This window comes from Vidua chalybeata (assembly GCF_026979565.1).
Source record: "Vidua chalybeata isolate OUT-0048 chromosome W unlocalized genomic scaffold, bVidCha1 merged haplotype SUPER_W_unloc_2, whole genome shotgun sequence".
NCBI classification, from domain to species: domain Eukaryota; kingdom Metazoa; phylum Chordata; class Aves; order Passeriformes; family Viduidae; genus Vidua; species Vidua chalybeata.
In genome coordinates, this window is record NW_026530331.1 from 1,781,058 (window position 1) to 1,925,236 (window position 144,179).

General features: G+C 43.7%; 1 protein-coding gene across 4 annotated transcripts; it reads left to right on the forward strand.

The window, feature by feature from the left end:
* The first annotated feature begins 8,781 nt into the window (after positions 1-8,781).
* Positions 8,782-68,716, forward strand: LOC128782883 (AN1-type zinc finger protein 5-like). Of its 4 annotated transcripts, none has more exons than XM_053933387.1 (8): positions 8,782-8,987; positions 30,998-31,187; positions 40,285-40,389; positions 40,477-40,640; positions 41,021-41,132; positions 41,915-42,012; positions 65,967-66,092; positions 67,079-68,716. In XM_053933387.1, exons 4-8 carry the CDS (start codon positions 40,484-40,486, stop codon positions 67,225-67,227), a joined length of 642 nt encoding a protein of 213 aa, XP_053789362.1. In that variant the 5' UTR covers positions 8,782-8,987; positions 30,998-31,187; positions 40,285-40,389; positions 40,477-40,483; the 3' UTR covers positions 67,228-68,716. The 4 variants fall into 4 exon arrangements, with proteins under 4 accessions (XP_053789362.1, XP_053789365.1, XP_053789363.1 ...); XM_053933390.1 differs by having other exon boundaries at positions 40,477-40,634; XM_053933388.1 differs by lacking the exon at positions 30,998-31,187.
* The last annotated feature ends 75,463 nt before the right edge of the window (positions 68,717-144,179 follow it).

Here is a 144,179-nt window from a genome sequence, read left to right on the forward strand (position 1 = left end):
CCTTTTCGTACTTGTTTAATTGGAGTTCCACTGGGTTCCATGGCAGAGTTCAAAGCTTGGACTCAGGCCAAAATAAATCCAAAAAATGTTCTGGGAGTGCAAGCTGTTGCAGTTGTGCAAAATCTTAAAGTTGTTAATGTCCAACCTCAAGAATTCGATCTTTTGGGTTCTGTCCCAGGAAATTACTGTTTGATATTTGGACCTCATGCTACAAAACCAACACAAAAAGAAAGACAGCCAACAGATGACAACACTTGGTTGTCTCCCAGATCTCCATTGTATTATAACTACTCAGAATATTGTAACAATTGGACACAATCCGTGATACCATCAAAAAGTGCTGCAAGAAAACTGCCGCCAGGAATTTTCCTCATTTGTGGGGATCGAGCCTGGTCTGCAGTGCCTCAAAAAGCTATGGGAGGCCCATGTTACGTTGGTAAATTAACACTGTTTGCCCCCACCATTCATCAAGTTCTAGGATTGCCTCAGAAGCCTCAACAAGCCAAACGGAGTGCTCTCCAACTAGACCCCAATTGTAAAGACCAAGTATCATTATGGGGGCGCACATCTGTAATACTAGCCTCAATTTTCTCCCCAGGAGTTGCTTCAGCGCAAGCCCTCACACAATTGAAAACCCTGGCCTGCTGAACAGGAAAGCAAATTAATATTACATCTAAAATGTTAAGTGAGCTTGCCACAGATGTAGATAGCATTCGTCATGCGGTTCTGCAAAACAGAGGCGCCGTTGACTTCTTTCTTTTAGCACAAGGACATGGGTGTGAAGAATTTGAAGGCATGTGTTGCATGAATTTATCAGACCACTCTCAATCAATTTACAAACAGTTAACGCAACTGAAGAACAACATGAAGAAACCTGTCGTTGTGGACTCTCTGTTTGTTAACTGGCTCAATTCTTTAGGTTTTGCTGGTTGGGTCAAAGATTTAGTTTATTTTAGTATTGCACTTTTTCTTATTATTATAATTATTCTAGTTTTTATACCTTGTTTACTACAGTGCATGCAGAACATGTCTAACTGCGCCTTTAAGTCAATCTGTGTAGCTCAAAAAGAAAAAGGGGGAATTGTAGCAGAATTTCTGAGAGAGAGAGGACACGATTTGTATGTTTAGAGTGAAGGTTGAGCTACCCCAGCCTAGGCCTCAGATATGGGCCTCGGTGAGGCCTTGAAGCCTATGACACAGTTAGAATTAGTCTGTGGCGCAGTTAGAAATTGTGTTAAGGTGTAACCACAGTGTAATGAGCGTTCTGGGTGTGAAGTAGTATAGGTCTGCAGTGTGAAACTTTAACTACCTTAAGACAAAGACAAACAATGTTTGCTTGCCAATGAGAGTGTGCTCACAATTGTGAACTATATTGAAGTGTATATAAACTGCCATCTTATAAACAATAAAGGGAGAACGTATGATTAGCCACATCGGTTTGGATCTGTGTTTGTCCTGTCTAGCCTTCCCGATTTTATAGAGTCCCTGATTCAGACAACAGAGGCAGGAGAGCAGAAAAGTAAATCAACAGTTACCCCACTCACTCAGGCTGCAACTAAACCAGACAGCGAACCTAAACCAGCAACTAAACCAGACAGTGAACCTTAACCAGTAGCTGTTGCTCCTACCATGGCAGGCGGAAAACACACATTTAAGACTGATCAACTAGTGGATGATGATGATCCAGGGGAAGGACCCTCAAAACCAAGAACAAAATCAGAGATCACTCTTGAGTCCTTTTCCCTGAAAGACCTTTGTGGTCTAAGAAAAGATTACACTCGACGACCTGATAAATCTATAGTTAGTTGGTTAGTCTGTCTTTAGAATACTGCAGGAGAGACGACAATTCTGGACAATACTGAAGCGAGGCCTTTGGGATCTCTGTCACATGATCCAGTTATCAACCAAGGAATGATGAGAGGGGCTAACCCTCACAATCTCTGGGCATGGGTCCTGGAAAGTGTATCACAAAAATATCTGTGTGCAGATGATCTCCATATACAGCAAACCCAATGGAAGACCATAGAACAAGGGATTCAATGTTTACGAGAAATAACAGTAACAGAAATTGTCTTCTCAGATAACCTAAACACTGTAAATCCAGACTTAGTACCATGTACACTGGTGATGTAACAAAAATTTGTATGACCTGAGCCACAAAAATACACTTCTGCTTTAGCAATAATGAAGCGGGATAGCAGCAAGGAGACCGTACTTAATATAACAAAGGAGCTCCGAGCATATACAGATGCTGTGCATGGCCCAACACATACAAAAATCACAACTATAAAAACATGTCTACAGAAATTAGAAGATAAAACAAAAGAGAATCACAAGAAACTCAGGGAGGAGATGAAAGAATTCTTTCTCCAAATCTCAGCAATACAGATCAGAAGTTCTGGTACCAAACGTAAACATCCCCCAAACGGAGAGAAAAGACACACCCCACAATCTAAGCTGTAGTTCTTCCTGCGTGATTGTAGAAAAAACATGAAGAAATTAAGATGGAAAATCTACTGCTACTCTGGCACAACAGGTACTTGAATTGGAAGACAGCAAGATTCAGAGAGGAAATTCCACCAAAAAGGAAGCAACTCCAGTGGCCCGTAACCGTACCATGTATGATAATAATAACAACATATCCAATCCCCTTGAAAGAACCTCCCAGACATATGCTCAGGGAAAAAAAGATAACCAGGCTTAGAGAAACCCTGCTCCTAAAGGCTAGGGAAAATTGTGGTTTTTGGACTGTGTCAATTTGTTGGCCTGGCCCATCAAAACCACAAAAATATAAGACCTTAGTTAACACTGGCACGCAGTACACATTAATCTCATCAAAACATGTAGGGGCAGAATCTGTTTCTATTATCAGCGTAACAGGGGAATCAAAGGATTTGACTTTAGTAAAAACTAAAGTTAGCCTGACTAGAAATAAGTAAAAAAAACACCCTATTGTAACTGGCCCAGAGGCCCCATGCGTTTTGGGCATAAACTTGCTCCAAAGCAGATATTTCAAAAACCCAAAAAAACTCAGGTGGGAGTTTAGGATAACAGCTGTAGAGACAGAGAACATAAAACAATTAAACACCTTACCTAGACTATCAAAAAACCTATCTACAGTAAGACTCCTGAGGGTGGAAAAACAAGTACCCATTACCATCTCAACAGTACACCACCAACAGTACAAAATAACTTGAGATACTGTAATCCCCATCCACAAAATAATTCATGAACTGAAAAACCAAAGGGTAGTCAACAAAACCCACGCACCCTTTAACAGCCTCATTTAGCCTGTGCACAAATATGAAGGAGAATAGAAATTGACTATAGACTATCATGCCTTAAATGAAGTAACTTCACCATTAAACACTACTATACCAAATATGTTAGAGCTCCAATACAAGCTGGAGTCCAAAACAGTGAAGTGGTTTACCACTATTAACATTACTAACACGTGTTTCTCCATTCCGCTAACAACAGAATACAAGCCTCAGTTTACCTTCACCTGGAGGGGCGTGCAGTACACCTACAACCAACTACCCCAGGGGTAAAAACACAAACCCACCATCTACCATGAACTAATCCAGGCTACACTAGAAAAGGGTGAGGCTCCAGAACATCTACAGTACATTGATAACATCATTGTGTGGGGAAAACAACAGCAGAAATATTTGAGAAAGGAAAGAAAATCTTCCAGATTCTCCTGAAAACCGGTTTCACCATCAAGAAAAACAAAGTTGAGACCTACTCAAAAAATCCAGTTCCTGTAAGTGAAGTAACAAAATAAACAGTGTCACATTCCCACCAATGTCATCAACAAGATCACAACAATATCTCCACCAACCAACAAAAAAACCCCACAAGCTTTCCTAGGCACCATAGGCTTTTAAAGAATACACATTCCCAAGTACAACCAGATTGTGAACCCTCTCTACCTGACCACCCACAAAAAAACCACTTTCCAGTGGGGCCCTAAACAACAACAAACCTTTACCCAGATTAAACAGGAAATCACTCATGCAGTAACCCTTGACCCAATCAGGACAGGACCAGATGTGAAGAATATACTCTACAGCCGGGAGCCATGGTCTGTCCTAGAACATTTGGCAGAAAGTGCCTAGTAAAACTCAAGACTGACCACTAAGATTTTGAAGTCAAAACTACAGGTCTAAAACTAACTACACTCCAACAACAAAGAGAAATTTTAGCAGCCTATAAAGGAGTCCAAGCTACCTCAGAGGTAATCAGCACTGAAACACAACTCCTCCTGGCACCCTGACTACCAGTGCTGGGGTAGATGTTCAAAACAAAGAGTCCCTCTATCCACCATACCACCAGTACCACATAGAACAAATAGATTACCCTCATCACACAGCATGCCCATATTAGAAAACTGAATCACCCTAAGACTTTAAAAATAATTACAAACTGACAAGAAAATAAAAACTTTAGTCTCACTAACAAAGAACAAAAACAAGTAACACATACTGAAAAAACTCCACCATATAACCAACTACCAGCAGAAGAAACACACTACATTTTTTTACTAATAATTCTTACCACATTGTAAAGATAAACCAGAAGTAGAAAACAACCATATGAAACCCCACACAAGTTACACAAACTACTGAAGGAAAAGGTAGATCAAGTCAACTTACTAAACTCAAAACCATTCAATTAACTCTAAACATTACTGAAAGAGAGAAGTGGCCAAAACTCTACACTGATTCATAGATAATAACCAATACTCTGTAAAGTTAAATAAAAAAATTAAAAAATACTAATTAACAGCGTAAAAGAAAACCAATTTAAGCTGCTGATGAGTGAAAAAACATCACTACCAGGATAGAGAAACTACCTGCGAAAATTCACCATATAAATACCCATATCCCCAAGAATAGAACCAATAAGAAACATCAAAACAATCAGCAAGTAAATCAAGCTACAAAAATAAAAGTATCAAAAATAGACTTAGATTAACAACACAAAACCAAGTTGTTCCTAACTAGATAGACTCATGATGCCTCAAGTCATCAGGACAAAGATACCACCTATAAGTAGAGACGAAACCGAGGAGTAGATCTAATCATGAACAGTATTTCTCAAGTTATTCATGACTGTGAAACATGTACTATGATCAAACAAACCAAGTGGCTAAAACTCCTCCAATATGGTAGGCAGTAGTCCAAATATAAGTATAGAAAAACCTAACAGATTAATTACATCACACTACCCCAAACACACCAAAGTAAACACTATGTACTCACAATAATAAAGACCACCACTAGATAATTAGAAACCTACCCTATACCTCATACTACAACCCATAACACCATCCTAGGCCTTAAAAACAAACCCTTTGGAGGCATGATACACCTGAAAAAATTGAATCAAACAACGGAACTAATTTCAAAAACAACCTTATCAACACCTAGGCTAAAGAACATGGCATTGAGTGGGTGTACCACATCCCCTACCATACACCAGCTACAAACAAAGTAAAAAAAAAAATAGACTATTAAAAACCACCTTAAAAACATTGAATGAGAGACCTTTCAAAAATTAAGAGCAGCATCTAACAAAAAAACACCTAGTTAATTAACACCCAAAGTTCTACCAACCAAGTGAACCCTACCCAGTCTGAAACCCTGCATACAGTAAACAAAAACAAAATCCCAGTAGTACATATCAAAGGTTTATTAGAAAAAACAATTTAAATAAATTCTACCTCGAGTACAGACAAACCCATTCATAGAGTTGTCTTTACTCAAGGACCAGGTTATACATAGTAAATAATACAAGAAGATAAAACAACACAATGTGTACCTCAGGGAAATCTGATTATTAAGTGAAAACTATGTATAAATATCACTGTTTACTGAATATTACTACCATTATCTGTGTACAGCTGTATATTGTATGTATAATGTATGCATTTATAGAGTTAAAATATATATTAGTTTTAGTAGTAAACTAACAATATAAAGATAATAAGTAAAATATCCTGAGTTAACTATATTATGCTTGTATCCCAAATTGTCTATTCTGTTTATGCTGGATAATAAGTTTTACACCTTTAAAACTTATTCCAAAAACAAAGGGAAGAGAGAAGAAGCATGGAATTTGTTATCAGAAACTGCACTTTACTCCCACGCATCCTGCACCTAGACTGTGTTGTCTGCAAACAAACAGACAGCAGGACAGAACTCTCCTTTGCTTTTAGTTAGTTTTTAACTAGCTAAAGCAGAGAAGTTCCCTGGACTGTAATTTTTCTTTTTGTTTAAACCTATTTAAACCTACTCTAGACTAAACACCAAGAGCTCACATGTGTAGCCCACCGGGCCGGGCCTGGGCTGTGGCATTTCCAGCACCGAAGGAACTAATAAGATACTACGTAAACCGAGCTACAACCCATGAAGGAGACTTTTCTGAGTTTATCAACTCATTTGGAGCAGCAAGAAATTTTATTGTTTAATATTATTCTTTTTTTGTACTGGTGAATACTTTGCCTGTTAAATAAGCAGTTTTTTCCACTTTTCTAAAAAAAATCTTTTTGCCAAACCAGTTAAAGAAAAAAACACTTAAATTTATTTTTCTAAAAGAAATCCCTTTAAAAGTTTTTCTCCCAAAATTACCCTAAACCAGAACAACATGTAATTATGTAAGCATGGTATGTTTGTCTTCCATTTCCTAGAAATACTACCTTACAAATATTTTAATTACCTGTAATTTATTATGAGAAATTAATCACTTTCCTATACCTACTGACAATGGTTTGAAACTATAAGCTACCCTGTGCTCCTCCAACAGTGAGGAAGAAGTCTGAAATAACAAGCTTTACTCTTTCCTTTGATTTCTTTTTCCTCTTTCCATGCTCTCGAGGCTTGCAAACCCATCTAACTCCCTCTCTCCACAGTGATGTAAACTTTCTATCACTCTTACCTGCCTAGGTCAATGTTACATCCTCTGAACATGTAATTTTATCAACATCCAATAGACAGAAAGTCTGATCTAAAGTTTGGACATGCAAAAATATATAAATACTTAATTGTGAGGTTCAGTGACCCAAAAATTAGTAAATCTGAATGCAAGTCAAAGTTTGGATTTCAAGTTTACCTTATGTTTACAGGTGATCACAACCAATAAAATCTGTGAGAAAAACAACAAACCTTCAGGCAGACCACATAACAAAGAGATTTTATCCCATATACAACAAATCCCTTCCTGTCTCAATTGACTAGAAGATATGTTTTAATATTATATCTTTGTATACTATAGAGATTCCTTTACTTTCAGTAAATACTGTTTATAAACATTCAAAATTTTAGAATCTTAAATCAGTAAAACTCACAAGAAATAGAAATTCTTTATACTGTAATCTCACCCAAAAAATCCACCATCAAGCACAGAATTATTCCATTTCTTTTAAAACTGAGTTATCACGGCAGACAATTCATTATCAGATAACCTATTAAAAATAAAAGTAGCCAACTAGTGCCTAATAGTTGTTTAGGTAAAGAAGTATAGGTAGCCAATAGCCAATGAATCCAAAAGATAGATAAGACAGGAGTTCAAGATTAAAAAAACCCTAATGGCTGCTTGTGATGCCTACACCTGCTATGAGTGAGTGAACAGTTCTTTGGTTCAGGCATCATCAACAACTAGACCTGACTAAAATCATCCTTGATGTGTAGACCTTGAAAATTATGCTAGGCTATATCTTCTCAGGAACTAAGGAGTCTGCCAGGAGCTAACATCACTAGCCTGAGCTGGAACTAGACAGAACTAAAACTGCTACAACTGCACTCCTGCACATACACCAAAGGGGGGTTTGACTACAAGTCAATCACTTTATGTTATAAATATCTGTAGCCCCCTTAAATCCATTGAGCTCTCTTGTGTGGCAGCAGGCTACACAGCAGTGATCTCATTGAGCAGAGGGATGCTTCTTAAGATTATTCCTTGCAGGTGAGACCCCTTATCCAGCATCTGATATCTATAACGAGGTAAGCAATATTTCACATTAGGCCTAAAAGTATATTGTATGCTAGCAACATTTATATATCTAGCTAGAGCTTACTTATTGAAAGTGTAGTAAGCAGTGTTTGACTGCTATCAAAATCACTGTCTAAATTGTTAAATCATTTAAATATTTTTCAAATCACTCTCAAATTGCCATTCAATTATTGCTTAATCATCATTTGTCATTTACTTTTCATTCAGTCGTCAATAACTATAATTTAATCATCGTTTAATGATTAATAGAACCCCTTTAGTTAACCCCACAACGATGACTTCTTTTAATAATTCACTTGTGACACCACTGCACGTGCAAGTTTAAATGGAAATGTTAACTAGGAGCAGAGGCGTCCGTTATTAGGGCAAGTGGATGGGGAGAGGCTTTGTTTCCTCTTTGCGCGCAGCTCCATCCTCTTTCTGTGGACAGGGTGAGGCCGCGTGAGCCAGTTGTCACTGCTCTGGACACCGCTCTTTCCGTTTCCCCATTCCCCTGAAGAACAGACGACATTCTCTGATAACGCGCGGAGTCTCTGTCCATTCCTGTATAGTCCCTAGTCTCGGGGAGGGGGAGGTTGGTGACTCCGCAGGCAAAGGCGACGGTACTGTGAGCCGCCTCACGTGTGTTTCGTGCTCTTTTTCCCCTCGTGTAGGACCGCGCTGGCGTGTAGGCCTCAGCAACAGCCAGAAGGAGGCGGAGCTGACGCGAGCGGACCAGCTGGTTCAGATCCCTCCTTCATCCACCCTTCTTCCTCAATTCTTTCTCTTTTTTGCGTCTTCTTTTCGTCTTTCTCCTGTGCGCTGCGCGTCTCATTCCGTGCTGCTGCCGCAGAATGAAAGTGGTGGTGGCACCGCCAGCTTCGTGCCCCTACACCATCTTGCCCTTCGCTCTCCCAGAAACAGTCTGAAGCCATCTGCAGCACCTCCGACATCGGCTGTGGGGTTTCTCCTCCGCCCCCTTCCAGGAGCAGGTACGCGGGCGCTGAAGGGTGGCTGCGGGAGGATGCGGACTTGATTTCTGAGAGCTGTTAGCGCGGTGGCGTTGTGCGCAGAGGAGCGCCGTGGGGGGTGCTTGGGGCTCGCCGTGGGGGGTGCTTGGGCCTCCCTGTGGCGTTTTTGTTGCCTTCCGCGAGGCGAGGGCTGGCAGGGCGTCTATCGTTTTCCTAGGCGGACTCTTTCACTCTGATGCGGCGAGAGGTCGGGGGCTAGGATGGCACACACATTACTACTCCCTCCTTAGTTGGGGCAAACAGGGAGCGAGACAATGAGGCTTCCTCAGTCCTCGCTGGGAGAGGAGCTGGGTTTGTTTGGTTTTTCTCCTTAGACTGGTAACCTCCACGTCTTTTGTGTTTTGGTGTCGGGGAGGGGGTGGGGCGAGGCGGGTATGTGGAGGCGATGGCGACTAAAACATAGCATGCTTTGAGCACTTGGCGGTGCCGCCCTTTTTGTCTGGATTATCGAGCTGCGTTTAATTGTCATTGGGAAATGTCTGGGTTTGATTCGCGTTCTTCACATATACTTCGTCTTTTTGCTCCACCTAGATTACTGTTAGAGAGGTGTATACCTGAAATATCCTTGCTGGGGATTTTGTTTTGAGTTTGGTTTTTTTATGGTCCATTTTCTAGCTGAGGATATTCAGGTAAATAAGTATTTATTTAACCAGCTAGTTTAGGTTTTATTATTGATTTAACAGTAGTTAGTATTTATATTCTCTTTATTAAGTAATTAAGTTAATCTAGTACCTAAAGGGGGCCTACAATAAAGTAGGAGAGGGATTTTTTACAAGGGTGTGTAGTGATAAGAAAAGGGGGAATGGCTTTTAACTAAAAGAGGATAGGATTAGATATTAGGAAGAAATTCTTTGCTGTAAGGGTGGTGTGACACTGGAACAGGTTGCCTAGAGAAGTTGTGGATTCCCAGTCCCTGGAAGTGTTCAAGTCCAGGCTGGATGGGGCCCTGAGCAACCTGATCAAATGAAAGATTCCCTGCCTGCGGCAGGGGGTTGGAACTAGATGATTTTAAGGTCCTTTGCATCCCGAACCATTCTAGGAGTCTGTGAAGTATTAGGGTAACTTGAAATGCTTATATTATGTATTTCACATAGTTCATAAGTTGTAGTTTCTTGGAAGTGCACTTGGTGTGCACAAAAGCTTAATTATATTTGCAACTCAAATAATCTGAATATCTGCTGTTATTAGAGTTGACTTAGGCCTCAGTTTAGTTGTAATTTGGAATTAAAAGATGTCTTAGTTATGAGACTGTTAACTTTAATAATAACAAAGTATTTATGTTCCCCTTTTAGTTTGTCTGGGTAAACTGTGAAGGTCAGTGGTGTAAATTACTGTTTGAGTTAACACTGAATTAAAAAGCTCCTTTTTATTGGGAGGTCAGGATTAAACAGGGACATCTCTTAAGTGTTAAGATTCTTTTTGGAGGTAAGAGAGATCATTATATTTTTTGTAAAGGTTTGGTTGCAACCAGTCAACCAAAAGATTGGGGAATGTAAGGTCGTGAGAGTGTAATATGTTAGGTCTCTGATCATAGCCAGGTTTTTGTTCTTGCTGTGAAATAGAGATGAAAATGTCTGAGATGACAGCCTCATGATGCTGCATTTTCTTGATTGAAGTATCTGCACTCCCTTTTCCTCTAGAAAAGAAGCTGTAGTCGTGTTAATTGAATTTCATGTTTTCCTCTTATAGTGGGAGTATGCTTGGTTACTTCCGTTCTGTGGGGTTGTAGGAGTTGGCAGCTTTCAGAGATATAAACAGAAGCTGATTTCAGAGGCCCCTGTTGACAAGATTTTCTGTCTGGGCCTTTAGATTAGTCTGTCACACTACAGCCTTATGACAGGCAAAAGCTAATGTGCTCAACCATGTTGTTAAAAACGGGACCACACTCCCGGTACTAAAAAGTGATTTCAGCATTTATTATAATAAAAAGAAAGGCCTAAAGCAAGGGGGCTCGCAGCCCGAGCAGGAGGGTTCCCATCGAGGATGCTGCAGTGCCAGTGCTTGGTCTTCCTGAGCAGCGATGTCCCCGATGTTCCAGGTGGAGCGGCATGAATTCATTGGGTCAGATGCCACTTTTTTATCCTGTTTTTTGTCCCTTTGGATTGGTTTCTTTTTGCATCCTTCATTTGCATGAAGGTTTAAGGCACTTGTGAAACAGAGATTTTTAGAGTTAAATTAACAAAATGAATTAAATATTTATAATTTAGCTTGTAGAGGTATGTATTGAATTTTAACCTAAGAAACCTCTGCCTGGTACAAAGGGCATAAGAAAATGCAAATTTCTGAAGCTTCTTGCATAAAGAACAATACCAGAAGAGGCAAAGAACCCAGATAAAGAAGCTCCTCTGTCTCCAAGCCTATCAAGACTGACAGACATACTCAGATAAGCACCAAAGGACCGAAAGCGCACGCGCAGAGAAGAAAAGTTCAAAAGTTCAATCATGAGGAAGACCACAATCTTCAGCCTCAGGACCACCGAGAGACCCCCGTACGACCACCACAGCAAACCACACATGCCCAGAAGGGTGTGGACTTATTTAGCATGAGAGGCGAGGACAAGCGGGGCCAGGGGTTGAATATGCATGGAAAAGTTGTGCAATGTATTGCGTATGGAACGTCTTTGAGAATAAAAGTGTGGGTCAGACTGAGGCTCGGGGCACAAGTTTTGGAGAGCTATCTCACTTGTGCCGGGCGCTGACATACATACCCACTTCATAACTACCCCAAGTTATGGAGTCTATTTATTTATTCCACGTATCGCTTCACTTGATTGGCCCATTACAGTTCTGTCCAGGCTGGCTCGTTTCGCGGGGGTGGGGGTGGTGGTGGTGGTGCACTTTACTTAGGTGTATTATGGTACATAGAGTACCGTATTTCTTATAACTACCCTTTTAACCCCTTTTACCATAACCAAACTAACAGTACATGCTTAACAATTATCAACTATTTTACAACCATTTCTAACCTATTTTTAACAATTCCCCCCTCTAACTATTTGATCAGGCTTCTAGCCTGCATCAACCTTTTAAAGTTCAACTTCTACTTTTTTCAGTTTCTCATACTGTTCAAGCATATCTCTGGCATTCTGATCACTCTGTTCTTTTATTAACATTACTTTTTTACCATTTTTCCCTTCTACATTACCTTGCAGCATGATGCTGCTTTGGACAATGCTGGTTACTATCCGGACTAGGCATGGAATTGCACATGGTAGAAATATTACACTTGCTAGTGCACAGACTATAAAGAAGACCAATTTCTTCCACTATTTACCGTTCCAGGTGAACAAGTTGTCCCACCAATCAGATTCCCCAAACAAGGGCGTCCATTTTTGTGTTCCAACATAGGTTAGTTTTCTAATATTTTGAGTTATGTTTTTAATTACATGACTATGGTCATCAATCTCTAGGCAGCATTCTGAAGTATTAAATTTCCCGCAGATCCCTCCTTCCTCTGCGAGGAGGTAGTCCACTGCCAATCAAATTTGGTAAATTACTGATCATGTTTGCTGTTGCTGCTGGTTTAAGAGATCAATGGTCAGAGTTGTTTGACTGGACATTATTTCAAGTACTGCTTGTAAACGGATGAGTCGATTGAGCATGTATACTGGGGTTCTGTACCCCCAGGATCCATCTTGGGCCCAGGTAGCTGGCCCATAAGTATCGATAATCTTTTGTGGGGTCCAAATTTCATTGTTCCAATTTTGGGTTCTGCCAAATAAACTCCTTTTTTCTCTGGCCAGATCATCATATACTGGGACTCCCAAGTTTGATTTTGCATCCTTAGGCAGTAAGAAAAAGGATGGTTTTATAGCTCCAATTGTGCAACTCCCGGTCCTCCCTCCCAGTAATTTCACATATGCCATGTTACCACAGATCCAAAATAAATTTTTAGGTGTGTCCCAGAAATTAGAATCTTGATTCGTTATATGTTTCCAATATTTGTATAGGGTTTTATTGCCCAGAATGGGTTAATATAATCTCCTAAGCATTCAAACATTTTTTCTTTTTCACTGTATGCACATCTACTTTCAGTTTTTTCTATTGACCAATATGAATGGAGGGTTTCTGGGATCCACCTGGTGTGTGTGTCATTTGCTGCTAGATATCTTTTACACGGTGTTTCTCCTACTTCTATAGTAGACATTTTCCCTTTTCTTGATAAACACTCTTCTCCTATTTTTGTTGATTTTAGCTTCCACTCCCCTTCTTTTGGGTACTACCATGCTTTTTCTTGATGTAATCCATTTTAAAATGCCTAGGGGACCTAAACTGATAACGTCCCATGGCCAAATCTCACTTAAATGTGTCCCCCTGCACACCCAGCAATCAGTCAAATTAAATTCTTTTGTGATCTTTTCCACCATATCGGTAAAAAGATTCTTACCATATATTTGTCCCTCTCTATCCCTTTGTCTTTTCAATTGCACTTCTTTCTCTTTGAATGTATCCTCTAAGTTGGTTTCACTTTCTTGTTCAAAACATACCCATCTTTCTTTCATAGGGCACTCTCCTGACATCCTCTGGCTTGGGTTTGCAATATTTTTATCTAGCCAATATATTTTATTATCTTCTTTACAGGTTGTTAACTGGGAGTGATCAATACATTTGGGATTCATGTTTGTGTGTACTCTGATTAATACACTTACTGTATCTCCTCTATACAAGGGATAGTAACACTTCTCACAAGGGTTTCCTCCACTTCCTTCGAAGCAGATGAGTAGTAGCATTGCTACGAGTGGGAGTCTGGTACGGGCTGGCCTCCTCACCTCTCAAACCACAGGAGTTTTCTCAGTGCCCTGAGAGTATTTCCCAGAGGTAGTTCCCGATCCAGTCTTGCCTCCCACCTCTGGTTTTCCCTTCTTCTGGAGACATTCTGCCACTCCCTTCCCTCAATTTGGTCCCAATTAGGGTTGCAAGGAGAGTGCTCTATGGAACAGTACCAAAAACTGAGATGTTATTCTGATTGTCAAGACTTAGCTAAACAAAACTTATACTGTAACTATAACAAACATTAACAAACTTTAAGGGTATAAGAATAACAATGTAGAGGTTTCCTGTGGGGGGGTTGTGTTCAGGGTTGTGCTTCTTTCAGTGTTTTCCTCAGGACCAGTTTGAAGTCTTTATCGTCTCTGCTGTCTATAGTCCATTTGCTTGCCTCAGCTGGGGGTTGTACTGGACCCTTCACTTGACTTGCATGAGTCCAGCCCCGCTCCTTTGTTCCTACTACAGTGTTTGTTGTAAGCAGCACCTGGAAGGGGCCTTCAAAGCCTTCGTAATAGGGCTAGTGGTAAACATTTGACCCAATTCCATTGGGTTTCTAAGACCAATTTTGTTAAAATATTCTTTAAGGTTTGATTTACCCTCTTGACCCTCCCAGAACTCTGAGGGTGCCAAGGGATGTGTAACTCCCACTTTATTCCTAGGGCCCCGATGACTTGTTGCAGAACACTGGATGTAAAGTGGGGGGCCACGGTCCGAATCAATAATATTTACTAGCCCGTATCTCGGAATAATTTCTTCCAAGAGAACTTTTGTCACAGTTTGGGCTGTCTCCCTTCTCGTGGGGAATGCTTCAACCCAGTGGGTTAGATGGTCAACTATGACCAATAGGTGTTTATACCCTTGGGCTGGAGTTAATTCAGTAAAATCAACCTGAATACTCTGGAAAGGTCTTATGGCTAATTTCCTCCCTCCCAGAGTGGTTTTTCGCATCACCTTTTTGTTGACTTTTTGACAGGTTAACCATTCTCCTGTGATGGATCTGGCTATTTCATATATTCCCGTTCCCATGTAATATTTCAGGAAATTATCACATATTCCTTGTCTTCCCCAGTGAGTTAATCAGTGTATTTCTTCCATCACTTTTCTGGTTATTATTTGGTTGAATATTTGTCACCTGTCTGGGGTCCACCATTTTCCATCCTCTGTTTTTACCCCTCCCATTTTCTCTATTTCTTTTAGCTCTTTGTCACTGAAAATTGGTACCCCCTCTTCCCTTATTTTTTCCCTGGTCTTCTCTTACCCTTAGGACTGCGACTGGGTCCCCTATTTCTAAGGCTGCTTCTTTGGCTGCCAGGTCTGCTAATTTGTTTCCTTGGATTTCAGGGGTATCTCCTTTTTGGTGGCCTTTAATATGGACTATGGCAATTTCTTTGGGTCCTCTGAGGGATTTGAGTACTTCCCTGATCAGACTTTCATGTGCCAGATTTTTTTCTTTTGAGTTAAGGTATCCCCTCTCTTGCCTGATTTTTCCAAAGGTATGAGCTATCCCAAAGGTGTATCGAGAATCCGTGTAGATTGTCCCTATATCGTCTACTAATAAATCTAAACCTCTCTTTAGGGCATATATCTCGCAACTTTGTGCAGACCAATTCGAGGGTAATTTCCCTTTTTCTTTGATTTCCCCTGCTTCAATAATGGCATATCCTGATGCCCTTTTTTCCATTACAATTCGAGAGGATCCATCTATATACAGGACCCTTCCATATGGTAAAGGGTGGTCTTCTAGGTCTTCTCTTACTTTTGTTTGTATCTCAGTTAGCTCAATACAATTATGCTCTAAATTTTCCATTGGTTCCCCAGTTAAGAATTGAGCAGGATTTAAACATTTTGAGGTGGCAATCTCTCCTCCAGAGTCCAGGCTACAGGTTCTGTGCTTAATTATTTTTCATACAAAAATTTTACAGTTTGAGTATACTGATCAATCCATAATTTACAATAGCCCATTAGACCTAATAGCTTTCTTACATCTCTTTTAGTCTTGGGTGGTGGAATTGACAGGATCCCCACAACTCTTTCAGGACTGAGCTTTTTGTACCCTTTTCCAATTAGATGCCCCAGGTACTTTACCTCTTCTTCTGCAAATTGGAGTTTTTTCTTTGATACTTTTAATCCTTTTTCTCCCAGGAAATTTAGTAAGCTTATACTGGCCTGTTGGACTTGTTCTTGATCTTTGCCTGATATTAGTAGGTCATCTACATATTGTAGAATTTGTATTCCTTCCCCGGGTACAAAGGACTTTAAAAGATCCTCTAAGGCTTGTCCAAATAGGTTAGGGGACTCTGTGAATCCCTGTGGGAGGCGGGGCCACCTAATTTGTTGTTTATGTTTGCAGTCTGGGTCTTCCCATTCCAAGGCAAACCAATTCCTGCTCCCCACCTCTAACGGACAGGCCCAGAAAGCATCTTTCAAATCTGTTACTGAGAACCATGCATGCTCTCGTGGAATTTGACTGAGAAGAGTATATGGATTTGATACTATTGGATATCTGGAAATAGTTTGTTAATTTCCCTCAAATCTTGCACCAATCAATAGGTTCCATCAGCCTTTTTGACAGCTAGAATTGGTGTGTTATGTGGTGACATGCATGGTTCTAGAATGCCTTCTTCCACGAGTCCCTGTATCACATGTGTTAGTCCTCTCTGGCCCTTGGGGGAGATGGGATATTGTTTTACCTGAACAGGGGGAATTTCTGACTGCATTTCTATCTTAATTGGTGGGATATTTACAACCCTTGCCCTCCTCCTTCTGCCCAGACTATTGGGTTAATTTCTCCCATATTCCGTTCAGTTAATAACATTATTTGGGGTACCATCCTCCCCTCCTTTGGCACTACTCCACTTCCCATCTTTACTTGCAGGTCCCGCCCCAATAAGTTACAACCTAGTTTCGGGATATAAAGGAAATCAGCCCTGCAATCCTTTGAGTTGCCTTTTATAATTATGCTCTCTATAACCTGGGCTCCGAATGGTTCCCCTTTTGCTCCCTGCACTTGGCAGATCTTTTTGCTTAGCTGAGCCCCTCTGGGGAGCTTCATCATGCAGGAATGATAAGCACCTGTGTCCACTAAAAACTCATATTCTTCACTCTGGGGGCCAATTTCTGAGTTTACCAGGGGCTCTATCTGGTGTCCAATCTCATCCCCCAGAGTGTAGAGCCCCTGCCACCCCTAATCATTATTTCCTCTGAGAATCTCCTCCAGGGTGTCCTGTTCTTTCTCAATTGCCTCATCCATTTGTAATTTTTTACAGAACCGCTTAACGTGCCCTTTTCTGGTGCAGTAATAGCAATACACATCATCTGATGGTGGTTTTTTCCATTTACCTAGCTTCCCATTATTTTCTGCCCCCCCCTCTTGGCTCCCCTCTTCCCATTCCTACACTTTCTCTTGCTACTGCTACCATAATTTTTGCTTTGGTTCTGTTCTTCTCATCTCTCCTTAAATAAACTTTTAGAGCTTAACAGGTCGTTAATTCCCCTTTCTTGCCAGTCTTCTAAGTTTTCTAATTTCTGTCTAATGACAGGCCAAGCTTTGGTAACAAACTGTACTTTTAGTAATACTTGGCCCTCTGGTCCATCAGGATCAATGCTGGAATGTAACTGAAAATTTCGTTTTAATCAATTTAGCCATGCCCCCGGGGATTCATCCTTTTCCTGACTCCCATCAAATGCCAGTTTGCTATTGCTCCTTTTGGGTACAGATTATTTTATGCCTCTTATTATGGGCTACCCCGGACCAAGTCCCACAGGGTGACCCTCAGTTGGCTGGTCAACGGGTGCCTGGATAGTGTAATTAAAATGCCGACCAGGAAGACGGAAGGACTCTTGAGCTGCTGAAATCCAAGTGGGTTTATTGAGGATTGAGCGAAGGAGTAGGGAGGCAGAAATAGGAGCAGGGAGACAACCGCACTCAGGGAAAGCAGACTCCGAGAGCCCCGGGGAAGGAGGGGCCAGAGTATATAACTGGGGAGGGAAGGAGTAACTAAGGTACAAATGATCCAATGGGAAGAGGGTGTAAGGGAGGAACAGGGATGGGGTAACAAACTGGGCCACGGAGGGAAAAGGGAAGGAGTGGTTTACAGAGGGAACTATTAGAAACAACGAGAATGGGGAACTTTCCAGAACTTGGGGAGATGACAACCACAAACTGACAGGTGATGGGCATATGTTAATTTGCACTGGGGGGCAGAGGACTCTGGGGAAATGCCTTATGCTAAATGACTGTAGTTTCCCATAGCATTCCCACACTGTCCTCCCCATGGGCACATCCCACATCTCCCCCTTGTCTATTTATTAAATAAACATCCCCCTAGGTTTTCACAAGGGTCTTTTTGAAGAGAGTTAGAGCAACGGAAACAATAAAAATTATAAGTAGAATCCAGAGCAGTCCTCTTAGGATGGAGGCCACCCAGCTATGAACACCCCATTGTGTGAGTATCTTATTTATTGCATCCACAGCTTGGTTTTCAGTCTTAAGGTCTTGTATTTGTGGTTGGAGTCTCTTGATGTTGGCTTGTATTGAGGTGCTTCTCGAGGAATGGTTAAAACAACACAGTCCTTCAAAGTCTTCACAGCTATGGCCATGGGCGAGCAACAGGAACTTGATGGCTGCTCTATTTTGTAAGGTGGCATGTCTGGTGGTCTCTTCGTCTGCCAAAAGATCTGACAGTGTGGCGGACGTGGCGTTGGCCTGCTTACTAAGCCAGCACTCAAGGTGAGAAAGCTCACCGAGGGCCTTTGCTGCTGTGTACCATGGTAGGAAAATGGTCACAGCGACCCTCTTTGACTTACTCCAATCGTAAATTTGGGAATCACAATTTGGGTCAAATTGGGTATAGGATCTCTTTTTGCAGGTCAATTGTTTTTCCTTTTTCCAATCAAAAATTTGGGTTTTGTTGGGTGTCAGGGTAGTAAGCTGGCCAAGGCTACAGGGTCCCCCTTTAATCTTGGATGGGATCCCTGGCCACACTCTGTCACCACAGATAAGAAACACTCCCCTAGGGAGCACCTTGGGATATGGAGAGGACTCGGACCATGTTAGGCTGGTGTAATTGCACCAGTCGATCATGTATTTTTTGTCATTTGGTGACACATCTTTCCTGATTATCTCTTGAGGCTCTTATTTGATTGACCTTTAGAAAAATTGAACGCAGAAGGCAGCTTTTGTGGACCCCAGTAAGTCCAATTCCTGGGGTTCCTGTGGTGCATATGGGAGGGTCCTTGTCCACCAATCGCAAGAGTCCACCGGGTTAGGTTTCTTACCTGCATATGGGTAGTCTTTTTCTGACAGAGGGATTCCCATCAGGCATGTTGAGAGTGGGTCTCCCACCCTGCCCATGGCCATGCAAAAATTGTCTTGCTTGAGGGACTTTGCTAGTGTTATCCAAATGTTCTCCTTCGGCTGTGGGACAAGCCATGTGTCGGCTGCCTGGAGACACAGTAAAATGAAATGTGTGGTGGCAGCCATCTGGATGCTCTGGGGTGCCTTAAGTGTTATCTGGGTAAGTGTCAGCAGGGTGGCCATCACTGCTCTGGGTGTGTTCTAGTACGATAACAAAAGAAAGCATTTGTAAGTAAAATTCTATTTGGTTCCCTTCCTTCCTTTCTCCCCCTTTGTTAAACTTAATAGAATGAAATAAATAACAGGTAAGGTCGAGGGATAAGGGGTAGGGGGTCGAGGGAAAAGTTAAGAGGGGAAAGGGAATGGGACAACAGGAGAAGGTAAAACTGGGCTTGTCCCAGCTGGTAGCGGAAAGTGTCTTCTTGTGATGAGGGCGCAGGAGACGATATTTGGTGGAGTGGTGTCCTTCTTGCGTCATCTCCACGCAACTGCATTGTCCGGTTGGGCTGTTTGTGGTGCTCCAGGAGGGTGTTCTGCTGGGAGGTAATCTTGTGGCAGGGCGTCCAGGTATGGTTTTACATACTTCCCAGGAATCCACTTGGGGCCCTGCTCGGTGGAAACACAGCCGTATCCTCTCCCCCATGTTATGAGTGGGTACGGGCCCTTGATGATCTTAGATTCTGGGTACTTAATAAGGACCGGAGGCCTTTCCTTTAAAAGTGCTCTAGTGTTGTTATGAAGGTGCCACAGAATGGGGGGATTCAGTTCCCTGTCTGAGCAGTTCATGAAATTAAAAACATAAAGTGCCTTACACAGTCTTTCAACAGGAGTTATGGACAGGGCTGAATAATTTTGCTGTTCTAGCAATTTCTTGATCTCTTTATGTGTTCTTTCAACTACAGATTGCCCGGTGGGGTTATGTGGAATGCCGGTAGTGTGGGCAATCCCCCATTGCTGCACGAATTTCTGAAAGTGCGTCGATGTAAAGCCTGGGCCATTGTCAGTCTTAATGGATTTTGGAATGCCCAGGGTGGCAAATGCCATATAAAAAGGTTTGATGATATCTTTGTTTTTTTCTCCCGTGTGGAGGGAGGCAAACACTGCTCCTGAAAATGTGTCGATTGAGACATGTATATATTTTAATCGCCCGAAAGGGGCATAATGAGTGATGTCTGTTTGCCAGAGTTCCAAAGCCCCCAGTCCTCGGGGGTTGACCCCCGTCACCACAGAAGGAAGGGCATGGACTGATAGTTGTGGCAGGTGAAAAGAATGGCTCTGGCTTGTTCTTTGGATATTTTGAACTGTCTTGAAAGTGCAGGTGCGTTTTGGTGATAAAAAGCGTGGCTCAGCCGAGCCTGCTGAAAAATGTCAGGTAGGGTAGGTTTGTCAGAAATCTGTGCGGTCATTGCTAGCAGATCTGCTCTCCGGTTGCCCTCAGTGATGGCACCTGGCAGGTCATTGTGAGACCAGACGTGCAGAATATGATAGGGTTGCTCTCTGTGGGAAATGAGCCAAATTAATTCTGAGAGCAAGCCATGTCATTTTCTGTTTTGAATTTCTTTGAACAGGGCATGTTCTGCCCGCTCTGCTATCCCGGCAACATATGCTGAATCAGTAACTAGATTAAAAGGTTGTTGAAATTTTTTGAAGACTCTCACAACCGCAGCAGGTTCTGCGATCTGGGGGGAACCCTCAACCAGTTGGACATCAGACTCCCACTTCTGAGTGTCCAGGCCCTTCCAGGTGATCACTGACTTGTGGGACTTGCCTGACCCATCAGTGAACACTGTGAGAGTGTTTTTCAAAGGAGTTTTACTTTTAAATGTTTTTGGAGCCAAATACAGAGTGTCTTTGAACAATTTGTGTTTCGGATAATGAATTGATATCTGGCCAGGATAGCTGTCTAATGCAATTTGTAAATTTTCATTAGTTTGTAGTACTGAGTCCAATTGTTCCAAATTTAAAGGTAAATAAGTGCACGCCAGATCACACCCTGCGAGGGTCCGGAGGCGGTGGCAGGCTTTTATAACAAGTTTGGCTATTAATTCTTCTGGTGTTGTCACGGTTTTGTGTGGCTGGTGAGGTAGGAAAAGCCACTCGATGAGGAGTGGATCTTTGAGTGTACTATTCCATTGAAATAGAAGTCCATGAAAGTTTGGGCACTTACCCAGGACACAGAGGTTCAACGGGAGGGACCGGACCACACGGTGAGCCTGTCGGGACTTCAGGGCCTGTGCGACTCTCCAGGGCTCCACGGGCATCTGATGTTAGTTGACGTGGAGAAGCTAAGTCGTCACTTCCTCACAGGAGGTTGGAGAGGGGCGCTAGCTCTTCTGTGGTGAGCCCCAGGAGAGGTCGGATCCAGGTGATGGTGCCACAAATTTGCTGAACGTCCCGCAGCGTCCGTGGGTCTTCCTTGATGGTCAGTGTCTGCGGTGTGATGGTCCTCTCGGTGATGATGAAGCCCAAATACTTCCATGGTGCTGATAACTGAATCTTTTCCTGTGCCATCTGAAGTCCAGCCGCCTTGACGGCCTGCATAGTTTTCGAAAGTGCTGCATCTAGATAAGTTTTTGTGGCAGCACACACTAAAACATCATCCATGTAATGAAGTATTATTGCCTCAGGGAAGATTCTCCTAACAGGGGAAAGGACTTGTGCAACAAAAGTTTGACAGAGCACTGGAGAGCACTTCATTCCCTGGGGCAAAGTGGTCCACTGGTACCTTTTGTATGGTTCGCTCCTGTTGATTGATGGTACTGAGAAAGCAAACCTGGAAGCATCTCCAGGGTACAATGGGATGTTAAAAAAAGCAGTCTGATGTCTAACACTGTGAGCTGCCAATCCCGGGAAAGCATGGAGGGAGAGGGGAGGCCTGGCTGAAGGGGGCCCATGTCCTCAATGGCATCATTGACCCTATGTAGGTCTTAGAGCAGGCGCCACCTGTCCCTGCCAGGTTTTTTGATGACAAAGACAGGTGTGTTCCAGGGGCTGGTGGAAGGTGTTAAATGCCCCAGGTGCACCTGCTCCTCTACTAATTCATGGAGCGCCTCTAATTTCTCCACTGGAAGGGTCCACTGGTCCACCCATACTGGTGTGTCGGTCTTCCAATTGAGAGGTGGGGTGGTGCACTCTGCAGTGGCCCATACTAAAAATCCCACCTAGGGTCAGGCACGTCAAGTCAGGCTCCCCATTGGGACAAAACGTCCCTGCCAAGTAGCATGATATTTGAGGAAACCACGAAAGGCCTAATTGTTGCAATTTGTCCCTCTGGTCCCTCTACGCTTACCAAATATTTGCTTCTGAGGAAGTTGACAGCTCCCCCCACGCCGGAGATTGTGCCGCAAGGGGGCACCAACTCCCAGTCGCGCGGCCACTTTGCTCAAGGGAGGATGGTGACATCAGCTCCAGTGTCCGCCATTAAGTCCAATGTCACTGACTTCCCCTGAAAGTAAATGGTAGGTGTTATTAATGGTCTTTTCCTGCAGACATTTTGAGTAAAGAAAACATGCTTGTCCTTGTCCTCATTGTCAAAGTCTGCCCCTCCAGGATGTATAGTAAAGCAAATGGGGCCCATTTACAAAGAGTAAATGGGGGGTTGGTGCAAACTACTGATACCATGACTTCGTTGCCAGGATCCACACAAACCACCTCGGGGATGATGGTAAGTTCTTCTGGTGTGTTGTGGCTGTCCCCGAGGAGGAGGACGGTTGTGGGCCTGTCACTATAGGGTGAGTGTAGATATCCCGCAGGGACTCTCACAAGGTCCTCGTCTGGCAGCAAAAGATGGACAGCGCTGCAGAGGACCCGACAGTTATCCTGATTTAATTGGCTGGTTCTGCGGAAGAACCGCAGCCCATCCTCCTGGCTGTGGTCTGCAGAAATGTACCATCCAGGCAGTGGTTTTCCTGGATGGTAGGTAGGCTGGCAGGCAGGCTGGGGTGCTGCAGTTTGCCATTTGGTGTCATCACACGGCCCCGCATCGCGCTCCGCTGCCCGTTTCCCAGACGGTATTGCCGGTGCTGTTGAAAGCCCCTGAATGGAGGCCTCAGAGATTGTAACTGTGGTTGATAAAGAGGTTCAGGTGGCCAGTGGGGGCAGTTAGCTTGTATATGTCCTAGTTGGCCACAACCAAAACACCGAACATTACTTAAATTGAGCATGGCCTCCCCCACCCCTTTGCTCACAACTAAAGCCACGGTATATTCCATGGATGAAGCCTTCGAGCACGCCTCGACCATCTGTGAGATGGTAGGTTCTGGATCTTGAGGCAGTGCTCTCAGGACTTTCTTGGTCTCTGAATTTGCGTTCGTCATGGCCATCTTTCTGAGAAGCTCTTCTCGGGCTTCTACATTGTCTGTCTTTCAATGGCCTCTCGTAAACGATCCACAAATTTAATAAAAGTCTCTTCGGGGCCTTGTAAAATGGAGGAAAAGTTTTGGAGGGGGGTTGTTCCATCTGGAATTTTTAAAAGCGCGGCCTTGCCAGCATCTCTGATTTCATCTAATAGGTTATTTGGCAGTAGAATTTGATCTTCCGGCCGGCTAAATTCCCCCTCTCCAGCGAGAGCCTCAAGGCCTTCGCTGCCCTCTCCCAACACTCCATTGAGGTCATACTTTTTTAAGAGCAGTTTTAACAGTTTTTTCCAATGAATTTCCCATAGCAGTATTTCAGTTTGTGTAAACAATGCTTTGGCTATGTACCTCAAATCGTGTGGGACTAATGTATGCCCAGAGAAAGTCAAGTCCAAGACATTCTTAAAGAATGGTGAATTTCTGCCATAAGCTTTGGCTATTTTCCTTAACTCTTTGACTTCCACATAAGGTAGCTGCTCCCACCTCGGTTCCCTTCCTCTCTTGTGGATGACTGGTGCCACAAAGGATCCCAAGTCCCGTGCAAGGTCAAGGTCCCCGTCCTTGATCGCCTCCTCCCGGATCTGGACTCAGCCTCCCCCCGGCTTGATGGTAAAGTGGGGGCTGTCACTGTCCTCATCCTCATCAGAGGATGAGGCAGGACAGGCTAGGGCACGGAGCCTCTGCCTGACCAGTCGGTCTCGGTGTTGTGAGACCCGGCAGGCCAAGATGGCCTCCTTCCAGCCATGCCTACCTCTGGTTCTGGTGGCGTGGGAACCGAAAGCAGCAGGAGAGGGAGGGGTGTGGCCTGACCCACCCACCGAGGCATGGCCTTCCTGTGGGCCGGTCCCACCCACAGGGGGCGTACCCAGGGGTGTGGTCAGGGGGACGGGCAGGGCGGGTCCCGACAACGTAAAAATTGACGTGGTGGAGTGGGAGGGACCCGACGCGGGGGCGGCACCTGATGAAGGAGGGGGTGGCAAAGGAATGGCGGGAACCCGAGGGGGTGAAGAAGGAGGAGAAGAAGCACCATTTTGGGTTTTTCTAGAATGGTGGTGCTCGGCCATGTGGCCGGCGCCATTTTGTGTAACAGGACTATCATTACAATCAGGAATTAAACTGGGGTCTGGGGACATAGGAACGAGGGAATGGGTGAGGCTCGGGCTGGGGTGGCCAGTCCCAGCACGCGGAAGGGACAGAGTGGGACGGGGAAACAGCAGGGAGTCGGCAGCAGCCCTGTGCCTTTTGGCAGGGTCTGGGTCCCGACCCACCCTTAGGAGAAGTGGGATAAGGATTGGGGAGGGAGGAATGAGGGGTAGGATAACTGGGGACCGAACTCTCCCCCTGTTGTTTAAGTAACTTAAAAATAGAATCAAACACAGGATAAAAGTGCCCCACTTTAAAACTCCATGCAACCTGAATATCATATATACATTTCCCAACTTTCCCCAAAATAAAACAGAAGAGACATCTTCCCTGGTCGCAGTGGGAAAATGCTCAAAAATAAAATTAACAAAAGCTTTCAATTTTCCCTTTTCTTAAATGAAACATCCCCCAAAACAAGGGTTGCCTTAACTTGGATGTAGAACTCCCATCGGGCTGGAGAAAGGCGATTGCCCATTTTGCTCAACAGCCGAAAATTCCCCCCCACAAAGCAAAGGAGAAACAGAAAGAAAAGAGCCTGTGTGAGGCACTGAACAAAGCACCTGGCAGCCAAAGCTGGAGAGACTCACCCAGAAAGGACACAGGCGAAAAAAAAGAGCCTTGGGGGGGTGGTGGGGTCCTGCCGGTCCCGCAAAGTCCGAAAGCTTCCCCTGAAGCTGCAGTGATAGACGTTTGGAGGGTGTCAGCTGCGGCGGCTTCCTGCCATGACCTCAAGCAGTCGAGAAGCACCGGCTAGCACTGCCTGTGTAAGGCCGGGTGGCCGCCACGTGTGTGCGGGCACTCCAGGGTTATGGCGTCTGCCTCCCTGGTAATGCTGAGCGCTGCGGCGTAGGTAACGCAGCTTTGGCAGCTTCACATGCTGTGAGGAGACGAAGGGACGAGAGAAGGACACTTTGCTTGCGAGCCCTAAGAACTTTTATTCCCCCATGCATGGTCGGAACAAATTGCTCTCAGCGCAATGCAAAGCAAATGCTGGAGAACAAAGAACAGCAACAGATTAAGTAGGGGGTGAGTGGACCAGGGTGGAAACCTGGCTCGCCCAATGAGGACAAATGATAGAGGAGTGACATCAACTATAACAACCAATGGTAACATAACAGAGGTGGGTACAGCGTTCTGGGATGAATAGAAGGGCTAAGGTGGGGTGATTGATGCAGAACTTTCATGAAGAAGCAGGGAGTGGTTACAAGATTGACACCCCGACAAGGAGTGGCAACCCCTGACTGACAGAACCAAATAAGGAGAAAACTGGGAGAGGTGAGAAGATTGACAGGTCTGAGTGGCAGGAACTTTTCGGGTAAACAACTTGGAGCAAACCACTGTGAGGGAAAAATAAGAGAGTACAAGGATCAAACCTACCTAACATTAATAAAATCCATGACTAAATCAACCCGACCTACAACAGTCAGCAGATCCAGGAGAAGGGGTCTTCCTAGACGAAAGCGCAGCTCTTCCTGGGGCTGGCTCCGAACGATGCTTGAAATCCTTAGGAGTCTGGGTCACAGATCCAAAATCCTTTGGAGACGTTCTGGGCTGGACAGGCAGGTGTCCAGTCTCTTCGGGTGCCAGTTATGGGCTACCCCGGACCGAGTCCCACAGGGTGACCCTCAGTTGGCTGGTCAACGGGTGCCTGGATAGCATAATTAAAATGCCCACCAGGAAGACGGAAGAACTCTTGAGCTGCTGGAAACCAAGCGGGTTTATTGAGGATTGATCGAAGGAGTAGGGAGGCAGAAATAGGAGCAGGGAGACAACCGCACTCAGGGAAAGCAGACTCCGAGAGCTCCGGGGAAGGAGGGGCCAGAGTATATAACTGGGGAGGGAAGGAGTAACTAGGGTACAAATGACCCAATGGGAAGAGGGTATAAGGGATGGGGTAACATAAACTGGGCCAATGAGGGAAAAGGGAAGGAGTGGTTTACAGAGGGAACCATTAGAAACAACGAGAACGGGGAACTTTCCAGAACTTGGGGAGATGACAACCATAAACTGACAGGTGATGGGCATGTGCTCATTTGCACTGAGGGGCAGAGGACTCTGGGGTAATGCCTTATGCTAAATGAATGTAGTTTCCCATGGCATTCCCACACTGTCCTCCCCATGGGCACATCCCACATCTTATAATTAGGGTCCTGTAGTCTTGCATATTTCTCCGGCCTCTTCCTGGCTGGGATTCCAATTTGGGTCCACTACAGGGAGTTTTTGCTCACCTGGGGGTCCCGTACAATTTTCCTTTTCCCAGATCTTTATCCCTGCTGACCTTATGAGGCGTATCTCCTCTGGGGAGAAGAGGATGTTCATAATAGAATGCAGCTCCCCCCAGGTATATATATTGGGACCCAGGAACTGATCTATTTCCTGTGTGGTGCCAATTGGATCTTCTATTAAACCAACTATCTAACTAGCTCTTGCTTAAATATTCTTACTGAAGCGATACGCAGAATAAATAAATAGACTCCACAACTTGGGGTAGTTATGAAGTGGGTATGTATTGTCGGTGCCTGGCACAAGTGAGATATCTCTCCAAAAGCTTGTGCCCCGAGCCTCAGTCTGACCCACACCTTTATTCACAAAGGTGTTCCATATGCAATACATTACACAACTTTCCCATGCATATTCAACTCTTGGCCCCGCCTGTCCTCGCCTCTCATGCTAAATAGGTCCACGCCTTTCTAGGTATGCGTGGTTTGCCAATGTTAGCCACCACTATCTTTACATCATCTTGTTCTACTGTATTAGCTTGGTATCTCAGAAACCATTGTGGGGAAAGCTAATGCCCGCCTTTCACCTCTTGCACTGCAGACACTATGTGAGACACTAGCACAGTCATTTTCTGGCCCAGGGTAAATTTACGTGCCTTTTGGATGTTCAGTACGACTGCTGCAACAGCTCTGAGGCATCTAGGCCACCCTTTAGCTGCTGCATCTAATTGCTTAGAGAAGTAAGCAACTGCTCTCTGATACAGGCCGAGGTCCTGTGCTAATATTCTCAAGGAGATTCTTTGCTTCTCATGGGAGAACAAAAGGAAAGGCTTACTCACGTCTGGCAATCCTAGAGCTGGAGCTGACATGAGGGCTTTATTTCAGCTGGTTGAAAGCCTGCGTAGCTTCCTTTGTCCATTGGATGTCCCTGCTTTCAGTTGCAATCAGTTCATATAAGGGCTTAACAAACAGTCCTTAGTTATAGATCCATAACCTGCACCACCCTGTCATCCCCAGGAAAGTTTGTAGTTCTTTTACAGTCTGAGGTTTTGGGGTCTGGCATATTGCCTCCTTCTGGCTTTGGCCTAGGGTACGTCGTCCAGCACTGACTTCGTGACCCAGATCAATTCACTTATTACACTTTTAGGTGTTACTGGCCAGTCCCGGTGCTCTTGGATATCCCTCAATCCAGCTGTGTTGTCCAACTCTGGATGCTCTTGGGCGTATCCTCAATCCATCAGAATTTTGCTCAACCCTGGGATGCTCTTGGAATGTGAATACCTCAACCCAACAGGTTTGAATCCTGGATGCTCTCGGGCACTTTTATCCCTCAATCCAGCAGAATTTTTAGGGGCCCCTTCTTTGATACTTGGTACCCTTGGAGCCCCAGAAAGTTCAAGAGGCTTACCATCCAGTCCACGCATGCTTCCCTTGTCCGTGTGGCTATCAGGATGTCATCTACGTACTGTAGCAGCTTCCCTTCCTCTGGAGGGGCTTCCCAGGTCTCTAATTCCTTTGCAAGTTGTTTTCCAAACAAAGTGGGCGAGGTTTTTTTTTAAATCCTTGTCGAAATCTGGTCCATCTATGTTGAGTTCTTCACCCGCTTTTAGGACTTTCCCATTTAAATGCAAAATTTTCTGGCTGGCTTCATGGATAGGAAGGCAAAAGAAGGCGTCTTTTAAATCTAAAATGGTAAACTAGGTTAGTTCAGGTGTTAAGCAAATTAATAACGTGTAGGGATTGGCCACTACAGAATACAGATCCTCAGTTACCTTGTTCACAGCTCGCAGATCCTGTACTGACCAGTATGAGCCATCAGGTTTGTGAACTGGTAGGATAGGGGTATTAAAATCAGATTGACATTGTTTTAATAATCTTAGATGCAGCTAGTGGTTAATAACAAACTCAGTATTTTTACATACTTTTGACCATTTACCTCCAGAGTCATCTCCCTATTTTTAAATGTAATAGTTGCCTGTAATTGTCCCAGCAAATTTCTGCCCAAAAGTGGCTCAGGGGAACTGGGCATATATAGAAATTTGTGGATCCCCCACTGCTTTATTTTGGTGGCCTAAAGAAAAATGCCTTTTCAGTTTGGCTAGTCGCTCTTGTAACTATAGCATAATCATCTCCTATGGGCATCAAGGCTGTATTTAGAACTGAGTACATTGTCCTAGTATCAACTAGGAATTTTACTTCTTTCTTCATTTCTCCCAGCTTCAGAATTACAACTAGAAGGCCTGCTGGGGTAGTCTCTTCTGGTCTCACTTAAATAACATTTGTTGTAACAAGGTATTATATTCCAGTGTACCTGTAGGATGCTATCTTTCCTCCTCCTTTAGACAATATAATGGTCATCAATGGGAGCAATATTTGATTGAACCCTTTTTTTTAAGTTAAAAAAAAAAAAAATTCAAACATTTAAATTAAAATATTAATACAAATTTATAGTTATTCAAATAACCAAATTAAATATTAATAGCCAAATTAATAATCAATAATACTTCAATTAATTACCTTTAATATTAAAATGTTATTGTATTAATTAATTAACCATTAACTTTTATTAATTTGTTGTTTGCCCAGTCCCACACAAATTTACGAACTCTTAAGGGTCCAATCTAAACCACTGGGGAGGAAAGAAAAGAAAACAAATTTCTTTAGTTCTTCTTTTTAATCCTAAGGCTGTGCTACTCCTTTATTTTTTTCCCCAATCCTCTTCAAACACGTCCCAAGCTTCAGGGACGAGGTGGCTTTTCCCACCGATTAAATTCACTATTTCACACCTTGTTTGTTCAACCTTTGGGTTATAGTATCTCAGTAATTCAGGGGTACATGCACAACACATGGATCTCCGTCTATATGAAATACAATACCACCTCCTCTGACACTTCAAGCATCGGAGGAGAACCCAAGCTGTGTGCCAGTCTGGCTTCCAGCAAAAGGTTGTCAATCCGCACACGAAACAGGGAATTACCCCTTCTAGACCCCACCTCAAGGGATTTCTCAGTGCCCATTCAACTGGCGGTTGTTCCCAGTCAAAGGCTAGATAGCAAGTTGTAGAACTTTGGTTTATCCCTCCCAAGAACACTCTGTCCCTCCCTCTGTGCTCCCGTTCTATGACTACGCAGTCCCCTGATGGATGAAAAGACTGACTTGGTTCAAGCTGAAACCACCTGTGGAGAGCCTCTCTTGGAGGCTGGGCTCTCTCAGCCCGGGCTTGGAGTTCTGCAGCCACTGTGGGCAGATCGCCTCTCACTTGTAACAAGAACTAAACAGTAAACCCCGTAATGCAAAGGATCTCCCAGTGACAGCTTTTAACACTAAAGGGCAGTGTTATCGCACAACAAACACTTAACTCTTAGCCCAGCCGGGTTCGCTGGTTACTTTTGCAAGCCCCTTACCAACCAGCGATGCTTGTAAGTGGTGCTTGCAAGTCCCAACTTGTACCACGCTCCCACTAGCTGTGCTATCAGCTAGCGGCATTCAAAGCAACTCCACAAACCACGGCTTGTGCCTGCACGCCCACTGCACTATCAGCTAGGCTGCACCTAGAGCGCTTTTGCAAGCCTCGGCTTAAGCCCCGCGCCATGCTCCCCCCGCTCGCCAAAGACAGCCTGTGCCGCGCATGCGCATAGCCTGCCTCATCAGGCAAATGCGCCTGTCTGCTCTATCAGACAGTGCCGGCTGAGAGCTGCTCTACACCTGCTCTCTGCCCGCTCTATCAGGCAGTGTGGGCTGGTAGCTGCCCCGCGCCTGCGCTTTCCAGCACTGCAGCACCGCGTCTACATATCTTAGTAATGCCGTGCTGCGTTTGCGCTTCCCAGCAACACTGTGCTGTGCCTCACCGTTTCACTCACACATACACACACACGCACACAAGCACGCATGTCCGGACGTAACAGACACGCCACACTGAAATTGGGACACACCACACTGAAATCACGATTTCTCCGTCCCTGAGCTGTGCTATCAGCTGGGGGAGTTCTCCCGCCACTGGTCTCACCCCCAGTGGCGTTCTGCTTGCAAGCCCCTGGGCAAAACTGCACGCAAAAATGTCTTTTTGTGACTTATCAGTGCCAACCTTAAGAAAAGAAATTAATACATACCACTTCCGTCTGCTTGTCGACAGGCCGTGGTCTGCTCCCCGCAGTATACAGCCGAGGCACAGAGTCCCTCTGAGGAAGAGCCCCGCGGCGCCCAAGGGCATCTGCTCTCAACTGGACCCACGAGTGAGCAGAGTCGTCCCTTCATGGTTGCCAGCTGAAGCGATACGCGGAATAAATAAATTGACTCCACAACTTGGGGTAGTTATGAAGTAGGTATGTATTGTCAGCGCCCGGCACAAGTGAGATATCTCTCCAAAAGCTTGTGCCCAGAGCCTCAGTCTGACCCACACCTTTATTCACAAAGGTGTTCCATATGCAATACATTACACAACTTTCCCATGCATATTCAACTCTTGGCCCCGCCTGTCCTCGCCTCTCATGCTAAATAGGTCCATGCCTTTCTAGGCATGCGTGGTTTGCTGTGGTGGTCTTGCGGAGGTCTCTGGTGGTCTCTTGAGGCTGAAGATTGTGGTCTTCCTCATGACTGAACTTTTGAACTTTTCTCCTTTGCGTGTGCGCTTTTGGTCCTTTGGTGCTTATCTGAGTATATCTGTCAGTCTTGGTGGGCTTGGAGACAGAGGAGCCTCTTTATCTGGGTTCTCTGCATCTTTGGTCCTTTCTGGTATTGTTCGTTATGCGAGAAGCTTCAGAAATTTGCATTTTCTTATGCCCTTTGTACCATGGCAGAGGTTTCTTAAGTAAAAGGTTACAATTTAGCACATATCTCTACAAACTTGAATGTGAAAAACGCCAATCACTTGGTTTTTAAAATTTTAAAAGTTTAATAATAATAAAAAAATAGTTATAAAAACAGTAATACAATTAGAGTAATAAAAATTTAGAGTTAGGACAGTTACAAGACAATAAAAAGCAAAGAATTACAGACGTCCGGATGCTCTCGGGAACTTAAGCCCAATAAGCATGCCTTGTGAATAAAGGAATAACCTTAAAAGCAATAGCCTGTTGCATATTCATATATCTCATACATGATGCATAAATTCCTTGCAAAATAAGAGCTTTTCTGTTTTTTTGTCAACTTCTTCTCCTTAATCCTGGTGGTTCCATAAGACAGAGAGAAGGTGGAAGAATGTTTGTCTTTTCTGATAAGGAGGCCATAACTCTTTATGGGCCCTGTCACTGCCATCTCTGTGCAAAGAATTTCTTGATTATCTCATCTCTTTCTTAAGCTAGTTAAAAAGTATCTTACATAGTATAGTTTCTATTTTACCATCGTGTTATAACCTAAAAATACATTTAACACACTACTTAAGAGAATTATTACAGCATAACTTTCTAACGTTACACATATAATATTCATTGGAATACTTGCAAAAAGCCAATCATAAAATATGCATTTTTCACATAGAATATAAATGCTTAATTCATTTTATTAACTTAAGTGAACTCCAAAAATATCTGTTTCATTACTTCAGAAGCTGTTAGGGGTGCATTTACAAAACCTGTTCTTCCTACCCCCCCCTCCTAGTGGAACTCCCCTCAGGGGAAACAGACTGTCAGGATTTACCTCTGGCCTTACACCACTTTTTGATCTGGTATTACAGTAAAGCCCAGCATCTGAAGGGTCATTTGACTGGCTCACTAAATCATTGTTATGGTTTTGGGAGGGTTCAGTTGTTAGGTTGGAGGATATATCCAGAGGTTTTTTTCTCAGGGAAAGGTGTTTTATTCTGACTTACAGGTGGAGCATGCTGCAGGTTAGTGGGTGTAGGAGGTGGCAGGGGGGGAAAAAGCATCAAGGGGTGGATATATATGAGGGAGTGGGGTTGATGGAGGGGGGGAAAATGACATGGAGATTCCCTGAGGAGATAGAGGAGAGGCGGGGATCACTGGAGGAGATAAAGATAGGTTTTGAGAAGCAGGAGGCTGGATGTTAAGTGGAGGGATGGCTTGATAGTTTGGAGGAAGTGTTGGTGGGGTTTCATAGTCTAATGGATCCCACCTTTTTTGAATAACACCTTTGTTTTCTTTATCCTTTTCCTGATTTCTGTCCTTTATCTTTTTTTAGTTTGTATACCTTAGAATCTCCTTCTAAGAATTTGACCCAGCAAGTAACATACTTTACTTCTTCTGAATTAGGGTTCTCTTGGTTACACACTTGCTGATATAATAAATGACATAACCACTTATCTCTACTTCCATACCAGGGCTACTTTAAGGACTTCTGTTGTAATTTCCTCTTTGGCCAATATTCCACACAATAATAAACCATCCTCGCTTGATCTAACTTTTTAGTTGTTTCCCACTTATTCCAGTCATCCAGTATATCACCAAGGGGGCTTCCAGGAGGAATATTCTTATTCTTTTTCCTTGGTTGCCCTCCTCATCTACTGTGGATCTGACCCATAGTGACTTTTAGTTACTATAAGCTTTCGGGCTGGTAAAACCTGCTTACTGTTACCAGCCCCTTTGAAAAGTTCTGTTTCCCTCTTTTTTAACTTAAGAGAGAAAAGATCTCCTCCTAATCTCTTTCTGTTTATGCAGAAAGGTCTCCTTGCAACTTTGATGCCCCTTGTCACTCTTATCTGGTGTTCTTATCTAAGGAGCACTTAGTCTTTGTCATTCACACACACTCTGCAGGAGAGACACTTTTATCTCACATTCATACTCTGCTGAGCCGAGTTGGGTTTTTTGTTTGTTTGTTTTGTTTTTTTTTTTTTTTTTTTTTGTTCTTGTGCCTCGCCCACCCGGACGATGTAAGGATGTAAGGTACCTTGATACCGTTAAGTTTCCCCACTGACTTCGGTTCAGCACCCCGGAATTTCCCTTTTCTTTTATTGAACAGGGGAAGGAAACGTTAGCAAACCTCTTAGAGTTACACAAAGTGGATCTCTGTTGCTAGAAAATCACTGGTCCGTGTAGGCCATAACCCTGACCCCTTCTGCCTCTTTCTCGAGGTTTGGCTATCCCTCTTCCTTAGAGATAGAGTCAGAGGTTCGGACTGAAATGAACAGGGCTAATGCCTTTATTAATGTTCAGCTCTTTATTAAAAAGATCAGCTGGGCAGGGGGCTTGACGCAGAGCTCGCCCCGGTGGTCGCAGCTTTCCCAGGTGGCCGAAAGGAAGGAGGCGTGCAGAGTCTGTCACTGGAGTCCCGAGCAGCAGCTGTCCTTTCTCCTTTCTTTGTGGCACACCGGTGGCCCGAGGATGAGGAGGGGTGGCGTGCAGAGTCTGTTGCTGAAGTCCAGAACAACAGCTGTCCTCGCTCCTTCCGTGGTGGCAGCACCAGGGCTCTCTGTCTCTATCTCCCGGCTTCTCAGAGCCTAATATAGTCTGTTCTTTCTTAGGTGATGGTGACGGTTAAAAGCCAGTCAGGGGATGTGTTTCCCTCTTCCTCAGCTAGGGCATTTGTCTAGACTCCTCTATTGTGTTCAGTTTTTGATTTATATTAATTTTTATCTCCTAAAAATACTCCCATGATCCTAAGGGGTTTTTATTTGCATGTTAGTCCCAGAATGGCAGCGTGGCGGGGTGGGAGGCCAGGTAGTTTAGAGAAAACAAACAGAGCAATTAGCTAATTAGCATTTCAATATCGGTACTTGGCTAGAGTTAGTAGTTTTCTTTTAGTGTTGCCATGGGAACTAGGAAAGCCCTGCCCGCGTCTCTGGGGAACACCTGGAAACTGTTCATAACAAATCCCTCCTCTATTTCTTTGATCGGGCTTAAGCCCGCATCAACTTACAGTCCTTGGCTTTTGAGGGCTACCTTCTTTTTGGCATTTGTATGCTTTTACTCAGGCCTGAGGGTAATTCTAGTGTTCTTTAGAAACCAAGTTTTTTTTTGTTTTGTTTTGTTTTGTTTTTTTTTTTTTTTGTTTTTTTTTTTAGGTAACTCCTTTGGCTAAAGGACACTTAGTCTTATTAAACAATTACCAAGTACTTAAACCTTTTCTATGGTAATAGGAGGCCCTCATCACTTCAGGGCTCTGAGCCACTTGAGCTGCTGGTGCTAGCCCCATCTCACTGGCTCTGCTGTGCCTCACGTGTGCCTCAGGCCTTTTTCCCGGATACCAACACAGGTCCCTCCGTGGAGGACAGGCGGCTGTCCTGTCCTCTGGTCTCAAGTGTGGTAATATCCCGGTGAAGCCCCCAAGCTGTTAAAAACAGCACCACACTCCTGGTACTAAAAGTGATTTCAGCATTTGTTTTAATAAAAAGAAAGGCCTAAAGCAAGGGGGCTTGCAGCCCGAGCAGGAGGGTTCCTGTCGAGGATGCTGCAGTGCCAGTGCTTGGTCTTCCTGAGCAGCGACATCTCCAATGTTCCAGGTGGAGTGGCATTAATTCAGTGGGTCAGAAGCCCCCTTTTTATCCTGTTTTTTGTCCCTTTGGATTGGTTTCTTTTTGGATCCTTCATTTGCATGAAGGTTTAAGGCGCTTGATTGGCCCATTACAGTTCTGTCCAGGCTGGCTCATTTCGCGGGGGGGGGGTAGTGCGCTTTACTTAGGTGTATTATGGTACGTAGAGTACCGTATTTCTTATAACTACCCTTTTAACCCCTTTTACCATAACCAAACTAACAGTACATGCTTAACAATTATCAACTATTTTACAACCATCTCTAACCTATTTTTAACAACGTGATCCAAGTGTTATGATCCAATTATTAAGAATTTTTAGAGGTGTCTCTGCCCAAATTAAGGTGCAAACGAGAGCATAGGCTGAAGTCAATAATATGGATTTTATTTAATAGTAAATGTAAGAGAGAGAGATAGAAAGAAACATAAAAAGGTGAGGGGGGAGAGAGAGTGACAGATTAAGTAGAAAACTTCACTCTGGGTCCCGACAGTGTCCTGTTGATCCTCTTCTTGTCTTCTCAGTGGTGAGGGTCCAGCAAAACACAGAGTTCAATGGATTAATATACGTTTGGGCCAGGTGAGAATGCCTAGGTGCCTCCCCTGGGGAGGGCAAACTTGACACTGACTCTTGCAACAGACTCTGGATCTGTTGCATCACTTTGCATCAGGTGCAGTTGTCTGGTGTAAGGCCTCAGGAACCTGTCTAGGGGCCGCTTCAGGGGTCTTTGATGGTTTATGACACCTTCTCAGCTGCTTCTCACATGAATGTCCCGTGTGTATGTGTGTCGCCGTTGAGCAGGACGGGAACAGAAGAACTCCAAGTTAGAAGGCAAAGAGAATGAACTGATTTATTTCAAATGTACCGCTCTATATATAGAGAATATCGTGCGGACTGATTTCATTGGTCTTAGAGTAAAAACATCTCACACCATTGGTGTGCAGTGAATGATGCACGGTGGCAGAACATATCTATAAACAATGTGAACAACAAGATAGATTAGAGAATTATTTGCATTCTTTCACAACTGCTTCCCAGGCTCTCGCCTGGTTAGAAAAACCTTTCTCTTTCTCTCTGACTGAGCTGAGAATATCCACATATGTGGCCTTCCCAGGGTGGAAGGGGTTTACAACTGAGCCAGTTCATGTAAAAGAGGATGGATGTTCACTCCCTCTGGCCAGAGGTTATGCCACACACCCAAAAACACTCCTCCTTCCCCCTTGGTTGGGGGGATTGTGTGCAAACTTGACCTCAGTAGATGAGCCTGTGGGCTATGGCCTTCCTTCCCCCCAAACCCAGCCAGAGCTGATTTTCAGGACAGCTGTTGGTTTTGGCTTTCTTGTGGATACATTCTTCTCCCTCAGCCTTGTTTACTTCTCCCTAGACCTGAGATAATTGGACAGTATTGTCACCTTTATCTTATCTCAGGTTCCATTAGGCAGCTTAACTCACAGTCCAAGGTTCTAGTCAGGAGGCATATTCTGGGAGGGGTGGGCTTTGGTGGTCACAGCTTCTTTATACAGTTTTGCCATAATGGGCAAAAAGTCTTTCATAACAATGTTTAAGCTATTAACCATAACATTTCAGTCTCTCACACCAAGTTTCTGAGAAAAGTTCAGGAAAGCAGATACATAATGGTATTCGCTTGTTTTTCAGGGTAACAGAACTGCATTTGTAAGGCCTTAGGTACTTACCAATCTTATAAAAATTAGTAAGGAAGAATTGCAGAAGTCTGTAATCTGTCTTTTCAGAAAACTTTACTTTTGCTGTTGGTTCAAAATATTACATGGTATATTTTAGTGTTCTGATTATTAGATTAAACTCTGGAAAGTGTATTATAACCTAGTCAGGTGATATCTGGACCTTAAAGAGCGAAAAAGCAAAATTTCTTAAGCATTAGATAACAATTTGATCTTTTTTTTTTTTTAATGAGCAGCATGTATTTCAGGTAGTGAAGGACTGTGCTGAAAAAGAGCTATAAAGACTCATTTGTGGTATGTTAATATCATCATTAATACCTAAAGCTAAAATTAGTAAGTGCTGAAAGATTCTCATTTGAGAGTGGAGCAAGTCAAATGAGATTGATGATTATAGTGCATGTTAGCACTTTTGATAGTGCTTTGAGTGTACCTGCGTGTAATAAGGCCAGAAGTACAGTCTTTATTTGTGTTATAATAACAGAGCGACAATAAAGATGCAAATATTTTTTAAGGTCTTAGATTTTCTGTTGTGTCCACTGATTTGATGTATGGCTGTAAAACTGCAAATTCTTAAGTGGTATATCAGAATAAGTACAAGTTTGCTTTGTAGTACTGAAACAAAGGTATAAATTGTTGAAATCCTGTGACTACCAGCAGGCAAGCAGATTGATTTTACTCTTTTTTCCTGTTATTGAATTACTTTGATCCCAGAAGTTTAGATTAACTAGACAAATACTGCTGTCAATTGCAGTTGTCATACTGTTGAGATATATGGTTATAGCTTGTAGCATGGCTTTTTTAAGTTATGAAGAGTATTTATTTATACACTAGAGTTAATTAATGTTTGGTATTGTTATAAATGAATTAGTCAATTTAATAATTAAAGGAATTTATTAAATCAAATCAAAGTAAAATTGGAAAAGCCACAAGCAAATCAGCACCGAGCCAGGCGATCGGTGCTAGGTGAACTGGGTCTGGACTAATGCAGCACCGTACCCTGGCAGTTCACAGGGTATTGATTTTGCAGGGTCTTTTTTATACTGTTTCCAGACTTAGTGGGATTCTGGGGGGGTCTTCCTGTTTCCTTTTGTCCTTTTTCACATATTAATGCATGTTCTTTTTTTTGTGGTGCTTCTAAAAAGAGGTTTTCTGATTGCTGAAATGCTGTTAGACAGTAATCCCCTCGAATATCTTGTTCTGGTGACGAATATTTGTTATGTTCAAGGCATATCTTCTAGACAGAACAATCCTTCAGAATAACCATCTTTTAAGACAGGAATTCATCCTGTGTATATTGCTTTTTCCTGTCACTGTGTTCCATTTAAAAGGATACTGTATTTTTTAGTCTTGAGCAGGAATTTATTCTAAATCATATATTACAGTATGTTTGAGTTTTCATGAGCATCAGCAGACAAATATCCTGTTTTGTGGCTGCCCTTAAAGAGGAAGGCTGTAATCTGGAGTTTTCACTAAAATGTCTAAGTGCTATAGGCAGTATTTTCACTAAATCTAAATTTTTGGAGGACAAGTGTGTCCTCAATTTGTAGTAGATTACTTGATTATTATAGTCTTAGTTCCCAGTGGCAATAAAACTAGGATTTGGTTGCTATATCAGTTTTTCTACTAGCCTTGTTTTGCAGAGGTCAACTGCCAGTGAAGGTGAAGTATTTTTATTCCTAACTTTTGCAGTTGATGGCAGAGATGAGGGTTGGAATTATCTACTTTTGAAAGATGCAGAAGTCTGCCTATATTTTAAAGACAAAATATTTAACTGGCTCTTTGGAAATGTATATAGTGTGCAAATGAATGCATTCAACAGTCTAAAATAGTTTTATTTTTCTTGGAAGAGCAAAATTTGGTTTAAGCATATTTCAGTAACGCTTTTGGATCATCTGTTTTGAGGGCCTACTGTATGTATGCTGTTGCCAGTTAATATTCAGTATTGCGCTTTGTATGCAATTTAAGCAAAGGTAAAGGTCTTGTTATAGAAGCGTCTCCTAAAGATATAAAATACAGTTTTTAAATGACTGTTGCCCCTCCTTCAGTGATCTTTGTTCTGTTTAACAAATGTATTGTGAAAGTACAAACTGCTAACAATGTTATTAGCATCAGAATGATACAAGATCATCATTACTGAAAAAGTGGAGCAGTTTTTCTGAAGTCTGTAAAGATAAACTGTGCTAATTACCAAAACTATTTAGTAGACCCAAACTTGGTCTTGCTTGTTTTACTCATCTAGCTGTGGTTTGCTTGGGTTTTTTTCTACCCTGTAAGTGCTCAGAGGTTAATACATTTTTTGTTGGCCAATTAATTAAGTTTGGTTTCTGATAAGTATATTGCTTCTCAGTATTACTGTGTGTATTGGGTTTGTGTGGCAGGGTTTTGGTAGCGGGGGGCCATGGAGTGGCTTCTGTGAGAAGCTGCCAGAAGCTTCTGCTGTCAGATAGAGTCAATGCCAGCTGGCTTTAAGATGGACCTGCTGCTGGCCAATCAGCAATGGTAATAGCACCTCTGTGATAACATATTTAAGAATGGGGGAAAACTGCTGCACAACAGCAGCTGGAAGAGAGGGGTGAGAATGTGTGAGAGAAACAACTCTGCAGGCTCCAAGATCATTGGAGGAGGTGCTCCACATGATGGAGAGGGGGCTGTGACCCTGAGGGAAGCCCATGCTGGAGCAGGTTTGCTGGTAGGACATGTGACCCCATGAAGGACCCATGCTGGAACAGTCTGTTCCTGAAAGAATGCACCTCATGGAAAGAAAAAGTGGAAGGGACCCACACTGAAGCAGTTTGTGAAGAACTGCAGCATGTGGGAAAGACCCACATCAGAGACATTCATGGAAGACTGTTCCCTGTGGGAGGGACCCCACATTAGAGCAGGGGAAGAATGTGAGGAGGAAGGAACAGGAGAGACATGTAATGAACTGACTGCTACCCCCATTCCTTGTGATGCTGGGGAATGGAGGGGTGGGGGAATAGAAAAATTGTGAATAAAGTTTAGCCCAGGAAGAAGGGAGGGGTGGAGAGAAGGTGTTTTAAGATTTGATTTTGTTTTCTCATTATCCCACTCGGATTTAATTGGTAATAAATTAATTTTTCCCAAGTTTAATCTGTTTTGTTTGTGATGGCAATTAGTGAATTATCTCCCCTCTCCTTATATCAACTCATGAGCCTTTCATTGTCTTTTTCTTCACCTGTTCAGTCAAGGAGGGGGAGTGATAGGGCAGCTCTGTGCACACCTGAAATCCAGCCAAGGTCAACCCACTAAACTATGATAATGTTTTTTACCTCTCTTAGATGTTCCTGACAATGTTACTTATCAATACAATTGAAGTATTGAATTATATATTAACATCCATATAGCCATCTTTAAAAATGCTGATATCACTTTTTGTGGGCAAGGTAAGCAGACCTGCTTTAATTCTATAACCCTGTAATCGATTTTGGTGAAATGCCAGTTCTTAATGCAGTTCTTGGTTTTATTTACAGAATTGAAATGGCTCAGGAGACAAACCAGACCCCAGGGCCCATGCTGTGTAGTACAGGATGTGGATTTTATGGAAATCCTAGAACAAATGGCATGTGTTCTGTTTGCTACAAAGAACATCTTCAGCGACAGCAGAATAGTGGTAGAATCAGCCCAATGGGTAAAGGTTTGAGATGTGGTTTTTTTTGTGCATCTTGAAAGCATAATGTATAGGTGATGAGATGTATTCAGGGGATCTTCTGATAGCTGCATATTAAAACTATGAATATCAAAGGGGATAATACTTTAAATCACAATAAAAGTGCTTTTTTATGTAATGTATTCTGGCCCACTTGGTGTTGAACCCTAAGTTGGATTTTACTTACTCTCTGCTACAGTTGTGTTCTTATACAATTCTTGTGTTTTGGTCATTAACAATATAGTCTATATTAAGAAGATGCAGTAGAATAAGGATTTGAAATTGTTCATAACTGTATTAAAATCTGCTTGACTAACTTGTATTCTATGCTTTACTTATAATTAACTTCTCAAATTTCTGTTATATAGGGACAGCTAGTGGTTCAAACAGTCCTACCTCAGACTCTCCATCTGTAGAGAGAGCAGATGCTAGCTTAAGCAACTGTGAAGGTACTGCTAGTAGCACATCTGGAAAATCAAGGTAAGATTATAGAATCATTTAGGTTGGAAAAGACCCTTAAGATCATCAAGTCCAACCATTAACTGTCCACCACTAAACCATGTCCTTAAGTGCCACATCCACATGGCTTTTAAATACCTCCAGGGATGGGGACTCAACCACTTCCCTGGGCAGCCTCTTCCAATGCTCGACTACCCTTTCAGTGAAGAATTTTTTTATAATATCCAATCTAAACCTCCCCTGGCACAACTTGAGGCCATTTCTTCTTGTCCTATCCCTTGTTACTTGAGAGAAGAGATCAACTCCCACCTTGCTACAGCCTCCTTTCAGGTAGTTGTAGAGAGCAATAAGGTCTCCCCTGAGCCTCCTTTTCTCCAGGCCAAACACCCCCAGCCCCCTCAGCTGCTCCTCATAAAAGACTTGCTTTCTAGACCCTTTACCAGATGAAGGTATTATTTTGAGGTTTGAATGAGTATATAGCAAGTTAAAGTAACATTGCCCTATTACAAAGAGTTTCTGCAGAGGAAAAAGTGACAGTGCACTTTACAGTGCTTTATGAATCTTTATAAATTAGGACTAATTAGTGTTTGGTATTGGACTACTACATTTGCAAGGACATTTCTGGTTTATCTGGGGAAATATTTGCTACAGTTTGCCTAGTTTCTTCTAGGGAAAAGAGATAGAAGTACAGGTCAAGAATGTGTATCAATAATAACTGATCGGGTAGTCTGATGGATTTTGACAGTTTAAGCTCTTATGTACTCTAAACTAATGTAATCACCCATTTCACTGTATGTAAACAGAAATGTGTCTGTTGCCGCTTTGCCTGTAATGCAGCAAATGACAGAAATGAGCATTTCAAGAGAGGAGAAATTATCACCAAAAACAGACATCGAGCCAGGTATGTTTGCAGAGTAACACTGGATACAACTGGCTTAACAGAAGCTGACAATTTATTTACTTTCTCTTAAGTAGGAATCTCTGTGGTGATTGTCTTGAGGAACTGTTAATTATGAATGCTTCTTGAGTAGTAATACTCTCAGAATCAAGAAGACTTACTAGTGCCAGAACATAGTTTTCAGACGTGTTCAATTTTAGTACATAACTTTTGACACTTGAGGAGCATTTTGGCTATCAAACCTTCATTTTTAAAAATAAGACATTTAAATTGTATCTGGGTGCAAGATGTTCAATTTTGAAGTCAGTGTTGATTTCTTTATAAAGCCTAGCAGTACAATTTCTGCTGACTTGTGGCAATCAAAATGGTTTGTTGCATTTGAAAAACAGGGTTCTTAATTCTATTCTACAGAAGGATGAGAATGGAGCAGAAGGAAATACTTGATTTAAAATACTAACAAAGACTGCTAAAGGGTCTTGGACTAAGTGAGTAATCAGTAGATATAACTGAAATGCTGTTGTGTGGATATAGAGTACTTACAGCATTAATTGCTTAGTAAGAATGTTCAACTAAAAAAGCAAGCAAATTCATGTCTATTATATGGCAGTTTATTCAAATGGATATCTTAATGTACCTGTTTGATATCTATAGATATTGATACTTGTTAATTTTAATAGTTCTGAAAGTCTTAAAACATTGAAAGTGATTTATTAAAGAAATATGGATATTGATCTAGCACCAATATCCAACTATGATGGACAAAAACTCTCTAACAGTTTAAAGTTAGAAAGTGTATGTTTATTGCGACGCCAGGCAGCGTACGGGATAGCTCCCAAATACACACCGCACCTTTCAAATTATTACAGAGTCCTTTTATCCACACAAGTATTGAATACCCGAAAATACAAATACATATTCATAATTTTGGTACATCCCATTCCTCTCTTTGTATGCTAATAATTTCAAAAGCTATTAAGCATGCGTAGTTTGTTCCTTGAAATGGGTTGGTGGTCCCTTTCATGGGGAGGGGTCCCAAAATGAGGAAGTAAATGAAGTCTTCCTCATTCTGACCTTTCTACCTTTTCAATGCAAATATGACAAATGAACCTTGGTAGAACTCCCATTCCCTGTCTTCAATTGGTTTCAGAACAGAGGAGGCCCACAATTGTCTTATGTTCCTAAAAGCTATTTGTCAGTTTCTATATTCTTCATTATAAACCCAGCTAACTAAACATTGTGTTGACAAGCAATCAATTATTAGTTAACTACTAACTCTTAACTTCATCAAGGCCTACTCATTTATTTTAATTAACTCTAGTAAGGCTTATCTCTAACTAAAATCTTAGCTCCTATAAAATCTCTAAATCCCTTAAAGTTTATATTTCAAAAGCTGATTTTTAATAGGAAAATGTGTTTGCTACAATTGAAGATAAAATTACTCCTTTTGTGTTGAAAATTCCAGAATGTACCACTCAGCACTGTATACATGCATCTTTGTCTTTGTTTAGGACTGCTGTTACAGCTGCTAGTTAATTGCTCAGGTTTTGTACACATGTTTTTACTATTTTATTTGCCATGTTGAACTGCAGTGAAAAATCAAGACCCCACAATTCCAATAGAGATTTGTAGGGAACGGTATGTTTTTATTTACAGCGCTGGGCGCACGCAGGGATTTCCCTTCAAAGGGCATGCGCGCCCCTGAGAACTCCCGATCCTTTTTTATTACTCTTACGAATTTACATATTCATAGAATTTCGCAATAGGTTTATGTATATTCATTCTGCTGATTTCACGTTACACTTACAGCTAGTTAGACTTGTACTCAGTTTTTGTCAGAAAGTACAGAAAGAACTTCTGGGTCACTCTGCACTGTCGGTTTCAAGGTCTGAGGAGTCTTTCTTATCTCTTTAGCTTAGAAATTTGCATTCTTTCTCCTTAGTTGGGGCAGTTTTGCTAGTGCTGCAGTTACTAGACTAAACAGCATATTTTACTTATGTTAGCAAGCTCAAAGCGGCACATTTCACCTAAATCCAAGTGGATTTTCTACCCCGTTACATTTTTACTTTGTTTCATCCCCCCCTTTCCTACATATAAGTAAATTCTTCTAATTTATGCAAATCACTACAATAATAAGTGTCCCTTAATGCTTTACCATGTACATTTGATAAGGAGGTTAACACAGCTACTTGCTGTAGTATTCTCCAATTCCAAATTAACAATATGAAGGATAATCCTAAACTTCAATAACAAAATTGCAAATACAAAAATTAGAATGATTTCGAGTAGACAAAATAAAATCACTGTTATTGATTTTTTACAACATTACAAGCAGTTCTCAAGCATACACAACCTTTACTAGTATATACAAGCACAGTTTTCTGATCAGTGACTGGATGAATCTCAAAGTGGCAAATACTTTGTTCAGTGTCAAGACACACATCTTGAGTATTAATGCTATTGCCTTCACAAATGAATCCTAGTTGTTCTCCAGTAACACAAGATTCTAAGTTTACTGTTTGCCACTTTTCATTCACCTTTTGTGCCCACACCCTATGTTCTGAAGGGTAGAGCACTGTTTTTTATGATTTAATCCTAGTGCAATGATGGGGTGGATCACATGAACAGTGGCATTGCATATAGTAAGCACAAAGGCAGTGGCCACATTAGAAGCAGGATCATAGGTAAAATTTACCATAGTCCACCAGGATTGAAATTTCCTTTCAAAATCAATTGCATTATCCTAGACAGTCTTTTGAATTTCAGCTGGAAAATCACTTTCACTTCCTTCCCGTATGATCAGGGCTGCTGTTGCCTGCATCCATAACTGTGCTTGTATACAGCTGAAAGCTAAAGACACATTATCTTTAACTGTACAAAGCTCTTCTGCTGTTAACTCGTGGTCTTGGTCCCTGGCCTTTTCCCGCTTTGGCAGCACCTTTGAAATCTGCCACTGGCTGGTTCCTAATGCCAATAGAGATGACTGTCTCAATTTTGTTAAACTACTTCTTGCAGTGGCTAGCTTGTTCATCAGTATTTCTGAATCAATTCCATTTAAAACTCCTAATCCTGTCCCTAATATCCCAGTTAGATCCCTTTTTATTTTGCTCCTGAGGTGTATTTGTCTTTGTAACCACATTGTCCAGCCCTCAAAGGATGTTCTTAGGAAAGAGGAGCAGGCTGGCTGGATTTCTGAGATGTTAATTTGCATTAGCAATTCAACATGTTTGAGAGACCACTCTGGATTGAACAACAGTTGTTGTTGACCCATATTTTTCACTACGTATGGGCCTATTTCATATACCTTAGGTCCAAGTGTGGTTTGGATCTGAGCTGCTTGAGTAGTAGTGTGAGTTGTATGTGGTTTTGCCATTGTAACAGGTATAACATCTATTTTAAATTTAAATGAGAGTCCGACTTCATCACGAGCCCACAGACAAATCACTTCTACAGGCTGAATTAATGTGAAATTACACCAACAATCTAATTTACTTGGGCTATCACAAACCTCCCGGTGCCTGTATACAGGAGAGGCGGAGACACTAACTTCCACAATTCTTGTTACTCCTGCTTTTCATGTACCCAATTCCCATGGATTACTGCAGTAGATAGGTTTAAATCTTTTCTCTCAAAAGGTTCCCCCATGGATCCAGTATACTGCTTAAAAGCCTGGGACCAAGACCATTCAGCATCAGTTTGGATAGAGGTACTTTCTAATTCCGAGACTCCAATTATGATTATATACAAAACAATTCTGTAAATGAAATTACAAGCTACCCCTGGCCGCAATATACTCATTTTGCCCGAGTAAGTTTTAGTCTTAGTTCACTGTCTCTTGGTGTCAGTTTTCAAGGGGCTTCTGGGGCCTGTTTCATTGGAGCGTGGTGGATCCGGGTATTCTGCTTCTTAATCTTGATTGCGGTGAAGGTGGTGAGAAGCATCTGGAATGGTCCTTCCCACTGTGGTTCCAAAGTCTTTTCTGTAAGAGACTTAACATATACTTAATTCCCAGGCTGTATGTTATGTACTGGTTCACTTAGCTCCCTGCTCTGAGTTCCAGCCACGTCTTTTCATTTTCTTTGACCTGTCTACTTAAAGCCACCATATAGATCTCTTGCATTATTCTGGAAATAAAATGTGATCCTTTGTCTGGGAATATTGTGACTGGAACTCTGAAAGCAATATTATTTACTCTGGTCACCTTGACAGTTCTGGTGGGGAATGCTTCTGGTCACCCTGAAAATGTATTTGTAAATACTGATACCCCCCTTTCCATGGGGGTTTTGAAAAGCCAATTTACCACTGCTGTCCAGATCTATGGCCCCTCCCAATCTGACCCAGTTTTGTCTGGGAGTATTCTTGGGGTTAGTTTGGAGGCAAGGATCACACTGTCAGTTCACGTGAGTGATAGTGGCATATAAATTCCTGGCAATGATCCTTTCAATCAGATATGTGTTCTAAAAAGCCTGTGGAAGTTGCCACTTAAAAGTCAACACTTCATTTCGATGCACTCTGTAACACTGGCAGTCTTGGTCATTCTGGGAAAGGAGCCGCACTTTGTAAAAGCTTTTAAGTAGTTAGGCCCCAGTGTGTTTTCTGGTGCTCCTCCCTTACTAGTGACCACACGTATGGGAAGGGATTACCAGCTCCCTTTCAATGGGTGCCCATCCCTCTTGGTTATATGTCCCTTTTGATTAGTATTATTATATTTTGGCTTACCTTTAAGCAAAATCTGTCCATAATTACCTCACCTTTTTCTGCTTTCTTTGCCTTTCCATCCACCAGCTCATTTCTTTTCCCAATTTTGAGCTCACTCTCTGGTGTGCTTTAATATGCATACTTCCAGCATCTGGATTATCTCTTCAGCAATCCCCTCTCTCTGCAGATAGCTCCATGTGTGTGCACAGCTCCGAATGCATTTCCAAGGCACGGGTCAGTGTGATAATCTCGGCCTTCTGCACAGAGGTGCCTGTTGGTAAGGGTCCAGATTCTATTACTTCTCTGCAGGTAGTGACTGCATATCCAGCATGTCGCTTTCCACTGGCAACGTAGCTATTCCTGTCAGTGAACCAGATCTCTGCATCGTCCAAAGGAGTGTCCTTTAAGTCTGGGTGGCTGGAGTAAGTAGCTTCAGTAGTCTCTGGGCAATCGTAGCGTACTGCTTCTCCCTGATTTCCACTGAGAAAAGAAGCTGGGTTGACAATGTTAGTTACCACTCTCTCTATATCATCTTGTTTTACCATGATGGCCTGGTACTTCAGGAACCTCTGTGGTGAGAGCCAGTGGCTGCCCTTTACTTCCAGTACTGCAGACACTGTGTGGGACACTAGCACAGTCAATTTCTGTCCCAGGGTAAACTTGTGTGCTTATTGACTATTCAGCACGACTGCTGCTACAGCTCTGAGGCAACCTGGCCATCCTTTGGCATTGCATCTAGTTGCTTGGAAAAGTAAGCAACTGCCCTCTGGTATGAATTCAAGTCCTGAGCCACATGGGAGAATAGAAAGAATAGTTTACTTACATCTGGAAGTACTAAAGATGGAGCTGACTTGAGGGCACTCTTTAGCTGGTGAAAGGCCCATGTGACTTCTTTTGTCCACTGGAGATCTCTATCTGACAAACAGTCTGTAATTATAAACCCACAGCTGACACCACCCTGTCATGCCTGTGCCTTTTCTTTAATACTCTGTATCCTTGGAGTTCTAGGAAATTTGAAAGGCTTCTTCTTTCTTCCTGTGGAGTTTCCCAGGATTCTGGATCTTTGCAAGTTGTTCTCCAAACAGAGTGGGGAATTTTGAAGCCTTGAGGCACATGGACCTTGTGAGCTGGGTTTTGCACCCGCTTTTAGGGCTTTTCCATTCAAATGTAAAAATTTTCTGGCTGGCTTCGTGGATAGGGAGGCAAAAGAAAGCATCTTTCAGATCTAAAACAGTAAACCAGGTTAGTTCAGGTGTTAAACAAGTTAGTAAAGTATATGGATTTGCTACCACAGGATATAAATCCTTTGTTATCTTATTGACAGCCCGCAATCCTGTATTATCAATTATTGGGCTGATTTCTCCCCTGTCTTCTTTTTCAGGGGGCACTGCTTAATTCTCACTGGTTGTGTCCCTTCCTTAAGATTGATTAGTATGGGGGGCATTCTTCACCCTCCCTGGTACATCAGAGGCCCATACCCCTGAAAAATACTTGTCCTAATATCTCTTCACTAATTTTCTCCTTATTTTCAAAGGCTGTTAATGTTAAACTTAACACCTCTATGTACCTTTGATCATTTACCTCCAAAGTAACCTCCCCATTTTTGAATGTAATGGTTGCTTGTAACTGCTCCAACAAGTCTTTCCCTAAAAGTGCCTTTGGAGAATTGGGTATATACAAAAACTTGTGAATACCCCATTGTTTTCCCAATTTATACTTCAGAGGCTTGCAAAAATATGCCTTCTCAGATGGGCCAGTTGCTCCCCGCACCACAACATAATCATTTTCCACAGGTATTAATGCTTTATTTAAAAGTGAATATGTGGCCCCTGTATCCACTAAAAATTCCACCCTTTTCCTTTCTCCTGGTCCCACTGCCTCTCGCAGAGGGGTCTGTTACCTCCTCGTTCTGGGTGAGATTGGACTGCCAGGAGGGGGATGGGTTCAAGTGGGTATACTTTCAAAGCCTGAGTCCTCTTCCCTTTTGGGGAGGTCCTCTTCATCCTCCCTTACCTTAGGAGGAGCCGTTTACAAATCATGTATTTAATTTTTGTGTTTCGGCATGATAAACTTTGTCTGATTTCATACATTGCTGCCTTATACGGCATTCTGAACAACACATTTGATTTGCCTTCTCTTTGCTGTTTTCTTTTTCAAGAGCTAACACCAGTGGGTCAGAGGGAACTCTGAACCCACAGTTAGTTACTCTGCCATTCTGGGTGATTCTTTAAGGTGAAAAACATATCAGCATACAAGACCTCACCTTATTTGCTTTTGCTTTCCCATCTTAAAACAGCATTGATTGCAATAAGGTATTATAAATATTTTCATTTTCCGAGCTGCCCCTACTGGTGGCTTTCTCCCAGCGATCGCCCACCCCCCCACCCCCCCCCCACCCCCCCGCCAAAGCGGCTAGTTCGGGAACCTCTTTGCTCAGGTTAGTTCTCATTCCTTATACTATTTTGTTTCCACCCAAGCCTCACAGTCTTTTCTCAGTTTTTCTCACACACAGACCTCTGGGCGGCAGATATCAGATGCGATCCTCCACACATAAGCTTTAAGATCTCAGGTTCTGAATCGGCTTGATCAGGAACCTTCAATTTACACTTGGGGCATAGAACAGCAATACCAGCCCCTTTCACAAACTCTGCATTGCAATAGTACTCATGCAAGGTGCCAGCCTCTTAATACACCAAAAACTCCCGGGAATTGCCTGCAGGCTATTCCGTTTATCACTTCAGCGTTTATCACTTAACCTCTGTGGCGGGTTGTTTTCAGTCCAGACTTACTATATTACCAGCTGAAGTCCGATAAAGCCCCTTTATATAAACTCATTTGTCTCCTTTATTTAAACTCTCTTTTACAAAATCTCAGTCTTTTCTAGTTCTCTTCCCGCACAATCTAATTAAAGCATTGTTTTTACTGACACTTACTTTGCTGCCTTGCAAAAGGCTGTGCCTGTTACAGCAAAAACTCTGATATGCCCACAAACGCAGACCCCCCCCCTCCTTATCTCAAATTCATGAGAGTCAGGGCTTAAGTTGCTGTGGGAGAGGAATTCCTGGAATTCCTTTAATTTGCTTTACCACAGTTAAACATAAATCACCATACTGTCGCTTTTCTGCAGAAAATGCTACACTTGTTGCAAACAAAATCCTAAAATCTCCACAAACACAACCCTACAATCCCGAGAATCAAATTACCACAATACAGGGGAAGAACCACACAAACTCACTGGGAAAGGTGGTATCTCTTAAAGTGCCCACTTTTCTAAACACAACACAGCATACAACACTTTAGAGCCTATCCACATCAGCTTCCTCTGGTCCCCACACACTCTGGACACAATCAGAACAACAACACACAGTAAAATTCCAGGAATCAAGTCCGAACCACTGGGGCAGAGGAACCCCCTAAGTTCGTCTAGCTACGGTTAAAATGTGCACAGTCTACACAAATCTACACAAATCGCCACCTTTAAACACAGTAAACGTCCTCACCCACGTTTCTCCACTTGTTCCACTTCTCCGCGGGGCACTCCCTGCCTCCACAGCCTGCCCCAGCCGGCACCTCGGGCCTCACCCGGCCGCTTCAGACGCGAGTAGAACTTCCCCCCCGCGCCCCGGGTACATTCACTCCTTTGTTCGTTCACTCCCTTTATACACCATGCACTCACACGATTACAAACACATTAACCACACAATGTCCGGACACTACAAGCACACAAACTTCGTGTTCACTCGACTCACCACCAGAGCCGCTCGCGGTCGCTCTATCGAACAATGAACCCGTCTCCACTCCAGCCGCCCTATCGGCTGGACTGCCTGCAGGCACAGGAACGAGGCTGGGCACTCAGACGTCTCTGAGTGACTTATCAGCAGTCCTGTCTCTCTCTCCCCCCAGGGCCCTTTCTATACATACCGTTTATCCGCACACGAGCAGGTCGTTGTCTGTCTCTACAGGTGGCAAGCCGAGGCAGAGCGGAGCTCCCTCCAGGGAAATTCCCCGGGGCGCTCCAAGGAGGTCCGTTCTCCCCTCTGCCCCTGTGAGGACAGAAACCCTCCTGGCTGGCTCGCCAAAAGAATTGCGGTGAAAAATCAAGACCCCACAATTCCAATAGAGATTTGTAGGGAACGGTATGTTTTTTATTTACAGCTCTGGGCGCACACAGGGATTTCCCTTCAAAGGGCATGCGTGCCCCTGAGAACTCCCGATCCTTTTTTATTACTCTTACGAATTTACATAATCATAGAATTTCGCAATAGGTTTATGTATATTCATTCTGCTGATTTCACGTTACACTTACAGCTAGTTAGACTTGTACTCAGTTTTTGTCAGAAAGTACAGAAAGAACTTCTGAGTCACTCTGCGCTGTCGGTTTCAAGGTCTGAGGAGTCTTTCTTATCTCTTTAGCTTGGAAATTTGCATTCTTTCTCCTCAGTTGGGGCAGTTTTGCTAGTGCTGCAGTTACTAGACTAAACAGCATATTTTACTTATGTTAGCAAGCTCAAAGCGGCACATTTCACCCAAATCCAAATGGATTTTCTACCCCGTTACATTTTTACTCTGTTTCAATGTTAAGTTAAAATTGTGACTTGAAATAAATTGCAGTTGCTTTTACTATATTCTTTTTTTGGTTATGTACATACAGACTGAGAAGATTTTTACATGTTTCAGCTTCCTGTAACTTGTGTTATCTGAAGAGACTTATTGTATATAACTTAGAAATTTATACTTTGTTACAATATTTATAAACCCATATTGTCTTGTTATGTATTGGTACCTGAAAAAGTGATAGGCAGGAAAGAAAAACATGAATTGGTAGCAGTGGTCAAGTAATATCTGAATTTTTTCTTATTAAAACTACCAATAGGGATTTGTCATTTTGCTAATTATAAAGGCTAGTCTTCTATTTGTGTTGACTCAATATTCTTTTTTTTTTATAACAAGGCAACTAAATGGTAGTGTCACACACAGCACTCTATTGATTAGAATATGAGGAAGAAAAAAAAATCCCTAAAAGCAACTCAAGATATTAATCTTGCAGCTTGAAACTCGGAGTTGAAACCAGTCAAAGCTCTGTTAAAGCTTGCGTAGAGATAATTGGGAAAATTACTATGGAATTTAAAAGTTTGGAAAACAAACTTCTATAAAAAAGTACATATCCTTAAATTCTCGAAACAGTCTTCAGCTGATCTAAAAGTTAAGTTGGGAGCAGATTTTAGACAGCACAGAATAGTGCCCTTGTCTGCTGTTTTTAGATTACAAAGGGTTTATCAGACATTTAAGATACAGCAAGCGCTTGCTGTATTTACTAGTATATTGATCCTGTGACTAGTATATTGATCCTGTGTCTTGCAGTAAAAAAAAAGCTGGCCTCAACTTTTTATAAATCCCTATTGTGTTTGGGTTAGTTTATTTTTTTCCTTTCTCTTTTTCTGCAGCATCCAATATGTGTTGGTCTCTCTTGAGGAAGAGCTGAAACAATAGTAGATAATTAATGTCACCTTGTAAAACAAACCTAATACTTTCTATGAGATGTTATTCTCTAAGCTAATGCCTGTCATGATGTTGCTAATGAAAATACTTTAGTTTTATCTGTAGTCTCACCTTGGCAATTGAATTTCATAACTGTCTATTAGATGGTAGGTCTGGAACAAACAATGTAGCCTTCAAGCAAAGTAGGTTTGGGTTTTTCTTTTATAAAGTATTATGAAGACTTATTCTCCAAGTCAAAGTTCTAAATAGTTAGGTCTGCACAATTGTCTTTAAGTCTGTGAACTAAAAGAATACTCTCATGCTGTTTGGATTTGAAGCATCTGATTCCAGAGGGTTCTGAAGTTGAATAAAATGAATCTTAACAGGATTGTATTTTCTTTTGCATTGTTCTTTTCTCAGGTTGAGGTTGTAATCTGGATTCTCATTCAGAACAAATCAGGTCTGAAGGCAATGAATCATATCTTAGCATTTGAAGGAAGAAAAGCATAACAGATATAACTGGCCTAGCTGGTTATAATTTAAATGTCTAACATACTATATTTTAACTTGTAGTTTCTTAGTTCAACTTTGTTGCTTGTTCTAGTTTTGTAATTGAATTGTGGCCTGTGTTCAGTTGCTTATCTGATGAACTGTGTAGAAGTCAATGAAATATAAATACCTTTCTATCAAAACTCCATAATTGGGCATTAATTATATCATGCATTTTATAGGCTTTTGATCTGCTTCTGCACTTCTTAACTAAGGATTTAATTTTTGTTCAGTCTTGACCATAGTCAGAATATACCCAAAATATTTGTCCAAGACTGAGCACCAAGATGTTTCCTATTACCATCTGAGTAGCAGTTGCATCTGGACAGTTTTCCTTATCTCCTGTTAATGGGCCCATCAATGTCTTGCCACATGACTCAGAGATAACACTCTCCGGGAGCCAGTTCTGTTTAACAGGTGATTAAGAACACACCTTGTGACTCAAAATAACATCAGCCCATTGTGAGATGCTCTGCCCAGGGAGAGAAGCTAGGCATTCCCACCTGGATAAATCCAGGAATTTCTAAACAGAAAAGCAGCCTTTCCACAGGTTTCCGAGGAGACACAGCAACCACATCTGCCACTCCAAGAGGACTGCAGCCACTCCAATTTGGACTGCTACCAGCACACTGGCCAAAGCGGGTGTCAGGTTGTATTCTGACTTTGCCAGTGGTCTTCCTTTTGTATCATTGCGTGTATTTTTTGTCTTTTTTTTTTCCCTTTTCCCAATAAATTGTATTTCTGACTTGGAGTCTCTCACTGGTTTTGCTTTCAAACCAGAACAATATTCTAGAGATATTATTCATATTTGTGGGTTTTTTTCCCATGCTAACTTACAGGAATTAAATGCCAAAAACCCCTTATATAACTAATTTACTTTCCTTGTGCTGATTATTGCGTCAGAGCAATACTATTACTAAGTTGGTGAGGCATAGTAGAGGCCTCGAAGAAACCTGAAATGAACAGGGCTAATGCCTTTATTAATGTTCAGCTCTTTATTAAAAAGATCAGCTGGGCAGGGGGCTCGACGCAGAGCTCGCCCCCGCGGTTGTAGCTTTCCCAGGCAGCCGGAAGGAAGGAGGCGCGCAGAGCCGGTCACTGGAGTCCCGAGCAGCAGCTGTCCTTTCTCCTTCCTTGTGGCTCACCGGTGGCCCGAGGATGAGGAGGCGTGGCGTGCAGAGTCTGTTGCTGAAGTCCAGAACAACAGCTGTCCCCGCTCCTTCCGTGGTGGCAGCACCAGGGCTCTCTGTCTGTCTATCACCCTGCTTCTCAGAGCCTAATATAGTATGTTCCTTCTTAGGTGATGGCGACGGTTAAAAGCCAGTCAGGGGATGTGTTTCCCTCTTCCTCAGCTAGGGCATTTATCTAGACTCCTCTATTGTGTTCAGTTTTTGATTTATATTCATTTTTATCTCCTAAAAATACTCCCATGATCCTAAGGGGTTTTTATTTGCATGTTAGTCCCAGAATGGCAGCGTGGAGGGGTGGGAGGCCAGGTAGTTTAGAGAAAACAAACAGAGCAATTGGCTAATTAGCATTTCAATATCGGTACTTGGCTAGAGTTAGTAGTTTTCTTTTAGTGTTGCCATGGGAACTAGGAAAGCCCTGCCCGCGTCTCTGGGGAACACCTGGAAACTGTTCATAACAAACCTGTTTTGTTTAAGCAGATTTTTAAGTGGCAATAAAAGATTCATACAAGAGAGCTGACTTGCATATTGAGCACTAAAACTCAACTGTTGTGAAAACAAGTATGTTTAAATAATCATATTGTATCAAGTCATAGCATCTTTCTAGCATTTTTGTGGGTTACTACCTTTCTGAATAAATCTCTCAGGGCTGTTAGTGTTTCCAGACTTAATTAGTCTAGTGTGCATATCAAAAACCTTATTTTTCTGAACCCGGTAATAGCTTTGTTTTACAGAGCAGTGTGGTGAGTTATCACTGAAGCCATAGCTGTGCAATAGTGCTGCCTATGAAGAAGGTGAACTGGAACTTGAAATGTATATGGTCTTGTGTAAAATAAATGTTAAAATTCTTCCACAAACACTGTTAACTTACAGTCTTATTCCACCTATGTTGTAGGCTACTCTTCCCATTCTTGAATGTTGTCATATAATGAAATTAATGAGATGATGGTTAGCTCATTTTTCTTTTGGCTCCATACCAAGACAATATGATATGTTATTTTAATGTTATTTTAATGCAAGAGCCTGTTAAGGGATGCCCTCACTTATGTTACAGATAAAACCAGTAGCTATGAAATTTACAGTGTGTTACAGAGAATATTCTGAGTAATATGCTGAATATCTTATGAGCTATTGAATGTTCAAGATGATAGATTATATTGCTTGCTTCTTGTTTTAATATCTGATTCTGATTTGTTTTCAAACATGGCTATAGTATTTAAATGTGGGTGCTATCTGTAGACAGTTCCTTTGTGGCTGTCAATAAAATCATCAGATATATCAACTTTGTCTTGTGTTCAAAATTACCTTCCCATTTCCCATGTCTGCTGTAGCTCAAGTAGATGCCCTCAATTGAAACAATTCTGAAATGGAGCTAATAATCTCCTTGAAGTCTTGAAGTTGTCTATCTGGAAGAATAAGTCTGGAGACCAAATTGCTGGTCCTGTGCTTGTTGCGAATAACATGCTAGCGTATCTTTTTGAGAGATGTGCAAAAGGCATCAAGTCTTGATGGCAGCCAATCTAAACCATATTTTAGTGTGATACTTAACAAGGGTATCTGTTATATTGATGTAAGAGTAAAAATATTCAGTGTGCCTGTTGAGCATGTGAGAGATTAGTTTTATGCTGCAGAATAATTTTATCCCAGTTCTTTGGCACCAAATTGAATATACAGTTTATTCTTTAGCATTTTATCATGGACAGGTAGATCAGCATAGCAGTTGCAGTTTCTAAATAACAAAATATTTGTTCTCAAGCTTGATAAAGCATAATAAATACTGTCCATCTTATTGACTCAAACTTTATATACAAGTCAGTTGTGTTAATGTGCAGCACAAGAATTATGTAATTTTTAGTATAGTCTTCAGTTCTGGTGCTGTGGAAGTGCTGTATGTTTTTTCTGATGACTTTTGGGTGCTCTTTGTCTATTACCTTTATCCCTTCTGTTTTATTTTTTCCAGCCCTTCTGTGGTAGGAGTTGGGGTTTATCTTCATGTAAAAGTAGTTAGAACGCTTAAAGCTTTTTTGTTTTTAATGCTTTCAGGCATTTCACTCTTCACTGGCATGCTTACTGCTTCCTATTACTGTGGAAGTCAATGCATTTTTTTTAACTGATAAGGTACTATTTCAGCTAATTTGTTTGAGTATACAGGAAGCTTTTAAAACCTTGCTGTTACTTTAGTAGTCCTTTCTGGATTAATTTAATTTATTGCCAATTTAAAAAATAGACCATGATAGTAATAAACAAAGAAAACTAAAAATGCCTTCCCTTCACCCCTTTCTTCCTAGACTCATCTTTACTTCCAGACTTTTCTACCTCCTCTCCCTATATTCTGAGTAATGCAGGAGGAATTGGTTGCAGTCAGTTCATAACTGTTCTCTGCTGTTCCTTCCTTCTTGCACATTTTACCTGCTCCAGCATGGGTCCCTCACACAGGATACAGTCCTTTATGAACTGCTCCGGCTGTATTGGTTTGTGTAAGGAAAACCACTGTCAGTTCTGACAGTCTAGTTACAGAACCACAGAATGGGTCAGTTTGGAAGGGACCAGTGGGCCATCTGGTCTGACCTCTCTCTTCAAGCAGGGTCATCCTGGAGCACATGGTATAGGATTGTGTCCAGGCAGTTCCTGAATATCTCCAGTGAGGGAGACTCTACAACCTCTCTGGGCAAACTGTCCCTGTGCTCAGTCACCTGCACAGTAAAGAAGTTCTTCTTCATGTTCAGGTGGATCTTCCTGTGTTCCAGTTTCTGCCCCATGCCTCTTGTCCTATTGGTTGGCACCACCGAGAAGAGCCTGACTCCATCCTCTTGACACCCTCCCTTCAGATACTTATAGACATTGATGAGGTCCCCTCTCATCATTCCTTCTCGAGGCTGAACAGGCCCAGCTCCCTCAGCTTTTCCTCATAAGAGAGGAGCTCCATGTCTCTCTTGTACTGAGGAGCCCAGAATTAGACACTACTCCAGATGTGGCCTCACCAGGGCTGAGTAGAAGAGCAGGATCACCTCCCTCAACCTGCTGGCAATGTTCTTCCTAATGCATCCCAGGATTCTGTTGGCCTTCTTGGCCACAAGGGCACTACAGGCTCATGGACCCAGTCCTCCTTGACCAAGGGAAAGTCTTCCTTCTAACATAGCTTTACCTTGGTCTCCTAGGTCAGAGATCCCTGAGCGCTGATCTTGTCAGTGCAGACTGATGCAAAGAAGGCATTCAGTAACTCTGCCTTCTCTGAGTCCTCTATCACTGGGGTCTCCCCTCCATTTAGAAATAGTCCCACATTATCCTTAGTTTTCCTTTTATCACTGATGTATTTGAAGAAGTCCTTCTTGTTGTCCTTGACGTCCTTGGCCAGGTTTAATTCTTGATGGCTTGATGGGCCTTGGTCTTCCTTATCTCATTTCTACTTACTCTGACAACCTCTTTATATTAATTCCAAGTAGCCTGACCCTGCTTCCACCTCCTGTGTGTTTCCTGCTTGTGTTTGAGTAATTACAGGAGTTTTTTATTCATCCATGCAGGTTTCTTGTCTCCTTTGCCTGATTCCTTGCTCACTGGGATACATTGTTCTTGAGCCTGTTAGTACAGTGATTATTGCTTTTTCAGAAGTCTCAGAGTCACTGTGGGTTTAATCCTTTGGGGTCAGAGTAGCATTAGTCTTCCTATTTGCAGGACCTTTCTTTGTGTTGGTTGAACAGCTGTCATGCTGTGGCTTGTGGTTTACTTCTAATCATAAGTAACCTTGCTGTTCTCCCTCTGTCTGCTTTGAAGATGCATCTTACTTTCCGACTGAATGACGTAAATGTTCCCAAATATATAGTGTTACAGTTGTATTTGTGAGGATTTTGTTTGTCTTTTTATTTTTCAGGCACTTTTTGTACTAGAATTAGGTTGGTTCCTTATCCTAGCAGATTTATGATAATAAAATTGTAGAATTCTTTGGGTTGAAAGGGACCTTAAAGATTGTATAGTTCCAACCCCCCTGCCATGGGCAGGGAACCTTCCACTATCCCAGGTGGTTCAAAGCCCCATTCAGCTTTGCCTTGGACACTTCCAGGGATAGGGCAGCCACAGTTTCTCTGGGCACCCTGTGCCATGACCTCCCCAGCCTCACAGTAAAGAATTTCTTCTTAATATCTAATCTACACCTACCCTCTTTCAATTTAAAGACATACCCCCTTGTTTTATGACTACATGCCCTTGTAAAAAGTCCTGCTCCAGCCTACCTGTAGGCCCTCTAGGTACTGGAAAGCTGCTCTAAGGTCTTCCCTAAGCCTTCTCTTCTCCAAGCTAAACAGCTCCAACTCTTTCAGCCTGTCTTAATGGGAGAAGTGCTCCAGCCCTCCTTCCTGAAGCCTTTCAGTGGCCCTTCTCTGGACTTGTATGAACAGGTCCATGCCAGTGTGCACTGGTCTCCGCTTGGACATTGAGTTGTTGACCGCAACTCTTTGAGTGCAACCATCCAGCCAATTTCCTATCTACGAAGTGGTCCATCTGTCAACTCTGCATCTCTCCACTTTAGGGACAAGTATGTTGTGTGGGGCAATACCAAATACTTTAATGCTTTGCATGAGCCCAGGTAGATGATTTTTTTTTTTTTTTTTGTTACTCTTCCCATATTTGCCAATCCTGTAACCCTTTCATAAAGACCTCCATGATTTGCCCTTAGTGAAGCCATGTTGGTTGTCACCAGTCCCTTCCTGATTTCCTATATACCTTAGCATAGTCTCCAGGAGGACCTGCTCCATGATTTTGCCAGGCACTGAGGTGAGACAGACTGGCCTGTACTTTCCTGGGTCTTCCTTATTTCTGTTTATAAAAATGGAGGTTATGTTTCCCCTTTTCCAGTCAATGGGAACTTCACTGGACTGCCATGACTTCTCAATATGATGGATAGTGACTTAGATACTTCATCCGCTAGTTCTCTCAGGACCTGCAGATGTATCTCATCAGGTTCCATGGACTTGTGCACCTGCAGGTTCCTTAGATGCTTTCAAACCTGATTTTCTACAGTGAGTGTTTATTTGTTCTCCCAGTCCATGCCTTTGCCACCCAGGTCTTCATCCACCGGTACCCCTAAGTCCTCTTCTATAAGGATGATCACAATCCCTGGATCCCCCAGCCTGTATTGATACTGGGGGTTGTCCTGACCCAAATGCAGGACTTTGCACTTTGCCTTGTCAAACCTCAGGAGATTCACATGGGCCTACTTCTTGAGCTTGTCCTGGTCCCTCTGAATGGCATCCCCTGTGCCTGTTTTGTTGTTCCTGATGGCACTGCATTTTACACTGCCTGTGGTTAACTTATTGTTGTATTACTTAATAAAATATAAAAATTGTGTCCATTTCTAGAAACTTCTTTTTGCTCCCAAGTTCTTCAGCCTTGTAGCAGGAGATCTGGTCTCCTAAAATTGAAGTGAAACAAACGTCATCTGGTAATCTGAGCTGGTAGTTGGCAAGAGAAATAACCATGGTGGTGAAGAGAGCTACATGCCAACAGGACCTCTGTTAAGGCAATAAAACATGTTCTGGTGATAAAAGGTTTTGCTCCATATGAATAGGGTTATTGGTACTGAGGAGGCGGGTCTGCAGGTGACAGTTACAACCATTTTCCTACCATCGTTTCAGCTTTTGTCTAATTGATTTATTCCATGGCAGTCACTTTGAGTACTTTGCCTGATGATTAACACAGTATGATTTCTGGTGTAAAATTTGTTTAATGTATACTAGAGGGAGCTTTTTGTGACAAGCATTTGTCAGGATAGTATCTGATGAATGTGGGTACTAATGTCATGTCAGAAGAACTAAAACTTATATTTCATTTGAGGTACAGTTTGATGAAAAAATGGGGGGTTGTTTTTATGTGTGAGCTTTAGTTAAAGGGTGTTGTCCCTGTTCTAGCTGTTATGCAAAGCTACTTTGAGGACTTCATTATTAAAACCCATTATTAGATCTAACTCTGCTGGCATAAAAGTGGGCAGATGCCTACTTTTTGCAGGTGTTATCTGTGTCAAGTAATAAATTGAACAATTCTGATTTAGGGGAACCTGTGAAATCTTGTGTTGGGACCTTTTAGTTGCCCATTTCTGCATGTTACCTGCTTTTCATTTTTGGAAAATGTTTTAGTTGTGGAGGAAGGATCCTGTTTGGCACCTCTTTTCAGAAATGGGCCTTTGCACTTTTGATTATCATCATTGCTTCCTAGTTCCCAGGTTGCTGGTTGTAGCAGTGAACACCTGTCATTTTCACAGAGTTCACAGAATATTACGAGTTGGGAGGGACCCACAAGGATTTCAAGTCCAGCTTTTAGGTGAATGGCCCACAGAGGGATCAAACCTGTCACCTTGGTGTTACTAGCACCATGCTCTTACCAACTAAGCTAATCTCAGGGTCAGTATATTTATGTAGAGGAGGAAGTAAGTATATTTGTAGTAGTTGGTAACATTTTCCCTTAGATGGATTTGTTTTTAATCTTTGTATTGTGACACAAAATTATCTAATACACTATCTCTTTGTCTTGATGGATCAGTGAGCTCAAATCTGGTCACTGCTGCACTTGCACTGCTTCTTATGAGGTTTGTCCTCCATTGGTTCAGGTGGTTCCCGCTATAAGTACATCCTATAACATGTAACTCCAAACCCAGATTACAACAGTTTAAAGGCATATCCATTACAATCTCTACCCTTGATCCCTTTGTACCAGGCCATAGGATTTAACATTGCAACGAACTCTTCCCCTTGCCCCTGGTCTGACTTGAATTTATTCACAGACTGCAGTCCCTTAGGAGTGTGCCTGCTCCAAGTGGAGCTTTATCTACAAGCCACAGTCTCTTTAGGGTATACCTTCTGCTGCACGGACTTAACCATAGCCACAGTTGCTTTGAGGTGCACCTGTTCCAGCATGGCCTTTTTCATGGGCCACAATTCTTTCAGAGATGTACCTGCTCCAGTGTGGCTTTACCCACAGCAACAGTCCCATCAGGAGTGTACCTGCTGTGTTACAGACTTATCCACAGCCACAGATGCTTCAAGGTATTACCTTCTCCAGTGTGGACTTGAGCCACAATCCCTTTAGAGGTGTACCTGCTCTGGCACAGATGTAACCATGGCCACAGATGCTTCAGGGTGTCCTGTTCCCATGGGGACTCATCCACAGGTCACAGTCCCTTTGACTTGAGTTCACACAGAGTTCCAGCCTGTCCAGGACAGCAGCAATGCACTGGCCATTTGCCAGTCCATGTGCATGCATGGTCATTGCTGTTATCAAAATGTTCCCAGGCACAGCAGAGTAAGACGATAAGCAGTGAAAGCAAAAAGCAGCCACTAATGAGCACTAGAGTTTATTTTGCAGTCAGGCAAGCAAGCCAGGAGCCTGCTGATTACTAGTTAAACAGCACTAACAGCTACAAATTTGACCTAGCACATTCTAGTCAAGTCTGTTGTTATCTCAAACCCTTCAAGCCCTTTGTTGGGTGCCAAAATGGTCTGTTGTGGTTTAACCCTGGCAGGCAGCTAAGCACACACAGCTGCTCACTTGCTCACTCCACCAGAGAATTGGAAGGTTCCCTTTTTCCATCTGCCATAGCTTATAACAAGCATTTCATTTTAAACAGACTGGTAATACAAAAAATCAAAAAGGAGCTTGATCATCCTGCTTGATTTGGGAGATGTTTAATCAATTTCTTAATTCCTGTCAGCTAAGGTGTGTGGTATCCAACAGGTTTACACTGTGGTGTCAGTGTTTTTAACCTGAATTTTTTTGCTCATAGTCTTTCAACTAGAATATCTAATACTGAACACTACTTTCCTTGGGGTTTAAAGACAAGTTCAAAAGGTTATATCTGTTAATTTTGAAAATATTAATTGTCAAGACAAAGGAATTGCTTAACTTAAAAAAACAGCTGTTGAAATTACTCTGAAAAGTATTAATAACAGTTATGATTGTAGTGCCATACCTTTGCTTTTTATTAATAGCATGCTTAAGTATGGAAAAAACATTATATATCCAAGACTGGATAGTATTGTTGTCCTCAGAATTAGCAAAATAGTGTTGATGCTGAACTCTTCACACTTTCTAGAAGAATCTATAGAATATGCAAACATAAAATCAGTAAAGAGCTTGAGTTGTTCCCTAGGACTTACAGCTATAATATTGTATACGAAAATACTGATTTCCTGTATAAGACTTTCTGGGTATGAGCACTGAAAGTTCCTTGTTGCCTCTAAAAGTTTGTCACTACTGAATCTTGTTTACAATCTGAAATATGAACTGACTGGAGGTTCTCTTTGTTCACTTCTACAGTGAATTGTGAAATGGGGCTTGGATCTGTGAGGCTTTGTGTTAGTAGTAACAAGCATATGAACATAATACAAATAAAATCTTATAAGAGCAAGTATTATTAGTAAGGATAATAAAATGTTAACTATAAGGGGTTCATGATGTTGAAAAAAATCCACTTTCAGAATGCAATGCTTACTGATCTAAAAGGATCTCAACTAAGAGATCATATTTGTGGGTATAAAGTTGGTTACAAGTGAGTCCTTTAAACCTATATTCTCAATCATTAATTATGGAGTGTATTTTATAGTTTGCTCATTATTTTTTAAAACAATAGATGTAATCATACAATTGAGTGTTCAGGAAAACTGAACAAGGACAGACTCTCTGGGTTGTATGCATTAAAGTTTGTATACAAACACATCTCCCTTGTGTTTCCTCAGCACTAATTTGGGTATTTAAAGGATTTTTAAAACAACTGATAAAAAATTTAATTTTTCAAAGAAAACTAACAGAACCACAGAAGTTCACAGAAGGACCCATTTTTATCCTGCACAGAACTTGGATAAAAAGTGAGAAATGTAACCAAAACTGTTCATGACAAAGGCAATTGAAAAATAAACCATTTTGACTCAAACTTCTTGATCATTAAGGTTGAATATAGTACAAGGATACTGATATCCAATGTAAACGTACTTTTTTCTTTAAATTACTGAAGAAAAGTGTCTGAAATAAGGGCTTTTTTAAGCTGTGTGGTTTGTAGTAGTATACTTGGTGTATCACAAAATCAGTGGTTTGAAGCTCAAGAACGTTAGGTGGTGTACTGTTTGAGGTTTTAAATCATCTGACTTTGCAAGTATAATGGCAGAGTAACTTGGTACTATGACAAAAAAGCATTACTGTAAATGTCATTCCTTTCTAAAATATGGTCCTATTGACTATTTTCCACAAGTATCTGTGGAGCCTTCCCATTCTGAAGAGGCTGTAATCTGATTTTAAGACTCCTCCCATGGGACACCTGATAAAACACCACAGCCCTGGGTCTGCTCTCTTTGTTCTCTCTGCTCTGCTCTCAGCTCTGAGCTCTCTGGGCTTTGCTCAGGCTCCCGGGCCTCTGCCCCCCTTCCTCCCCCCGGTACGGTGGTGGTGGTGGGGGGGGGGGGGGAGAATAAAATGGACTCCCCTGCTAAACAACAGAGACTTGTCTCATCTGTTTTCCCTGCTGCTGGTAGTGGCCTCCATGGATCACGATCGTCACTGTAGCAACACGCTGCTACAAATGGTGGAGAATGCGGGCAGCCAGTGTGATAAGTTAGAAAAGACTCTTTGTTTATCAGGACAAAAAGGGGAAAGCCTTGTGTAAATAACAGGAAGCCAAAGGGGAAGCCTTGTGTAGGTAACAGGATTTGAGCCTAGACGCATATAACATATAACCTTATATGGAAAAGACCATTACAGGGTCGTGGACTTTCACCGAGAAAGAAGAGAGGAGCCTTCCTCAAACGACCACCAGAGAGTAAAAGAAGACCCCCTAGCAACAGAGGGCGCAAGCGCAGAGTACACCCAGGAATACAGCGGACACGGAAGAAAGAGAGTATAAAAAGACTGTGGGAAGGGGGAAACGGCGTGAGCCGTTTGCGGAGCGCTGACTCCCCGGCTGCACCCAGCGCTGTTTGCTTGCCATCGCTTGCTGTAACCAATAAATTTCTTATTGACTCTCGAAAGGCTGAACAAAGTAATCGCCTCAATTTATAACAGCCAGTGAGGACCTCGACCGGCACTCCTGAGTCACCGGCAGATTGATACGCTCTGCGGGACCCCCATCTTCCATGGAGGTAAAAAGCTTACGGGGAGGGGAATTCCCAGTAAGGACACCAGCATACTGGGACCGAGCGATGGGACTAACATCTACCATCACTCAGTGAGACGCTTGTGATCAGTTTTCTCATGGGAGGGACTTTTTAAGAGCTACAAGCGGCTAGTCTGCCTGCAAAAAGGACCATGCTCGAGATTCTTGTCAATTTTTCTGACACGTCTGCTGCAGCTTATGGACGGTAAAGCCCTGGAGGGTACTTATGAACTGTTATGGACGATTACATGCAGCGTGTCGATGCCCTAAATCTGTGGTCCTGTGAACCCCATGTTTTTCAGTTTCTGTGAAGCTGCCTGTACCATTCCTTACCCTTTGTTCCAAAGAGCACGGCAAAAAGTGAAAAGGCCAGAATGGCTCAGAGATGCTACTGTCTTCTCTGTCACTTTATGCCCCTCTGCCACCCCATCCCCCCTTTCCCTGAAGGAGGGCAAGGTCGGAAACCGTCCAGAGCTGACGCGGGAGTGCTACTGTCCTCTCGCCGCCCTGTGTCCTCTTTCACCCCCATATCCCCCGTTCCCTGCCTAGGAAGGCACTGGCCACGCTGTCCCGGGCGCTCCTTCTCAAAATGGCGTGACCACGCGGTTTTGAGCTCCCCTGTTTCCCGCTGAGTCCTTCTTTTCCGGTCCTGTGTCTGCCCTTTCCCCCCTCACCTACCTTCCCTCTTCCTGCTGTGCGGCTGCAGCCGGCTCCGCCCCCGGCCCGCGGGGCTGTGTGAGGTGAGGCGGGGCTGGTAAGCCCTGAGAGAGGGCCGGGCCCTGCTGTGCCTGCAGGAGACGCGAGGCAGAGGCGGCATAGGCAGCGTGGCGGAGCGGAGCAGCCTTGGAAAGGGCAGAGCCCTGCCATGTGCTGCAAGCTGTCCCACTGCTGCTTTCACCCTTCCTTGCTTCACAGTCATCATCATCATCAGAATCAAACAGAGAAACACCTACAACACCAGTACTAAAGCTGAGCTCAAACACTAAGGACTGTGCCCCTCGTGAAAGAGGAGACCAAGAACAGAACCCCTTCTGCTGAGAAGATCAAAAGACAAAGGAGAATGAACTATTAACCCACTAAGCAAAAATGTGTTCATTTAATTCAGTAACATCATTTCTGTTACATTATTCTCTGTAATTAAATCTCAAATGCTTTTCTGTTACTGTTAATTCAGCTTAATAATGTTCATTTTAGTTTTGTAAACCATTAAGTCATATTCCCAAGTATCCCCTTGTTTTAACCAATTTATAAATGTAGGAATTGTGGAGCCTTCCCATTCTGAAGAGGCTGTAATCTGATCTTAAGACTCCTCCCATGGGACACCTGATAAATTCCCACAGCCCTGGGTCTGCTCTCTCTGCTCTCTGCTCTGCTCTCAGCTCTGAGCTCTCTGGGCTTTGCTCAGGTTCCCGGGCCTCTGCCCCCCTTCCTCCCCCCGGCACAGGGGGTGTGGGTTGTGGGGGGGGGAATAAAATGGACTCCCCTGCTAAACAACAGAGACTTGTCTCATCTGTTTTCCCTGCTGCTGGTAGTGGCCTCCGTGGATCACGGTCGTCACTGTAGCCACACGCTGCTACAAGTATCCCCTCTGTTCAACAACTTTGACAGTGTTGTTATTGTTTTAGATTAATTTTAACTGGATCATATTACTTTTAATATCGTGTGCACAGGACCTTATGGGTGTATACAGGTGATAACACTAGGTATGCTGTATTTTCTAGATGATGGAACAGTGGGGAAAACTTGATAATTTTCTGTAGAGATAAAAGGGAAGTTAATAGAATACCTATTCAACTTACCACTTCAGACAATAAACTTCAGGGTCTTAGTAAAGGGGATTTTACTGTTACTAAATACAAACATGCTAGTGAAGTCAAGAAAAGGAAGAAAATAACCTTTAATTCTTTTGCTTGCTTTAACAGTTGTTACTCAACCAAGCCCATCAGTTTCTCAACCTAGTACTTCACAGATTGAAGAGAAAGCTTCTGAACTGCCTAAACCAAAGAAGAACAGATGTTTCACATGCAGAAAGAAGGTTGGCCTTACAGGTATGATAGTACTTTGTTAATATTTAATAGATTTATATTATTAGTTGCCTCTTACTAGATTGTCTTGGTTTGAAAAGACAGGTGTCTGCTAAGGAAGGCAGAAGCCTCCCCTGAAATGGAAAATGTAAACCCCCTCCCTCTGAATTATTATAATTTTGAAATTAAAAGTCTCTCAGGCAAAGATATGGGAATAGGAATAACAGTTCTTTACTAGGAAAATTAAAAATACAAATGTAATAGTACAAACAACAAAAAAAAAACCCTACTGACAGAGTCAGAATACAACCTGACACCCTGTGGGTCAGGGTGTTGGTAGCAGTCAGATTAAATGGTGGCTGCAGTCCTCCTGGAGTGACAGGTGTGGTTCTGTTGAAGCAGTGATCTTCTAGAAGGGTGTAGTTTTCCACTGAAGACGCAATAGTGGTGTAGATGGGCCTAGTCTTCCTCTGGGAATCCAGTGGAGATGACAGCTGCTCCTCTGGGAATCCAGTGGGAAAAGGCTGCTCTGGTATCCCAAAATCTCTGATTATATCCAGGAAGGAATGCTTGGCTCCTCCCCCTGGGCAGAGCATCTCACAATGGGATGATGTAATATTATCAGTCATGCAGTGAGACTCAATGGCCCCTTAACAGAAGATATTTCCCAGAGGGAGGATTGGTTTGTGGAAGAGATAAAGAAAACTGCCCAATTAACAGAAGAAACCTGCCCTACCTCTGACAGATGGCAAATAGAATACACACATTATCTTTCAATCCAGGACATAGATTAAATTTGTTGAAATCTGTAGGCATTAAACTTTTGCTTGCTGTTACAAAATCCATGTTAGATCCCTTAATAGAGTTGATATGTGAAAATATTCATTCCACTTAATCTGTTTGATAAAGAAGATGCACATACCCCCTTTGAACTGGCTAAGCCCTTTATTTATAGTTTTCTTAAGTCTGAAGCTTCCTAGTGATGTTGTTTTTTCCTCTTCTTTATACAGGGTTTGATTGCCGGTGTGGAAACTTATTTTGTGGACTTCACCGTTATTCTGACAAGCATAACTGTCCGTATGATTACAAAGCAGAAGCTGCAGCAAAAATCAGGAAAGAGAATCCAGTTGTGGTGGCTGAAAAAATCCAGAGAATATAAACTAGTCTATTTGTGGAAAGACTGATTTTGGTTTTATTTTAATATGCCCTATGAAAGCATTAAAGAGCAGATGCATGGCCATTTTCCTTTGTTCTCCAAAGTTTTCATTTTAGCCTTGTCTGTCTTAATGATTTTTTCACAATGTTTGGGTGTTTGTTACAGGCAGAATTGAATAGATACAGTCCTTGAAAATGTATATGCCCTCCTCAGAATATGATTGGATGGCTAGAACCTGCACAGGAATACACATGCACAGAAGACAGGCTCTAGTTCACATGTGCCAAACAGATGTTTACTTAATGTTTGCTGCAGATCTGTCTTTTGAGATGTTCAAGGTGTTTATGACTAGCCAAGGACTGTGCCTATTTGGGAGAAGGATATGTCAGAAAGGCTGATGGTCTACTTCTATCCATTTGAAATCTTATTTTATTTTTAGTTTCCACGCTCCATTGTATTCCAGCAGAATATAAGACATGTAGAGGGCTCTACCATCCAGTAAGATGAGTGTTGGTGCCATATTTAATAAAAAGTAATTTAGCAATTGCAATGAGAAAAACAGAAAGAAATCAGATATGTATGAGAAGAAAACTATTTTAGAACAGATAACAACTTTAGAATAATGAAAATTATAATAATTTCCCAAAGGAAATGTCCTGTTAGAAACTTAAGAACTGTCCTGCAACAGTTGTCTGCTTTTCCTTGCATAGCTAATTATGTTGTGTAGCACAATATTGTGCTAAGATTGACTTAGAAAACAAAAGCTATAGGTGGGATTTGTAGACATACCACAGCAACTCTATCAAGTGACACATGCATCTGTGTAAGTTGCAGAAGTATTTGAGCAGTTTATTATTCATGTGCTTCTTAAATTCAGCACATTCTGGGTTCAAAAACTATTAGGAGCTCTTTTCAGTTAAAAAAAAAAAAAAAGTTTTAAATGTAACAATTGTGTATGGGAATCATACCCAACATGACTCCTGTAGACTTAAGTGGGAGCTGGAACCACTCTTGGAAGGCTGCTTTATCATTTTTTATTGTATTTGGGTATAGGACTGCAGTGTTCTTGGGTGTATTGCATGGACTCCATTATCTACAGCTTTGTATAATAACTAGAAAGGACAGTATAGTTCACTGGTGCTTGTCTGGTAAAATCATTTCTGTGTTAGAATGGAAGGGGGTTTTGTGATGTATGAAACTTGTGGTTTTTTGTATGATCAAGTATAGTGTAGACTAGTGTTGTAATGCCTCTTCATATATATGTACACAAGATGCTACTTATGCTTTTTATTGCAGTGTTCAATCTTAGTTTTTTAGTTCACTATTAAAAAATCAAGCTTTTGCTTTAAATTTGTTCTTTCAATTTAGTTATCAGATATGCAAGCATGTACAGATAGTTCATACTTAGGTATTGCACATAATCACTCTATTCAGCATCTATGCTCTGCTGTATTATGTAAATAATAAAAATCATGTACAGAAGGAAATACTTTTTATGGTAGTTCATTGGTTTTAGTTATTGCTGTAACTTAAAAGTAGCCCTGTGGCAGTTGGGATACAAAACTAATACTATATTTTTTTTTTTTTCTTAAACCATTTTAACCTCCTTATTTCTTATTTTGACATACTGACTTCTTTAAGATTACTTGTTGAGGTCAGAAAAGCATGAACAGCTGGAATACAGGTAACTACTCGATGACCAGATAAAGATGTCAGCAAACAACATGCTTAAAAGGGAATGAAGGAAATATTACTAGTGAACTTTAAAAGTTTCTGTCCTGTTGTGGGTTTGGGGTTGTTTTTTTCTCCTTTTGGCTACAGAAGTTCTATCTGGTGGATCTGTTCTAATACAGCCAGTGTACTGACTGCATTGTTTTGTTAAAATCTTCATCAGAAGGCCTGGGCAGAGCTGTCAGGGTCTGTATCCAAATATGAATGTCATATATGCCATACATACCTTTCCCAAGGAAAAACAAAAGTACAGAGCATACGGCACATGTTGCCTTGAAAGAAGCTATCTTTGCTGGTGAATAATACATAATAACTACTGCTGCCACTATATATGCTTCTGATAAGGGAGCAAGGGCATGTTCTGGGCCTTCATGTGCTAGGATGATTTTTTTTTTTTTTAATTGTGGAGCTGTTTTAAATCATCAAAGTTATATTTTTTCTACCTTTTTGTATGAAAGTCAAATCAACTCAACTGCATCATAAAAAGCTTGTTCAGTTTGGGGATGGGTTTTTTTGTTTGCTTGTTTTGTGAATGCACCTTGGAACTGGATATTTGGGGAGAATGTATCCAGATTTGTGATATTGTCAGGGTGTGAGAGTATTTTAGGAAGGATAACCATACTGATACTAGTACTTCGTTATTCTGATGGTCCCTCTTGCATTCATTTGCTTTTTTAATCTGCACAAAGGCTTGTTTAATTTAACTCAGTAGATCTGAGGAGGAAGGTATGGAATGAGAAATCTCATTGTTCTATAAAATCATTAACTGTATCATGTGTAAATTGTTGACAAGTGGGATAGGAGCCTGTATTCAAAACTAAGCTTTATTCTGTTAATAATTCATATAGGGTCTATAATCATTCAGGAGCATTCATTCCATTGAGGCTTATTGAACTTTTAAAGAGGCGGAAGGCTGGTAAGTAAGAGTGGGTACAGAAAAGTCTGATAAATGGATCTTTAAATTTTAGTGCAAACAGTGTGGTACATATCCCTTGGCAAAAAGAATATGAATATAAGTGCAGAACACTTTGGATTTTAGTTATTTGGTCCTTAAATCTAAAGTGAGAAATGGTTATGACAAGATTATCCACCTAGTTGATCAAGGGAAGCCAGTTGATAAGAAAAATTATACATTACTACATCCTATGACAAAACAGCCTTGGAAAGTCCTGGGAAATGCAGACTGAGCTCTGGAGGCATAGATAAGATATAAGCAAACTTGCTAATTGCTAGAAACAAACTGCATGTTCAAAACCAGAGTTCAGCCAGAAGACACCACAATTTGGGGAACAGACCACCAGAGACCCCGAAAGAGACTCCCGAGGACCAAATAAGGACTTTTGATAAGGATGGGACCATGCAAAACAGGACAATTACTATATATCAAGCAAGTGAGGATACCTGAAAAATATGTAAACAATATATATAATAAAAAGCCTTACTTTGTCTCAGGTTACACGAGATTAGAGGAAAAATTCCTCACGTCCAGCATGCTGTAATAAAGAGTGCCTGCTTTCTAATACTCAAAACTGTGTTAGTTTCTATCTGGCCGATTTCAGTATCAGAATTGGCACCCCAGATGGGACAATCTGACTGATTTCCCCTGGATCCCAGGATCTCTGGATCTTCATGCTAGCACTGGGACTTTCCTCAAGGAGACCACAGATCCCCAGTCCAGCCTGGGACACAGGTAAGATCCCACCTGTTAATAAGGCATGAGATGTGCGGATTTTCCAGCACTGTGGGTGGGTTATTTGGTATTCCAGAATTTGGTATTTGATTTTGTTATTATTGATTGATAATTGTTTCATATTTGTGTAACTGTTTTGTGTTGTATTGTAACATTTTGGGGTCGGTCCCCTGTTCAGCGATGGTCAGAGGACAATCTAAAGGAGGCATTCTAAGAAGTCCCCACTTGGTTGTATTTTGAGACACTGGGAAAAAGAAAAAGGTGAGCCCCCTGGGAGAACAGCTACCAGGGAGAATTTGATGAAGTATTGTCATCAATAGTGGCCATTGTATAAACTAGATTCTGGAGAAAAATGGCTACACAATGGAACCTTAAAATAATGTTGTTTCTAAAATGAGAACAGAAATGGGCTGGAAATATCATGAAAGAAGCCCAAATGTTGAAATGCAGAAACCCCCTTAAAAAAAATAAAAAACAAAAAAACCCTAAAAAAACCCACAATCGCCACCCGAAAAATGTCCCTCCACAAATGGGTGAGAACTGTTAAACATAATCCATCCAAGAGAAATGGACTATGGAGAACTGCCTTGTCTTTGGGAATACAGAGAAATGTCTTGCAAGCAAAGTGGGGGGGGGGGGGGGGGGGGAAGTGGCAGATTTAAACTCAAAGCTTCTACAGAGAGGAAAAAAAACCCGCTTCCAATTCCTTTGTGTCATAGATAGGTAATATGATGATTGCCTCTCGCAATTAGGGGATGAATATTGTGTGTAAGTTAAAAGAAGTTTTATTAATGTATGGTTATGTTATTGTGGTTTGTTGTTTAGATGTCCTTTGTTCTCCCCATAGGCTCCTTTCTCCCCCCCTCTGTACTGTTGCCACCGGACAGCCTGGGTTGTCCGGGACATGTAGAAGGAAGGCATGTACATGTGTCACTTGCATGGGGCAGTTGAGAATGGGGAAAGCTTGTTACTAGGGGGACGCGGCATGACAACACCTGACCTCCAATCAAGTTGCAAGAAAGTAGTCTCCACCAATGGACGGCAAAGAACAGTTGACTGACAGACTTTGGGAGGGGCCAGGGTTGCCTGATGCAACCCCACAGGTATAAAAGGCAGAGCAGTCATTTTGTAGACGAGCTCATGGCAGCCAGTCACAGACTCCCAGTGTGCTGTCCTTTTTCCTTATTCATTTCATTGTTGTATTTGTTAAGGTTTAATAAACCTTTAAAATTTTAAAGTGAGTGGTTGTTTCTCACAAATGGGGACTTGATCCGAGATGAAAACCTCATCTCCATGGCCCTAGGAGATTTCGAACAGGAGGCATGCCCCACTGAATTCAGTGGCCTGATTGGCTTCTCCTGGGATCATTGATAATTTGCAGGTTGACACCCTGGGGACAACAAAGGACCAAATAATGAAAAAGAAGAGGGGGAAGAAAAAGTCCCCTGAAAAAAACCTGCAGCTGGAAAGATCTGGAGGATTGTGAGTATTGTGCATGGGGGAAACGGAATCTGTGAGTGTTCCTGGGTGTGAGTGAAACAGAGTCCGGGAGTGTGCTTGAGGCGCAAGTGAGACTTGGGAGAACTGATTTTAAAAGGCACCATCCTTATAATTCATTTGGCCAGATTAATCACCTGTAATCCGAGAGCATAAACCCCAGCTCTAGGCAGCAGTGCACGGGAGCTGTACCTGGTCCGTCAGAGCTTAAGGGCAGATATAGGGCGGGACATGGAGTGAGAGGGAAGTGGGAGAACCACAAACGGCAGGATGTGAGTGAAAGAGGGGTACTGGATTTAGGGGGTGTTAGATTGGTGGGGACTGGGATCACCGGGGACCGGTAGTGGCAGGGACTGTGGGCGTCCACGCAAGTGGTGATCGGAAGCGCTAGGCACAGTAAAACCCCAGCGATGCAGGCTTGCCGGTGCAGGGCTGCCAGTGGTGACTTAGAGGTGCCAAGCACAGTAGTGCTTGGCAGGGCTGACCCAGTAGTGGGGTTTCCAAACCAGGGACTGCAGGGGCACTACATGGGTGGCGGTAACTGGAAGCGTGCTGTAAAAACCGGTGCTGCCAGTGGTCAGGGACCAGCCCAGTTGTGTAGGGGTTTCCAGACCACAAGCGGGAGCGGGTGCATGTGAACAGCAGCAACCGGGGGTGCTGGGCACAGTGAAGCCCAGTGCTGCTGATGGTCGGGGGCTAGCCTGGTTGTGCGGGGGTCTGGAGAGCCACGGGGTGGGGGGGGGGGGGGGGGGCTAATCCACATGGATAGCAGCAAGCAGGGGCCCAGCATGGTAACTTCCAGTGCTAGTCAACCCAGCTGAGGTGGCGGCGGTGCTGAATGTAGTTGTGTGCAGCGTTGCCAATGGTCAGGGATGTAGCCCGGTGTTGCATCCCGGGTTTGGGTTCAGATTAGGGGTTCTGATCTGTGTTAGTTAGCTGGTTCTGTGTACCCCCGTGCACCCCCCGTGTTTCTCCCCCCCCCCCCCCCGCGGTGATTCGCTCCAGGTCTCCTACTATTGGAGCTTCAGCCTGCCACTCCTGTAACCACTCTCCATCCCGTCCAGAGACTTCTGTGCCCGTCACCCCATTCCCGCCAGCCCCATTCGCCCTGGAGCCCTGTGTCAGCCCCTGCCGCGTTCCCGTTAGTCGCCGTGGTCCACATCACCGCCACGGCACCTGTCCCCATTGGGCTTCTGCCCTCCTTGTCCTGCCCCCTATAAAATCCCACGCCTCCCTAGTCCCGTTGCCATTTTCGTCCACGCGGAGTTGGGGGCGGTTTGCAGTTTCTCCACCACAGCTCCCGTGGCCATTAAAGCCTTTCAGCCTCCCTCGTGGACGAATTGGACAATTCCTTCGCCTCTTTATTTCCCCCCTAGCGCCGATGGCAGAACGTGGCCAGCCTGCCCCAGTGCGCGGCAGCAGAAGCGCCCGGGAATCGTGACAAGCCCCGGTCCTGCTGAGAAACAGAGGCACCCGAGCTGGGCACTCCGGAGCTGACCGGGGCCGGGAAAAAGAACGCATTGTTGCAGCCCGGTTATACGGGTGTCTCCGGACCACAGGCAGGTTGGTTGTTTGCTTTTGTTTTTTTCTTGGGGAGAGGCAAGGTTCTTTTTCCTTTTTTTCTTTCTTTTCTTTTTCTTTCTCTTCTAGCTGTTGGGGAGGCGGGCTTTGTTGAGAGGACCTGTGGTTGGCTGTTGGGGATGGTGTGGCAAGCACATTCTTCTTTCTTTCAGGATTTTTCATAGAGCAGCACAGAGGAAAGAAAGAGAAAACAATTTCTATTTCTGCTCCTTGTTTTTCTCATGTGGAATGTGTTTGGAGAATTGTTTACCTGGGGTGATTGCTTGATTGGATTCTGGTGAGGATTGTTTGAGCCTGATGGCCAATCCGATCCACCAGTGTCTGGACTCTGGCGAGGAGGGTCACAAGTTGTGAGTTAGTTAGATATGGTAGTTAGAACAAGTAGGTTTGTAGTTTTAGTATCTCCTTTAAATAGTATATTAATGTATTTTAGCATAGTTATAATAAAGAAATCATTCAGCCTTTTGAACTGGAGTCAGACATCATCATTTCTTCCCACTGGGTTCGCCTGCATTTACAATAGATGGGACTAGGAGCAAGTAGGGAACCCCTGAGGGAAGAAGTAAGTGAAGAGATATCAATAGGTATACGCCCTGACAGCTCCCTGGGAAGAAAACTAGCCTGGTAGAAACATGACCCCAACACCAGAGATAAGGACGAGGCTAAGGTTGTTGCAGTATTGTGTGATAGAGTGGATTTAGAGGGAAATTGAGTTCGACCATGTGTACTGGCAGTGGTGTGAGTCAAATGAGGAGTGGATGTGTGTAGTTTTAAACATCCATATAAAAAACTAAAGAACAACCCTGGTACAGATCAGGGAGAATGGATTTATCACTAGACAACCCTCCTAGCTCTGGCCTCTAAGTCCTGAATCTCAAAAGAAAGCTACTCTACATCCCGCTCCGTCCAAACAGAAAATCCTGGATTCGAGAAAAACACTGGCTTGTTGTATGCTTTGTTTTCCTCCTTCCTTTTGCCACCTCCTCCATTTTTTTTCTTTCTCTGTGAACACTAATTTTTAACACAGAACAGTTGTTCACTCAAATTTAACACTAACAGGTGCTACTTTTCTTTCAAGTTAAGATAAGGGCTTGGGTGTCAAAAGCTTAGTCCATGCATATGCAGTAATTTACCTTTCCCTCTTTTAGTCCAAGATGAAATCTTGATGAACTCTGTTTCAAAGTCACTGTTATTCCTGCAGAGAGGCCTGGAGCTTTCCTTACTGTGTGTGCCTGATCCCCATGAGACTGTGAACTGCCCTCCACAATAATAGGGACCACAAGTACCTCAAGTACCCCCACCACCCTTCAGTTAAGGGGTAAGAAGTGCCCCTTGACAAAACACAACAGTGTGGTAGTCTGTTATTTTACAGTTTGTTCTTCTGTAGTATGTTTTAATATTCCTTGTTATAAGTTTGTAAGGGTTCGTTCTATGTACCCCTTTGGCTTCCCCAATGGTTCAATCCTGAGTTGTTTACCACAGTTTTCCCCACAAAAATGTATGTCAATCCACTTGTCAGTCTCCCTGTATACCTCCCTTGTTCCCTTGTCTTACCCCTGTCTGTCAAAGATAGCACACTCCTTTGGTTCTGGAGTGTTCCCTGTCTTTCATCCCTTCCTCGAAGCAGAATTGGATTGTAAGGTTTTCTCCCTCCCCGTGTTGGCTTCTATTGGGGAGCCCTTACCCTGCACCTCTCCCCTAATGCCTTCCTATTGGTCAAAGGTTGTGTCCTCCCCGTGTTCCCTCTACCCTTTAAAAGTAGTCCCTTCATGTTCAGATTTGTCACTTGCTCTGCCCCCCTTCAGGAATTCCCCCCTTCAGGAATTAAATCCTTGGAGATTCAGACAAGTGTCCTTCCCTTATTCCTCTGCCTTGGTTTCCTCGTGCTCTGTGCCTCTGCTGCGCTACCCACGCCGCAACAATCACCGCCATCCATAACAGTCTCCGCAGAGACTCGGGGGCAGCCACTCGTGTGTTTGCCCTCCAGCCACAAGCAGGACAGCTAGTCGGCGAACCTCCATCCCGTGACCGCTGCGAGCCAGACTCACAACAATTTAGCTACTGCCACCTGCACTTCCCCTTCCCTTCCTCTCCTGAATCACTAAACAGGCCCATTGGGATGGCAGGAGCTGAACCTGGGAACTGCTGCCTTTAAAGTTGCATCTTCTTCTCCTGTGGCCAGTGCTAAAAACCCGGAGGAGGTGCTCTGTGAACTTTACGTTCTGCCAGCTGGGTTAGAGCCTACATGGGAGGAGGAGAAATTCAATAAATCCTTCTAATCCTCTCCTTCGTACTGGCCAAGCTCCTGGGGAAGACGGGGCAGAAAAAAGGTGCTCAGTTTTGTGCCCTCCTGCACTTGTGGGGTAAGAGGCAGGAGGCAAAAATCCAGCATGGTCTCTCTTTGACCTTTCCTTTAAGACAGCACTGCCTGTTCCCACCCCAAAGGCGCAGAGGGGGCTCTTTGCCCCACCAGTAGGTGGTGGCTCTGCTGACCCCACTGGGAGTGCTGGAAAATGTTGCCCGGAGGGTAACAGGCAGTGGATGTGACTCATGTCAAGACTGGCCTAGCCTTTCTTGTTTGTACAGAGGATGAACTCACTGTCTACTGTGAATATTCTCTTTCCAGATTTTCTGTGTTATTTACACTAAGAAAGAGATTTCTACATTGCCTTTTGTTTCTTCATTAAAGGCAAATGATAATAAGCAGAACTCTCCAGAGGGTAAGCATGAAGAAAGACAAAAGGTGAAGAAGACTGTGCCACAATGTCCCACCCATACTCCCCTCTCCTATCCCCATCCCCACTGTGTCGTGATCCCACAGGGACAGACCTGTGGGAAGGTTGAGACCAAGAGGGCTCTAAGGGAGTGCTGTGCCTGTGTGTGCCAGTGTGCATGGCTCTGTGTGCACACACTAGTGCTAAGGTGCACATGTGTCAGTGTGCATGGCTGCGTGCACATGTGTTTTCTGGTGTGCCCAAATGTGAGTGTACATCTCCTGTTTTGCACAGTGTACAGGTGTGCTGGTGTGCACAGCACTTTGCACATAGATATGCTGATGTGCGCACGTGTTGTGTGCACTGCTGTGCGCACGTGTTGAATTGCACACTCTCAAGTGTGAGTTTGTGCACAGCTCTGTGCTTGTGAGTGTGCATAGGCTCTGCATATGTGAGCTTGGCCCTGTGTGGGATATGCATGTGTTGATGTGTAGGACACTGTACACATTGGTGTGCACAGGCTCTACGTGCAAGCATGTCTCATGCTTGTGGACATCTGTGCATTGGTAGAGACTACACATAGGTGAGTGTCTGTGTAGCACACGTGTGCAGGTTAGGCATTCACCGCTCCGTGTGTGTGGGCAGGTGTGTGCTACTATCAAGTACCAGGGCTCTGTGCAGGTGAGCAGGTACCTATGTGTGCACTAGCTCTGCACATGTCCCTGGGTGCACACATGGGCTAGGTACGCCCAGAGACGTGGCTCCAGAAACACAGCTCTGGATACACAGCTCTGTGCATCCAGCTGCTGTCCCACCTGGAAAAACAGATATGTGTGTGTGTGTGTGTCACTACTGAGCTCTGCTGGCTGGAGTGGCCCCTGGCTCTCTGTGTACACTCTTCTCATAGAGAGAAGAAAGATTGCCAAAAAGGTTTGTGAAGAGTTGTGTGCAGTGATTTCCATCAAGTTTGGTACTGTTTAGGTTTCCATTAAATCCCTATATAGGCGGAGGTGTCTGCAATTGCTGCAACTGTTTTTCATGCTCGTAGCTTAAACACTGGAAAGTTTCATAAAACTACTACCCTAGATTTCAAATAGAAAGACACAAGTTGGTTAGAAATTGTAGAATAGTAGTGGTTTAAGGACCACCTGGGTGTGAACTAACCCAAGTAATAGTTTTCATTTCTTGATAATGCTGTTTAAGGAATAAAGTTTTCTGGGTTTAGTTTGCTTTTCTTGTTGCTTAATCCTCTGCTGTAGTTTGTTTCATCCCTTGTAGCAGTGTAAAATGTCTGGGAAGACACAGCACTTAATAAGTGTGCTGTAATTTTAAGCGTGCTCAAATTGCTATCATTTGTATCTAATGGATTACATACATTGAGAGTCCTTTTATAACTGCTAAAGCAAAGAGAGGCTGCCTGCCCTGTGTCTTGGTTTGAAAAGACAGGAGTCTGTGAAGGAAGGCAAGGGCCTCCTGTGAAATGGAAAAGGTAAACCACTCCCTCCGAATTACCACAATTTCAAAATAAAAAGGCTCTCAGGCAAAGATATGGGAATGGGAATAACAGTTCTTTACTAGGAAAAAAAGACTAAATAAATAAAAAAATGTAATTAGTACAAACAAAACTACTGATAGTCAGAAACCTGACACCCTGAGGAGTCAGGGTGTTAGTGATAGTCCAGTTAAATGGTGGCTGCTCCTCCTGGAGTGGCAGATGAAATGCTGCTGAAGCAATGATCCCATAGAAGGGTGTAGTTTTCTCTGAAGGTTTGGTGATAGAGTAGATGGGCCTGGTCTTCCTCTGGGAATCTAGTGAAGAGGCTGTGTTGATATCCTAAAAAATGGTGATGTTATGCAGGTAGGGTTGCTTGGCTCTTCCCTCTGGGTGGAGCATCTCACAATGGGATGATGTAACTTTATCAGTCATGCAGTGAGCCATTCAATGGCCTGTTAACAGAAGATATCTCCCCGGAGGGAGACATTGTTCTTGGAAGAGATAAGAAAACTGCCCAACAGAAGATACCTGCCCCACTTCTGACAGATGGCAAATAGAATATATGCTTATCTTACAAGCCAGGACACCCTGGAAAGAGGGGGAGACATCCTGGGCATGGCCAGTCCCTTTGTCCCTTTTCTCTGGGAGAACTGTCCTTTTTCATTATCCCAAGGTCTGGACAGCCTAGCACATCTGAGGACCCAGCTGGGTACAGGAGGAGCAGGTGGCTGTGGCCAAGAAACTTTTGCTAAACCCAGAAGGTTTTGGGGAATGCTGATGGCAAGTCCTGAATGTGGTGTTGCCTTCCTCTAGTCACTGTCCCTGTGCTATTGGGTGGGTAACTGCGGAGGATATTCTTCCTCCCTAGACCTGCTCTACCTTAAGCAAAAGGAGACCCCTTTTGCCTTTTTCGGTAGTTGCCAGTCCTGTTTGTCACCTTTCTCACAAAGTCACCCTCTTCCATCCTACGTGCAGCCCACAGTGTGAATGTGGCAGTGTCCCCCATTGGTGACAGCAATAAGCAGATCAGTGACAGCTGCTGCTTGTACTTTTCACTTGCCAGCATAAAACCACAGCATTTTATCTTATCCTAAGAAAAGCCCATGCCACTGGCACATCTCCACAGCCCAGAGTGGCAGACACCCAGGTCTTGCCAGTGTAGATGAGCCTGGAGCATCAGGGAGGCCCTGAGAACCAAAGACTGGAGGGGGGGGAGGGTGTGTGTAAGCTGGTGAGCATTGCTGCTGCAGGAAATTGGAGCCTGGATAAATCCACCTGTTTATTAGAGAAAAACTACTTGTACTTTTTTTTAATGATGATGGCTTTTGATGCTGTTGAGCAGGACGGGAACAAAGAACTCCAGATCAGAAGGCTAAGAAAATGAACTCTTTTCTTTATATCAAATGTACCACTCTATATATAGAGAACATCAAGAAGACTAATTTCATTGGTCTTAGAGTAAAAACATCCCACACCATTGGTAGGCAGTGAATTACGCACAATGGCAGGACATATCTATAAACAATATGAATAACAAGATAGATTAAAGAATTATTTACATTCTTTCCCAACTGTTTCCCAGGCTCTCGCCTGGTTAGAAAACCTTTCTCTTTCTCTCTGACTGAGCTGAGAATATCCACAGGCTTTCTTTTTCCATGTATGCTCAACTAAGATAACTGCAGTGTTTCTGCCAGATGTGATAGCCAGGGAACACCTGCCTGCAATGGTTCATAAGCCAGCATTACAGTTCTGGCCAGGCTGGCAAAAAGATTGCCTGACCCCTGCTGCTTCTCCTCCTCAGAATACTCTCTAGGACAGAATTAAGAGGCCCTGTGAAAGAACCCAAGGAATAAGCCGAAGCCAACCAGAACCTGGGCTAGCTCTGTACACTCTGGTAGCCACGGCAAGAATGGGGAACAGCTGAACCTGAAGAGCTGCAAGCTCTACAGTGCACGCTGTTACAGCCACGGCAGGGACGAGGCAAAGGAGGAAGGAGGAAGCTCTTTGTCTTGAGGTTCCACAGGAAAATTTTATTCCAGGTGAAGGAGTTAAGGCAGAAGAGAGAGCCCAAAGCACCTCAGTGCAAGGGGTTAAATACAGCTACAAACCAGGGGGTGGATACAGAAAATCAACCAATAGAGGGATTTCAAGGGTGGAGCAAGGGGATTACATCAACACTGTGGGACCAATCAGGATAGGGGGAGGAGAGGGGAAAGGTCACATGGGCCAATGGGGCACTGTGGATTAGGGGATTTCCAAGTGGGTGTTTCAATCATGGATTGGTCCAGGGGGTGGGTGGCAGGGAACATTCAGGAAAAAGGGGCAGGATCACCTTGACAAGCAGGGAAGGAACTAGAACAAAAGGAGGGAAATAGCTTGAGGGACAGCTTTAAGGGAGGGTACAACTTAGGGAAAAAACAACTTGGGGAAAACGTGGGGGGATAACAGAATGAACCATTTAGCAATAACTTAATGAAATAAACACGAACTGCAACAGGAATAGGCTATCACATCCAGACCAGGTGAGAAGTAACCAGACATCCAAGTAACCCCAAGACATCCAAAAAGTAGAGTCAAGCTTCCCCCAGCCAGCTCAAAGACTGCTTAAGCAACAGTTTGAGTGGGAAATTTAAATTGTATTGGTCATTGATGTAATTGTCCTATTTTAATGGATGGACCTTACAAGTGTCTGTTGAAGAGAAGTACACAGGGAACAGTGAGAAGTGTTAAAGTGGTTTGCTTGAAAATTGACAAGTGGAGTACAACAGGAACTAGTGAGCAAGACCAGGTTAGCCCCTATGCTTGCCACCGAGAAGATTATATAGCTCTGCTGCAGGCAGCAACCCCATAGGCATAGTAAGATGAGGGTAGAAGCTATACCAGACCTCTGTTACTCCATTTTGTCTGCTCAAACCAATTCATGTCACCAATTCCACCAATCATTTTACTTAAGGAAAGCCCACAGTTTTTTCCTTGTTCCCACTGTCCTCACCCACATCAACAGATGCTATTATGACTCATCCCAAATCAAATTTGACTCAGAAGAGGCATGAATAAATAATCAAAATTGGAAATGAGAGTTAATTGCTTGAGCCAAATAAATTATAGAAAAGGATAAGGGGGGGGTTGTTATAGATAGGTAATATGATTATTGACTCTTGCAATTAGAGGATGAATATTGTAAGTTAAAAGAAGTTTTATTAATGTATGGTTATGTTATTGTGGTTTGTTGTTTAGATGTCTTCTGTTCTCCCCAATAGTCCCGTTTCCCCCCCCTGTATTGTTGCCATCGGACAGCCTGGGTTGTCCGGGACATGTAGAAGGAAGGCGTGTACATGTGCCCCTTGCATGGGGCAGTTGAGAATGGGAAAAGTTTGTTGCTAGGGGGGCACCGCATGACAATACCTGACCTCCAATCAAGTTGCAAGAAAATAATCTCCACCAATTGATGGCGAAGAAGAGTTGACTGACAGACTTTGGGAGGGGCCAGGGTTGCCTAATGCAACCCCCCAGGGGTATAAAAGGCGGAGCAGCCATTTTGTAGACAAGCTTGTGGCAGCCGGTCACAGACAGCATGCTGTCCTTTTTCCTTATTCAGTCCTTTGTTGTATTTGTTAAGGTTTAATAAACCTTTACAATTTTAAAATGAGCAGTCATTTCTCACACTTTGCAACACAGCAGGAAAAAGAAAACAAACCTTAAGTGCTGATTGAACTTTGGGGCCCAGCTGGTGCATTCCTGCATAATGGTTTTCTGATAAGAATAGCCCCTCTGTTTATCTGGCTGTAGGAGCAGAAAGACAATCTTTGAAATTCATTGAAACCTCTTTAATTACTCCTACAGAAGCTGAAAAAATAAACTTAAGTTTTAAAAATTATAATTATTTAACTGGCTTTTATGAAAAAGTATTATCTGTTAGACTGCTAAAGTCTGTTTTGATGTAATAAAAATTTAGAACAAAAGGTATTGTATTTAAGATGCATTCTGCTTACAGTTCTCCTGTTTGGCTAGTGGGAAAAAAAAAACAACCAGACAGGAGCTGAGTTTAATAATTGATTATCAAAGGCTTAATGCTTACACAGGACATTTCACTGTAGCTGTCGCAAATATTGCAAACCTCACTGCTACACTGCAGGCACCTGCAAACAAAGGGATGGCAATTTGGGATAGAAAAGAGGTGATAGCTTTACAACAGCCATATAAACCTAGTCCTATACTGGATACCCCTGCATTTACTTCAGACTCTGCAGTTGAAGGTGTCTGATTCACAGATGCCTCGGCCAAACCCATTGATGATAAATGGAAGTACAGGGCAGTTGCTTTTAATGCTGAAGCAGGAGTGGAACTAGTAGAAGAAGGAATGGAAAGTGCACAGGTGGGACAGTTAAAAGCTGTGTTGCTGGCAGTAAAGGAGAAAGCAAGGATGGTGTATGTTGATTTTTATGCAGTCTGGGCTGGTGCCACACAGTGATAGTGTCAGTGGAAGTGTTAAATTGGCAAGTAAAGGGAAAGAGGTTTGGCAGAAAGAAGATTGGAAATGTCTGTTGTTACAGGCTCAATCCTGACAAATCCAGATAGGATGGGTCAAAGCTCATGCCAACCAGTCATGGTCAAATTACCCCAAATTGGGATTGTACCTATGACTCTAACAAACACTTAAGGACTATTAGCCTGGGTGGCTACTGACTCTAATGGCCATCAACAGAGAATCAGTTCCCGATGGATATTTCCCACATTCTGAACTACTCTTATCATTGTATAAGTTGGTTTTTTTAGCTTCTTTAAAATCTTTGGATGTTCAAGTATATCCTCACCAGACAGAAAACTGAGTGCATATCCAGATGTGAGACAAGGAGCTGTTCAAGCAGCAGTGGAAAGGACTTTTGCTTACCTACATGGCTGTGGAAACTATGGGCAGAGACTCCTAAAAACCTCCTATGAGCAAATAAAGCCAGTTCCAGACACAGAAGAACCATACTGGACAGCACAGTAACTAATAAATCTGCTGTAGCTTAAGCTGCAAGAGAATCAGAAACTCTAAAAATACAATCATTGTATAGTTTACCTTTTTATGTTTACAGGTCAATATTTTCAATACTGTAGCATGGCTGTTCACACCTGGATTTGTCAGCCATCCAAAAAAACCCTTGCAACTAACGATTATAAAAGAAAGAAAAGAGAGCAATGTCATTTTTCTTAAGGGCCACTCTAATATAACACACATAGAACAAATACTACCTGACCCTTGAAAGAGAAATTCACACCTAAAGCTAATGTAAGCTGTGACACTTATAACAAACTGCAGTAACTGTTGGATTTGTTCTCAGTTTCCTACTCATTCAGATGAAAGTGTTCAGATGATGGGAATTCCAACAGCAAACATATTTTCCAATGGTATTCCTCCCGCCAGAACGATGCTCCTACTGGAAGGGAAAGCAGTCCAAACCTCCATAGACCAACAAATCCTGACAATAGATATAGTAGCTGTTGAAACCTCCTGTGTTCACAGATGCCTAAAGGGACCAGGGATGACTTCATACCAAAACATGGAATTACCAGAGTGTAACCAAGGAACAATGGTAGGAGATTATCCCAAGTGTCACTTATATTTGGATGTAACAGGAATAGGCATTTTAAATATTTATTGATGGCCTATTCCAGACAATATGGGGTACTATTGGCTTTGTAGAAATCAAACTAGAAAAGCTCTACCCCCTAAATGGCAAGGAATATGCATCATCGGAAATGTAGTCCCAGAGATAAACATAATTGATAAATCAGAATTCCCCAGAGGACACCAATGATCTTTTATAACAAGATACAAGCAAAATTTAAATCCCTTGGTTGAGAGATCCTCTGGATTCCACAAATTTGTGAGAGGGTTCCTACCATGGTTAGGAGTGCCTGAATTAGAAAAGGCGATAGTGAATATGTCTGGAGTATTCAAACAAATAGAAAATCGGACAAACGATGCAATCAATGCAGCAAGAAGTTACCAGCCTCTCAAAGGTAGTCAAGCAAAACCGAATGTTTTTTGATTTGCTTTTGGCTTCCAAAGGTGGGTTGTGCACAGTTATCAACACTAGCTGCTGTGTATACATAGATCAGACTCTGAGAATAGATGGATTTGAAAGAAATTAGAATGAACACTGGAATCTTTCATGAAATAGAAAAAATCTAGGGTAAGATATATTTGGTTGGATAACATCATGGATTCTAAATTTAAATGTGATCGTAAGAAAACTGATTGGCATAATGATCATAGTTCTGACATTAATGCTTCGTGTATGGATTCTATTCCAAATTTGCAAAATAGGATGGAACAAGATGCGCAAATCTGACAAGTAACATTTTTTCTAAAAAGGTCTCAAAAGGATGGATGGTTACTCTAACTTAAATATTTTTACATAGTGTTAGGAATCTTGATCAGCATTATTAGAGTACTAGATAATTTGAATAAGAGAAATTTTCAATTATTTTGATGAATATTTGTATATGTTTTAGTTTTGCAGTATATATATGAATTTTCTTCAAGCATTGCTTTGGAATGTTTGTGGGGTTTTTGTCTGGTTGCCACAGTGGGCAGAGAAGATTCCTCCCTAAATTCAGCTTGGAAGCTTGCACAACATTTCACATAATTAAGGAATCAGATTTGCATACCTCTTCAGAGCAAAGTATAAAATTACTATAATGAAGGAAGTGCATGTAGTAATGGGACACAATGATTGTACAAAACAAGGAACGCTAAACTTCTGATGGCTGCTGGAGGAAGGGAGAAAGAACTGAAGGAAGAGAGAAATAAAGAACCTTTGGGTTTGGAAACCAATGAAGGATTTAGTAAAATTGGGAAGGTATTTGGTCCAAACCTAGGACCCTGACTGGAGTAATATGCTGAGTAGGTAGGAACGATTTGATTTCACTTTACCTTGATTCTCCCTGAGGCAACCAGACTATTGTTATTGTGTACTAAAATTCCTATATTTGTTAATACTGAACTTAACTAAAGAATTGTTTTAAGAAGCATGATTGAAAGTGAAGGAAGTTGCTGACCAATCTGCTGAACTCTTCCAATCACTGCAGCTGAAAAACAGGCTTCATGAACCCTTTTTCCTGGATCCTGGTTTACATCACATCATTCCTACAGTTTTAAGACACAGTGAAAAGGGAAAATCCTGGTCTACTGTCCTGGCTTGTAAGATAAGCATATATTCTATTTGCCACCTGTCAGAGGTGGGGCAGGTATCTTCTGTTAAGTCGGGCAGTTTTCTTATCTCTTCCAAGAAGTTGGAAGTCGGGCAGTCTGTTAAGTCGGGCAGTTTTCTTATCTCTTCCCTCCGGGGAGATATCTTCTGTTAATGGGCCATTGAATGGCTCACTGCATGACTGAGAAAGTTATATCATCCCATTGTGAGATGCTCCACCCAGAGGGAGGAGCCAAGCATCCCTACCTGCATAAAATCAGCATTTCTTGAGACAGCAACTCAGCCTCTTCACTGGATTCCCAGAGGAAGACCAGGCCCATCTACTCTATCACCAGACCTTCAGAGAAAACTACACCCTTCTATGGGATCATTGCTTCAGCAGCATTTCATCTGCCACTCCAGGAGCAGGAGGAGCAGCCACCATTTAACTGGACTATCACCAACACCCTGACTCCTCAGGGTGTCAGGTTTCTGACTCTATCAGTAGTTTTGTTTGTACTAATTACATTTTTTTTTATTTAGTCTTTTTTTTCCTAGTAAAGAACTGTTATTCCCATTCCCATATCTTTTCCTGAGAGCCTTTTTATTTTGAAATTGTGGTAATTCGGAGGGAGTGGTTTACCTTTTCCATTTCACAGGAGGCCCTTGCCTTCCTTCACAGACTCCTGTCTTTTCAAACAAAGACATCTACACAAGTTGGTAACATCATGGAAGGATGATTCATTTGGATTGTTCCCAACTACCATGGACACTTTAATATTCTACCCTGTTGTTATAATATTATTTCTAACAAGAATTTTTATTTTTGTTGGTAATCATTGTATACATATACAAGTGTAGTACCTAACCTAACACATGAGGACACTAGCCACAATGTTTCTTGCCAAAACTAGTGACTAAATCTACATTATGGTCCATTTAATCTTACTAACTAAATTCTGGCTGACTTTATAACAATTTTCAATATAATGTATGATGATAATATAGCCAACACCCTTTTAAATTACATGACTTATGAAAAAATAGTAACATTTTAGACATTTATGTATCTCAACATACTTAGCAATGATGTACACATATACAGTGCACGCTTTTATTGATGTCAAAAAGATTTTTGCTTTTTATACATTTTTCATATATTTGTAGCTCTGTAAACTACTATTATATAGTTATATAGCTCCTTAATTAACTCTAGTACATTTCCTACCCTTTCTCTTAAACAATAAGCTGACCTTCTAAACACATTTCTGAAATACTGCTTAATCTTATTGTCAGGAAGAGGACCTACAAGAAGAACATTCTGTTTTCCTACCACATTCTGAGAAGACATAAAAAGAAGTGGGGCAAAGAAGCCCTTGGACCAACTCCAAGGGGCTGACCCAGGGGTGGGTTATTGGGGCAACTTAATCTCCTATTGGATGTACCTGTTAGATAACCTAATTAATTAACCTTATAAAATTGTAGAAATTGGGTGCTGGGTGTGCCCATCACCACCAGGAAACCTGGAAGCTTCCAAATAAAGATCTGCTTTTTGCCTTTTTGCTTTACTATTCTAACACTGTTGCAAGGGGTTTTTTCTTCTTTTGATTATAGGCAACATTATATCATGAAAGCAAGAGGTACCTGCACTACCCCTTCATAAATTAAAGATGGTTGACTGCAGTCAAGGGATGGAGTGTGGCAGCATGCCTCTGATGCCTTTTTCGGGGTTACCCAAAAACAGAGGCCAGACAAAATTAAGGGAATAAAAAGCAGATATATTTATTGAAGGGGCTTCAGATACAGTTCGGGCACGCCCAAAGAGCTACACCCAAAATGGACAATGGTTCATGAGTTTTCATGCTTTTATAAGTTTGATACATTTGCATATTGGGGATTAATCTTTCGATTACAGCTTCAGGTAATTAAGTAATTTGTCCCCAGTTTGTTCCCCTCCAACTGCCTTCTGTTTACATTTCTCGGGGCCTGAGACAGTAAGGTGTCCTTGATTCCCAGGCCTGGACAGGAATTGTTTTGTCTGACCAAAATGTGAAGACAGTAGCTAGTACTGTATATGGAGATTAGAGCTATACACTAAAGAATTGCAGGATTACAAATACATGAAAAATATAAAAGCTAAAATCCTAAGGCATCATTCCCCCCTTTAGAGGCTTGACAAGACCTCTACCTTGTTGAGTCTCTATACTAAATATCTACAAATAGTATGTATCTAACTCTGAGGTGAGGGTCCCTAGTGACGTAGAGTCTCCAGGCAGGTGCAAAGGAGAGCCACTTTATTCCAAAAACCCAGCCTTTTTGAGCAATTAGCCGGTTATCAGCTACATAGTTTTACATCATAACAAACATAATTCAACCAACCACCATACACCATGATGTGAACATGCAGTGGTTACATAAGTTGTTTTTCTACCTCTAATTCAGCTGAGTCACTTTCCCATAGTCCTTTTCTGCTTAGCCCAAATAACAGGCCTCAGCTGTGATTTTACAAGGCCTTCCTTTTGTAAGGTTTTACCTATATGCAACAATTCCCCCTTTCTTTGTTTTTTGTGCGAAGGGTTCGTGTACCCTGATGCCAGAACAGTCTGCATCTGTAAGGCCATTATCTTATTAAGACTATTAGTGGTCATCTGCTGGATACAGGATAATATACATGGAATACAGAACACAATCAATAAAAACCCATCAAATACAACCATGCCACTGACAAAGAGACCCACAGCATAGGAGAATAAAAAGACAATGTCCAATGTCCCCAAGAAGTGGAAGGGAATGGTTACTGCTCCAAAGTTCATACGGCTGGAGCTCAGGGGTCTTGCTGTTTAGGCAAGAGGAAGTCCATGTCATGGTTTGACACTGGCGCAATGCCAGCGCCCCCATGAAAATGCACCTTCCCCAAATAAATGCTGTGAGATGTTATCAGGAACAGAGCAGAGCAGGCCCAAGCTTAATAACAAAAGGAAAAAAAACTTTATTAAACTACTACTACTACAGAAAACACATAAACTAAATCCAGGATAAAGACCTTTTAAAACACCCCTCCTCCTCCATATTCCTAAAACACACACCATGAAACATCACCCAAGATTCCTGATCAAATTACCACCCTTCAGATAATCAATACTCAAACTATCAAGGGAGAGAGAAGTCTCTCTTGCACCACAGACCCCCCAGGAAACACAGTTGCCACACGCTGTGTTTCCCTGTCACACATGGCAACTGCCTGGAGAAAATCTGCCAGTGTGACACTCTCCATTCCATGTCACAGTGCTCTCACCACCGTGCATGGACAGACTGCTCATAGGGCTGCTTTAAGGATGCTTTGCCACGGACCCAAAGATACAACAGTTCAGCTCCTCATCTTGGGACTACCGTCCCCCCCCATTTTCCCCTGGGGCCAAGGGTCCAAGAACAGAAAATCGTCTTCTTTCCCGAAGACAGAGGGCATCACCATTCCCTCCTCAACTTTCTTCTGTTCTTGCCATTCCGGTGCTTTTAGAAGCTGAAGCAGGTCTCCTTGGGTCACCACTGCATCCCCCTAAAATGCAGTCTCTATTGCAGGAGATTTTGGTTCAGTCCATGGCTAACAAGAAAAGTCCAGCCAAAAGCTACTTCATCATCTCCTCCCACCTAAATATTTCTTCTTCTAACATCTCAGGTCCCAGACTGTCTCTATTCCACTACAAATCAAGGAGGAGTAATATTTTACAAAGCCCTCATTTCCTGGAAAGGGTTAAAAGTTCAGACTCCCTGGACGGCTGATATCTCGGTCCAGCGTTCCGTCTCCCACGTTGGACATCATCCCCCCCTTCTCCTTCTCCTCTGCCGGCAAATTTCCAGGTGCCGCCAGGCTCTCTGTCGCTTTCCCTCTGTGGGGGGGGGAACAAAGGCATCTCCGCTTCTCTCCACCCTTCCGTCCACAGGAGCTGGCTTGGTTCCAGACCTTCAGCCCCTCGGCCTACCTGGACAAGGCCGCGTGGCTTCCCCTCCCCCACCCAGCCCATGGCTGGGCAGGAGAGAGTCTGCACTGTCTGACGACCGGAACCAAAAGAGACAGTTCCCTTGGGAGTTCTTGCTTTTAACCCCCTGTGTTCTCAGAGGCGTGTCCATACTTTCAGTGGTCACTCCAGGTGCCAATATCCAAACCTGACCACTGATTGGTTTGACCCAACTTCCTGGAAAAAATTCACTTCCATGTCAAACCACGAAAGTCCATTAGCTGGAGATGCTGACCTTGACATTACTGAGTGTCTTTCTGGAAGCATGGAACAGGGAATAACTGATGGAGGTCACTGGGAACACAGTAACTTGATGGTGCATGCAATGGGACACAAGGCCTCTGTTGGCAGGCTGCCTCTGTAAGCCTCCAGACACAGCCATGTTCCTGGCAGTCCTACCCTTGCTTCTGCCTTGGCCATGAGGGCTGGATGGTGATTAGGTCATTTTTCCTCTCACTGGGCCTCATCTCCTTGGAGGCGATCAATGTTTGTCCAGAGGAGCAGGTAACTGCTTTAGACCTGTTGGCAATAATACACATGCATACCTTCTCCCCTGCATTAGTAAATCAGCTAGGCCTTGCTGTTGCACACCCAATTGGGGATCCTTACTTAAAACTTTTAGAAATTGGTTCCACACACGCAAATCTTCAGAGCAGTACCGCTCTGCTGGGGATCAAGTTTGATGATCTGCTTTCAAGATTTCTAGTGTAAATATTGCATTATCTAAACGTTCTTGAGGAGCCATATTCCCCCTTCTTTATTTTTTTGACAACATGCACGACTCTCACTATGAACATGAAGGCAACATAAAAGTAAGACAATACATGTGGTAAAGCACGAAGCAGAAATAAGCAAGGTAATACACGAAATCAGTAGCACACGAGATAGGATGGTGATTAAGAATGATACATCATCAATTCCCTAAATACTATACCATCACAGAGAGTCTGCAATAGCTGGCAAGCCCCATTTCACAATAAAGACCTGGATAACTGTTCCTGAGAAAGGTCTCCAAGTTTACCTCAAAAGGGGGTCCAGCCCATATAAGCCCAAATTGGCAAGTCAAAGTGACCTGAGTACAGTTTTGGTGCAGAAACACCTGGGTCTATTGGCGTGCCTCCCGACCAGGTAGGGCCAGGGCTTGGCCAGAGCCAAGGCCTTAACTGGAAGGGTTGCCCTAACATATCCTAAAAACAAGCCTCTCAGTAATAGCAGTTAGGAAAGTTTCTTAAAATGATACATATCTTGCAGATAGCTACACAAAGATATGTTAAAGTTTGTAAAGCAGCTGGCTTTGTCATTTATCCTTAGCTAAGTAGTCAATGGTACCATGAACAAACTGCAAATAAGCAAAGGTCAGTGAATTCACACTATGAGATTAACAACATATTCAGAATCATTAATACAGCAGCAGTAACTGTCCTAAGAGGTCGAGAGAATATTTTTCCACACATCTATGCATATATGACATTAGAGAAAAAAAGCAAGAAAGAAAGCACTAAACAGCTTACAACTAATAACAGCCATAATCTGGAATTGTCACTCATTCTTCAGTGCTACCAATTCTTCATCATAATTGTTTCAGTCAGTTCCATTTTATCTCTATAACAGAAGAACTATATCTTGTAATCTAAATGAGCAGATTTCAACAGAAGTTAGTTTCATGCAAACTTCACATCACTCATCTCTATAACAAAAGAATTGCATCTTATAATTTAAACAAGCATATTTCAACAGAACCTAAAATTAACTTCACTGAAACTCCATGTCACATAAATGTAACAGAAAGTACACCTAAGAGAACTAACAGAACAGAAATTGATCTTAATATTACTTAACAGAGCTTAAAATAACAGAACTTAAACTGAACAACAATGAAACAACTTTGCTTAAACTCAATAACACTTAAACTTGGCAGAAATTAATCTTGAGAGAAATTAATCTTAATAGAATCTAAACTTGGTAGAACTTAAATGTAAGAGAACTTCAAATTAACAGAAGGTAAACCTAACATCACTTAAATGTAACAAAACTAAAGTCAGAGTTGAGAGTGTTCCTTTAAAAGTTCAAGATGCAACAGAATTTAACTCATTTTGACTCCAGCATTACAAAATAGGTACTGGAAATTTGTCATACAGCAGTTAAACATCAAGGAACAACATGCAGGCAAACAATTGAGTCATAACTGAAATAGCAGCAAACTGGATTTACTGGAGAGATTATAAAGGTGTGGCAAATACATTGTGATTTTATGCAATTTAGTTCTGAGAATAGCTCATGGTAAGTGCAAATATTGTTGAAAACACCTATTTGTAGTAAGGACTTTTCTGGTGTAAGTATAACTTTGCCAGGGTTTTTTAAAGTGCAGCTTTACTCAGAAAAAATGACAACAGTGTGTATCTTGGCAAATTGCACTTCAAACCTGCTCAGTTTGTAGATGGTAAGACAGCTTTTTGAGATTATCTGTACAATAGATTTGAGCTTGGCCTAATAAAGGTAATGGGATATAAATACTGAAGGCTAAAACAGCAAGAACCTAGTTCTTCCCTGAACCTCCCATGAGTTTCGCACACGTAAATTGGTTAGGTCTGTGAAAAATGCCAATCACTTGTTTTTACAATTTGTAAAAGTTTAATAATAATAAAATGGTTATAAAAATAGTAATACAATTAGAGTAATAAAAATTTAGAGTTAGGACAATTACAAGACAATAAAAAAGAAAGAATTACGGACATCCAGATGCTCTCAGGCACTAAGCCACGAAAAGCATGCTTTGTGAACCAAGGAATAACCCTTAAAACAATACGCTGCTGCATATTCATATATACTTCATGGTTATGCATACATTCTATTTAAAACAACTCTGTCTGGTATATGTCAACTGCTTCTTTTAATCCCCACGGCGTCTTCGAATCTGAGCAAGGCCTGAAGAAATTAGCTTCTTCTGATAAGAAAACCATAAATTACTCTTCTCTGGAAGATTTAGGTGTTCTGTGACTGTTATCTCGAAGCAAGTATCTCATTCCTTTAAAAGAACCCCACATACGTAGTTTCTATTTTAACTACTAAAGCTTCATTTTAACTACAAAACTACATTTATCATACTAGTAAAATGTTAATACAGCACTTCTAATCAATATAACATAATACATATAGTATTCAATTTAATATTTGCGAAAAGCCAATCATAAAATATGAATTTTTCACAGGTCAGTGGGTGTGTAAGACTGACACTTGTATATAAACAGCTACAAAGTCATGGTTTCATGTGAAAAGCACTAATCACTTGTTTTAAAATCTTAAAAGTTTAATAGTAATACAATAGTTATAAAAATAGTAAAAAAAATAGAGCAATAAGAATTTGGACAATCAGAGTTAGGACAATAAAGGACCATAAAAAGCAAAGAATTACGCAAGTCTGGATGCTCTTGGGCACTAAGCCACAAAAGCATACCTTGCTAACAAAGGATTACCCCTTAAAAGCAATAGCCTGTTGCATATTCATATATCTCATACATGATGCAAATATTCTTTTCAAACAAAGGATGTCTTCTGCTTAGTTTCTGCCCCCCCCCCCCTTCATCTTGTAAATAAATTTTTTGGCTCCTAGAAGTCTGGAAGAAGTCTGAACAGTCCGGATAAGGAGGCAATAAATCTCTTGGGATCTTAGTGTCTTGTTGCTGTTATCTCTATGCGAAGAATTTCTTGGTTATCTTATCCATTCCTTGAGCTAGTTACAAAAAGTATCTTACATCACATTGTGGGTATTCTCAGCTCAGTCAGAGAGAAAGAGAAAGGTTTTCTAACCAGGCGAGAGCCTGGGAAGCAGTTGTGAAAGAATGTAAATAATTCTCTAATCTATCTTGTATTCACATTGTTTATAGATATGTTCTGCCACTGTGCATCATTCACTGCACACCAATGGTGTGAGATGTTTTTACTCTAAGACCAATGAAATTAGTCTTCTCGATGTTCTCTATATATAGACCGGTACATTTGAAATAAAGGAGAGAGTTCATTTTCTTAGCCTTCTGATCTGGAGTTCTCTGTTCCCGTCCTGCTCAACAGCATCATCACATAGTTTCTATTTTAATATTATGTTATAGCTTAAAAACTATATTTACCACACTACTTAAAAGAGATTAATACAGCACTACTTAAAAGAGATTAATACAGCATAACTTTCTGACATAACACATATAGTATTCATTTTAATATTTGTGAAAAGCCAATCATATAATATGCATCTATAACTGTATTATCTATTCGAGCCAGGTCTTATAGGCTCTCATAGACAAACATCATACCCTTGATAGCTCAGCTACCTCAGGTGGCATAAAAGAAGCAGGATGGCTCCTCTGACAGTGTTGGAAACAAAAAGGTTTTAATAAAAGGCAAAATTAAAAAGGTCTTTATAGACAAAAACCGAGCCAGGGCAAGAGGTTCTTGCTCCTGCTAAAACACTTCACAAAAGTGATTACTTCTTTTGTTCTCTTCTTTTTCTAGTGAATTGCTTAGGTGGGACTTTTTGGCTTCTGTCCAATTAGCTATCCTTAAGTTTGAGGTGAAGTCCCCAAGGTCCTATGAGGTGTCTTTTAACCAAATTGAGGAGAGAAACTTCTGGACTTTTTTCATTTTTAAGGAGACAAAGGGCAACTTGTTTACTCCATCAACAGGGGGCACATTCCTACATATAACATTTCAGATTATTCTTATGGAGTAAGGTAATGTTTACTGCACTTGTGGTCTTGTTTCGATATCAAGTCCAAATCCAACTTATAGGTGGCAAGGAAGAACAACTACACCCGAGTCACTAAGCAGGTGTACCTATCCGAAATGCTGTCATGTGTCATCTTGGCAAAAGATCCACAATAAAATTATCTTAATAAAGCTGCAGAATAAAAAAGCAAGTGAACAGGCAAAGCTAGCACAATTCTGTCTGCTTTTACAGTGGAGTTTCGTGTGCTAATTATTCAAGTGAGCAAAGGAATGCCTGATTTATGACTCAGCTAATTGCTCCCAGTGAATCATGAAGTGTGGTGACTCCGGGATTGAAAGTTAATTGCTATTCCCTTAACATCCATCCAAAATATTTGCAAGGAGGGATCTCCCGAATTTTCCAAGGGGGCACTGTATCTTACAAATATGAACCTTCCTGTCCACAAACTGAAACATTATCCGCTTGCAAATAGTTTTTTAGGTATATAAGTTTCTAATTGTCGTGGTAATAGCTAACATCATTATAAGTGAGCAAAGAATCAGTGTTCAGTCCAATCAGACCTTTAAATCAAAATTCCTGAAAAGGGAGTATACATCCAACATGGCAAGTTCTACCCTACCAATCATGCAATATATCAGCATTTCTGTTAAAAAATTTAGATCCTACTGTGTTACCGATATGCAGGAAGACACTACATTCACACAGACAGCTTTGAACAGCTCCAGTAAAGAATCCTGTTAAAAATCACAGCTCACTGAAAATACAAGGTTAGTTTTAACAGAGTTCTGGTAAGTGTGATAAATTGAGGCGAATAATTTGATTCAGCCTTTTTAAGGTCAATTAGAGTTTATTAATTACAGCAAGCAGTAGCAAGCAAAAACAGCACTGGGGGGGTAGGGGTCTCCTAACCGCCCCTCCTGCAGTGTCCCACACTGCAGTGTCCCACACCCCACTCCCTTATTCAGTCTCTTTTTATAGTTTTCTTGGAGGTGTCTCTTGCGATAGCGGTGGGCGTAGCTTGAGCATCCCTCTGCATCGTGTCTGCATTGTGTCGAGGCAGGTGATCGCTGATTTCACAATCGGCTCCGGACAGTGATGGGCGTACCCGGAGCACTCCTACATTGTCTAGTCCGGTGGCCGTTGCCTGGTGGTCGCTGATTTCATAATCAGCTCCAGCCATCCCCCAACATCCTTAGCCTGTGTCTGCAAGAAAAGCTAAGAAAAGCTCCCTAAATAATGATTAATTATACTTGTGGTCTAACGTTTTGCAATATGTCTATAGCCTTGCAATATGCCTATAGCCTTGCGGTTTGTAGCAGTTGCTTCCTGTTCCCCAACTTCACAGATGCTTCCCCTATCTCCTAACAGGCAAGCTAGTCCCTCATACTTTAATTTTATATTTCCTCCTTTAATATTCCAATTTCTTTGATGAACAAACAAGTTACCACAGTTTATCACAATCCCCCATTTTCTCTTTTACCATTTTGTTCATCAAATCGCTTTGCTGCTTCGTATGCTAGAAGTAAAGTGTCTTCTACTTCAGGACAGTTTTCTTTCAGCAGGATTCCATGAGTTCTAAAGAGTGAAGTCAAAGTAGCCATGCGTTGCAACATCCTCCAATTCCATATGAGTGTTAAAATTGACATTATTAGACTTATAGCGACTAGGATTAGTAAAACTATAATGGGGTGACTTAGAGTGTTCATGATCCCAGTTGCAGTTGGTGACCATCCGAATAGCGCATCCCACCAATTATGGCTTGCATCCTTTTTTACTCTTTGCAGGACTCTGTTTATTTCAGTTATGTCATGATGGACAGTTACGAGAGTTTTCTGTCCATTCTTGTGGATTTCTTCTATAATTTTGATTAGATCTTGGTGTTTCATTAATTGTTTAACCAGGGTTAAATTCATTCCAATGGGTGTGGGTAGTAATTTGTCATATGTTGTGTAGTTTGATTTTATTAATTGGTGGGATACAACTGGTGCCGAGTAGTTAAAGTCGCACCCAGTAATTTTGATAAAGTTGCAAATACAGAAATTGGAATGATTTCTAGTAAATAAGGAAACCTTGTTCTTATCAATTTCTATAGCATCACACACAGTCCTTAAACACACACAGCCATTACCTATATACACTAATACAGTTCGTGGGTTAGGGTCTGGGCGGATTTCAAAGTGGCAAATGCCTTGGTCAGTGTCAAGGCATACGTCTTGAGCACTAATTAAATTAGTCTCACAGATAAATCCCTGCTGTTCCCGAGCAATGCAAGGCTCTAGGTTAATGGTTTGCCATTTCCCTTGGTTTTTCCAGGCCCATACCCTATGTTCTGAGGGGTATAATACTGACTTTTCATGACTTATTCCTAAGGCAACAATAGGGTGTATAGTGTGAATTATGGCATTCCGTATAGTGAGCACAAAGGCAGTAGCAGCATTAGTGGCGGGATTATAGGTAAAATTCACCAAGGTCCACCAAGATTGGGAGTCCCTCTCAAAGTCCGTGGCATTGTCCCAGACGACCCTTCGTACCTCAGTTGGAAACACCCCCTCACTTCCTTCTCTTATGATTAAAGCTGCTGTTGATTGTATCCATAATTGTGCTTGTATACAACTAAGGGCTAAGGATATGTTCTCTTGTGCTACTTGTAACATGTCTACCAATAAGTCATGGTCGTGATCCTCAATATCTCTCCACCTTGGCAGTACCTTTGAAACTTGCCACTGATTATCTCCTAGTGCTAATAGAGAAGATTGTAAAGGCTGCTTTAATTTTGTCAGATCGTTAGTTGCTGCAACTAATTTGTTCATTAATATCTCAGAGTCAATCCCATTCAAAACCCCCAATCCGGTTCCTAACATCCCGGTTAAATCCCTTCGCATTCTACCTCGGAGATGTACTTGTTTTTGTAGCCACTTTGTCCATCCTTCGAAGGATGACCTTAGGAAGGGAGAGCAGGCTGGCTGAACTGCCGAGATATTAGTTTCCATTAACAGTTCAACACGTTTAAGGGACCATTCTGGGTTAAAGAGCAGTTTTTGTTGACCCATATTTCTTATAACATATGGGCCGATTTCATAAACCTTGGGTTCAAGATTGAATGGTATATTTTTGGTGTGTACTTGAATGCTGGAGTGGTTTGTAAAAGACTTGGCCATGGCGTTTATTGTAAATTTGAAAGATAACCCAATGGTGTTGTGGGCCCAGAGGCAAACCACGTCAACAGTTTGTCTTAATGTGAAGTTATACCAACAGTCTAATTCACTTGGATGATTGCAGACCTTCGAATGCTTGTGATTATCCACACTGATCTGGATAACTTTATTGTAGGTAGTCCCGTTAATCATTCGACACCCTATCTTAATTTCCTCTCCTATGGTTCCTTGAAGTGACCACCCCTCTTGTCTTTTCCACTCCTGCTTAGTATATATCTGGTTATTGTGCATGACTAGAGTTGTTAAATTTAAACCTTCTAAATCAGGCTGGCTTCCCATAGATCCAGTGTATTGGGTAAAGGCTTGGGACCACAGCCCTTCAGTATTGTCTTGACCAGAAACACCACTAATACAGAGTAATAAAAAGCTAATAATTTGCCAATAAGGGTGGAGTCCTAGCCCTGTTTTTGTTTCGTAACATCCTGCTTTCCCCTTTTGGGCTTGCTGCTCCCTTGGTGTTTCGGAGGCACTTAGACTGGTCCTTTGAGGGATCCTAGTACTCGGCTGGCAATAGTTGGAGCATTTCAGCATTGTTCCACTTAGAGGGGGCTTGGCCTTTTCCTCTCTGCCTCGCTCGCCGACTCGGGTGCTTCGAACCGCGAGGTAAACCATCTTCTCGGCAGCAGCAGTACTCGCCTGAGCGTCCCCTTTTCCGCTCCTGCCTAGCCTTGTACTGTTCCCAGTTCTTATCTTTGACCAGAGGTGTGTTGCAAGGAATCCCCTTCAGTTCCTTTCGACAACACCCTTTTATTATCTGAGCAGCAAATGGAGTGGGCTCGTTAGTATGAAAACAAGAATACTCAGGGTATACTCCCTTGGTAAATATTTCCCACCACTCAGATCCAAAACTGACCCACTGATTTTCCAATTCTCCTATCCTTAACACAGTTTCAGTTAGTTTTCGCTGAGTTTTATAGCACTCAGTACAAACCCCAATTGGTGGTCTTCCCCTCTGGCAATGGACCCACCACCGTTCTTGGCAAATTTTACATATAAAGCACACAAAAGGATAACAATCTCCACAACCTTCCTTGTTACAAATCACTATATAGTCTTTAGCTAGTTTGTAATTGTATCCCTTTTGCTCCCCCTTATGGTTGATTTGGATAATGTCCACAGAGTTCATTAGTTTTTCTTAAAAGTCACTTTCAAGTTCCCAGGCTGGCTAGTCACTCTCCACTGGTTATTTGTAGCAACCGGGCCTTTCACTCGGCTGGCGTGAGTCCACCCCTTTTCGGCCGTCCTGACTGCCGTTTCTGCGGTAAGCAAAACAAGAAAAGGACCGTCCCAGCATGGAGTTAAGGAATCTTCCTTCCAAGACTTAATAAGTACTTGATCCCCTGGTTTTATCTTATGGATTGTTATATCCAGAGGTGGTCTCTGTGCCAATATTCCTTTCTTCCTTAATTCCTGCCTTCTGCTCATAATTTGGGTAATGTAAAATTTAATATGAGAATCTTTAAGGCAAGGGTGATCTGTGGGGGCTTCCATATCATAAGGCATTCCAAATAGCATTTCAAATGGGGAGATTCCCACATCAGTTCGGGGTTGAGTTCGAATGTTCAATAAGGCAAGAGGTAGGCACTTAACCCATGACATTTTTGTTTCCAGCATTAATTTCGTGAGTTGTTTTTTTATCTCTCCATTCATCCTTTCCACCCTCCCCGAGCTCTGTGGATGCCATGGGGTGTGATATTTCCATTGAGCTCCCAAAGCTGTCAGAACATCTTTTGCAATTTTAGAGGTGAAATGGGGTCCCCGGTCCGAGTCTAAACACTCAATTAATCCATACCGGGGGATAATTTGCTCTAATAATACTTTTACCACAGTGTTCAAAGTAGCTCGGGCCATAGGATAAGCTTCCACATAATGGGTTAAGTGGTCTACCAGTACCAATAGATATTTATACCTCCCCACTTTTGGTAATTCTGTAAAATCTATTTGTATATGTGAAAAAGGTCGTTGTGCCAGTTCCCTTCCGCCCATTGGTCTTTCTCTTAATTGTTGTTTATTTATTCTTTGACAGGTTAAACATTGTTGGGTTACCTGTTTTGCAAGATTATAGACCCCTATGCACATATATTTAATTGCAAATTGGTCAACCAGGGCTTGAGTTCCCCAGTGGGTTTTCTCATGGATTGCTTGCAGGACCCTCATTGCCATTCCTTTTGGGAGTACCTCCCGTCCATCCGGTAGTATCCACTTGCCTCCCTCTTTTTCCTTCACCCCCATTTGATTTAGTTTTTGTTTTTCCTGTACCGTGAAGGCTAACACATGGTTAATGGGTCCATGGAACTGGCAATGTTTCTCTTGGGGGTCTTCACAGGTGCACTCATGATTAATGAGTCCGTGGAACCAGCAACGTTCCTTTTGGGGGTTATCACAGGTACACTGTATCGAATCAATTCCGTACGCATCCCAACAAGCCCAACATGGTTCTTCCTCTAAGTCAGCTCCACAAGTGGAGCAATTTTCCCTTTGTGTGACCCCCCCCTTATATGGTTTTAAACTCATTAGAGCTGCCTTTTTCGCCTCCTGGTCGGCTAAGTTATTTCCCCGCACTGAGTTTCCCACCCCCACTTGATGTCCTTTTACATGAGCAATAGCTATTCTTTCCGGACCTCTCAAGGCCTGGAGCACTTTCCGAATTAATTCCCCATGTATCAACCCCTTTCCCTGTGAATTGGTAAGTCCCCTTTCTTCCCAGATTTTACCAAATGTATGAACCACCCCATAAGCATATTTTGAATCAGTATAAATGGTCCCAACCTTTCCTCTTAGGAGTTCTAAAGCTCTGAGCACTGCATACAATTCACATGCTTGTGCTGACCAGCTGGGGCTAAGAGGACCAGATTCTATTTTCTTAAAAATCTTCCCATCCACAATAGCATACCCAGATTTCCTTTTCCCTTCAAGGACCCGAGAGGATCCATCTACATAATATCGATATCCTTCCTCTAATTCCTCCTCTTCGAGATCTGGTCTTATTTTTGTTTGTTCCTCTATTTGCAAAAGACAATCATGAGTTAGTCCCACAACTGGTTCCCCATATAGAAACTGGGCTGGATTTTGTAAGCTTGTGGTTTCAACACTTAACCTAGGAGAAGAAATTAGGATGCCTTCATACTTTAGGAGTCTGGCATCTGTTATCCATTTATCTGCTTTTTGTTGTAGTACTCCACGGATGTTATGAGGAGATAAAACCTTCAGTTCACTCCCAAAAGTTATCTTTCCAGCTTCTTCTACCAAAAGGGCAGCAGCCACTATTGATTGCAGACAGGCAGGCCACCCTCGACTAACAGGATCGAGAAGCCTTGAGAGATATGCCGCTGGTTTCTTTCCTCCAGCCCATTCCTGGGCTAACACCCCGTACGCCACCCCTTCATTGACATTAATGAATAAAAAAAATGGTCTTTTTAAATCCGGGAGGCTGAGAACAGGGGTATTGACCAATTCGGTTTTTAATGATTTTAACCGGGTCTCATCCTCGGAGCTCCATTTTAATAACCCGTCTTGTTAATTTTTCATACAAAAATTTAACTTTCCCACTAAAATTTTCAATCCATTGTCTGCAATACCCAAAAAGTCCCAGTAACTGTCGATCCTGCCTTTTAGTTTTTGGAGCTTCCAGGGAAAGTATTCCTTGGACTCTATCAGTATCCAATTTCTTAGTCCCCTGAGTCAGCCAGTGTCCGAGGTACTTAACTTCCTCTTCCACAAATTGTAATTTTGACTTTGAAACTTTGAGTCCCTTAAGGCTTAAATAATTTAGGAGTTTTATAGTTTCTTTCCTTACTTTTTCTTCTTCTTTCCCTGCAATTAATAAATCATCTACGTATTGTAGAAGCACAATCCCCTCCTCCTGTAAATATTCTGCCAATATTTGTTCCAGAGCTTGCCCAAACAAATTTGGGGATTCGGTAAACCCCTGGGGAAGGACTGTCCACCTCAATTGTTGTTTTCTATGTGTATCCGGGTCTTCCCATTCAAAGGCAAAATAATCTCTAGAAGTTTCCTTAAGGGGACAGGCCCAAAAAGCATCTTTAAGATCTATTACACTATACCACTGGTTTTCTGGGCCAAGTTGGCTTAAAATAGTATGTGGATTGGCTACGACCGGGAATCTTTCAATTGTTCTTTTATTGATTTCCCGCAAGTCATGCACCAATCTGTAGCTGCCATTCGGTTTCTTTACTGGCAGGATGGGGGTATTGAAAGGGGACATGCAAGGTTCTAAAAGTCCCTTTTCCAAAAGTCTCTTTATTTCTGTTTTTAGTCCTTCCCTCCCCTCTTTGGGTATGGGATATTGCCGAATCCTGACAGGGATTTCTGGGTTCCTGATAGTTACCTCAAAGGGTTCAATATTTAATTTCCCCACACTGTCGGGGGTATACCAAACTTCTGGGTTAATCTTTTTCTCGTCTTCAGCCCGGAGAGAATATAGTTTTACTGTTAGTTCTCCTTTTTTTGCCTCTATCCCTATCCCCAACTCGACCATCAAATCTCCCCCTAATAGATTATAATCTGCTTCTGGAACTAGCAAAAATGACCCAATTCCTAATTTAGAATCACTTTCTAAAAGTACATCCTTAATTACAGGTACTCCAAAGGGTTCCCCTTTGGCCCCAATCACCTGTATTATTGCAGGTGAAACCTTACACCCTTGGGGAAGGGTCTGGACGGTTGATCTCTCTGCCCCTGAGTCCACAAGGAACTCATATTCTTGTTGCTGGGGACCTATCTTTAATTTTACCAGGGGCTCTGTTCTTTCCCTTGTCCCCAGCAAATAGAGCCCCCGACCCCCCTAATCTTCTTTGAACTGTTCCTCATCAGCAATCCTCTGCCGACACTCTCTCCTCATGTGTCCCTTCTTCCCACAATAGAAACAGACAATGCTCTCTTCACCTCCCAACTTTCCTTCAAACCGACTTCGCTGGACTTCAGTCTGACCTCTGGACTGACCTCCAGTTCTCCTTTGGGGATTCTGTTGTCCCTCCCTTACTGCTGCCAACATGATTTTAGACTGCTTTTTAAAACTCTCCTCTTCTAACATACACCTTTTGAGCCTCTCGCAACAACTCATCCAATCCTCTCGCTTGCCATCCTTCTAATTTCTCCAACTTCTTCCGAATATCTTCCCAAGAATTGACTACAAAATGCACCTTCAAAAGTGTCTCACCCTCTGGGGTATTGGGGTCCACCCCTGAATACAACTGGAAAGCTTTCTTCAATCTCTCCAACCATTCTGTTGGATCTTCATCTTTTTTCTGGTGCTCTTTAAATGCCTTTTGTACATTCTGCCCACGAGGAACAGCCTTCCTTATTCCCTGTAATATTATATTCCGCAAATCGCTCATGTGTATGCGATGTACCGGGTCTTGGTTATTCCACTGAGGATTCTGGAGGGGCCATTTGGTGTCTGCTAACGGTCCTTGCTGGTGTTCATCGTCCCAGATCCTCATACCCGTCTCCCTAATCATTCTCCTTTCCTCCACAGAAAATAGGATTCCCAAGATGGATTTCAGCTCCTCCCGAGTGTAAATGTTAGGTCCTAAAAATTGGTCTAATCGCTCCGCCACCCCCAAGGGGTTTTCCAACAGATGTCCCATTTCCTTTTTAAAATCTCGGACATCTCCCGGACTTAGTGGGACAGATATATATCCCACTCCCAAAATCTGGGCTGGCTGCCCTGGTTGTGCTGCATTTGGGTTGGGTACCATTCCCATCCCATGTTCCCTAAGAGGAAATATGTCTAGTTCTTGTTTCTCCCTTTGTCGGGTTTGACTCCTAGTGACTCTCCAGGACATCCTGGGGGTATTCCACTCCGACCCCCTAACCTCTGATCCCTCGTCATCAGATAATTCTCGAACGGGGGCTGAGGGGTCTGGGTATTGTAGCAGGGGTGGAGGTACTGGAGGAGGTGGTGGTATATAGGGAGGAGGGATAACTGGGGGTATTTCCTCCTCCCGTATGCTTTTCTTTTTCCTTTTACTATTGAGAGCAAATAGCTTTGTTCTTGTCTCTCCCATTATCCAAAGAGCTGCATATTCACTCTCCTCTTGGTTAAAGGGCTCTTTGGAGTTAATATAAATATATTTAGAGCCTGACAGATCCAATCCTCAAACGACCCAAATACGGGCCAATATAGTTGGTCTCCCCTTATTTGTTTACCCCCCCAAATTTCCATACAATAATGGATCATTTTAACCCTATCTTTTCCTTTTCTAGAAGGAAAGGCATCCCAATACTTTACCATTAAGCCTAGTGGACTTTCCTCTGGGATCTGAGGAAGTTTTACCGAGATTCTCCCACCCATGGGTTCAGCAGATTTACTTTTTTTCTGACCCATCTTCTAGAGTGCCTTCTCACACTCAACACAAACAATACAACAGTCGCTTCCCCCAATTCGTGGCCCACTCCGTCGCCGGATATGGGAAACGCACTACTATGGGGTCCACACTCACTTGGGGAATCTGAGCTGCCAGTTCCCCTCTCACACACACGTTCGCATTCGCTACACTCCAGGACTTCCACCCCTGACCGAGCGACCGAGCGGACCGGACTACTTACGTCTTTCCGGCGCCTCCGTTTCTCGACCAGGGCTTCGCCCTGTGTGTCTTCTTATTCACCTCAATCACTCCGGGACTACACACCCCTAAACAACTCTTAAAGACCCCGTTTCCGGGGTCGAGGCTTTGTCCCTCTCACACGCACCCCGGAGCCCGCTTTTACGGGGCCCACCAAACGCACACTTATTCCAAAGTAATAAGCCAAAACTTGGGGAAGTTTCTCCGGGGATCCCCCACCCCAGGAACTTTGACGCAGTCCACCTCCATGTCTGGGTTAGGCCCGCTTGCTCTCCTCCTAACCCAGGAGCCTCCCCACCGAGGGTAACCCGACGCCGAGGGGGTGCAGCTCTCCCCCTCCTACGTCACTCAACCCTGGATGCTCTTGGAACATTAGTCCCTCAATCCAGCAGGTTTGAATCAACCCTGGATGCTCTTGGAATATTAATCCCTCAATCCAGCAGGTTTTAATCAACCCTGGAAAAAGGAGGCCCACCACCCACCGGGGCTACTTACGCTTTCTGCGTGTTCACTCTTCCGCGGTTCTTCGTGCACAAAGATTAACGGGGGTACCTTTGCTTGCTACTGAGTTTTAGGTTCGTCGGTAAAGGCCCAAGGAGGAAGCCCCCCCTTAGGTCCACCGCAAAAAGGCGGTGGGGCGCCTCACCCTAGTGGGGCCTCCCTCCCGGGTTTCCTTTATCCGAGTCACGGCACCAAATTGTGATAAACTGAGGCGAATAATTTGATTCAGCCTTTTTAAGGTCAATTAGAATTTATTAATTACAGCAAGCAGTAGCAAGCAAAACAGCGCTGGGTGGGTAGGGGTCTCCTAACCGCCCCTCCTGCAGTGTCCCACACTGCAGTGCCCCACACCCCACTCCCTTATTCAGTCTCTTTTTATAGTTTTCTTGGAGGTGTCTCTTGCGATAGCGGTGGGCGTAGCTTGAGCATCCCTCTGCATCGTGTCTGCATTGTGTCGAGGCAGGTGATCGCTGATTTCACAATCGGCTCCGGACAGTGATGGGCGTACCCGGAGCACTCCTACGTTGTCTAGTCCGGTGGCCATTGCCTGGTGGTCGCTGATTTCATAATCAGCTCCAGCCATCCCCCAACATCCTTAGCCTGTGTCTGCAAGAAAAGCTAAGAAAAGCTCCCTAAATAATGATTAATTATACTTGTGGTCTAACGTTTTGCAATATGTCTATAGCCTTGCAATATGCCTATAGCCTTGCGGTTTGTAGCAGTTGCTTCCTGTTCCCCAACTTCACAGATGCTTCCCCTATCTCCTAACAGGCAAGCTAGTCCCTCATTGTTGTTGATGTCAGCGAACCCAATGGGAAGAATGATGATGTCTAACTCCATTTCAGAAGGCTAAATGATTGCTTTATTATAATTATGTTATAATACATTAATATGCTATATAAAAGAGGATACTAAATACTACATGCTACTTTCTCTAACTATCATATCTAACTAACTCACAACTCGTGACCCTGTTCTCCAGAGCCCAGACACAGGTGGATCCGATTGGCTCTCAGGCCCAAACAATCCACCATGATCCAACCAAGAGCTCACTCCAGGTAAACAATTCTCCAAACACATTCCACAAGAGAAAAACATGGAGCAGAAATAGAAATTGTTTTCTCTTTCATTTCTCTCTGTGCACCTCAATAAAAAATCCTGCGAGAGAGAGAAATGTGCTTGCCACATATCACCGTTTTAGTATAAATTTAAAAAAAATTAAATTAAAAAAAAATGCATCTGAAATTCTTCTGCAGGGTCCTACAAAAGAGAGCAAACACATCTCAAGAGGTCCCCTTATCAATTTGCTAGTTATCAATCACAAGCGAAATCAAATGCTGATGTGGAATGTTCAAAGAGATCCTTTACCTGCAAACCATCTATCAAATCTCTAAAACAAAACTTACAACATAAAAACCCAAACAACAATTAAAATAATGCTCAAATTTCAAGTCCAAACAACTGATTCTCGGGAGAAGTTGTCCATTGATTGGAAACGTTGATCTTGACATCCTCAAAAGTCCTTCTCAATGCTGAAACAGAGAACTGCTGAATCCTGAAACAAAACAACTGAAGAAAGTCCAAACAACAATTAAAAACCCATAAACAAAAACCAAATGTGACATCATATAATTATCTAATACCAAAACACTGAATGTCATCCCAGAGACTGCAACAACTGATAAAACCAACTCTGGGCTGATTGTCAACCATGCAAACATACCTTTCTTGTGCAAAAACCATCACCAAATTAAAAAAACTGAAAAAAATCTCTGAAATCCCATGGCCAAAACTCTTAAATCAACCACTTTTTTTCTTGTTCTTTGTCTTTTCAACCACCTCTATTTAATTAATCTTAAATCTAATAATTTTGTTTTTGTGTTTGTGGTTTTTTTTTTGTTTTTTTTTTTTGTTTTTTTTTTTTTTTTTTTATCTCGGAATCAGAATGCCCAGCAAGTAGCAGGCTTTAAGACCCTGCGCAGCTGGCGGCCCCGGTCCATGCGGGCGGAGCCAAGATCCCAAACCCGGCCGTGGGGCACACGGGGCCCTCCGGCCGGGGGGCTGGACCAATCGGTCCCAGCCCGACCGGCGGGGCGGGATCTTCATCTTCACAGCCCGGCCCCACCACGCGGCCAGTGTCACGGCAAGTCTTCCAGCATTGTGTTCATCCCGCACTGCGCCTGGCCGTGGCCGCAGCCACAGCCTCTCAGGACGCGGTTGGCCCCGCTCCTCAAACGAGGGCATGACACGAGAACTGCCCCAAGGCTCAGCAGAGAAGGTGTTTTTCCCAGAGAAGTGTTGATTCTCAGGACCTGCGGCACGGTTGGGCCGGCACGCAGCTCTCTGACCCCTGGCCGCAGCACCCCCACGCTCTCCGGGCACAATGCCAGCGGCAGCATTCCCGGAACTCATCCCCCCCGCCCCCCAAACGGGAGCGGGAGGGGCGAGGGGCCTCGAGCTCCGGCGAGAATCCCCCACCCAAGCAAGAATTGGACCAAGAAAAACACTGTTCCCCAGAAAGGCACTAAACTTCATAACTTTCACTTTCGCGGCAGCTGCAAGGAGCTGCCGAGGAGCGCCAGCAGCAGAGAACAGGCTGGGAGGGGACCCCGGGCTGACTGGAGACGGCGGGGTCCGCTCCAACGCGGCCCCAGGCTGCTGCTGCTCGCTGCTGCTGGCAGCGCCTGGCGACCCGGCGAAAGCCGCGGGAGGCGGCGGGGCAGCCGGGACCAGCGGGGCCGGCGCGGGGGCCGGTGCGGGCGGCGAGGCGCGCATCACAGCCGATATCGGCGGCGGAGCCGGCGCGGGGAGGTCCTCGGCCGGCGCCGCAGGCTGGGGGTCTTCTATATCATCACAGCTCGCATCGGGAACAGGCTCCGAGCCGGCGAGCGGGACCACCGGCGCGGCGGAACCGACCGCTGTGGAGGGATCGGCCGCTGGTGCAGGGGGCGCAGCCGCCGCTGCGGGAGCGATAACGGGCGGTGCCGGAGGCGTGGCTGACAACTCCGAAGCAGGGGCCGGCGCGGGAGCCGGCGCAGGCGGCGTCTCCGCCCCTGCCGAGGTGGCTTCAGGCCGGCTCTCAGCGGCGGGTGCGTCTCCCAGCTCCGAATGGGCAGGAGGAGGAGGAGGCACGGCTGCAGGCGGGGAAACCGGCGGGCGGAGCGGCGTCTCCGCCTCGGCCGGTAGCGGCCCCGCACCCTCCGAAGGGACGCGGGGGCGGGGCTCACACGCTGCAGGAGGAGGAGGTGGAGGAGGCTCCCTCTGCGCAGAAGCAGAAGAAAATTTCTGAGCCACGGACAAAGGCTCTGCCCCCCCCTTTTCGCGGGGGGGCACCTGCAGCAAAGACTGGATTATCGGAAAAGGGGTCCATTTCTGGACTATCGGAAGAAGCTCGAAATAAACTTTCATGTATCGAAACGCCCAGAGATCTCGCATGACGTTTTTCCTGATGATGAAATACAGGGATCTCCAAGCCTCTGTATTCAGGGAAAAAGCCAGATCCCCGAAAAAAACACGAGTGTCTGCATATTCAAGAAACTCCAAAAAATCATCATCAGGGATAGAAATTCCATTGACCCGAGCCAAATCTCTCCAGAGGGCAAGTATAGGGCCATGTACACAAGACAAACCAATGTCGAAATCTGCAGACATCTCTTCCCAAGGTTAAAGTCCACCCTAGATCAGGGTAGTACTATTATCAGAAAATCAGTACCTTTCAAAGGAAGGCAGAGGCGTCCAGTTACGGCAAACTGCTCGGGGCTGCACCTGGTCCAATAGAAAGGGTTCCCACGGCGTCTTACCTCCCCTATCCCTCGCAGGGACGTCGGACATGCCTTTTCAAGAGGGTTCACCTCCTTTCCCGTGTTAAATCACGGTTGTGGACCGATCCAGGTCCTGGTTCTTCATCCAACGTTCGGGGTCACTGTGATAAACTGAGGTAACTTGTTTGTTCATCAAAAGAATTGGAATATTAAAGAAGGAAATATAAAAATATGATTAATCACCATATAGGGAGCTTTTTTGTAGTTTTTTTTTTTGCAGACACAGGCTAAGGATGTCGGGGGATGGCCGGAGCTGATTATGAAATCAGCGACCACCAGGCAATGGCCACCGGACTAGACAATGTAGGAGTGCTCCGGGTATGCCCATCACTGTCCGGAGCCGATTGTGAAATCAGCGATCACCTGCCTCGACACAACGCAGAAACGACGCAGAGAGATGCTCAAGCTACGCACACTGCTATCACAAAAGACACGAATTAAGAAACCTCCAAGAAACTATAAAAAGAAACTGAATAAGGGAGTGGGTGTGGGGCACTGCAGTGTGGGACACTGCAGGAGGGGCGGTTAGGAGACCCCTACCCACCCAGCGCTGTTTTGCTTGCTACTGCTTGCTGTAATTAATAAAATTCTAATTGACCTTAAAAAGGCTGAATCAAATTATTCGCCTCAATTTATCACAATTTGGTGCCGTGACTCGGATAAAGGAAATCCGGGAGGGAGGCCCCACTAGGGTGAGGCGCCCCACCGCCTTTTGCGGTGGCCCTAAGGGGGGGGCTTCCTCCTTGGGCCTTTACCGACGAACCTAAAACTCAGTAGCAAGCAAAGGTACCCCCGTTAATCTTTGTGCACGAAGAACCGCGGAAGAGTGAACACGCAGGAAGCGTAAGTAGCCCCCGGTGGGCCTCTTTTTCCCGGTGGGTGGTGGGCCTCCTTTTTTCCAGGGTTGGGTGACGTAGGAGGGGAGAGCTGCACCCCCTCAGCGTCGAGTTACCCTCGGTGGGGAGGCTCCTGGGTTAGGAGGAGAGCAAGCGGGCCTAACCCAGACGCGGAGGTGGACTGCGTCAAAGTTCCTGGGGCAGGGGATCCCCGGAGAAACTTCCCCAAGTTTCGGCTTACTAATTTAACATATGTGTTCAGTGGGCCCCGTAAAAGCGGGCTCCGGAATGCGTGTGAAAGGGACAAAGCCTCGACCCCGGAAACGGGGTCTTTAAGAGTCGTTTAGGGGTGTGTAGTCCCGGGGTGATTGAGGTGAGTAAAGAAGACACACAGGGCAAAGCCCCGGTCGAGAAACGGAGGCGCCGGAAAAACGTGAGTAGTCCGGTCCGCTCGGTCGCTCGGTCAGGGGTGGGAGTCCTGGAGTGTAGCGAATGTGAACGTGTGTGTGAGAGGGGAACTGGCAGCTCAGATTCCCCAAGTGAGTGTGGACCCCATAGTAGTGCGTTTCCCATATCCGGCGACGGAGTGGGCCACGAATTGGGGGAAGCGACTGTCATATTGTTTGTGTTGAGTGTGAGAAGGCACTCTAGAAGATGGGTCAGAGAAAAAGTAAATCTGCTGAACCCATGGGTGGGAGAATCTCGGTAAAACTTCCTCAGATCCCAGAGGAGAGTCCACTAGGCTTAATGGTAAAGTATTGGGATGCCTTTCCTTCTAGAAAAGGAAAAGATAGGGTTAAAATGATCCATTATTGTATGGAAATTTGGGGAGGTAAACAAATAAGGGGAGACCAACTATATTGGCCCGTATTTGGGTCGTTTGAGGATTGGATCTGTCAAGCTCTAAATATATATGTCAACTCCAAAGAGCCCTTTAACCAAGAGGAGAGCGAATATGCAGCTCTTTGGATAATGGGGGAGACAAGAACAAAGCTATTTGCTCTCAATAGTAAAAGGAAAAAGAAAAAAATACAGGAGGAGGAAATATCCCCAGTTATTCCTCCTCCCTATATGCCACCACCTCCTCCAGTACCTCCACCCCTGCTACAACACCCTGACCCCTCAGCCCCCGTTCAAGAATTATCTGATGACGAGGGATCAGAGGTTAGGGGGTCGGAGGGGAATACCCCCAGGATGTCCCGGAGAGTCACTAGGAGTCAAACCCGACAAAGGGAGAAACAAGAACTGGGCATATTTCCTCTTAGAGAACATGGGATGGGAATGGTACCCAACCCAAATGCAGCACAACCAGGGCAGCCAGCCCAAATTTTGGGAGTGGGATATATATCTGTCCCACTAAGTCCGGGAGATGTCCGGGATTTTAAAAAGGAAATGGGACATCTGTTGGAAGACCCCCTGGGGGTGGCGGAGCGATTAGACCAATTTTTAGGACCTAATATTTACACTTGGGAGGAGCTGCAATCTATATTGGGAATCCTATTTTCTGTGGAGGAAAGGAGAATGATTAGGGAGACGGGTATGAGGATCTGGGACGATGAACACCAGCAAGGACCATTAGCAGACACCAAATGGCCCCTCCAGAATCCTCAGTGGAATAACCAAGACCCGGTACATCGCATACACATGAGCGATTTGCGGAATATAATATTACAGGGAATAAGGAAGGCTGTTCCTCGTGGGCAGAATGTACAAAAGGCATTTAAAGAGCACCAGAAAAAAGATGAAGATCCAACAGAATGGTTGGAGAGATTGAAAAAAGCTTTCCAGTTGTATTCAGGGGTGGACCCCAATACCCCAGAAGGGGAGACACTTTTGAAGGTGCATTTTGTAGTCAATTCTTGGATAGACATTCGGAAGAAGTTGGAGAAATTAGAAGGATGGCAAACAAAAGGATTGGATGAGTTGTTGCGAGAGGCTCAAAAGGTGTATGTTAGGAGAGAAGATGAGAGTTTTAAAAAGCAGTCTAAAATCATGTTGGCAGCAGTAAGGGAGGGACAACGGAATCCCCAGAGAAGAACTGGAGGTCAGTCTAGAGGTCAGACTGATGTCCAGAGAAGTCGGTTTGAGGAGAAGTCGAGAGGTGGAGAGAGCATTGTTTGTTTCTATTGTGGGAAGAAGGGACACATAAGGAAAGAGTGTCGGCAGAAGATTGCTGATGAGGAACAGTTCAAAGAAGATTAGGGGGGTCGGGGGCTCTATCTGCTGGGGACAAGGGAAAGAACAGAGCCCCTGGTAAAATTAAAGATAGGTCCCCAGCAACAAGAATATGAGTTCCTTGTGGACTCAGGGGCGGAGAGATCAACCGTCCAGACCCTTCCCCAAGGGTGTAAAATTTCACCTGAGATAATACAGGTGATTGGGGCCAAAGGGGAACCCTTTGGAGTACCTGTAATTAAGGATGTACTCTTAGAAAGTGATTCTAAATTAGGAATTGGGTCATTTTTATTAGTTCCAGAAGCAGATTATAATCTATTAGGGAGAGATTTGATGGTCGAGTTGGGGATAGGGATAGAGGCAAAAAAGGGAGAACTAACAGTAAAACTATATCCTCTCCGGGCTGAAGACGAAAAAAAGATTAACCCAGAAGTTTGGTATACCCCCGACAGTGTGGGGAAATTAAATATTGAACCCTTTGAGGTAACTATCAGAAACCCAGAAATCCCTGTCAGGATTCGGCAATATCCCATACCCAAAGAGGGGAGGGAAGGACTAAAAACAGAAATAAAGAGACTTTTGGAAAAGGGACTTTTAGAACCCTGTATGTCCCCTTTCAATACCCCCATTCTGCCGGTAAAGAAACCAAATGGCAGTTACAGATTGGTGCATGACTTGCGGGAAATCAATAAAAGAACAGTTGAAAGATTCCCGGTCGTAGCCAATCCACATACTATTTTAAGCCAACTTGGCCCAGAAAACCAGTGGTATAGTGTAATAGATCTTAAAGATGCTTTTTGGGCCTGTCCCCTTAAGGAAACCTCTAGAGATTATTTTGCTTTTGAATGGGAAGACCCGGATACACATAGAAAACAACAATTGAGGTGGACTGTCCTTCCCCAGGGGTTTACCGAATCCCCAAATTTATTTGGGCAAGCTCTGGAACAAATATTGGCAGAATATTCACAGGGGAAGGGGATTGTGCTTCTACAATATGTAGATGATTTATTAATTGCAGGGAAAGAAGAAGAAAGAGTAAGGGAAGAAACTATAAAACTCCTAAATTATTTAAGCCTTAAGGGACTCAAAGTTTCAAAGTCGAAATTACAATTTGTGGAAGAGGAAGTTAAATACCTCGGACACTGGCTGACTCAGGGGACTAAGAAATTGGATACTGATAGAGTCCAAGGAATACTTTCCCTGGAAGCCCCAAAAACTAAAAGGCAGGTTCGACAGTTACTGGGACTTTTTGGGTATTGCAGACAATGGATTGAAAATTTTAGTGGGAAAGTTAAATTTCTGTATGAAAAATTAACAACAGACGGGCTATTAAAGTGGAGCCCTGAGGATGAGACCCGGTTAAAATCATTAAAAACTGAACTGGTCAATGCCCCGGTTCTCAGCCTCCCGGATCTAAAAAGACCATTCTTTTTATTCATTAATGTCAATGAAGGGGTGGCATACGGGGTGTTAGCCCAGGAATGGGCTGGAGGAAAAAAACCAGTGGCATATCTTTCAAAGCTTCTCGACCCTGTTAGCCGAGGGTGGCCTGCCTGTCTGCAATCGATAGTGGCTGCTGCCCTTTTGGTAGAAGAAGCAGGAAAGATAACTTTTGGGAGTGAACTGAAGGTTTTATCTCCTCATAACATCCGTGGAGTACTACAACAAAAAGCGGATAAATGGATAACAGATGCCAGACTCCTAAAGTATGAAGGCATCCTAATTTCTTCTCCTAGGTTAAGTATTGAAACCACAAGCTTACAAAATCCAGCCCAGTTTTTATATGGGGAACCAGTTGTGGGACTAACTCATGATTGTCTTTTGCAAATAGAGGAACAAACAAAAATAAGACCAGACCTCGAAGAGGAGGAATTAGAGGAAGGATATCGATATTATGTAGATGGGTCCTCTCGGGTCCTTGAAGGGAAAAGGAAATCTGGGTATGCTATTGTGGATGGGAAAATTTTTAAGAAAATAGAATCTGGTCCTCTTAGCCCCAGCTGGTCAGCACAAGCATGTGAATTGTATGCAGTACTCAGAGCTTTAGAACTACTAAAAGGAAAAGTTGGGACCATTTATACTGATTCAAAATATGCTTATGGGGTGGTTCATACATTTGGTAAAATCTGGGAAGAAAGGGGTCTTATCAATTCACAGGGAAGGGGGTTGATACATGGGGAATTAATTCTGAAAGTGCTCCAGGCCTTGAGAGGTCCGGAAAGAATAGCTATTGTTCATGTAAAAGGACATCAAGTGGGAATGGGAAGCTCAGTACGGGGAAATAACTTAGCCGATCAGGAGGCGAGAAAGGCAGCTCTAATGAATTTAAAACCATATAAGGGGGGGGTCACACAAAGGGAAGATTGCTCCACTTGTGGAGCTGACTTAGAGGAAGAACCATGTTGGGCTTGTCGGGATGCATACGGGAGTGATTCAATACAGTGTGCCTGTGATAACCCCCAAGATAAACATTGCCGGTTCCATGAACCCATTAACCATGTGTTAGCCTTCACGGTACAGGAAAAACAAAAACTAAATCAAATGGGGGTGAAGGAAAAAGAGGGAGGCAAGTGGATACTACCGGATGGGCGGGAGGTACTCCCAAAAGGAATGGCAATAAGGGTCCTGCAAGCAATCCATGAGAAAACCCACTGGGGAACACAAGCCCTGGTTGACCAATTTGCAATTAAATATATGTGCATAGGGATCTATAACCTTGCAAAACAGGTAACCCAACAATGTTTAACCTGTCAAAGAATAAATAAACAACAATTAAGAGAAAGACCAATGGGCGGAAGGGAACTGGCACAACGACCCTTTTCACATATACAAATAGATTTTACAGAATTACCAAAAGTGGGGAGGTATAAATATTTATTGGTACTGGTAGACCACTTAACCCATTACATGGAAGCTTATCCTACGGCCCGAGCTACTTCAAACACTGTGGTAAAAGTATTATTAGAGCAAATTATCCCCCGGTATGGATTAATTGAATGTTTAGACTCAGACCGGGGACCCCATTTCACCTCTAAAATTGCAAAAGATGTCCTGACAGCTTTGGGAACTCAATGGAAATACCACACCCCATGGCATCCACAGAGCTCGGGGAGGGTGGAAAGGATGAATGGAGAAATAAAAAAACAACTCACAAAGTTAATGCTGGAAACAAAAATGTCATGGGTTAAGTGCCTACCTCTTGCCTTATTGAACATTCGAACTCAACCCCGAACTGATGTGGGAATCTCCCCATTTGAAATGCTATTTGGAATGCCTTATGATATGGAAGCCCCCACAGATCACCCCTGCCTTAAAGATTCTCATATTAAATTTTATATCACCCAAATTATGAGCAGAAGGCAGGAATTGAGAAAGAAAGGAGTGCTGGCGCAGAGACCACCTCTGGACATAACAATCCATAAGATAAAACCAGGGGATCAAGTACTTATTAAGTCTTGGAAGGAAGATTCCTTAACCCCATGCTGGGACGGTCCCTTTCTTGTTTTGCTTACCACAGAAACGGCAGTCAGGACGGCCGAAAAGGGGTGGACTCACGCCAGCCGAGTGAAAGGCCCGGTTGCCACAAATAACCAGTGGAGAGTGACTAGCCAGCCTGGGAACCTGAAAGTGACTCTTAAGAAAAACTAATGAACTCTGTGGACATTATCCAAATCAACCAAAAGGGGGAGCAAAAGGGATACAATTACAAACTAGCTGAAGACTCTATAGTGATAGGAAAGTTGTGGAGATTGTTATTCTTTTGTGTGCTTTAGACTCTATAGTGATATTGTAATAGGAAAGTTGTGGAGATTGTTATTCTTTTGTGTGCTTTAGACTCTATAGTGATATTGTAATAGGAAAGTTGTGGAGATTGTTATTCTTTTGTGTGCTTTAGACTCTATAGTGATTTTTGTGGAGATTGTTATTCTTTTGTGTGCTTTAGACTCTATAGTGATTTGTAACAAGGAAGGTTGTGGAGATCGTTATCCTTTTGTAAAATTTGCCAAGAACGGTGGTGGGTCCATTGCCAGAGGGGAAGACCACCAATTGGGGTTTGTACTGAGTGCTAAAAATTCAGCAAAAACTAATTGGAACTGTACTAAGGATAGGAGAATTGGAAAATCGGTGGGTCAGTTTTGGATCTGAGTGGTGGAAAATATTTACCAAAGGGAATGTACCCTGAGTATTTTTTTACTAACGAGCCCACTCCATTTGCTGCTCAGATAATAAAAGGGTGTTGTCAAAAGGAACTGAAGGGGATTCCTTGCGACCCACTTCTGGTCAAAGATAAGAACTGGGAACAGTACAAGGCTAGGCAGGAGCAGAAAAGGGGACGCTCAGGCGAGTCCTGCTGCTGCCGAGAAGATGGTTCACCTCGCGGCTCGAAGCACCCGAGTCGGCGAGCGAGGCAGAGAGGAAAAGGCCAAGCCCCCTCTAAGTGGAACAATGCTGAAATGCTCCAACCACTGCCAGCTGAGTACTAGACTCCCTCAAAGGACCAGTCTAAGTGCCTCCGAAACACCAAGGGAGCAGCAAGCCAAAAGGGGAAAGCAGGATGTTACAAAACAAAAACAAGGCTAGGACTCCACCCTTATTGGCAAATTGTTAGCTTTCTATTGCTTTGTCCTAATGATGTTTCTGGTCAAGACAATGCTGAATGGCTGTGGTCCCAAGCCTTTACCCAATACACTGGATCTATGGGAAGCCAGCCTGATTTAGAAGGTTTAAATTTAACAACTCTAGTCATGCACGATAACCAGATATATACTAAACAGGAGTGGAAAAGACAAGAGGGGTGGTCACTTCAAGGAACCATAGGAGAGGAAATTAAGATAGGGTGTCGAATGATTAACGGGACTACCTACAATAAAGTTATCCAAATCAGTGTAGATAATCACAAGCATTCGAAGGTATGCAATCATCCAAGTGAACTAGACTGTTGGTATAACTTCACATTAAGACAAACTGTTGACGTGGTTTGCCTCTGGGCCCACAACACCATTGGGTTGTCTTTCAAATTTACAATAAATGCCATGGCTAAGCCTTTTACCGACCACCCCAGCATTCAAGTACACACCAAAAATATACCATTCAATCTTGAACCCAAGGTTTATGAAATCGGCCCATATGTCATAAGAAATACAGGTCAACAAAAACTGCTCTTTAACCCAGAATGGTCCCTTAAACGTGTTGAACTGTTAATACAAACTAATATCTCGGCAGTTCAGCCAGCCTGCTCTCCCTTCCTAAGGTCATCCTTCGAAGGATGGACAAAGTGGCTACAAAAACAAGTACATCTCCGAGGTAGAAGGCGAAGGGATTTAACTGGGATGTTAGGAACCGGATTGGGGGTTTTGAATGAGATCGACTCTGAGATATTAATGAACAAATTAGCCACAGCAACTAACGATCTGACAAAGTTAAAACAGCCTTTACAGTCTTCTCTACTGGCACTAGGAGATAATCAGTGGCAAGTCTCAGAGGTACTGCCAAGATGGAGAGATATTGAGGATCACGACCATGACTTATTGGTAGACATGTTACAAGTGGCACAAGAGAACATATCTTTAGCCCTTAGTTGTATACAAGCACAATTATGGATACAATCAACAGCAGCTTTAATCATAAGAGAAGGAAGTGAGGGGGTGTTTCCAACTGAAGTACAAAGGGTCGTCTGGGAAAATGCCACAGACTTTGAGAGGAATTCCCAATCTTGGTGGACCTTGGTAAATTTTACCTATAATCCCACCACTAACACTGCTACTGCCTTTGTGCTCACTATACGGAATGCCATAATTCACACTATACACCCTATTGTTGCCTTAGGAATAAGTCATGAAAAGTCAGTATTATACCCCTCAGAACATAGGGTATGGGCCTGGAAAAACCAAGGGAAATGGCAAACCATTAACTTAGAACCTTGCACTGCTTGGGAACAGCAGGGATTTATCTGTGAGACTAATTTAATTAGCACTCAAGACGTATGCCTTGACACTGACCAAGGCATTTGCCACTTTGAAATCCGCCCAGACCCCAACCCACGAACTGTATTAGTGTATATCGGTAATGGCTGCGTGTGTTTAAGGACTGTGTGTGCTGTTATAGAAATTGATAAGAACAAGGTCTCCTTATTTACTAGAAATCATTCCAATTTCTGTATTTGCAACTTTATCAAAATTACTGGGTGTGACTTTAACTACTCAGCACCAGTTGTATCCCACCAATTAATAAAATCAAACTACACAACATACAACAAATTACCACCCACACCCATTGGAATGAATTCAACCCTGGTTAAACAATTAATGAAACACCAAGATCTAATCAAAATTATAGAAGAAATTCACAAGAATGGGCAGAAAACTCTCGTGACTATCCATCATGATATAACTGAAATAAACAGAGTCCTGCAGAGAGTAAAAAAAGATGCAAGTCATAACTGGTGGGATGCACTATTCGGATGGTCACCAACTGCAACTGGGATCATGAACACTTTAAGTCACCCCATTATAGTCTTACTAATTCTAGTCGCTATAAGTTTAATAATGTCCATTTTAACACTCATATGGAATTGGAGGATGTTGCAACGTGTGGCTACTTTGACTTCACTCTTTAGAACTCATGGAATCCTGCCGAAAGAAAACTGTCCTGAGGTAGAAGACACTTTACTCCTAGCATACGAAGCAGCAAAACGATTTGATGAACAAAATGGTAAAAGAGAAAATGGGGGATTGTGATAAACTGTGGTAACTTGTTTGTTCATCAAAAGAATTGGAATATTAAAGAAGGAAATATAAAAATATGATTAATCACCATATAGGGAGCTTTTTTGTAGTTTTTTTTTTGCAGACACAGGCTAAGGATGTCGGGGGATGGCCGGAGCTGATTATGAAATCAGCGACCACCAGGCAATGGCCACCGGACTAGACAATGTAGGAGTGCTCCGGGTATGCCCATCACTGTCCGGAGCCGATTGTGAAATCAGCGATCACCTGCCTCGACACAACGCAGAAACGACGCAGAGAGATGCTCAAGCTACGCACACTGCTATCACAAAAGACACGAATTAAGAAACCTCCAAGAAACTATAAAAAGAAACTGAATAAGGGAGTGGGTGTGGGGCACTGCAGTGTGGGACACTGCAGGAGGGGCGGTTAGGAGACCCCTACCCACCCAGCGCTGTTTTGCTTGCTACTGCTTGCTGTAATTAATAAAATTCTAATTGACCTTAAAAAGGCTGAATCAAATTATTCGCCTCAATTTATCACAGTCACCACTTGTTGTTGATGTCAGCGAACCCAATGGGAAGAATGATGATGTCTAACTCCATTTCAGAAGGCTAAATGATTGCTTTATTATAATTATGTTATAATACATTAATATGCTATATAAAAGAGGATACTAAATACTACATGCTACTTTCTCTAACTATCATATCTAACTAACTCACAACTCGTGACCCTGTTCTCCAGAGCCCAGACACAGGTGGATCCGATTGGCTCTCAGGCCCAAACAATCCACCATGATCCAACCAAGAGCTCACTCCAGGTAAACAATTCTCCAAACACATTCCACAAGAGAAAAACATGGAGCAGAAATAGAAATTGTTTTCTCTTTCATTTCTCTCTGTGCACCTCAATAAAAAATCCTGAGAGAGAGAGAAATGTGCTTGCCACACCTCATACTTTAATTTTATATTTCCTCCTTTAATATTCCAATTTCTTTGATGAACAAACAAGTTACCACAGTTTATCACAGTAAGGGTGTCGCAAATATCACGAGGATAGCCCATCGGTATTCTGGGGTTTGAGTATGCAGCGTCGCCTGTTAACTGAACAACAAACTCTCCCGTACTAATCTCCGCAGTTCTCTGATAATAAAGTAACCTAAGATCTCTGTTTCAGTGCGTCCTCTTGGCATTCTGATAGCGATGTGCTGTAGCTGCAGCATTTCGTGTAGGCTATGATCCTGCTGTGTGCCGTGATTTACGGTTCCGGGTTCGGGAGGGTAGCTATCCAAAGTAATCGTCTCCTTAGAGGGTGTGTTCGGCACGGAGCCGGCTGGCGGCTCTTGGCAAGTGCTAGGTGGGGGGCTGTACTGCCCGGGGGCCCAAGAGGGGGCGGGGGAGCTGCAGCATACCAGGACCCCAGAGAGGGCGGGGGGCTAGCCGGGGGGGCATACTTGCCCAAATGTCCATTACTGTCCATGGCGCCATCCAAGGCCGGGGGGGGTCCGATGAGCCGGGGGGGGGGGGCTTCCAAGCCCGAAGGGCCAAAACCGGGGATGAGGGCTGCCACTAGCGAAGTGGGGATTTGTGCCGGGGGAGGGGGGGCAGGCGGCAAAGGGGCTGCTGAGGTAGGAGGAGGCAGCAAAGAAGTGGCGGGGGGGGGGGGGGGGGTAGTGGAGGAGCGGCAGCAGGAGAGGCACCCTAGAGAGCAGTCGCTGAGGAGGGAGGCAAAATGCGAAGATGCCTCACCGTGGGAAGCTGGTGCTGGCAGAGCTGACAGTCCGGGGGAGGCAGCCTCAGGGTAGCTGAGAACAAGAGTCTGTGCCTGGATGCAGATGCATCGCCAGCGCTCACAATTTCAAAAAGTTCGTGTCCTACTACCTGCCAGGAGTCTAGCTGAAAAATGCCGGCTGAGGGGAAGTCTTTTACATGTGTGGACATCCAATCCAGCAAAGCAAGTAATTTAAGCATCGGGAATGTCTCTGTTCTGCCGTTGTAAAAGCTGCTGTAAATTCTCTAGGGTCTGCTTTTGCTCAACTGACAGCTTTGTTCCCATGATCTACCCCGTTGCTCACCTTAAAGTGAGGAATGCGCGCGAAGACGGGGGGTTGTTCAGGGTGTCTGGAACTGCCGCCTGGGTTTGCTGTTGGTATACATTGTCTGAGGCCACTGCCGGGATCCTCTGCCTGGGTCTGCTGCTGGGATCTGCTGCCTGGGGCTGCTCCTTGGGTGTGCGGAGCTTCAGTTTCTGTCTTGGTCGCAGTCTGCTCTTCACTGTAGGTCGATCTTCCATGTTCAGGCACGAGCTGTGAGGTGCAGGTCCGAAGTGATGCAGGGTCCCCAAGCAGGTGCAAAGGAGAGCTGCTTTATTCAAAAAACCCAGCCTTTTTGAGCAATTAGCCAGTTATCAGCTACATAGTTTTACATCATAACAAACATAATTCAACCAACCACCATACAACATGAAGTGAACATGCAGTGGTTACATAAGTTGTTTTTCTACCTCTAATTCAGCTGAGTCACTTTCCCATAGTCCTTTTCTGCTTAGCCAAAATAACAGGCCTTAGCCATGATTTTACAAGGCCTTCCTTTTGTAAGGTTTTGCCTATATGCAACATCTAACAACAGTATATATCTAACAACAGTAAATATCTAATAACAGTAATGTTTTACACAGCCAGCTATCATGGAAAAAAGAATTATGATTACAACTACTATGAGCAGTTCTTAAGCACAGAAGAAGAACCATTTAAATCACATCATCCTCATTTGTATCAGTCTCTGTTTCCCTGGTTGTTTTAGGAGCAGAAGCCTTCTTAACTCTGGAGTAGTGAATCCAGGGTCCTTTATCAGTGTTATAGATAGATAATGTGATGGATTGGTGCCACCGTGCCTGCCCTGAAGCTCCCTGACTTCACCTGCCTGGCCGAGGCAGGGTCAGCAGCAGGGGACACTCCCCTGTTTCTCAATGAGATTTGGGGAGCGGCTAAGACAGAGCGCTTCGCTGTCTGTCTTGGAAGGAGGAGAGGCGGTGTCCAAGGAGGTAATGAGGGAGTCAATTCAAGGACGGGGAAAAAGTCTCAAGTTTAATTCAAGCTCCGAGGAGCTACGAATGCCATTGTCCGGACAGCCGGAAGCCCCTTGAGGCTCTCGTAATCGTCTTAAATACCGGGGTGGTAACCAGGGGGAAGGGACGCCCACCACCCAATGGGGGAATTCGGGGGAGTGGAAGGCCGAGGGACAGACACACAAACTAATGGGGGAGTTAAAGGGAGGGACCCCTGGCCCTCGTCCACTCACTCGATGCCCAAGGTGGAAGATTCTGGGAGAGTGGGATGAGGAGCCGAATGATGGACAGGGTACCAGGGAGGGGACAGGGGAATGATGGAGCATTTTCAGGGAGATTGGCATTGAGGGAAAGGCGGGAAAGCTCGGGGTGGAACCACTGGGAGAAAATGGGGGGTGAAGGGGCAAACCATTACAGAGATATAAAAACACAATACAACAGATTGGGTCTCGTAATTAAAGGATGAAAATTGTATATATGTTAAAAGATACGTAGCTATGTTATCATAGTGTTGTTGTTTAAACATCCTCTGTTCTGCTCATAGTCCCCTTCTCTCCATGGTACTGTTGCCATCAGACAGCCTTGGTTGTGAAAGAATTGTGAAGGGAGGGCATATATATATGTCCCTTGCATGGGAAGGGAAAAGTGTGTTGCTAGGGGGCATGACATGGCACCTCACCCCCAATCAAGTTGCAAGAAAGCAGTCTCCATCAGTAGATGGCGAAGAAGAGTTGACAGTCAGACTTTGGGAAGGGCTAGGGTTGGCTGACACAACCCCAGGGATATAAAAGGCAGAGCAGCTATTTTGTAGGCGAGCACATGGCAGTTTGGTTCCATGCTCCCAGTGCTGCAATTTTTCCTTATTCAGTCTTTTGTTGTATTTTTTAAGGTTTAATAAACCTTTGAAATTTTAAAACTGAGTGTCATTTCTCACACCAGCGACTTTGACTGTGTTGAGGGTAGTCAGCAGGACTTGGAATGGTCCTCTTCACTTGGCCTGTAAAGGATCACTGTCTCACCACTTAACATAGACCCAGTCCCCAGGTTGGAAGGGATGTGCAGGTGTGTCCAGTCCTATGGATTTGAATAACACGATGTAATTCTGGAGCTTCTGCAAAGTGGAACCTAAAGCCATTAGATATCTCTGTAAATCATTTCCCCCTCATATAAATTTGTCCTGGAATATGCAGAATCTGATATGGTCTGCCATATGGTATTTCATAGGGACTGATGTTATCCCTCCACCTTGGTTGTATGTGGATCCTCAGTAAACCTATAGGCAAGGCTTGAACCCATGTCAAGGATGTCTCTTGACAAATTTTGCTAATTTGTTTTTTAAGGGTTTGTGAAAAACGCCAATCAGTTGTTTTTACAATTTGTAAAAGTTTAATAATAATAAAATGGTTATAAAAATAGCAATACAATTAGAGTTAAAAATTTAGAGTTAGGACAATTACAAGACAATAAAAGGCAAAGAATTACGGATGTCTGGATGCTCTCAGGCACTAAGCCATGAAAAGCATGCCTTGTGAACAAAGAATTAACCCTTAAAAGCAATAGTCTGTTGCATATTCATATATCTCATACATGATGCATAAATTCTGTCGAAAAAAAGAACTCTGTCTGATCAGTGTCAACATCTTGTTCTTAATCTTGTGGCGCCTTCAGGGCTGAGCGAGGCAGGAAGAAGTTAGTTTCTTCTAATTAGGGAGATATAAATTCTTTTTCTCTGGAAGATTTAGGTGTCCTGCGGCTGCTATCTCAATGTAAGTACCCCATTCCTTTCTTCCCACGTACATAATTTCTATTTCAACTACAAAGGCTCTATTGTAACTACAAAACTACATTTACCATACTATTAAAATGTTAATACAGCACTTCTAATCAATATAACATAATAGATATATGTCATGGTTTGACACTGGCGCAATGCCAGCGCCCCCATGAAAATGCATCTTTCCCAAATAAATGCTGTGAGATGTTATCAGGAACAGAGCAGAGCAGGCCCAAGCTTAATAACAAAGGGAAAAAAACTTTATTAAACTACTACTAATACAGAAAACACATAAACTAAATCCAGGATGAAGACCTTTTAAAACACCCCTCCTCCTCCCAATTCCTAAAACACCCACCATGAAACATCACCCGGGATTCCTGATCAAATTACCACCCTTCAGATAATCAATACTCAAACTATCAAGGGAGAGAGAAGTCTCTCTTGCACCACAGACCCCCCAGGAAACACAGTTGCCACACACTGTGTTTCCTTGTCACACATGGCAACCGCCCGGAGAAAATCTGCCAGTGTGACACTCTCCTTTCCATGTCACAGTGCTCTCACCACCGTGCATGGACAGACTGCTCATAGGGCTGCTTTAAGGATGCTTTGCCACGGACCCAAAGATACAACAGTTCAGCTCCTCATCTTGGGACTACCGTCCCCCCCCATTTTCCCCTGGGGCCAAGGGTCCAAGAACAGAAAATCATCTTCTTTCCCGAAGACAGAGGGCATCACCATTCCCTCCTCAACTTTCTTCTGTTCTTGCCATTCCGGTGCTTTTAGAAGCTGAAGCAGGTCTCCTTGGGTCACCACTGCATCCCCCTAAAATGCAGTCTCTATTGCAGGAGATTTTGGTTCAGTCCATGGCTAACAAGAAAAGTCCAGCCAAAAGCTACTTCATCATCTCCTCCCACCTAAATATTTCTTCTTCTAACATCTCAGGTCCCAGACTGTCTCTCTTCCACTACAAATCAAGGAGGAGTAATATTTTACAAAGCCCTCATTTCCTGGAAAGGGTTAAAAGTTCAGACTCCCTGGACGGCTGATATCTCGGTCCAGCGTTCCGTCTCCCACGTTGGACATCATCCCCCCCTTCTCCTTCTCCTCTGCCGGCAAATTTCCAGGCGCCGCCAGGCTCTCTGTCGCTTTCCCTCTGTGGGGGGGGAACAAAGGCATCTCCGCTTCTCTCCACCCTTCCGTCCAGGAGCTGGCTTGGTTCCAGACCTTCAGCCCCTCGGCCTACCTGGACAAGGCCGCGTGGCTTCCCCTCCCCCACCCAGCCTGAGGCTGGGCAGGGGAGAGTCTGCACTCTCTGACGACCAGAACCAAAAGAGACAGTTCCCTTGGGAGTTCTTGCTTTTAACCCCCTGTGTTCTCAGAGGTGTGTCCATACTTTCAGTGGTCACTCCAGGTGCCAATATCCAAACCTGACCACTGATTGGTTTGACACAACTTCCTGGAAAAAATTCACTTCCATGTCAAACCATGACAATATATTATTCAATTTAATATTTGTGAAAAGCCAATCATAAAATATGCATTTTTTCCAGGTTCTATTCATACACTCAGCTTTACCACTTGCTTGGGATCTGTAAGGTGAATGCAGATCCCAGGTAATACCCAGAATCCAACAGACTTCCTTAATCACTGTTGCAACAAAATGTGGTCCCTTATCAGATGACATCACCAAGGGAACCTTGAAGCTCAGAATTATATGATTGAGCAAAACTTTCACCACTTCCTTGGCTGTGTTAGTGCGATAGGGGTAAGCTTCTGGCCATACACTGAAAGTGTCAACCAATACCAATATATCCTTGTATCCCTCTTGGCGTGATAACTCCGGAAAATCTATTTGCCAGTAACCTCCAGGAAGATCCCCTGCTTTTGTTACTCCTAACACATCTATTTTCTTTGTATCGGGGTTTTTTTTTACAGCAGATTTCACATTTTCTTACTACTGATTGTACAATATCAGTCATTCTCTTTCCCATTACTACCTTTCTTAGATGTTTCAAAAGATTTTCAACTCCAAAATCTGTGCTTTTATGTTCTCTTTGAGCTAGATCCCGAAGGATCAGGGGTGGGACTACAAAGTGGTTCGCTGGTGTAAAAGCCCATCCACTTCCTGTGACCTTAGCTTTATGGAACTTAATTAGCTTGTGATCTGCTGGATCATACTTTGGGGTGAACCCTGACAGATCAATCTCTTTTTGTGGAATTACTGAGAGAATACCTTTTTCTGCAATTCCTCTTGCTGCTTCATCAACAAAGTGATTTCCTGATTCTGGAGTGGTTCTCCCTTTTTGGTAACCCCTACAATGCATGGTAGCTTCTTCTGTAGGTTTTCTGATGCTCTCCAAGAGGACTAGTATTTGTTCAGCATGTTTGATTTGATTACCTTGAGCGTTCAACAGTCCTCTCTCCTTCCAGATGGCTCCATGGGCATGGAAAACACTAAATGCATATTTAGAATCAGTCCATATATTTACCATCTTTCCTTCGCTCAGGTCTAGGGCTCTCATCAGTGCAATCAGTTCAGCTTTCTGCGATTACACATCTGCTGGCAGGGCCTTCGCCTTAATCACTTTATCCTGGGTTGCTACTGGATAACCTGTCATTCACTTACCATTTCTCATAAAGCTGCTCCCATCTGTAAACAGCTCCCAATCTGGATTTTCTAGGGGCACATCCTTCAGGTCTGGTCTGCTGGAATAGACCTCCTCAGTTGTCTGCAGACAATCATGCTCAGGCACATCGTCAGTTAAAGTGGAGGACAGAAACATGGCAGGGTTAACAACAGAAGTTGCTTTCAGGGTAACATCATCCTGTTCCAACAATAATGATTGATATTTAAGCATCCGGTTGCTGTACAGACAATGTCCTCCCTTTTGTTCAAGTACAGTTGCTACAGCATAGGGTACATACACTACAATGTATTGCCTAATGATGAGTTTCTGGGCCTCTTGAATCAAGATGACAGTAGCTGCCTGTAAGAGGCTGTCTGAAGCCCCTTGTTCTCCATTCTGCCTTCCGATTGCCACGAGAAAGAATCCCTTCCCCCACTGCAGCTCCGGCTTAGAACAGGACACAGTGCAGGTGGAACCGCTGAACCGTCATGCTAGCTGTTCCGAACAAGGCCTGACAAGAACTTGGCAAGGAGTTGGCAAGGACTTGGCAAAGACCTGACATAGACCCAGCACAGGACAGCCTGATGCGTGGCCTGCTTCTAATCTCCGTTCTTAAGCCGAATGAACTTTTGGGGTGACTCCCGTGGTCCTTCATTGAAGACCCCTCATCTGCCTCGTTACCACTGTGACAAACAAAGAATGAGAACCCTCCTCCCAAGGACTGAGACTGAGACCCCTACTATAGGGAGGAGGGGAAATTGGTCTGACCACTAATGACACGACCTGTTTCCCTTCAGTAATTTCAATGGACTTATTCTTCATTGTATTCATCTTGCTTTGGTGGTTTCTGTGGACTCACCTGTTCCCTCGTGGCGATTACAATGGACTTTCATTGTGACACTTGTTCCCCCCTCTTTCCTCTGTGGACTATAACTGGACCCCCGAATCGACCAGAACTTCGAAGACTTCCCCGACATGACAAATGGATCCCCATCATCCGGACCACTGAGGAACTCACCTGTGTTGGTAGCTATTCCCATCCCCCTGCTCTCTCTCTCTCTCTATCCTTTTATCTCCTTTCTGATCCCCACTATCACATTTACTGTTTTGGCCCCTAAAAAAGGTGCATTTGTTGTGATTAACTGATAGTCCCTTGTTGTTTGCCTTTTTTGCGCTTTTGGGATCGGTGAAAAGAACCATCACGACACCCCGCAATAAGCGGATCGTGACACTGCCACAGCCTTCAAACACCCTGGCCATCCTTGGTTAACACTGTCTAGCTATTTGGAAAAGTAAGCCACAGTCCTCTGTTGGTTTCCGAGGCACTGCGCTAATACTCCCAAAGCAACATTTAGTCTCTCACCTGTAAAGAGTTCCAAAGGTTTAGTTAAGTCTGGCAATCCCAGTGCTGGAACTGACGTTAGAGAGTGGTTCAGCTGTTTAAATGCAGCCCTTGTGTTCTCAGTCCACATAATGATCCCCTTTTTGGCTGCTTTTAGTGCTCCATACAGGGGTTTTACCTGCAGTCCATAATTTATTATCCATAAATGACACTAACCTACCATTCCCAGGAAAGCTTGCATCTCTCTTATGGTGTGGGGCTCTGGGTGTCGACAGATGGCTTCTTTCCATTCTTTGCTGAGCTGTCAGTGTCCATGAAAGAACTCAAGCCCCAAATAAACTACTGCTTCCTTGGCAATCGATGCCTTGTCTTTGGAAACTCTGTACCCACTCAGTCCCAAAAAGTTTAACAAACTTACAGTACGTTGGATGCAGTCATCTCGTGTTTTAGCTGCAATCAAGATGTCATCAGTATGTTCAAGAATAACCCCTCCTGGCTCTTGTCTCCTCCAGTCTCTCAATTCCTTTGCTAGCTGGTTTCCAAATATTGCTGGGCTATTCTTGAAACCCCGGAGTAGGACTGTCCAAGCAAGCTGACTTTTCCTCCCTGTTTCGGGATTTTCCCCTTCAAAAGCAAAGAGCTCTTGGCTCTTTTTATGCACAGGAATGCAGAAAAAGGCATCCTTCAGGTCTACGACAGTAAACCACCCTAATTCATCTGTCAGTGTGATCAAAAGGGTGTAGGGGTTTGCTACAACTGGGTGTATGTCCTCTATAATTTTGTTAATTGCTCTTAAATCTTACACTAATCAATAACTCTTACCATCAGCTGTCTTAAACAATGTGTATTTTACACCTAGACTTACACTGCACTAATAACCCATGTTGGGGGAATTTTTCAATTATAGATGCCAATCCCCTATGGCTTTCTAATTTCAAAGGGTATTGTTTTTGCTTTACCAGTGTGGCTCCTGGTTTGAGTGCAATATTCACTGGTTTTGCTCGTTTGGATCTTCCTGCAACATCACTGGCCCACACTATTGGGTTGACAGCATTTTCTGAAGTTTAAAATGGGCGTTTCACCACATTTGTCCTGTAAAAAAAGTGCAGCAACTTTGACAAATTTAGATTCAGGAATTATAACTCATACACTCTTTCCCTTTAAAAATTTAATTTCCGCTTCCAGTTTCTTCAGTAAATCCTTCCCCTGCAATGGTTTAGGGGAGTTGGGCATATAAAGGAATTGATGAGTTACCCAGTGCTTCACCAGTTTGAATTTTAAAGGTTGGAAGAAAGGCTATGTTTCACCCACCCCTGTCTCCCCAACAACATGTACAGTATCTTGACTCAGTTTCCCCTCTAAAGCATTTAACACAGAATACGCTGCTTCAGTATCTTCCACAAATTCAATGTCATCTTTCCCCAGCTTAGCTATAACCAAAGGCTCTGCTGGGGGAGAGGCCGTTGGTTGCCATCCCTCTGAGTCCTGTCCCACAGTGAGTTGGGGGACTGGGGATTTATTCAACATCTGCCAGTCATTTTTTCAATGCCCCTTTTTCTTGCAAAAGGCATACTGATCTTTGTCCAGAAGGGAAGACGTTCTCTTGGGTGACTTCTCCTGAATAACCTTTTTACTAGGTTGGTGTCCTAGTTTAGGGCAAAATTTGGGAGAAGACCTCCAGAAGGAGCCCCCAGAAAGCAAACCCCCCATGGCCCCTCCCCCACCTGGTTCGGGAAGGATTTCCTCAGAGAGAAATGGAAAAAAAACCTGTTTATTTAACAAGCAAAACACTCCCCAATACAAAAAAACAACACCAGATGACAAAACCCTTTCACCGTTCTGAAGAGATGACAAATTCAGAGAGTCTCTCCTGGGAGTGGTCACCCAGCTATCAGTCTCCGGCACTGGGGATGGCTGCTGCAGGTCACAAAATGCAGACTCTCAGTGTTTCTGGATGTTTCCCAGGTCCAGGTCCAAAGCAGGTTCAGATGATATTCAGGAAAGGGAAAGGGAAGGGAAAAAGAAACAGTCCAGGGTAAAAATTGGACTGCCTAGCTAAACTAACTAATAAGCAAAAGCAAAAGCAAAAGCAAGCAAGCAAGCAAGCTAAGCCAGCCAAGCCTCTCCTAGACACAGACCATGGGGGGAGGTGAGCTGGCTGATAACAAGACAAAACAATCCTTCACTTTCAGAGTCAGTCCTGAAGGCACAGAACATAATATCAGGCATAAACAGAACACACGATTTGGGATACAAACACCATACCGTCACCCTAGGACAGTTGGCGTCTAGCTTTGTCACTCGGGTCTTTGTCCCAATACACCCTCCAGGCTACCTCTAATAATCAACTCATGTCCTGAACCCTGTTTAACTTTTGCAGCTTTCTTCTTATATCATTCGTAACTTGACCTGTAAACAGGAGAGTTAGATGAGATTTCCCTTCAGTTGAATCGGGATCTAGGTTTGTATATTTGATTGTAGCTTCTCTCAGCCTATTTAAAAAATCAGTGGCAGATTCATCTTGATTTTGCTTTATTTTGTAAAGCTTTGACCAATTTAGAGCTTTAGGGACACCATGACTTAACCCATACATTATGAAATTCTGGTATCATTTTAGCCTTGCCATCTGTTCTGGCACATTAGCGTCCCACCCTGAAACATCCAATGGGAAAACCTCCATAACTGTGCCCTGAATAGATCTGAATTGCTAAAACTGAAAATCACAGACAAAGACTCTCTAACTAGTCAAAGTTAGAAAGTGATATGTTTATTATGCCGGCTGGTGGCACGGGTGGGGTCGTCCCCGAAATGCGTGACTGTACTGCACAAGGACTTTTGCCTTCTATTTATTTCCCAAAATAATACATATACATAACCCCAGCACCTCCCATCCCCGCTTTGTATTAAAATGAGGTTATTAGTCCTTCACGCGTGAACAATTCTTCTCTTGAATTGGGTCAGTGGTCTTGAATTGGGTCAGTGGTACCCAGGATAAAGTCAGGAAGGTCTTTGTCAGGTCTCTGTGACCCTCTGGCATGATCCAAGGCCCCCTGCTTTGTGATAGATTGACATAGAGTCCAGGTGCTGGGCATTGTTCTACTGGTTTCAATATGTTCCTATAATGGTTCACTTGCTCCACTTCCTTCTACAAATGAGCTCATAATATAACAATTAGCTTTAGCTTAAGCATCTAATAATCATTAACCTATCATTGGTGTATCTAACTTCAATATGAATTGGTTCTAACCCTCAGCTAAAATCTTAACCCTTTAAAATCATGATTCAGATCGACCTGCAATTTGTGCCTCTACAGAAGCTATAATAGCTTTATTAACCATCTCTCAGTGTGATCAAGCAATGTGTCCATCACAGATTTCAAATCACTCCAGTCAGGGTTCTGTGTCTTAATTGCCCTCGCTACCAAATTGGCTACTCTATCTGGATTTTCTTAATATTTTCCAAACAGGGATCTTCCACTGATCAACTCTACAAGAGAGTATGGGACTTTTATATATATAGGCCCTTGGTTACTGACTGCCTGTCTCAAAGGGGCTTGTAAAACTGGTTCTTCCCTTTTAGATCTGGCACGACTGGCTATAGGGCTTATGGCCCTTCATGCTATTCTTCCCCTCGTCCATCTGATCAAAAAAGTTGTTCCCCCATCCTCCTCTCCAGAGGAGCTATCTGAATTAATACTATTGTCCGTTTCCGCTGGACAGGACCTGCTACGTCATGAAAACCAGTCAGCCTCAGCTCGCCTGGCCGAGCCATCTCCTGAACCTGTCCCCAGGTGAACAGTGTTGTCATGGAAACTTGAGCGCATGTTGTTACTTCTGAGAGTGGCAGAGGTGTCGCTCCCTTGGTGGTAGTGTGAAAAACGCCAATCCCTTGTTTTAAAAATTTATAAAAGTTTAATAAAAATAAAATGGTTATAAAAATAATAATACAAGTATAGTAATAAAGGTTAGACAATTAGAGTTAGGACAATTAATGAGACAATAACAGCAAAGAGTTACAGCCCGGGCTGGGTACCTCTTTCTGGACAAAATGAGCCAGGAAAAAGGACCCCATTAAAAGAGAATTTACCCCTTAAGAGGGGTAACCTGTTGTGTTATGAACAGTTTCCAGGTGTTCCCCAGAGACGCGGGCAGGGCTTTCCTAGTTCCCATGGCAACACTAAAAGAAAACTACTAACTCTAGCCAAGTACCGATATTGAAATGCTAATTAGCCAATTGCTCTGTTTGTTTTCTCTAAACTACCTGGCCTCCCACCCCTCCACGCTGCCATTCTGGGACTAACATGCAAATAAAAACCCCTTAGGATCATGGGAGTATTTTTAGGAGATAAAAATGAATATAAATCAAAAACTGAACACAATAGAGGAGTCTAGATAAATTCCCTAGCTGAGGAAGAGGGAAACACATCCCCTGACTGGCTTTTAACCGTCGCCATCACCTAAGAAGGAACATACTATATTAGGCTCTGAGAAGCAGGGCGATAGACAGACAGAGAGCCCTGGTGCTGCCACCACGGAAGGAGCGGGGACAGCTGTTGTTCTGGACTTCAGCAACAGACTCTGCACGCCACGCCTCCTCATCCTCGGGCCACCGGTGTGCCACAAGGAAGGAGAAAGGACAGCTGCTGCTCGGGACTCCAGTGACCGGCTCTGCGCGCCTCCTTCCTTCCGGCTGCCTGGGAAAGCTACAACCGCGGGGGCGAGCTCTGCGTCGAGCCCCCTGCCGAGCTGATCTTTTTAATAAAGAGCTGAACATTAATAAAGGCATTAGCCCTGTTCATTTCAATTTGGGGGCTCGTCCGGGATCGCCACGCCCAAAGAGGACCCCCGGACAGCTGGACAGCTCGACCACCTGCTTCGAGGGACCCTCGGGAGTTGCTGGCTACCTTCGGACCCTAGGATCAGCGTGAGACGAGCAACGCAGAGGAGCATCGGATGGGTAAGAAAAACCGGGAGACGAGCGAATGAGTGAGTGAGTGAGACGGGGGCCGGCAGCTCGGACCCCCGAAGTGAGAGGGGCCCGCTAGTACCGCGTTTCCGGACTCCTGCGAAGGGGCCGGCCGGGAACGGGGGGAAGCGAGTGGAATAGAGGAGCGACTGAGGCGTCTCCTTAGAAGTAAAGCAGGCCCTCCTCCGAGCGTGTGGAGGTGCCCTATGGGCAAAGTAAGTCCCTGGCAATCAGGGCAAGGGGAATATCCCCAGCAGGGCAGGTGGGATGTGGAGGTCCTGGAGGACATGTCCCCGGCGCTGGCAGGATGGGATAGGACGGCAGGTGGGATATCACTGGCCGGTAGGGCGGGCTGTCCTAGCAGGCAGGAGTGACATGTACCTGGCAGGCAGAGGGCATGTACCTGGCAGACAGAGAGCATGTCCCTGACAGGCAAAAGGCATGTCCCTGCCAGGCAGGACAGGACAACAGGGCAGGTGGAATGTCCAAGCAGGCAGGAGTGTCATGTCCCGCGGGCAGAGGGCATGTCCCCGCCAGGCAGGACAGGATAACAGGCATGTAGGGCGGGATGTCTTAGCAAGCAGGAGCAGCAAGTCCCGCCAGGCAGAGGGCATGTCCACAGCAGGCAGGACAGGATAACAGGGCAGGTAGGATGTCCATGGCAGGCATAGATGGAGGTCCCCATCAGAGCAGATAGGGGAATGTCCCTGGAAGGCAGGGCAGGATGTCCCCGTCAGAGCAGGCATTAACCTGAGCAAGCAGAAAGGCAAGAAGGCAAGCAAGCCTAGTAGGAGAGTCAGGCAAGGGGGCTTGGCCGGAGTTCGAGTGTAAGGCTCGGCAGGACGTTCGACCTTACCTCGGCAGGGAGACCAAGCTTCCCAAGCCTAGTAGGAGAGTCAGGCAAGGGGACTTGGCCGGAGTTCGAGTGTAAGGCTCGGCAGGACGTTCGACCTTACCTCGGCAGGGAGACCAAGCTTCCCAAGCCTAGTAGGAGAGTCAGGCAAGGGGGCTTGGCCGGAGTTCGAGTGTAAGGCTCGGCAGGACGTTCGACCTTACCTCGGCAGGGAGACCAAGCTTCCCAAGCCTAGTAGGAGAGTCAGGCAAGGGGACTTGGCCGGAGTTCGAGTGTAAGGCTCGGCAGGACGTTCGACCTTACCTCGGCAGGGAGACCAAGCTTCCCAAGCCTAGTAGGAGAAGTCAGGCAAGGGGGCTTGGCCGGAGTTCGAGTGTAAGGCTCGGCAGGACGTTCGACCTTACCTCGGCAGGGAGACCAAGCTTCCCAAGCCTAGTAGGATAGTCAGGCAAGGGGGCTTGGCCGGAGTTCGAGTGTAAGGCTCGGCAGGACGTTCGACCTTACCTCGGCAGGGAGACCAAGCTTCCCAAGCCTAGTAGGATAGTCAGGCAAGGGGGCTTGGCCGGAGTTCGAGTGTAAGGCTCGGCAGGACGTTCGACCTTACCTCGGCAGGGAGACCAAGCTTCCCAAGCCTAGTAGGATAGTCAGGCAAGGGGGCTTGGCCGGAGTTCGAGTGTAAGGCTCGGCAGGACGTTCGACCTTACCTCGGCAGGGAGACCAAGCTTCCCAAGCCTAGTAGGATAGTCAGGCAAGGGGGCTTGGCCGGAGTTCGAGTGTAAGGCTCGGCAGGACGTTCGACCTTACCTCGGCAGGGAGACCAAGCTTCCCAAGCCTAGTAGGATAGTCAGGCAAGGGGGCTTGGCCGGAGTTCGAGTGTAAGGCTCGGCAGGACGTTCGACCTTACCTCGGCAGGGAGACCAAGCTTCCCAAGCCTAGTAGGGTCAGGCAAGGGGGCTTGGCCGGAGTTCGAGTGTAAGGCTCGGCAGGACGTTCGACCTTACCTCGGCAGGGAGACCAAGCTTCCCAAGCCTAGTAGGAGAGTCAGGCAAGGGGGCTTGGCCGGAGTTCGAGTGTAAGGCTCGGCAGGACGTTCGACCTTACCTCGGCAGGGAGACCAAGCTTCCCAAGCCTAGTAGGAGAGTCAGGCAAGGGGACTTGGCCGGAGTTCGAGTGTAAGGCTCGGCAGGACGTTCGACCTTACCTCGGCAGGGAGACCAAGCTTCCCAAGCCTAGTAGGAGAGTCAGGCAAGGGGGCTTGGCCGGAGTTCGAGTGTAAGGCTCGGCAGGACGTTCGACCTTACCTCGGCAGGGAGACCAAGCTTCCCAAGCCTAGTAGGAGAGTCAGGCAAGGGGACTTGGCCGGAGTTCTAGTGTAAGGCTCGGCAGGACGTTCGACCTTACCTTGGCAGGGAGACCAAGCTTCCCAAGCCTAGTAAGAAGGTTAGGCAAAAGGCCAAGTAAGAGTTTGGGCAGGACTTAACAGGGGTACAAGGCTAGAAAGTCCATCAAGGAGTTCAAAACTTAATCCAAAGAGAAAAAGTACAGAAGACAATAGATGAGAGTGTGACTAGTGATTGTCCTGGCCAAGAGACAATGTAAAGTGCCAAGAGGGGAATTTAGTTAAAAGAGATTAAGTTTAGTCAAGTGATTCAAAATACGAAGTTGGGAAAGGTCAGATGAGCTTTAGCTGCCTGTCAGTATATTCCATTTTAGATAGAAGCACCCTATTTTTTTTAGTTTTGAGGCCTGAAATTGGGAAGAGGTTATAGCAAAGGAGCAAATCCTTCCAAAGCAAAGAGAATTCCCCCTAACAGCCCCTTGATATAGAACAACTATCTCATGCAGCTTGCTGGCTGGAGAATTTTATAAATAATGAGACTGTGAGAATATGCAAGTTACAAAAAAAATTAGAGAGGAAAACAAAGGGAATAGAGAGGGGGAGACTAGAAAAATAAAGGAATGGGACCCCCTCGATTGCCTGTCCCCTTCTGCTCCTGTTACTTCCCCAACAGTTTCCCCAGTTGGTCCTTCAGCCCCTCCTATTGAGTCCCTGATTCCTTTCCCCCGTTTTCCCACCTCTGTTTCATCGCCCCTTCCCTTAGTTTCCTCAACCACCTCCCCAGTTCCCTCTTCCCCTTCTCCAACGGGAGCTCCCTTGCCTAGTGCGCCTGCCTCAACTACTACCTCCCTACCTGGAGCCTTAGAAGGAGGGCCATATTGTAACACCCGATCCAAAGCACCACGGGTAGAAAGGCTCTTTCCCCTTAGGGAAGTCCCCATGGGTGGAGTAGCTGGAGGAGTTGGGTTTGTAGATGCACCTCTGACAGCTTCCGAAGTCCGGGGATTTAAGAAAGAGCTAGGAAATTTAGTAGAAGACCCCGTTGGAATATCTAACCAGTTAGACCAATTTCTAGGGCCGAATATTTATACCTGGGGAGAGCTTAACTCTATTCTAAGCATTCTGTTCTCTCCAGAAGAGGTCCGGATAATCCGAACGGCAGGGGTGAAGATATGGGAAAGAGAAAATAGATTGGGGCCCCCAGGGGACCAAAAGATACCCTTAGTAGACCCCAACTGGAATCCCAACCAGGAAGAAGGAAGGCAAAACATGAGAGACTATAGGTCACTCATGATAAGAGGGATCAAAGAGTCTATCCCTAGGGGAAGCAACACAAAATTGGCCTTTGATAGTACGCAGGAGAAGGATGAGACACCAGCAATGTGGCTTAACCGACTAAAACGAAATTTCCAGTTATATTCAAATATAGACCCAGATAGCCCAGAGGGTCAAGTCCTCTTGAAGGTCCAGTTTGTCACCAAATCCTGGCCCGATATTAGACGGAAGCTAGAAAAGATGGAGGACTGGCAAGAAAAGAATATGAATGAGCTGCTCAAAGAAGCCCTGAGAGTTTATCTAAGGAGGGAAGAGGAAAAGGCCAAAACTAAGGCTAGAATTATGGTTGCAGTTGCTCGAGAAAGTATAAGAGCAGACAGATCACCAGCACTGCCGTCTAAGTCAAGTGAGAATAGACCAGGGCCATTACCAAAAATTAGAGACCAACCAACACCATCATATGGAGCAAATAAGAACTTTAATGAGTCCAGGAAACCTGACGCCTCACAAAGCAACAGGAGGTGCTATTACTGTGGTGAGATAGGACACCTTAAAAGGAATTGTAAGAAGTTTCAGTTTGATGAGGTAATGCATAGAGAACAAGAAGTCTTAGAAGAGATTTCAAGGGGAGATGACTAGGGGTGTCAGGGGCTCTATAAGTTAAGGGACCCAATGAACCATCAAGAAGAGCCCTTGGTAAACTTTGAGGTGGGTCCCCACTATGAAGAATTTGAGTTCTTAGTTGACACAGGGGCAGATAAGTCCAGTATAAACAAGTTACCAGTAGGAATCACCATTGGGAAGAAGGTCTGTGAGGTTTTAGGGGCAGAGGGAAGACCATTTAAAGCACCTATAGTTGAGAATATAGAAATCAAGGGGAATTCAAGACAATGCTTGGCAGACTTTATCTATCTGCCCAATTTAGGGAGTAACCTCTTGGGAAGAGACTTGCAAGTTCAACTGGGGGTAGGGATCATCCCGAGGGATGGGAGGATGGTAGTCCAGGTCATGAGGCTGACCCAGAGAGACATAGAGGAAATAGACCCCAGAGTATGGGCAGAAGAGAGTAAGTGTGGATACTTGAACATCACGCCAATAAAAATAGAAATGCAAAAAGACACACCCCCTATCCGAGTCAAGCAATACCCAATATCCCCCGAGGGCAGGAGAGGATTAGCCCCAGTGATCGAACGACTATTGGAGCAAGGTATTCTAGAACCCTGCATGTCCCCCCATAACACTCCTATACTAGCCGTAAGAAAAGCAGAGGGGAAATACAGGCTAGTTCAAGACTTAAGGGAAGTAAACAAGAAGACTATTACCAGACACCCTGTAGTATCCAACCCCTACACCCTTTTAAGCCAAATTCCAAGGGAACATGCCTGGTTCACAGTTATAGATTTGAAAGATGCCTTCTGGGCATGCCCGCTGGCAGAGGAATGCCGTGACTGGTTTGCATTTGAGTGGGAAGATCCTGACAGAAGGAGAAAGCAACAGCTAAGATGGACACGCCTCCCACAGGGGTTTACAGAATCCCCAAACCTCTTTGGGCAAGCACTAGAGGAACTACTAGGGCAGTTCACCCCTGAAGAAAACACTCAGATCTTACAGTATGTAGATGACTTATTAGTATCTGGAAATGAGCGAGACCAGGTAAAAACCACTAGTGTTCGACTCCTAAATTTCCTGGGAGAAAACGGTCTAAAAGTATCCCAAGAAAAACTACAATTTGTAGAATCTGAAGTAACTTACCTAGGTCACAGAATTGGAGGAGGGTATAAGAAACTAAGTCCCGAGAGAATCTCAGGTATCCTGTCTATCCCAGCTCCCAAAACTAAGAGAGATGTAAGGAAGCTACTAGGCCTGTTTGGTTATTGTAAACTGTGGTTAGATCAATACACCAAAAGCGTGAAGTTCCTTTATGATAAATTAGTAGACTCTGAGCCTGTAAAGTGGACAGAAGAGGATGAGGAACAGCTACGAGGCTTGAAAGATAAACTATCCTCAGCACCTGTTCTAAGTCTGCCTGACCTTAAGAAAGAGTTTAACCTGTTTGTGAGTACAGAAGGGGGAATTGCATATGGGGTATTAACCCAGGAATGGGGAAGACAAAAAAAACCAATAGCCTACCTCTCAAAACTATTAGACCCAGTAGCCAGAGGATGGCCAACTTGCCTACAAGTAATTGCAGCTGCAGCTATCCTGATAGAAGAAGCCAAAAAATTGACTCTGCAAGGGAAAATTAAAGTCCACACCCCCACGATCTCAAAACAGTGCTAAGCCAAAAAGCTCAGCAATGGTTGACTGACTCTAGAATATTGAGGTATGAGATCATCTTAATGAACACAGGGGACTTAGAGTTAGTCACCTCCAAATGTCTAAACCCTGCACAATTTCTTACCGGAGAACCCCTAGCAGATCTAGAACATGATTGTGTTGAACTCATAAATCTACAGACCAAAGTGAGAGAGGATTTAGAAGATGTACCCTTGCCATACGGGAGATCCCTTTTTATAGATGGGTCCTCAAGAGTAGTAGGAGGGAAAAGAGCCTCAGGATATGCTGTCATAGATGGGGAAGACATGAAAGTCATGGAAAAAGGGAAACTGCCCTCGAACTGGTCAGCCCAGTGTTGTGAAGTCTATGCTTTGAAAAGAGGACTAGATCTGTTAAAGGGAGATCAAGGAACTATTTACACAGACTCGCAATATGCGTTTGGGATCATCCATACCTTTGGAAAAATTTGGGAGGAACGTGGCTACTTAAACTCCAAAGGGAAGAACCTAGTACATGAGAAACTGATAAAACTAGTATTAGAATCCTTACAAAAGCCCGCAGAGATAGCTGTGGTGCATATAAAGGGACATCAGAAAGGACACACACGTGAAGAAAAGGGAAACCGATTAGCAGATCAGATCGCTAAAGAAGCAGCCTTAGACCCAAGAAACCCAGTAAAAGCCTTTAAAATAGAAGTAGGACCAAGTAGAGAAAGGAAAAAAGAAGAGCCGAGATTCAGTGAAAAAGAATTAAAAACAATAAAAGAGCTAGAATTACATCAAGGGAAACAAGGAGAATGGTTAACTCCTGATGGGCGTAGGTTCCTAAATAAAGCCCTAGCTCGAAGGGCGCTAGTAGAGTTACACGAATTAACCCACTGGGGAATCCAAGGTTTGTGCGACCACTTTTTACGGGAAAATTTATGCCTTGGAGTTTATGATCTGGCAAAAGCAGTCACAAGAGGGTGTGCGATTTGCCTGAAAACTGACCAAAAGGTAATGAGAAAAATTGCGTATGGGGGAGGAAAAATTGCTTTGAGACCTTTTCAAAACATACAAGTAGATTTCACTGAAATGCCCTCTGTGCAGGGGTACAAACATTTACTAGTGATCGTAGATCATCTCACTCACTGGGTGGAGGCCTTCCCAACCAGAAAAGAAACTGCGCAGGAAGTTGCAAGAATAATCCTAGAAAACATCATACCACGATACGGGCTGGTCAATAACATTGACTCGGACCGAGGTCCACATTTTGTTGCTCAAACTTTGCATCAAGTAAGAAAAGCCCTGGGGATAAGGTGGAGATTACACACCCCATGGCATCCTCAGAGCTCTGGAAGAGTAGAAAGGATGAATAGAACCCTTAAAAATGTGTTAACTAAATTAATTGAAGAAACAAAAATGAATTGGCTCAGGTGTTTACCTCTCGCTCTCTTGCGCATCAGAACCAGACCTCGGTCCGACATGAGGGTCTCTCCGTATGAAATGATGTTTGGACTCCCTTTTTTAATCACCCCTTTCAGTACAGCAGATTATCTGGAAGGGGAGGCAGCAACCCAGAAATATTTAGAGGTCATAGGAAAATCCCTAGAAGGCCTCAGGAAGAAGGGGTATCTTCCCCAAACCTCCTCTCTAGACACCAATGCGCACAACATCAGTCCTGGGGATTGGGTGTTGATAAAGTCCTGGAACACTACCACTCCATTAACCCCCAAATTCGAAGGACCTTTCCAGGTACTACTCACCACACACACTGCAGTGCGGACCCAAGAAAAAGGCTGGACCCACGTCACCAGAGTCAAAGGACCAGTGCCACCCCCGGATGCCGGACCAGACCCAACAGCGTCACCCGCCTCCTCTTGTGCATGGACAGTAATTAAGAAACCAGAGGACCTAAAATTAACTTTAAGGAAGACTTGCTAGAGACTGATATACAGTAAGGTGTTAGGAACTGTTTCTGAGTTAAAGTACCATAGAAAAGGTTTAAGTACTTGGTAATTGTTTAATAAGACTAAGTGTCCTTTAGCCAAAGGAGTTACAACTTGGTTTCTAAAGAACACTAGAATTACCCTCAGGCCTGAGTAAAAGCATACAAATGCCAAAAGAAGTTAGCCCTCAAAAGACTGTAAGTTGATGCGGGCTTAAGCCCGATCAAAGAAGTAGAGGAGGGATTTGTTATGAACAGTTTCCAGGTGTTCCCCAGAGACGCGGGCAGGGCTTTCCTAGTTCCCATGGCAACACTAAAGAAAACTACTAACTCTAGCCAAGTACCGATATTGAAATGCTAATTAGCCAATTGCTCTGTTTGTTTTCTCTAAACTACCTGGCCTCCCACCCCTCCACGCTGCCATTCTGGGACTAACATGCAAATAAAAACCCCTTAGGATCATGGGAGTATTTTTAGGAGATAAAAATGAATATAAATCAAAAACTGAACACAATAGAGGAGTCTAGATAAATGCCCTAGCTGAGGAAGAGGGAAACACATCCCCTGACTGGCTTTTAACCGTCGCCATCACCTAAGAAGGAACATACTATATTAGGCTCTGAGAAGCAGGGCGATAGACAGACAGAGAGCCCTGGTGCTGCCACCACGGAAGGAGCGGGGACAGCTGTTGTTCTGGACTTCAGCAACAGACTCTGCACGCCACGCCTCCTCATCCTCGGGCCACCGGTGTGCCACAAGGAAGGAGAAAGGACAGCTGCTGCTCGGGACTCCAGTGACCGGCTCTGTGCGCCTCCTTCCTTCCGGCTGCCTGGGAAAGCTACAACCGCGGGGGCGAGCTCTGCGTCGAGCCCCCTGCCGAGCTGATCTTTTTAATAAAGAGCTGAACATTAATAAAGGCATTAGCCCTGTTCATTTCATGTTGCATATACAAAACACTTCATGATTATGCATATATTTTATTTAAAACAAGAAATTCATCTGGTACTTGTCAAAAAGTTTCTGTTAATCCCCAGGCGCCTTTGAGTCTAAGTCAGGCTTGAGGAAGTTCGTTTCTGTTGATATGGAAAGCCATAAATTCCTCTCCTCTGGAAAATTTAGGGGTTTCTGTAATTGTTATCTCTGTGCGAAGAATTTCTTGATTATCTTATCTCACACACATAGTTTCTATTTTAACTACTAAAGCTTAATTTTAATTACAAAACTACATTAACTCTATTATTACAATGTTAATACAGCATAACTTTCCAACATTACACATATAATATTCATTGTAACATTTGCGAAAAGCCAATCATAAAATATGCATTTTTCACAGTAGGTCCCCTCTCCACCCTCTCGATGGGAGGCTCTGCCCTCCAGCTTCACCTCTAGGGGCGGTGCTGTTGGCTGCATAGGCTGGCTGTCCACCCCGCCTCGCTCCTCCCGACTCGGGAAGACTCGGAGGAGAGGGGGGAAGGGGAAAAGGGTAGAACGGCCAGAAGAACGCCCGCACGTCCGCTTCCGCCGGCGCCATTTTTGGGCGCAGGAGTTGCCCTTCCTCCTCCCCCGCAACCCGAGACCCACCGCGGGAGGAGAGGAGGGAGGGGAAGCTCAGAGCTTCTTCACCATATTGATCTCATCCCTGTCATCCTGCTTCATTATTGCTAAAGCAGAAGTGTATCCATGTGGCCCAAGCCGTACAAGTTTTCACCACATCACAGATGTACATGGTACCAAGTCTGGATTCCTAGTTATGTCATCTGAGAAGATAATCTCTGCCACTGCCATTTCTCTCAGGCATGGGATCCCTTGTTCTACAGTCTTCCACTGGGTTTGCTGCATATAGAGATCATCTGCACACAGGTATCTTTGTGCTACACTTTCCAGGACCCGTGCTCAGAGGCTGTGAGGGTTAGCCCCCCCCCCCCCCCCCCCCCGAATCATTCCTTGGTCGATGACAGGATCATGTGACAGGGATCCCAAATGCCTCGCTTCAGTGCCATCCAGAATTGTAGCCTCAACTGCAGCATCCCAAAGGCGGACTAACCAACTAATTATAGATTCATCAGATCGTCGAGTGTAATCCTTCCTTAGGCCATGAAGGTCCTTCAGGGATAAGGACTCAGTATTAGCTTCTGGTCTTGTGCCTGTTGCTTTGACTCCTGATTTTATGTCAGGAAGCGTTGAGGGTCCTTCTCCTGCATCATCATCATCATCATCATCATCATCATCCATTGGTCTATTGGTCTTGTCTGTGCACTTTCCGCTCCTCGTGCTAGTAGCAACAGCCACTGGTTGAGCCTTACTGTCTGGTTTCGAGCCTGGGGTATTGGCTGCAGCCTGAGTGACTGGGGTAGGTGCTGATTTATCTCCCTGCCCCCCTTCCTCTGTCTGCTGCCCTACAGTATCTGGAAGTGTGCGATAAGTATATGCCAGGGCCCAACTCACTGCAATGATCTTTTTCTCCTTAGGGTCATCATGGCACTTCTCTTTCAGGTATTTCCCCACCTCGGCTGAGTTCTGAATTTGTTCATGTGGAAAGTCCCAGACTACAGGGTCAGAAAATTCCTTTAAGATTTGGCCCATATCCTCCCATTTCACACACCACTCAGGATTTTCCACACCTCGGTCTACTCCTGGGTCAGAGGTCTCATCAGCCCCTCTAGAAATCTCAGCCCTCATTCTAGAGGAGCTGCAGACTGTATAGAGGAATCTTACGAGATTAAATACCAGAAAGATGGTCTCTTTAACATTCAGGGGAAACTGAACATTCTCCAATAGGGATGTAACAGATTCAGAGAAGAAGGAAAGCAAATGCTGAAAAGCCTCATCCCCTGCTCCTCCTCTAACAAACTGGGTGCATAACCACACCCATGAACCATACATTCCTGGAACAGACTCCAGTACCTTCATAAACTTCCTACAAGCCATTACAACCAAGCCCAGCCCAATAGCTATTCTAGTCGGTGCTCCTCTGCTGCAAAAACTACATATTAGGGACAATACCAGAGCCATTCCTGGATAAGAAAATAAACCTAAGGACCATAGAGGTATTAAGACCTCAAAAAAGCCTAGGGACCAGAAAAACATGCAAGCCTCTACCCCAAGAGACATTATGAATTTGAACAACATGGCTACTAACTGCTCTATACCAACACAGAGTAATTGCAACCAAAATATGATTAGAACAGGGTTTTTTTCCACTCTCTCGAGCCATGCGTTGGGCGCCAAAATATTTTCCCTGGTTTAGGGCAAATTTGGGAGAAAACCTCCAGAAGGAGCCCCCAGAAAGCAAACCCCCCACGGCCCCTCCCCCCACCTGGTTCGGCAAGAATTTCCTCAGAGAGAAGTGGAAAAAAACCTGTTTATTTAACAGGCAAAACACTCCCCAGCACAAAAAAAATGAACAACACCAGATGACAAAACTCTTTCACCTCTCTGAAGAAATGGCAAATTCAGAAAGTCTCTCCTGGGAGTGGTCACTCTGTTATCGGTCCCTCCAGCGCTGGGAATGGCTGCTGCAGGCCAAAAAGTGCAAAACTCTTGGTGTTTCCCAGGTCCCAGTCTGGAGCAGGTTTGAATGGTTCCAGGAAAAGGGAAAGAAAAAAACAGTCCAGGGAAAATTTGGACTGCCTAGCTAAACTAACTAACAAGCAAAAAGCAAAAGCAAGCACAAGCAGGAGCAAGAGCAAAGGCAAAGGCAAAAGCAAAAGTAAGATGCAAAAGCAGCACTATGGACGCTATCTGTGTCCAGCAGACCATGGGGGAGTGAGCAGGCTGATAACAAAGCAAAATTCCGCTTTTCGGAGCCGGTCTTGAAGGCACAGAAATTAATATCCAGCATAAACAGAACAGATGACTGGGGATACAAGCATCATAACGTCACCCTAGGACACCCTCAAACCCCAGCGGCACCACATGCAAACCATGCCCTGCGCCACTTCCACCGGGTGGTCAAAACACTGGGAGTTGCTGCGCTGGGCCACCCCCATGAATCAGCTCCTGCCGCAGCCCCTGAGACCCCGCTGCTCGTACGAGAGTGGCCAAACACTTCCCAACTTTGATAACTCTAAACCTGGTGTCTCCAGGTGCTTTTGACATTCTATTTCTTTAGTCTACATATCTTCTTTTCCCTTCAAGGAGGGCCCGTTCTGCTAAATTTTTCCAGACCCCAGTTCGGCATTGAACAACTTCCTAACAACCATGTGTGAAGACACTTCTCTGCCCTTTATGCAGACTGCATTCAAACTCTTGTCCTCTTCTAGCACCAAGACATCATCACTCCACATTCCAACATCCTGGAGAGGTGAGTCTGCCAATCACCCCTCCCCCCTTTTTCAACTTCTTTCCTCCTTCCCTTCTCTCATTCAACACACCTTGGTCCGCATGAGGTGTACACACAACTAGTTTACTTCTAAAAGTAAGCTTGCGACTTTCTTTTACTAGGATCACAGTAGCTGCTATAGCTTGAATACATACTAGCCAGCCGTGGCTTATTTGGTCTAGAACCTTTGAAAAATAAGTTACTGGTCTCTTTACTCCTCCCTACTCCTGAATTAAAATTCTATGAGCTACTCCATGTGGAGTTGTGTTTTTAGGTTCTACTGTATGTATGTTCAAAAGGGTTTATCCCTCTCTACCCCCCTTGTGCCTTTTTGGTTCATCCCAGGTTTTCCCATGAGCACCTGTGTGTCCATCAATCCCAAAAACCCTGACTCAGGCCACTGACCCCTCCCAGGTGACTTGTCCATTCTTCCCCTTTGTCTGGAGGCTTCTGCTGGGGTCGCTGGGTGACTGGACAATGGCCTGGGGTCCTTCCCCTCCTCCCTTCTAAGTGGATACCCCGGTTGTCCTTCCCTCGGAGGGACACTCCCATGTCTTCGCCCATTGGCTGATTGGCTTTCCCACCCACCCTATATCAGGGCCTGTTCGAGGCTCACAGCTCACTCTCTTCTGGGACCTATTCGAGTGCTGTTGGGCTCTGGGGCTCTCCTTGGAGTTACAATAAATCTTGGAC

Bases quoted from the DNA above. Each gene is read 5' to 3' on its own strand.
- LOC128782883 (XM_053933387.1), top strand. From the start codon at position 40,484: ATGGCTCAGGAGACAAACCAGACCCCAGGGCCCATGCTGTGTAGTACA. The intron at 40,641-41,020 runs GTTTGAGATGTG...TCTGTTATATAG, and splicing joins AATCAGCCCAATGGGTAAAG to GGACAGCTAGTGGTTCAAAC. The intron at 41,133-41,914 runs GTAAGATTATAG...GTATGTAAACAG, and splicing joins AGCACATCTGGAAAATCAAG to AAATGTGTCTGTTGCCGCTT.